The sequence below is a fragment of the Pinus tabuliformis genome, chromosome J, assembly GCF_031772625.1.
Source record: "Pinus tabuliformis cultivar Carrire ecotype Pingquan chromosome J, CPIR1, whole genome shotgun sequence".
Classification (NCBI taxonomy): Eukaryota; Viridiplantae; Streptophyta; class Pinopsida; order Pinales; family Pinaceae; genus Pinus; species Pinus tabuliformis.
In genome coordinates, this window is record NC_142295.1 from 564,808,819 (window position 1) to 564,952,997 (window position 144,179).

The window sequence follows — 144,179 nt, forward strand, 5'->3', positions numbered from 1 at the left end:
GAAACCCAATGTGGGTGATAACCACCTACTGCAATTCATCTCTATCTTCTTTTAATAAGAAATTTCTTTTTACAATAGTACTAGTGTAGTCTTATACCAGTACACATGCTTCTACCTACAGAAGGATACAACCTTCTTAGCTCTTGTACTAGCCGATCCATTTACTAGTATGTAGGTGCCGACCTACTGAAGGCTCCAACCTTCACTCGTTTTCCAGCTGCTCTTGGAAGGGAGCTACAACCCCCTGGCTCTTGTACTGGCTGATATGTTTACCAGTACGTAGGCACCGGCCTACTGAACTCTACGATCTTCCAGGGACCACGTTTCATACATTTTAATACTGGATCCATAAATACAAAACAATCACCACTGCAATACAATCATCAACTTATACCTGCATCATCAATCTCTAAATCACCCAATACTGAACCATTGAAACCCTGTCAACAACACAGTCACCTGAACACAGAATAGACAACATAACTCTGCAACAATAACCAGATCCAACTGCAACTTCAAATATCATATCTCATAATGTATACGCTATTATGATGAACCAAACCAGCGTGTATACACACTTTTACCAAAGCCAACCCGCGTACAGATCTCCAAATACTTACTCATAACTCTGTAGCTATTCGAGACATCAGTCATACCCAGATCATAACATTCATACAATAAAACATGCGTCAGTAATTCAGATCTAGTCTATCCATGATCAAACGACATAATGATAATACATTCCAAGCCTTATGATCCTGATCCATCATCCATCATCAATAGCATAGGTTCATCCTAGATCAAGCACAACATCACAAACCCATAACTAGCATACTAGATCTCACACTTCATCAGATATTCATCACTTTCACACCTCCCCCTTGGCCTAATGATCTTCTCTTTATATAGGTTTATGCTTCTCTCAATACCATCATCCATAACCATGTTGAAACAATACCTTGGACCTCAATACCTTGGACCCAATACCTAGGGTCAACACTATGGACCAAAACTTAGTTTTCCGACATGTACGTGCCTTTCATTCTATGAACCTGCATGTGTACGTATACGTGCCTTTTATTCTGCTAACCTGCATGTATATGCACTTTCATCAAGGTTAACCTGCGTATACCTTTCTCTTGACCTGCTGCACTATGCTCTGTCATCTAAGTGAGTTGTCATCTGTATCATACCTCTGAGTGAGTTTCCATCAAGGACAACACCTGTATCATAATACCCACAATCTCCCCCTTTGGACTTGATGGAAACCACCACACCAAGTCACTCTCCCCCTTTGACATCAAGGGCAAAGGGTGGACCAAGATATTCTCTTGTTTGATATACATTCTATTGTCCATGCTCTCCCTGAGTACATGCTGAAGTTTCTAATTGAGCTCCCCCTTTGTACATGCCAAGATGTACGAATCCGTCCATGCTCCCCCTGAGCACATGCAAGGTCTACAAAAGCCTAACATGACTCTATACATACATTGCCAATGACCTTCCTAAAGACTCATCAATATCTCAACCAAGTGGGAATACACCATTTGTTTATACATGAGTCAACAACAAGAACTATTACATCATCCATCCCATGCACAGTGGGGTAACAAAAACAAAGACCAGCAATTTAATCAGCAACTATCATACACCATGTATGATCTATACCAGAAGCATCTGTCATCAGCATCCAGACCTGTAACCTGTAATACCATTCTTTTGACCAACCAACAATAAGTAGCAAGATGTATCATTTAGCTACATAAGCATCATCACCAAAGACTTCTCATTGAAATGCCAACGATGCATTATTTGAAGTATATGCTCCCCTTGAACCTGTGCCATGCCATCATCAAATAGTTACTGAACCACATCAGACTTCTGTACTACTGCTTTTCTTTATAACATCATATACACAACTCTGCTACGTCTAACTCACGTATATATGCGACTTGTCTTCATGAAACTTGTGTATGAGATTTAGGACACTGAAGTTCCACACTTTCCGCTTCCTCTAAGTCTATGATGTCTTTATATTCTGCTATGCCACATCTTTCTGGCTGTACTTCCTTTTTCTTCCATATCTTCAACTGTGATGATGTTTTCTCCTTTTGGTATGGTGTCCACAATCTTCTCCTGCATTCTTTTGCTATATGTCCAGGCTTGTTGCATGCATAACATCTTACATGTTTCATATTCCTCCTAAAACAGTCAATGTCTTTGTGACCAAACATATTGCAAGGAAAAAATATCCCTTAAAGTACCTGGAAGGTGATGATATTTTTGTGTGACGGTCTTGAACCATTCTACTTCTGCATCTGGCTGCGACATAACATTCAACATTATTCATCGGAGGAAATAATCATCTATCACTTCCACAGTTAGAAGCAAAAGATTTTCTTTGAGGAATTTCTTTCCTTGGATGTTGATGGGGTTGTCCTCTCATCTCCTTGTTGATCATTTTAGATTTCTCATTAGAGTTCCTTGCCTCACCTTGTGAGCTAGATTCACCTTCAACAGATTCATAAAAACCAAGACCAGTTTTGATAGCAGGCGACCTTTGACTACTAAGAATATCATCCAAAATCTTAGTACTGTCTTGAAATCATAATAGTTTATCCTTTTCTTCTAATTTACCTTTCAAGATATTTACCTCAACCTGATGTTGTTCTTCCTTTTCCAGACATTGCTTCTTCAAAATTTCCTCAGACTTTCTTCCTTCTTCCATTTGTTGCCTTAGTTTGAGAATCTCCTTTTCTTGTTCTTCATTCAACTCCTACAACATTTGACGAATTCTAGAGGCACATTCCAGCTGAGCTTTTAAGCTGATAACTTCTTCTTTGAGGGCACTCTCCCTTTTGCTAAGTAGATCTTGTTGATCTATGATTTTATCTAATGCTCCATTTCCTTGTTCATTGTTAATCTGAGGTGATTCAGAATCTGAATACTTACTTCCACTCAACGACAGGCTATCATTGTTCCTTTGAGCTGTCTTCTTCTTTTAACGTGCTTTCTTTCCCATTGTTCTATGAATCTCCTTCAAGCGATCAAGCTTCTACCAAAGCACCTGATCTGATACCAATTGTTGGAAATAATACTGAGAGGGGGCGGGGGGGTGAATCAGTATTATCTAATGAATAAAACTTTTTCATTTCCACATTCAGATTCATGTATGCTACTTCAGTTAAGGATACCCGCATGTATACGCAACTATGTTTAATGCAACTAGTGTATATCCAGTAAAATTATGATTCAATTAGTTTATCTCCAATAAGTGCATCAGAACATTATTAACCATATTAACAGTAAACAGGTGCAGTAAAATAGAACAGATCATCACACATAAGGAGCACACATGAACACCATGATATATCGTGGAAACCCAATGTGGGTGAAAACCACCTGCTGCAATTCGTCTCTATCTTCTTTTAATAAGAAACTTCTTTTTACAATAGTACTCGTACAGTGCTATACTAGTACGCAGGCTTCTACCTGCAGAAGGCTACAACCTTCTTAGCTCTTGTACTAGCTGATCCATTTACTAGTATGTAGGCACCGGCTTACTGAAGGCTCCAAACTTCACTCGTTTTCCAGCTGCTCCTGGAAGGGAGCTACAACCCCCTGGCTCTTGTACTGGCTGACATGTTTACCAATACGTAGGCGCCGACCTACTGAACTCTACAATCTTCCAGGGACCACGTTTCACACATTTTCATACTGGATCCATAAATACAAAATAATCACCACTGAAATACAATCATCAACTTATACCTGCATCATCAATCTCTGAATCACCCAATACTGAACCACTGAAACCCTGTCAACAACACAATCACCCGAACATAGAACAGACAACAGAACTCTGCAACAATAACCAGATCCAACTATAACTTCAAATATCATATCTCATAATGTATACGCTACTATGATGAACCAAACCAGCGTGTATACGTGCTTTTACCAAAGCCAACCCGCGTACAGATCTCCAAATACTTACTCATAACTTTGCAGCTGTTCCAGACATCAGTCATACCCAGATCATAACATTCAAACAATAAAACATGCATCAATAATTCAGATCTAGTCTATCCATGATCAAACGACATAATGATAATACATTCCAAGCCTTATGATCCCGATCCATCATCCATCATCAACAGCATAGGTTCATCCTAGATCAAGCACAACATCACAAACCCATAACCAGCATACTAGATCTCACACTTCATCAGATATTCATCACTTTCACACCTCCCCCTTGGCGTAATGATCTTCTCTTTATATAGGTTTAGGCTTCTCTCAATACCATGGTCCAAAACCATGTTGAACCAATACCTTGGACCTCAATACCTTGGACCCAATACCTGGGGTCAACACTTCAGACCAAATACCATGGACCAATACCAAAATACCATGGACCAAATACCACGGACCAAAACTTAGTTTTTCGACATGTACACGCCTTTCATTCTGTGAACCTGCATGTGTACGTATACACGCCTTTTATTCTACTAACCCGCGTGTATATGCACTTTCATCAAGGTTAACCTGCGTATACCTTTCTCTTGACCTACTGCACTATGCTCTGTCATCTAAGTGAGTTGTCATCTGTATCATACCTTTGAGTGAGTTGCCATCAAGGACAACACCTGTATCATAATGCCAACATGGATGTTCTTCATGTGCACATTAACATCAGTATCTTGAATGGGAAATCCGAGAGGATCTTCCTCATTGTCATCATCTCCATCCATTTCTTCTACACTCTTTGCCATCTTCTTCTTCTACCTACAAAAGTGAATGGTGATATGGCTCTTACTGCACCATGTGATCAAATGGGGGGGTGGGTTAGTGTTGGAGAAATTTTGCTTTTGTTTTTGTTTTTATGATTGAATGAAAACTATAATGCAATGCAATTTTCTACTTTTGAAATTAAATATGCCTAATGAAAATATTTTGTTTTTTTTGCGAAAAGTAAAAATAAATGAAACAACTAGGGAAGAAAACAATGCATACTTTGACACCTCCCAGGAAACGGCACCAAAAGTGATGAGCCTTGGTATTGCAACAACAATGCTACAACTCCCAAGGCTACTAACTTTAATTATCCACCCGAGGTTTGTACAAACTTAAGAGGTGTCAGCACTATATGTGCGGTATACAGTGTGTCCTTCTTTTCCTCTCATGATGTAATGGAGTGCATGTACTAAAGTCAAATCCTAAACTAGTTGCAAAAAATGAAATGTTCGAAATGGAACCTTAACCTATTGCAAGAAAAAAAGTACAAGGAAAGAGATGAAAATTCAATGCTAAAACACACCATTTCCTACTTAACTGCCAAGAAACTATGCTTTGCAATAATGCTAAATTATCATGAACCAAATGATCCTATCTAAGAATGGAATTAAGAAGCATCAAACATCAGTAATGTGCAAGTAAAGGGACTGAAATAAATCTGTTTTTGTCTTTTTGTCTTTTCATGCAAAATTAAGTATGAAAACTAATTTCCTTTGGTGTTGTGGCAGGTGATTTAAGGATGTTGGAGGTTGAATGGAAGGGTTAGGAGATGGTTGGAGGTGTGGGAGACCCTTGGGAGGCTTTTGGTGACTTCCTAGAGGTTTTCCATCAATTCAACCTCAAAACAGACCATTTCAAGAAAACCTACAGGATGTACTAGAAACCTACAGGATGATCCTGTAGGAATTACAGTGAACCTACGGGATACAGCCCAAAGAAAAATGTGAGGTGTTGGAGGTGATGTAAGGCTTAGATGGGTGGAATGGAGTGATAAAATGCCTAGGATCACTCAAAACTCAAAACCAAAGTTGGGATATGGATGGATTTGCTCAAAAAGATGGGAGAAGTTTCCTTGTGAAATGATGCAATTGATGAGGGTTTAATGAAAAGGAAAATAAAATCCAATTGGATGAGACAAATTTTTTTATTGATTAGGATGTCTTACATCCCTCTTCCAAGTGGAATTACTCAAAAATACCTATGTTAACCCATGCAAAAAAAATAAAAACCATTACTAGTCGAAAATCTAGAAATTCGAGAACTAGTGAGCTAGTAAATCTAAAAAATGCCTGACCAAATCAAGTGAAAATGAAATGGGGTAATTTTTTTTATGAACTAAAATGTTTTTTTCGATCCAATTCAAGTGGAATCAATTTTATTGAAGCCCGTTATCATGATCTTAAAAATAGCAGAAATTTATTGTTCTTTACTAAAAAGGAGGTCAAGCAATCTAGATTTGGGAATAAGAAAACTAATCCAAGCAACTCAATGATTCCTATGAACTTCCAAAAATTTTCCAAGGATGAAATAATGCTTTCGATCCTACAAAATAACTTAGATCAACCATTTAACTCAATCCTACAAGAAGAAATCATTAATTCTAAATGCAGAAATGGAAAGAAATAAAAACAAGAGATGCATGTGAATAAGCAATGAAAAGAGGGGAAAAAATGATACAAAAGGGCTATGAGGTTCATGGGATGGCCAAGCCTAAGGATACTCAGAGACCTATGGAGCAGAACAAGATTTAGATGCTGAACATGACACAAATCTTCATTATTTTGATCAATATAATTACATCCCTGCAAGAAAATACAATGGAGTTGCAAAAATACAAGCTCTCTCCACAATAACACTAATGAAAAACCATCTATAGAGGAAAATTCGATTTGGTACTTATGAAAAATGATTAGGAATCATTCCCCATGAATGGAGGAAGTTTTCCCCACCAAAATCCCTTGATTAGTGGATCTAGTCCCCAATACTATGAATTTGCATTAAATGGAAGGGATTACATTCCTAGATTTTCTCAATCATTCCCTAGAGGAAAATTCGACTTGGTACTTATAAAAAATGATTAAGAATCATTACCCATGGATGGAGGAAGCTTTCCCCACATAAATCCCTTGATTAGTGGATTTTCTCCCTTGATTAGTGGAACACATTCCTAGATTTTCTCAATCATTGGAGTTCCACAATTTGTGCCATAATTCCATAATATCTTATTGACTTATTATTTATTATTTGTCCTCCAGTATTAGGGAACAATTCCCTAAATTATCTACTCCTCCAACTCTTCATAATCTGCCCAATATTCTCATAATATTCCACAAAAAATAAATAATATTTGGCACAAATATTCAATTATTCATAAGCCTTCCTAATGAATATATTAAAGTCAAAAATAAATTATCTAATGAAAAAAGAGAGGTTTAATGTGCTGAAGGATGGTCATTTATGCTTTTAACTTAGAGGCATGGGCCTTAATTTATGTCTAATTTAAAGGCCCATCATGTATGATGATTATATGTGTAAATGCTTTCGATTCCATTTGCTTATAGTAGATAGATGTCTTTCTTTGATTGGTTTTTGTCCTCTGTTTATGATTGCAGGTATTGGTTGAGCGGATTCAGTTCTAGAAAGAGCGACAGGAACTATTCAAAGGAGACAAAGGGAAGTGAAAGATAAAAAGTAGGTCACTTTTCTTATTTATCTTCAATAGGAAAAGGTTAAACTCTTTAATTCTGTTGTTCTAAGTGTAGCTACCGACTTAGGGAAGTTGTGTTTATCCGTAGATGCAAAATTCAACATAAGAAATTGCTGACCATACTGCGGAATGATCATCATTCCAGGTAGTTCATCTTCATCCTAGTACACCCTAGTAGACTTTACTTACCCCCATTGATCTTATTTCAGCCTTTTTGAAGTGTTTTTTGGTCAAAAATTGTGCTTGAATGTCCCTTGAATGGCCTCTCTGTCACCAGTGCAGGCTTGTTCTGGACACAGTGTGCTACAGAGCACCCTTGGCTTGATGACAGTGCTCTAAAGCACACTATCTCCATTCAGGGCTATGTTGATCCTCCTTAGGTCAGAAATCCTACCTTTGGCTTGGATTTTTCCAATTTTTCTTCTGAAGTTGTTTGTTTAATGGTCAATGTTTCTATGGTTATGAAATCAACTTGTATCTCTTCTCCTAGACCTACTTTGACTTTAATTGTTTAGTTTTTCTTAAGATTTTTCTTTATCATTATCAATTCATTTTCAAAGTTAGTTTATATCGATTAGTCTTTTCTGAAAAGGAAGTGTCGTAAAGTCTTCATTTCTTTGAAAAAGAAACTGTCGTAAAGTCTTCGTTTCTTGTGAAAAGTATTGATTGATTGTTTGTGCATCTAGTTCCTTTTTGTTCATCTAAACACTAAAGGGACTGAAAAGAAAAACTTGCATTTTGCATATTGTAGTTTGTGAATGCTTGATAGGAATAGCTAGGGAAATTGCATTAGGTGTGCTCTTTGCTCTTTGTCAAAGATCTGATTGCTCTATCCCTTACTAGCTATGGTTTTCATTGTTAATTGAATGAAAGAATGTTTCTCATGTTAGTTGCATTCTAGGAATTGCAAACATACATCACGTGGTGAACCTTGAAAGGAAAATTCTTAATAATATCAACTTAAAAGTTATCTCAATTAACCTAATGGAGCATTGTAACTTAACACATAACATTTAGAGGTCTAAGCTAGAGACATGTTCCGACATCGTGAAAAATATAAGTTGTCGCTAACTTGTATGTGATACATTTTGAGTGTGATACCTCATTCCACATACATAAGTATATCATAGCTCGTCCACATGGTATATAGGGTGGTGTTACAGTATGTAAAGTATAAAGGAATGCTCTCACTGTGTGGTTTCTCATTAGACAACGCTAACATAGATTGGGCCTCCATGTACTTTTGCATATATATGGGAGGACTACATTAGGTTGCTCTCCATCCTTAGGTAACCAAGTCAGTCACCTTGTACATTGTGATACACCAAACAGAGCATTTGGGGAGATTTCCTACCCGTACTTCTCGGTTCGCCGAGAGGTATTTTGCAGTTCACAGTTACTTGGTAATACTTTTGCAAAGATCATCCCACTTTTGTTTGTTATGTTATTTTGATTAAAATAAAATAAATTGACCACAGATAACATCCTCCACATCGCTCCTTAGTTGATCTTATGTTGAGACATATGGCAATGACTCCGGAGTCCACCGATCAAGGAATTCCTTTTGATGGGAATCCTAGTCCTCTTCCTCCTTTCGGAAATATTGGTGCTCCTTATATGGCTACATTATCCCTTCCAGGATTTACCATTGGCTTGCTAGTATGGTTTTTTTCAACCTCCTTGGTTCAAAATGTCATGATTTCTCCGCAATCGAGTACTCTTCCAGCTAGACAAAATCAACCTCTAGTTGATCCTAAAGTTGACCCTTTGTCTTCTTCCTCGGTTGTTTCTTCCTCCCATTCTTCCTCTTCTTCTGGTGAAAGTATTGACACTAGTAACTAGGTGGTGAAGAAGAAGAAGAAAGGGAAGAAGAAGAAGAATAAGAAGAAAATTCAGCAGGGGGGCAACCAAGCAACCATTGCTTTGAATGTAACTTCTGATGAGAAATCATCTGATAAGCCTCACAAAGTTCGATATCCATGAAAACTTTGTACAGGAGACCATATTCTTCGAAATTTTCATGATATTCCTCATATCTTAAAAGAATGTTCTTCTCGTTCACATCGTTCTGTGTCATCAACTTCTGGAGATCATGTCGGTGACACACCAACAACTAGTGGTAGTAAAGTTCATGGAAAGAAGGGTAAAGTTAAGTTTCCCTATAGGTTATGTGAAGGGAATCACCCCATTCGCCTTTGTCCCTATCTAGATGAAGCCCAAAAAGTGTTGGATAACCATCTTGCTTCTCCGCAGTGACTTACATCTAGTTATAGGAGACTCTCCCTTAATACTTCACTAGTTGATAAAGTGACTCACCCAAATAAATCGTCAGTAAAACCCACTCTCTTTGAATGTGAATCCCATGAGTCTATATCTGACCAATCACAGGACGAGGAAACAGTTGACCCGATTTCACCTTTAGTTAATCATACCTTTCCTGAAGAGAGTGAATATTGGTAGAGGGAATTACTCCCCTAGGGTTTTTTGGGTTGAAACCCTAGCAGACTGAAAGTTATCTATTCAAAGAAACATGCATTCACACAGCCATTATGCTATTATAAGAAAATTCTATGATAAGGGTATGTACCTTTGGTCCTACGTTTGAGAAGGCCTTTAGGGTCCAAAACCTTCTTGGAGTTCCCTTCTTCACTTTTGTCCTGCAAAACAAACAATTCAAAGAACACAACAGTACATGGACAAAAAAGAAACCATCTTCATGTATAAAGAAAGGTAGTTAGTTATGAAATCCAAACAACCATTTACACATGAATTCTAAACATGAATATCATTAACATAAAGAAGATTCACTTCGGGAACCAAGACACGTGTTTCTTTTATTATAGACAAATAAAGTACATAAAAAGGAATATGTTCACCTGAGTCACCTTCAGCAGGCTCCAAGCAAAGCTTCCTTCCGGATCCGTTCCAGCCTCAAGCCTCTAACAAAACTCCTTCCATGACTCTCTCCATGATGTCATAAATGGTGGATGAACATCAACACACAAGGAAACAAAGGTTTCCTGCACAAAATGGGGGAAGTGCAGAAGGCACAAGGGACTTCAGACCTGGTCAAGGGAAAAATCTCAGCATAATAACCTTTCTCTCTATTCTCTCCCTCCTTTAGGCCTTCCCTTTGAGGTCTTTTTATACCATCTCCAAAGTAGCTTTTTAGTTAGGAGTTGGTTGGGAACAGTTGGGCCACGGGCACTAACAGGTGATCAGCAGGTAAAAGCCGCGATCTCCGCCCGAAAAGAAGGAATTTTATATTTTTTTAAGTGTTTTAATACATACACGCGGGTTGGATATATACAGACCCACGTATACACGCGTTTAACTTAGGGAAATGTCGCGTATAAGGAATAAAACACTGTTTTTTAAATTTTAGGACCAGGTCTGGAAGGAGGGGTTGCCCTAGGCCATGAGTACAGCATCACAAACCATAAGAGTGAGATTTGGAGCTATAACAGATGCCCCCTAATATATAAGGTCAGAAGGGGTACATGATGGCCGAAATATATTATGCGAGTACATGGAAAGGAAGTCTGTCAAAAACCGAGGAGGACTTCACCAGAATTCAGCCTGCCAAGCCACCAAAGGAGATCAGAAAGAAACACTGTCTGAGGCAGGCATACCCATGCTCAGAAAAAGTAAAGCATGTCCGCATATCAAGTACAAGCGGATCCACTAAGTATACAAGTATAAATGACTGAAAGATACATAATGGATCATCTGATCATAATGAACAAGTACATGTCTGAATATCACATATGATACTGTCAATGATGCTGAAAGATGCAACGGATCATTGATATCAAAGACTGATCCCAAAAGGTACCAACTGAACATGATGGAATAGGATGGTACTACACCGCAAACTCAGGTGCCAGCATATAGAATGTCGCCATGACTGACTGCAACATATAAAGTGGAGTGGTATCAACTAGTAGCAACAGGAGCAACTGTCAAGTGAACCAATGAATGCTGATACAACCTGAGGTCTTCACCGACCGCCGTGGTACATTTCTACACCATGGGAATAAATGATCTGAAGTCGACCATGTGAGAAATCGTTTGATTACCGGTCATTGATGTATACCGTTAACAAACGCGAGACTACTCACCGATAATGATAATGAGCGTCAAGGTACCCAGTACAATCTAACAAGTGTGAATAGATGAGCTGGAGTCGAACACCTGTAAGAATCTATCGATCAGGAGACAGTGATGGTTTCCCACTGTCGATAGCGAAGGATCTGCCACTAATGACTGCAAACCCCAAGGTACTGCCAAATGGACTCTAGATCTTTGCCCCAGAGCAATGAGTCGGAGTCGATAGGGAAAGATCCGCTAGAAGGAAGGCATTAAGGCATCCTCCATCAATCTGGCGCGAGTGTAACCTGTAGGCCAATAATGTGGAAGGAATCGGATGAAAAAGATGTAGTAACCCAACCGAAGTACGTTTCCGGCGTACACAAGATGTGGATAGCGCACGGAAGAAACCCTCTGAACCAACCAATAATGAAAGCCGACACAGAGGCGAGGTATCCACCAATAGGGTCAAATGGAAACCAAGGTACTGCACGAATCCCAATGTGTGATAATGTAAGCTGATGCCGTACACAAGGGAAACCACTCAGTCAAAGACCCATGATACTGATCGATGCTGAGCACAAGGTGACCTATCAATAATGAAAATAGGGCCAGGGTGCAGCTCTAGGCCTGTCCTCAGAGTAAGATGTCGTCGTCGATAAGGACAAGACCCGCCAGCAAGAAGTCAATGGGGACCTTCTCAAACCGGCACGAGTAAAGGACCAATATAACTAATGTGATGATAGACATGACACTGACAACCAGGGATGGCCGACTGAAAAATGAGTCAAGAAACACTGCAGAGAGGCCGACTCAGGCTAACTTCCCTTGAACAAAAGCACGACTCAATGTGACTGTGTGGCAGCATATGATGACTCTGTATAAGTTCGCCATGCAGGAGGCACGAACGAACCCTCCATATGATTGGAAGAGATAACCAATCGGGGGAGAACTGACTCAATAACAAGGTTATGGCATACCTAAGTCAAACTAAATCCCACCCATGCGGAGGAGACTTTTGTTTTGAGTGCTTTGTTCAAGGCGACACGACCTGACTCAGCTGCAACTCTATATGGAAATAATGTCCCGTTCCCGCTCTTTTTGGAATATTTAATTTTTTTGTCTTTTTCTGTTAAGCTGGAAAAAGAGTAAAAGAATGTTATAGTACAGTGGGAAGAACGAGTGTCGGTGAAACAGATGATCTAGTTCCTGGGAAAGGAACGTTCCTATGCTCAATGCAGGGAGGTGAAAACTGGTCAGTGACACTCAAAGGTATGTTCCTTCCACGGGTCATGGTGTGTCAAGCTGCAGAAGTCAAAGATATGCAAGGTTGATTTTGCAGACATCATGGTCAAAAGTTGGCTTAAACACGAGTCCAAGTGAAGCCGGCTCTAGGCCAAAAGGTGCAAGTGGTCAACATGCAATGCAGTAATACAACTCAACACAAAGGAGCCTCTAGGGTATAAGGCCAGAACAAAGCGGAGAAGCTAAGAGGAATTAGTCTTCAATGCATAAGTCATGGCGGGACTACAGAGGACTCCCGAGCCTACTCAAATCAGAGCAGCATGGGCAGCAAATTTCAGTAAGGTGCTAACTAGGATGCCCATGTAAAGGATGGATCTACCATCGTGTCATGATTTAAAGAATCAGTGAGTGAAGATGGGTTGCGAACCATAACACGATGGAATCAACCCTATGGCAGATGTATCGATCAAATGGAGGCTAGTATGCATAATGCAACGGAAAAATGGTGTTCCTAACCTATATGCCAGTGAGAACACGATACTTGCCATGACGGGTCAGCAGTCATGGAACCGTCTCGAACTGTCGAAAACGTCCAAAATGTCCTAAAAAATAAACCAATCTTGACATTCCAAGCTCCCAAGTTAAAAGTCACATGAGGCCAAACAAAAGAAAATTTTGAAAAAATTTTGCATTTTCAAAACTTATAAAAATCATTTTGGACTCACCATTTTTACCATTTGAGTTTGAAAGCAAAAGATTTGGAGCAAAAGGAGCAAACTTCCCACAGCCAGATTCAACCGTTCAAATTCGTCAAATACCTCCATGTAACCCTTATACTTAGCTTGCAATTGATTGTGACAGGTTTTAAGATTTATGATTGATGTTTCATCGTTGAACCTTTTGTCAAAAATTCGCTCGCGGCGTATACGCGGGTTGGTAATATTGAACCCGCGTATACGCGATCCCTATACGCTACTGTGTGCACAGGGACCCGCGTATACGCCGCGAATCATTTTTAAACAAAAACTAATGGTTTAAACTCGATTTTTTCTCAGGATGCCTATCACGTGGCGTGAGAGAGAACATGTAGTGGTAGACAATGAAGTTATGAACAGTCCAGAAGCATTAGATGCACTCCGGGGATGCGGTTTGCTTAAATTTTTCAAATTGCCAAATATGAAAGCGAACATGCGATTGCTTGAGATGCTCATTGATTATTGGGATGTCGATGAGGAAGCTTTTATGATCGATCAGATGCCGCTCAGGGTAGAAGTGGAGGACATCTATTTTATCACGGGCCTTTCCCGAAGGGGAGAGGTAGTACAGTCCCGAGGCAGGACACGGAGTAGTCTCTCGATAGAGGACTATGTACAGATATACTGCCCTGGACATCCCAAGAAGGTTGGGAGCTAGATTTCCATCACACATGTGGTGAGTTTGTCACTTAGGATAATCCTGTTCACCATGGCTCGGGTGAACGGATCATCCTCTCTGCATCAGGCATCACGGCAAAACATGAGCGTGGTAGTTGACTGTCTCACTACTGTGTTTGACTGGTGTACTCCTCTTTTGGCCAACATGAAGAGCCAGCTCACTTCTATCAGGAGGGGTCAGACTAAAAACTTTGGATATGGGAGCATCTTGTGTACTTTCTTTTTCAAGAAGGTTCCCGCACTCCGCCCTAGGGTAGCAGTTTCCATCAGCACCCCACGTGATCCACGCATGGGCCGGTGGGCTGATCTGATGAAACGTCTGGGGGGCGGGGATGTCCCAAGGACTGCCTTCGACGATGACTTCTTCACCTGGTGGGATCAGCAGATCATCGCCGTGGATGACTACCCCTATGCTGGACTGGATTTCCGAGGAGATCCTGATTTAGCGTTACCACCGAATGCAGCATGGGGCGAGATCGGTAAGATTTTTGATTTTATGATTTTTTGGATTTTTCAAATATAATGATGAATTTTGAAAAATATTTTTTTGATGAGATTCCAATGACTGATATGATGATCATGTTCCAGACATTGGGCCTGTATGACCAGATGGATTCCCGCGGCATGGACGATGTGGCCGAGGAGCCGAAGAGGCGGTTGCTGATACAGAGCGGACTCTAAACAACGTCCAGCGACACTTGGCGAGACTGAGCTGCCGAGTACCGATGGCCGTCATAGAGGACCTTCCTGAGGATATGCAGCGTCATGTGGTTGGCATGCCACGTGACTGGGTTCGCATTTTTCGGCGTGTGGCCAATGCTATAGTTACATACTTAGACGCTCATCCTGAGCCGAGGCATTAGATATGCCGGACACGATTATGGGCATTTGAGTCCCAATTTTGTATATTTTTTGGACACGCATATGTACACCCGAGACGTTTTATGATATATATATATATATATATATATATATATTATATATATAGATATATATATATATATATATATATATATATATATATATATATACAGTTTAACTTTATGATGCTTGATTTTATTATGATGAATGATTGATGTGCCAGTCTAATGCCTGATTAGCGATAGAATCAGCTAACCAATTATGAGATCTTGGAATGTGCAAATAATTAATATAAGTAAATGATCTTTGCAACAACCTCACTCTTAGATACTGGCGATATAAAGATGGATCCCGTACCCGATAAATGTTATTTAATTGAGACACTATCAATTGAGAATCAAGATACACTACCAACGAGTCGATCCCATGAGAGATTGCCTCGGATAATAAATTAATAACAGCAGTATACTCGGCCATATTGTTTGAAGCAGGACCGATACACACACCTCTTGATGCCATCAATTGACCAGTTGGATAATAAAGTACCCAAGCTGCGGAAGCAAGATTCCGAGTGTGCCGACTAGCACCATCGGCGAGCCCAAAATAGAACAAATCACCCATCAACACCTGCCACAGCAGACAAAAAGTGCTGATATCAGAAAAATATCGATGATATATGTACAAATATACATAAAATACAAAGAAGCCATTACCTGGTCAAAACTAAGCAAAGTACTTCTTTAGGTAGAGCCCGTTTCGGGGCTCCACCAGCTTGTTTCCCTCGAAATCAATTAGCTCATACGATCCTTTTTCTAAAACTCGTTTAATTATGAAAGGACCGTACCACATAGGCTTAAATTTGCCTGCCCCCAAAGCGTCCTTATCTTGGTCGTAGACCAGGACAAGGTCACCTTCAGAAAAGACTCGAGGATGGACAGACTTATCGTATTGTGTTTTAACTCTTTTCTTATGGGCCTCATTCATCGTGGCGGCATTTCGACGCTGCTCATCGAGATGTTCTAAGTGAACTAGGCGCTCTTCGAGACTCGAAGTCTCAGGAAGAAGCTCAACAGCCAACTTAAGAGATGGAATTTCACATTCGACTGGAAAGATAGATTCCATCCCATAAACCAACTGAAAAGGAGTAAAACCAGTAGCCGTTTTGACGGAGGTTCGGTATGCCCAAAGAGCCGAATACAACATAATGTGCCAATTGGACCAATTTTTATCGATTGTCCGTTGGAGTATCGTCTTAAGAGTTTTATTGACCGCCTCGACCTGTCCATTGGCCTGAGGATAATAAGGGGACGAATGCTCTTGATGGAAACCTAATTTAAGAGCCAATTCGGACATTAGTTGATTATGGAAATGACTGCCATGGTCAGTGACAATCTCTCTTGGGATACCGAATCTTGAGATAACCTGATTGAAAAGAAACAAAGCTGCCGTGTCACTATCGTTCTTATAAGTAGGCATGGCCTCAGCCCACTTCATAAAGTAGTCTACAGCCACGATAATGTACTTGTGATTTGCCGCTGAAGGCGGATTACAAGTTGTAAAATCAATACCCCACTTAGTAAAGGGACCGACGGTGACAACGGGAAAAAGGGGAGCTGGATGCGTGCGCATCTTGCGAGTAAAAATTTGACACGGGTGACAGCATTTTACCGCTTCCACATAGTCCTTAAAGAGTGAAGGCCAAAAATAGCCGGCACGTAAGATGCGCTGGGCTGTAGCAAGCCCTAATAGATGACCACCACAAGCTCCACTATGGCAGTCATTGAGCACAGACTCTGCTTCCTCTAAGGTTAAACAGCGCCGAAGGATTGAATCAACCCCTTGACGGTATAATGTGTCACCAATGATAACATAGTTTTTAGCTAGGTGATGTAATTTTCGACGTTCATCCTTGGAGAAAGTAGAGGGAAACTTCGAAGTCTGGAGATAAACAATGATATCTCCATACCAAGGGTCGAGTGAAGAGATGAGGAATAAATGTTCGTCGGGAAAACTTTCTTCATACACAGTATCCTCTCCACAAGGAAGCTCAGAAATTAGCTCCGCGAAAACCATGGATTTCTTAGACTTGGTAGACAAGAACTCGAGATCGAATTCTTGCAAAATGACTATCGATCTATTATATTTTCCCCCAATCACTCGCCTACTGAGGACAAATTGAAATGGATTGACCGCCGCTAAGACAAAAGTTTTGCGTAGCAAAATATAATGACGGAGCCTCTGGACAGCGTGGACAGCTGCCAAGGCCAACTTCTCAACCGAAGAATAGCGGAGTTTAGGACCTATTAAGCCTCGGTTCAATTAATAAATCACGTGCTCGGCAAGAGCATCGTCCTCCTGAACTAGAACCATACCAATGGTTGATTCTGCTGCAGCGAGATATAAAAGGAAGTCTCTACTATAATCCGGTGGACTCAAAAGCAGGGCAGAGACTAATGCCTTTTTCAAAGCATCAAACGACCGCTGCGCAAAGTCATCCCACACAAATGGAACTCCTTTCCGTAGCAAACGCATGAACCCTTTAGTGATCTCGGCATAGTTTGCTATAAACCATCTTAAGAAATTAGCCTTCCCTTGAAGACTTTGAAGTTGACAAATTGAGGACGGGGGAGGCAACTAAACTATTGCCTCAACCTTGAAGGGATCAACCTGAATCCCTTCATTGGACATTATGAACCCTAACAACCAACCGGATGTAACCGCGAAAACACACTTGTTGGGATTCAACCGGATTTTATAAAAACGACAACATTCAAAAACCAATCGAAGATGACTAGGATGATCAGTTCTCTTTCGAGAACGAGCAGCGAGATCATCCAAGTATGCCTCGATGACATGTTTGATGTCGTGGAAAGCATATGACATGGCCCGCTGAAAAGTGGCTCTAGCATTTTTAAGACCAAAAGGCATATTTCTATATGCAAAGGTACCCCAGGGACATATAAAAGCTGTCTTATGTTGATCTTCAGGACGGATAGAGATTTGATTATAACCCGAAAAACCATCCATGAAGGAAAAAATTTCATTACCCGCACACTCGTCGATAATTTGATCAATGAATGGCGTGGGGTAATTGTCTTTCGGACAAGCCTTGTTTAGGTCCCTAAAATCGATGCATACTCGAATTGTTCCTTGCTTTTTGTCCACAGGGACTGGATTAGAAACCCAATCAGTAAGAGGAACAGGGTATATAAAACCCGCCCTTAGCAGCTTCTCAACCTCAGCTTTGATAGCCACTGCTTTCCTAGGGTTGACCGGCTGAAGCCTTTGACGAACTGGTTTCGCGTTTTCATATGTCTTGATCTCATGTTGAACTATAGAAGGATCAATTCTAGGCATTTCCTCATAAGACCAAGCAAATACATCACGATATTCCTTGAATAGGTCGGTGTAAATTTGAATTTCTTCAGGGGAACACTCAATTCCGATGAAGATATTCTCTATGACGTTAGGGTCCCTAGAGATGTTTATAGGTATCGTTTTTGAAATTACCGACATATTACCTTCGGCACGAACGTGTGCTGGAGCCGAAGGGTTTGACACCGTACAAACATCACTAGTGAAGAGCTCGGAGAATCTAGATTCTACTTCCTGCAATGGAGGAAGAAAGTATGAACGATGGTGTAAGTCTTCCCAAGGTCGATCTATACCCATCATTACTTCGAGGATTGCTTCTTCAGAAGGCAGAACCGAATCTAAGCAGTCCAAGGCAGAGGTAGAATCAAGGCTCCAAGCTGGGGCCACATGACCATCTAACTCCTCTTCGGAAAAAGGAGTAGAATGGTTGTCTACAGAGTCTATGATAGACTGATATCTAAGCTCAGCTGCAGATATAGGGAATGCCATTCCATTTACTTGTCCTTCAACTAATGTGATCGTAGGTGAAGGCAAGGTCCAAGGGTCTGAAAAATAATGAGTTCGGAAGAACTCTTCTCGAGGAGACTCCTTAGATGATGAAATAGCATTAATTTTAGCGAAAGGCAAGGGAAGATCAAATGTACCCATCAATGAGGAATACATCCCTATTCCTAAATTCTCAGTCGGCGGGCGAGGGTTATCCACTAAAGGGACAGTATAGTCAGAGCTTGCTTGAGGATCAACTGGACAATAGTCCAATTGATCAACCTTAACGATTTTCCCCTCATGAGGAAAGAAAATTACACAAAACAGAGTCGAAACAACGGCATCCATCTCGTATACACAATTCCTTCCTAATAGGAGATTATAGTCTAGGTTAGCATCTATGACCTCTACTTCAATATTCACGACCTTTCCCCCAACACATATAGGAAAGGCCGGGATAATCCCATGCGGCTTGTGAGAATGACCGTCAAATGTAGTCAAGACGGTGGGTGAAGGAACAGCCGAAGGTGATCCAATAGCCTTCCAACATGACATCGACATAACGCATGTGGAAGCTCCTTCATCTACTATGGTGCGAAAAATATTGATTTTCCGGTATGTAGACTTTATTTGAAAAGCCATATGATGAGGGAGTCGCTTTTTGACATTTAACATGTCAAAAGTGAGCACTAAAGAGTTAGCTGGATCGACTGCTCCAATCGCGGAGAGTAAATCACTTCTCTGAGCCGGACACGACTGGAGAACCTCTAAAGCGGACATGGCGCACGGAATCTGAGCCAGATCCTCCACAATGGAGTAATTCTGGGCGGCCCTAGCATTAGGATTAATCGTCGCGCGTTTAGCAGAACCTTTCGGTATCCGTGGTATAGTCTCAACAGGGGGCCGCTCAATATGAAGGCCAGTACTTCCGGGAACAGTCTTGTCCTTGGAAGTTTCGGCTTCACCATAATCACGTGACCGAGTAGCCACATGGACATTAGAACCCATCATGAAAACATTTGATGATTTTTCCCCTTCCTGGTTGCCCCCAGCGGAGGTTCCAGGGTTCGAACTCGCGCCAGCAAGAAGTTGCTGCCCTTGGGGAAACGGGTTGGTTAACATAGCTTGAGAACTAGAAGTCCCTTGCTATCCTAACAAGCGCTGAGCGTCTTCAATCTTAGGGTAGAGATGAGTTAGATGGTCTCCACTACACAATTTGCATGGAAACTTGACTTTCTTTCTCGACTCATTTCTACCACCACCAGCATTGTTGCTGGATTTATTTGCATCAGGCTTCCCATCCTGGTTCTTTTTCTTACCTCGTCCTTTCTTTTTCCCATTGGAATTTTGATTTCCTTTGGGATTATCAGATTGGACGGAATTTATTGAAGAAGTTTGGGAAGCGGGGGGATTAGACGATGTGACTTGGTTGTTAGAAGCAGTTTGCAAAGACAACTGCTGCAGTTGATTCAACAAGTTCACGGTAGTTGTGTCTACTGACCCGACGATACCATCTGCGTGTGGACCTAGCTTCGACTTAGCTAAATCAACCTTAGATCCAGGAGCATCTGGCAAGTACTTTTGTAGGATCCCGGACTGAGAGTAGATCAATTCTAATTGCTGGGCCCTAAAAATGGCTTGCTCCTCAGAATAGACCCCAGACATGGAGACATCCTTGGAGATCTCGGGTTGTAAAGACTTCAAAAACCACTTGAGACGGTACTCCAGAGGGATTTCGGCTTTAATGAGCCTCTTTCTCCGTCTCCATTCCTGAATATGGTCAGAAATGTGGGTTGCCTTATCCTGACGGAAGGTGGACAGAAGTTCAGTTCCGGCATCATAGCGGACAGGCAACTGGAAGTGATTTAAGAAAATATTGGCTAAGTCAGTGAACGATGTAAAGCTGCCCCCTGGAAACTCTATATACCATTTGGCCACATTACCAGTCAAGGTGCAATGAAAGAGTCTCAACCTAATCGAGTCATCGATAAGGGAGTTAGATGAGCACCACAAATGGAATGTGGTTACATGGTCGCCTGGGTCTTCACCACTCTTCCCTTCGAATTTTGGTATGTCTGAAGGGAGTTTGTTTGGGACTGGAGGCCAGGCTGGATTGTACTTGATTGGGTCATTTGTTAACTTAGTGAGATCTGGCAAGTTTAACATTGCCAGAAACGGAAGCCTAGGAGGACCTTGGGGATTCCACCCAGACTGGGCAGAACTCCCAAAGCTCTGAAAAGATTGTCCTGGAATTTGGGAGGCACAAGGCTGCCCGAAGTAACCAGTAGAACCGGCTGAACCAAAAGGCAAGCCTTGTGGTCTAGGAAAACTCTGGGTTTGACCAACTCCGGCCGTATAACCTCCATAACCAGCAAAGTTTCCTCCTAAATGATTATAGGGAGTTGATAACCCCTGATAGGGATTCCAAGTCGAAGCAAGGGGAGGAATACTTTGAAACATACTAACCGTGGAGTACGGCCTATTCCCTTGTTGGCCGATAAACAGATTCCCAGTTCCCGTGCTACCAACCCCACAGTTACTCCAACCTTAGAAAGGATTGCTGCTTTGTCCTATAGAAGAAAAAGGCATGGATCCTACCGTTGGGTTGGAATGTAGTATATGACCACTTCCAAAAGGAAAACCCTGGAATGAAGCCGATCCGCCCATCATGGACGTAGCGGCACTAAACGGAACCGATGGAATACCCTGTGAGTGGGTGCCAAATGGGAAGAATCCAGTACCAAAAGCATTGGTTTGGGCATTTCCACTCGTGGACGGAATGGAGGTAGACCCAACTATAGATGTGCTAGAAAAAGATCCAAACAAGGAAGCAGAGGAGATGGAAATGGTTCCTCCCCCTTGCACCGATGTTGGGGTTTGCATAGTCGTAGCACTCGTAGAAGCCATGCTTCCAGTAGTGGTCATCGATGGTAAGCGCGTAGCGTAACCTGGACTTGATGGTCTATGCGTCGAAGTCCCAACGTATTGCAATATGTCTGGATGACTAGATGGTAGTGGAGAATTTGGAGCCACTAATGACTCTGAAAGTTCTTCTACCTCTATGTTATTCTCCGCTTGAAAGAGAACTCGAGAAAGGACTGGAGTGTCCCTCTCTTGCTCAGAAGTGCCAGGCCTTGCTTGGCCGCTAATGCCCCCGAGAGGAGGATCAATCCCTGATGCGTCAACCGGCGTGGGACGGAACCCACCGGTAGTATTGCCTCTACGCCTTCTAGGAGAAGGCTCTAAACTTGGTGGCGAGAGACCACGAAGTCTTCGAGACTGTCTTGGAGATCGGTCAGCCACTTTGAATTTTTTGTTATGATCTAACTAAAGACTCAAAACATTGAAAGCTAGGCCAACTAGGAGCACAGACCACACACTATAAAGTCCCTAAAGATACAGCCAGTCAAACAACTTCCAAGTATTTCCGCTCCGGGTGATTAAGACCGGACACCAAAATACGAGAAAGTGAAATAAGGGGCCTTCCGAAGATAGTCTGGGATGATGAGGGCCTAGTCCTATCAGCGAAGGTATCAGAGGAAGTTACGCTGACCTCCTAACAACAGCCTGCATCGGTGCAAGCCCCCAAGCTTCGCAAGGGTGCCCTCCAGTAGTACTGTCGAGAGTGATGCAACGTCAACCTCAGGTGCCACGGGATTCCCCTCCGCAGCCACCTGTGTAGTTCCCTAGGAGTAGCAACTAAGGATACCAAATCGTCGCAGAAGCCAGGCGGAACAGTCGTGAGGTAAGTTCGGACAAGTAGGAGAGGGGGTATCTCTCTTCCCTGTCTTCACAGACCCTCGTGCTTAACTCCCAGATCCGGAGCTTTCCTGGTCTTCCTAACGCTATTGGATTTTCTCTCGTTATTCAGACTCCTACGTTTGACGTTTATATGGACTTGGAGAGTTAACTCTCCACTCACCTAGTCCAAGGCCCTAAAATCCTAATCTTGTTGGTGTAACTGACTAAAACAAAAAGTTCTAGTGAATTTTAGTTAGCGCTTGATTTTATTAGACTGTTCTTTAAGTCACAAGGTAACGGAAGTGTAACTAGTGGTGTTTTTTGATGCAAAAGAAATTAATAAAAACTTAACTACATGCACATGCACTTTTTTGTTTTTCGATGAAGAGCAATTTCTATAGGGTTCAGAGGTACTTCTAATAAAACAAATTTTCCTTTCCTTTTCGTTAATGCACACTTCACACTCACAAAAGCTAACAAAGCTATATATGCCTAAAAAGGGGATGCAAATCTATTCCTAATGCAACAACTATATGTGGATGCAATATTCAAAACTACTCTAAAAACAAAATGAAAGTTGCTTGCTTATCAAACTTTATCTTGCCACTTAAGATGCCTAGATGGAATATGAGATGTTTCCATTCATTTCGTCTAAACACTAAAAACAAGTTCTAAGACAAACATAAAGCACTTTCACTTCACTAAAAGGAAATCAAATGAAAAGCAAGTTCAAGAAAGCAAAACTAAGATTTTCAAAAGATTTTCTTCAAAGCAACAAACAAAAAAGTCTTTTCAAAAATTGCTCTCAACAACACTGAAACTTGTGATTGAAGAATAGGCAATTAAACACTTTTGCGAATCAACACCACTTAATGGATGAAAACCCAACAAAGATAAATGTGTTTGAAATTGCTCTTAACAATCAAAAGCAGCAATGAAATCCTTGGCAATGAAAAACCAAAAAGATCAAAAAGACAAATTCCAAGAAAGTGTCAAACAACAACTTTCATGAAACAAAGAAGTAGATGGTCACAAAAAGTGATTTTGTCAAGCAAACAAAAAGTCACCAAAAGAAAGATTAACACAAAGATTGAACTCAATCTTCCTACCCTGATGAAACAAAGCAGCCAAGATTCCTAGCAAGAAATCTTGCGTGCTTTAGCACAAAACGATGACGCTTGCAATCAACAAAAACAAGACCAATACTCCTTATAATCAGAGAGAATTCGGAACGAGATGCTCGCTGTAAAACAAATAACTGATACTGGAAAATGACTGTTTCAGACTGACTCAAACCACCAGGCAAACCTTGAGAGGCCAAAAAGATTTACAAATCTTGAAAATTGGAATATCTACGCGACTGTACTGTAGTACAAATTGCGTGTATACGTGACTGTGTTTGAGGAAACCTGCGTATACGTGGGTTCACTCAAAGAAACAAGCGTATATACGCCTCTATATCTAAGAAAAACAGCGTATATGAAAAGCTTCAAGAAAAATAAACAAATAAAAAAGACAAACTGAAGAAACTGGAAAAGCTTAAAGTTCAAGAACAGACCAGACAGTAACAGCAAGCAGACAAGGCAGCTGAGCCCTAATTGGCTTGAAAAATACCCAAACTAGGAACAACAAGAGTGTTGTCCCCAGTGGAGTCGCCAATTCTGGTAGAGGGAATTACTCCCCTAGGGTTTTTTGGGTTCAAACCCTAGCAGACTGAAAGTTATCTATTCAAAGAAACATGCATTCACACAGCCATTATGCTATTATAAGCAAATTCTATGATAAGGGTACATACCTTTGGTCCTACGTTTGAGAAGGCCTTTAGGGTCCAAACCCTTCTTGGAGTTCCCTTCTTCACTTTTGTCCTGCAAAACAAACAATTCAAAGAACACAGCAGTACATGGACAAAAAAGAAACCATCTTCATGTATAAAGAAAGGTAGTTAGTTATGAAATCCAAACAACCATTTACACATGAATTCTAAACATGAATATAATTAACAAAAAGAAGATTCACTTCGCGAACCAAGACACGTGTTTCTTTTATTATAGACAAATAAAGTACATAAAAAGGAATATGTTCACCTGAGTCACCTTCAGCAGGCTCCAAGCAAAGCTTCCTTCCGGATCCGTTCCAGCCTCAAGCCTCTAACAAAACTCCTTCCATGACTCTCTCCATGATGTCATAAATGGTGGATGAACATCAACACACAAGGAAACAAAGGTTTCCTGCACAAAATGGGGGAAGTGCAGAAGGCACAAGGGACTTCAGACCTGGTCAAGGGAAAAATCTCAGCATAATAACCTTTCTCTCTATTCTCTCCCTCCTTTAGGCCTTCCCTTTGAGGTCTTTTTATACCATCTCCAAAGTAGTTTTTTAGTTAGGAGTTGGTTGGGAATAGTTGGGCCACAGGCACTAACAGGTGATCAGCAGGTAAAACCCGCGATCTCCGCCCGAAAAGAAGGAATTTTATATTTTTTTAAAGTGTTTTAATACATACACGCGGGTTGGATATACACAGACCCACGTATACACGCGTTTAACTCATGGAAATGTCGCGTATAAGGAATAAAACACTGTTTTTTAAATTTTAGGACCAGGTCTGGAAGGAGGGGTTGCCCTAGGCCATGAGTACAGCATCACAAACCATAAGAGTGATATTTGGAGCTATAACAAATATGATAGCACTCAGGTTCTTTTCATTTCTTCAGATTACAATGAGCTTGGAGGCAACCCTCTTGTTCCATCAAGACAGGAGGAAAATCCTCCCATTCTAGTAACCCAAGGGGGTAATTCTCTCGTTCTTGTGGTACCCCCTCCAAGTAGTCTAGTCACTTCCTTTGATTGGAATCGACTGGCAAGATGTCATCTTCCTTCTTATGTGCCTTTCCATATCATAGTACAGGTTTGTAATGTGATTGTACCTAGAACTATTATAGATGAAGGTGCATCTGTGAGTATCCTTTCCTCCACTGCTTGTCAAGCACTCGGTTCACTACCACTTGTGCCTGTTACCCAAAATTTGTTGGCTTTTAATAGAGGAACCAGTCAACCATTAGGGATCCTTACTCAGTTGCCTATTCTTTTGGGAGGAAAAATTGTTTATCTCAATGTGATGGTAGTCCCAAGCCCTTTAAATTACAATTTACTTCTTGGCCAGGACTATGTTTATCACATGGGAGCTATTGTTTCAACACTCTTTTGAGTGATGTGTTTCCCGCATGAAGGAAAAATTGTCACTGTTGACCAACTTTCATTTCCCGGTCCAAATATGGCTTCCAATCAACCATCTTCCCTAAATGGTCCTTTTGTCCCAATGGTATCTTCCCTGCCATGGGTCAATTGTGTGGCAACCTGTTCCATGCCTACATCAACTGAAAATCAATTATGTGATGTTGTACATTATGTACTGGGGGCATTGGAACTAGATCTCAAATTCCTTGTTATGGAGCCCTTCCAGAGCATTGTTCTCGCATATGATGAGAACCTCTTGGAAGTCATGACCTCGTATGGGTCGTCAACAAGGAATATGAGGAACAACCTCTTCGTGTGTCATCCTCGTTAAAAAATGAAACAAAGGGCATGAGCATAGTTCCTTGTCTTGTGTCAAGCTTGTTAAAAAATGAAACAAGGAATAATAGGATAGTTCCTGGTCTTGTGTCAACCTTGTTAAAAAATGAAAAAAAGGAATCTGAGAAGAGTTCCTTGTCTTATGTCAAGCTCATTAAAAAATGAAACAAATAATATGAGGATAGTTCTTTTACTGTGTCAATCTCATTAAAAAAATGAAACAGGTCCTATGAGCATAGTTCCTTGTCTTCTGTCAAGCTCGTTAAAAAATGAAACAAGGAATATGAGGATAGTTCTTTTACTCTTTCAACCTCATTAAAAAATGAAACAGGTCCTAGAGCATAGTTCTTTGTCTTGTTTTAATCTCATTAAAAAATGAAACAAGGAATCTAGGCAGAATTCCTTGTCTTGTGTCAAGCTCATTAAAAAATGAAACAACGTCCCCTGGAGAAAAGTTCCAATTCGAGTCTTTGATTAGATCCTATAAAATCCCAGTCAAGTGTTTCACTTGATCTCATAAATTAACCTTCATTCCATCCACTTGATAGTCATGAATAGTCTACTTAGGTGAATGTATTGAAGCTTGGGGGGCATGCACCTAGAATCAAGTCATCATGCTAGGGGCATGTTAACCAATTCAAGCATATTTTTTCGTTTCAAGCTTGTGTAAATGTGAAACTGAATCCAAGCATAGTTCCCTATGGTTCAAGATTGTGTAAAAATGAACCCATCCCCATTTTAACCCTCGTTATTTCCATTCTATCAGCCTCTTTCGTCAGATGAGCCTTGGTTTTTCTCCTTCCATCATCACTATCTTCTTGGCCGATCATAGGATTTCACTTGCTTGTTTACCCTTTTTGAGGAACAGTTGCAATGAGTGGTCTTATTAGCCAACCTCTTCACATAAATCAACATGTTTTGAGAAGTTCCAACATCACCAGAACCAGTTGCTATCCTAGACACAACTCGTTCCTCTAAGTGGAGTCCTCTTTAAGCTCTTTTCAGACTCTTGAAACATGAAAAGATCGCCGAGTATTTTCCTTTTTGACTCGTTAAAAGAAAAAAAAAAGGGGGTTTGTTTTCAAGATCTTTTCTGACTCTTTAAACACAAAAATATTTCCAAGCGCTTGTTATTTTTAGCTTGTAAATGGATTGGAAACGACATCTACTCAGTATAAGTTTAACCCTTTTCCGGCTTGAGATAGATTATTTACAAAATAGGAATACGTTGATCGAACATGGTCAATAGGTTCTCTCTTTTATTATTTTATGCTTTTTCGGACGTGAGAGACAAACTTATGTAAAAAAATTGTGGAGTTTCATTTTTGTCCCTTTTCAAACTCTCTAAACATGAAAAGGACTGAGTTATCATTGTCGTTAAACTCGTTAAAGTATCAAATAGTGACAAACTTGTCCATCATGACAAGACCGAGTTTCACCTTCGCTAGACTCGTTAAAACATCACATAGTGATGGATTCACCTGAAGGGTGGAATTATACAACAAGCATATGTTATCCTCCTCAAGCTTGATAAAAAATAAAGAGTTATTGGTCAGCAATGACTGGGGAAAATGGGAAAAGGGGTAAACCACTTTATGGTAGCAGGTCCATCTTGAACATGACACTTTCACTTCATCTCTGTGACTACTTGGGTTGGGTTATTTGCTTGATGGTTATCATACCTATGGTCTATCATATCATCCATTACTTTTCTTTTGGGTCAATGCTACCAATTCATCTAGTGTCACCAACATGTTCAAGGGAAGTCATTCAGTAAAACTTCATCCTTTGAAATACTCATAAACCTTCATTTTCATGTCTGCCATTCTTGAACTTTGTGTCGTCAGTCACATTCCATCTCCAAAAATCATTACACTCGTTTCGTGTCATTGATGTGGGATACATCAAGGCCCTCCTACGACGAGTCGCTTCTTGTCGAAATCAGCACACTATCCAAGAAATTGACTTAGAAACTCTCCCCCAGTACCTTGAGGCTTGCATACGTTAATGGCAAGTTTCTCACTTCCAACGATAGGTTGACATCACTGGCCTTCAACCGAGAGACTTTGTATGGTGCTCGACATCAAAACAACCATTCACACCATGCAGAATGTACTGCAGTACCTTGAGGATCATTATCATTATTGATGATTTCTCTCGCGTCTGTTAACAACTTACATCATTGGCTAGTAATTAGATGGTGTCTTCCCATGTTTCATTTCAAATCACATATTCACATGGTTAGAATTGTACTCAAGCAAACGATTGAATGAGATAGAAGACCCCAAATCTAGTTTCATCCATACAAGCTGTGATTGCAGGAAAGTACTAAATCATCTGTACGATGGCTTTACACAGATGGTCCTCCTATCATGGGTCTATATCTGTAGATGATTATCTAATTTATGCACATGTAATGAAAAGTTTATATGCTGAGCATGGGTATGCCTTCCCTCAGCAATTCATGAAAGATCCAAAATATCATGATATTATGTATTGTAATTGATGCAGGTCACCATCTGCTTCAGAACCTCCTCATCACATCGTAAATCATATCACTCAACATTATCATTTTCAAATTCATGCTTTAGGGGGCAGCTATTACAGGTCTGTTCGAGCACATCACTCCCAACATTCAGATTAGTACTATTAAGGATCAACAAACCCTAATTTAGTTCCTACATTCCCTAGACAAGTCATCACATTGAATTCCATCATTCCTGAGAGTTTCATGGCTTGAAGACATCCTGAAATGATTCCTTGAAGGACCAACGTAGGTCAAGGGTAAATGTGTTGCAGAGCACTTAGGCCCATTCAAGCCTTCTCTACAGAGCACCTAGGCCCACTTTGACTTGTGCCAGGCGAGATTGAGTGAAATCTTCATAGGGTTATGGAAATATTCCTACATTCTAGACAATTCTAGAAGATTCCCACCTCTTATCCTCTCCTATGAGCTCAAAATTGGATATTGAATGAATCAAATAACCTCATATCCTCTCATCCCTTCCTCCACGAAAACTAACTCCCAAATTGGAAAGCCATTCAATGCCCAATTTATGACAAAACCACCTCCATTTCCCTATAAATTGAGCACTCATCATAGTGATCAGGGGTTGGATGTTGAAGAATTGTAAGGAGATAATGTTGGTTTGAGGTTTGAGATCATAAGAAAGTATTTTTATGTTGTGGAGTGTTGTGGTTTTGGTGTGATGAAGGATAGAACTCAAGCTGGATGAGTGACATGGGATCAGACTTCTTTGGTTGTAACTCTTCCTTCTACTTAATAAAGTTGTTTACACCTTTTCCCATATTCTTGTATTTACGTATGATGATTATATGTGTAAATTATTTTGATTCCATTTTCTTATAGTAGATAGATCTCTTGCTTTGATTGTTTTCTGTCCTCTACTTATGATTGCAGGTATTGATTGAGTAGATTCTGTTCGAGAAGGAGTGAAGGGAGCTATTCAAAGGAGACAAAGGGAAGCAAAAGATATCAAGTAGGTCCCTTGTATTATTTATCTTCTATAAGAAAAGGTTAAACTCTTTAATTCTGTTGTTTTAAGTGTAGCTACCCACTTAGGGAAGTTTTGTTTATCCGTAGATGCAAAATTCCACATAACAACAACTAGCCTTCCACTAGTTCCTCCAACAACTAGAACTAGTTTAATTGAAAACAACTTGAAATAAATGGCCTCGATTACTACAAATTAGAAATCACACATGCTTAACTAAACTCCAACTCCTCTAACTCGAATTTATTGAGCTAAATGGATGACAAGTTCCATGTCACACAAGTTAACTGCATCCAAGTTGTCTGCTGATATGGAAATTCAAATTTTCTCAATTTGTGCAAGGAAAAATCAAATTAATTCTTTATTTCTACATTTTTCAACACTCACAAAAAGGTCAATTAGGTGTGAAAATTCATAAAAATGAGATCCAAATAACATATATTGTTGAAGGGAAGAGGAATCATGAGATTTCTAAGGTGATCAAATATAATTATGATTTGTATGGTGTGTGTATCACACACATTTAATGTTTGGTTATGTGTAATTAAATGCATGAAAAAATAATTAATCTAAAAAATGCAAACCTAAACATAATTAGCTAACAAATAATCCAGTGTATTAGAGTCTCTTGAAATGTTAACATATTCAATGGCATTTAAACAACATTCAAGAGATGTTCCTAAAAAATAATGATGAAGTAACATATGATGCCTCACGAAATAGATGTGATTCAATTGAGAGACTACAAATTAAGAGTCAAGTTTAACAACTAAGTGATGGATACCAAGGAAAATATCCTTAGATAAGAGCTCAATAACAACACTACATTATGCCACATTATTGGTTGCAAGACCAAATAAAATGTCCCCAAAACTCACTAGTGTGTTAAAATAGAACCCAAGCAATGTTCCAAGTACTATGACTAGCACTATCTGTGAATCCTATGTAGATCGACAAGGTAATTGATATCTGATAATAAAAAACCATGCATAAGTGAAATATTAAAACAATGACACGCTCAGAAAAAATGGAAAATGAATCACATCCAAACACATATAAACTATGTTCAAGCACATGCTACGATACAACCTATGCATTGTATTTTTTTTAGGTAGAGCCCATTGCGAGGCTCAGAAAAAGGGTTATCATCATAATTAACTAACTTGTATACCCCTCATTTTAGAAAACATGTGACAACACAAAGTCCATTCTAGAGAGGTTCTAATTTATGTATACCAAACTTGTCATTATCCTGAGCATAGACTAGAACCAGGTCATCTTCTGCAAAGACAGGTGGGGGAACCAATTTTTCATATTTGGATTTAATACACTTTTATGAGTCTCATTGGCTATTGCATCATAACAATATTTTAATCAAGGTTTATCAAATATAGGATACGTGCTTCCTTATCATAAGTGTGAGGCAATAGTTCCATGGTTAGTTTCAAATATGATATTTGCATTCAACTAGTAACACAACCTCTACCCTATAAAACAACATGCAAGGAGTGAATCTCATAGTAGTTTTAACTGAGCTTCGATGGACCTGTAATACATAAAATTCCATAAGATTCCATTTTTACTTTTGAGGCCCTGCTATTCATTAGGTCAATGTTTTCAAGGCACTATTATGGCCTCTACTTTCCTAGTAGTTTGTGGATACTAAGGGGTTGAGGTTTATGATGAAAACCCAACTCGATTGTTAGTTTTTTCATCATCTTATCATAAAAATGAGAACCTTGATCATTCATGATCATTTTAGACACCCAAAACCTAGCAATTATGTGGTTGAACATGAATAGTGCCCCAATGGCGCCAGTGTTAGAGAAGATATTCATAAGTTAGGCCTACTTAGCAAATTATTCCATAGCCATGATGATGTAGACATGTGCATTGGCCAAGTTTGGCATATATTGATAAAATAAATGCCTCGTTTTGCAAAGGGTTTGATGTCAACCATAGTTATGAAGTATAATATGGTAAACATAAATTTTCTTAGTAAAAATATAACATGGGTGACACTTCCAGACCACATTAATACAATATCTAAAGATCAAGTGCCAAAAGTAACTAGTGAACTAGATCTTCTAAGTAGTGGAAAAACCAGAGAGATGAATTCCACATTCTCCGAGATGGAAATAATTTAGGACATGTTTAGCATTCTCATGAGTAAGGAATTGACACAAGACTTAGCCAACTTCATGACGATAGAGCCTATCGTCGGTAATAAACCAATTTTTTTCTTAATGGCATATATGTCGATACTCATCAAAAGATAACAATGACCAAAAGTGTTGAGTTTGGAGATATAACAAGGCATCCCCATACCATGTATTAGATGAGATAATGAGGAATAATGACTTATCAAACAATGAATCATCAACCACAAGTTCTTCATAAACTGGAGGAAGGTCAAACATTAACTCTATGAATGCCAATAAATTCTTGGGTTTGGAAAAAACAAACTCCAAATCAAACTCTTAAAGGAGAACAATCCATTTTCAGTGCTTCCCCCAACAATTTGACAACTTAAGATTTGTTTCATGGGGTTGGAATCAACAATTACCATGGTCTTTCACAAGAGTATGCAATGTCGTAAATGTTGGATATAATAATTATCTTCCAAACCCAACTTTCCTATATGTGAATAACAAAGCTTAGAGCCAATAAGGCCTTTACTCAAATATTAAATGACATTTTCATTGTGCATCTTATCATTTTAGACAAGAACCATACTAATGGTCGATTCAAAGGCCACAATATAGATCAAAAAGTCATGACTCTAATTAGAAGGGCTCAATAATGGGGTGAACAATAAAACTTGCTTGAAAGAATAAAAAAACGTGTTTTCTTGGTGATCCCATACAAAAGGTACATCTTTCTTCAATAAATTTATAAAACCCTTTGTTATCTCAACATAATTGGAAATAAGTCTACACAAGAAGTTTTTTTTCCCTTGTAAACATTGAATATGGCAAAGAGTACAAGGAGGAGAAAAATTAATGATTACCTCAACATTTGAAGGATCAACTTTGATCTTATCCTTAGATATAATGAGACCCAACAAAATCCAAAAAATTGTGTGTTGGCTTGTATGGGCCTGACCCAGGTTCAGAGGTGATTTAGCCAAGCAAATCCCGGTACTACTGGCCCTTTCGGTAACAGTTCGTGGAGCGCGGACTGAGGTCTCACCTGAAGTAGTATGGGAGGGTGCTAGAACTAGGTTTCCGCACCCTGGGGATGTCTGATGAGCTTTCGGAGGTCCGTGGTTTGACCCTACGTGCATGTCGCTACGCGCACCTGTTAGTCCATCGAAACCCGTGATGTTGCTTCTGCGTAGCCCTACTCGGGGCGCAACCCATATTATACCTAAGTTCCTTGCTATTTAATCTGATTTTACCTAATTAATCAACTTATTTGTGTAATACTAGTGATAATTAACATCATATCCAACAATCATATCAGTGCGCGCAATAAACAAAACAGTATAAATTTAAAGAAGGCAATACACAAGTAGATACACAGAAATTGGAATCAACTTCTCTTTATTATTCTTCAATCAATATTACAGACTCGACACCGCCCTGCGCACTCAACTGCAGGGGTCTGCACACTTAGCTGCGGACTCTACTAGGCCTTTGTGTACTCAGTTGTAGAGCCTCTTCCCACTACTACGACCCAATACACTTAGACTCTTACTCTATGCTTGAACCATGCGTATTCATATATCTCTCCCATTCGTTCTCTTTACAACTTAGAGCCTCACTTTATTTATACAATCCCATGGTCCACAGACCATGGGTAGGCCAACATGACATTACATTACTTTACAATAATTAGGGCGGACAACCCTATGAATCATCCTATACTTCGTACTTCGGGCCCGTAATTCGTAGAGTCTTATAATAAATTTGACCAAAATTTGGGCTTTGAGACCCAAAACATGTTGTGGGGGGATTCCATGTCCAACAGGCCCCCAACACAATCATCATGACTCGTCCCGAGTCACTATGTTGGTGCGACAATCTTGGTGCAAAGCCCCTCCAACTGGTCTCATACTACTTGGAGGTCCGTGATGCACTGTTATGTAATTTTCTGGATCTGCTGCATGCGCTCTTCCGATGCTTCTTTGTGAGGATCAACTTCCTACCTTAGCGCGTAGAGTCCCTACATCTGTGCGAGCTTGCCCTCGATATCTGCCATAATGGTGAAGGCCTCATCAATCCATGTAGCGCACTTTTATAAGTGCCTCTTTTTGTCTTGCGACATCCACCTGCTCTTTCAGTGCCCTTGCTTGCTGCATCTTTGATTGAGGACGATTGTCTGTGCAATTCCCCTTACATTATCGTACTGCTCTTGAAGCTCACGCGCCTCTATTTCCAAGTGTTGTATGTTGGGGTCCTCCTGCAAGGATGTGAGGACGCTAAAGGCTTGGTCCAACATATTGTTATAGTCCTACACTGCCCATCCAATTTCTTCCAATCCTTTTTGAATAGCGCTAACGTGCTACTCTCTAACTTCCGAAGGAGTGGAAGGTTGCACCTTTAGCCGTAGCTCGGCAATCTAGAGATTCAGCTCCAGCTACACACGCATTGTTTCCTCGTGCATGTTTCTAACTCCACTTGCCAAATAGTGGCTCCGCATCTCTTTTGGTAGGTATGTGGTGATGGACAACTCTGGGACTCACCGACATGCTTCATCAATTGTCTGCATGATCTGCTACTTCTGTGACACCAATTCATCATGTTGCAGACTGAGTTGTTTGATGTTGATCTTTTTCTCACTCATCACCTGAATCGTGCGACCCTCCCTAGCGTGGAGTTCTGTTGTTATGCCATTCTGTAGTTGGTATAATGTGTCTCACAGAAGGGCAGCCAAATTAAGGCCAACTCCCTTGATCTTGCCCACCGCGGCTCTGTCGTCCTCATTCTCTGATGTTAGCACTCCTTCCGGTAGCACTATGGTGTTGGCCATCTTTGTGCATAGCAGCTGCTCCGCTGTTGATGTGCTTGTTGCACTATAGGTGGCTATGGTTCCTTCTTATGGGGGCCGCAACTGTAGTTCCTGCAGCTGCACCCTTAGGGTCCCTAACACAATCTGCTACCCCGACATGGCTTCCTAGAGCACTTCCTTGGTGACCTCGCGAATCATGTCATCAATGTCATAGAGGTCGACTTCCATTAATGTGATCGGGTCGATGGCCAATTTGGAGGCATTGACCTTGTTCCATGGACCCGGTCTCTCTATGACGTGCGGCCTTTTTAGTTGGGTCGAAGTTGTGCCCAGGTCCGTGCCTTCTTCTGCGAGGTCTATGTCCTCTGCTTCCTATCCTGTAGACAATTCCTAGCCCTTCTCATCCTGTGTTGTGGTGGCCCATATTGTCTGCAATGTTGCTGCTACTTCAGCAACCTTTGCCTGCTCCACGGCTGCCTTTGCTGCCTCGCGGACAGCCCTTACCTCCGCGGCCACTTTTTCATTGCACCTCTTCTCGGCTAACTTCATGATGCACAACTTGGCCTCATCCTTTCGCTTCTATGCTACTATCCTATCCAGCTCCACCCGATCCGGGGCATGACACTTGGGAGGCCATGATTCTAACACTAAAAAGATTGCATCACCAATGGCGATGAAGGGGAGCTTGGTCCATTTTTGTGTCAGATCCTTATGCACCTTGATGTAAATATTATGCATGTCCGCCTTGAAGTTTGTAAAGCTCCGTAGACTGTTGTGCACTGTGGGGGATAGGTGCACCCATCTATTGATCCACATCTGGATTCTCGCCTCCATGAGCACCCAAAAGATATTTGTCTCATGAATCTGCTTCATGTCCTTGGTAGCCCAGAGTGACATGTACTTTGCAGCCTCTAGTAAGTCTTGTTAAATGTTATGGAACTAACTATCCTCTGGCATTCTCTTGTTACCAGCAAAATGGACAAGATCAACCACGTGTAGTGGAAGGTCCTGCTCTACTCCTGGGCTTCCTCGCAGTTGGTCAAGAATTCCTTGTAGAGGAACTTAGCCCAGTTGAATTGGACCCCCTCTACACATTGTTTGGCTAATGCAACTACTGGTGCTGGTACATCATCACCACGACATTTTCTCATTACCTTCCTGGCCAAGAGTTAGGTGGCTATGAGCACCCCTTTATCTTTGATGTTGCTGATTGCATAACCCCTCTTTTTCTTCTCAAGCTTTTATTTTTTCTTCATGGCCTCTGTGAGTGCCAAATCTCTGCATTTTCCTGCTATTTCCATGGGGTCCTTGCCCTTACAGGGGAGCTAGGAAATTCTATGGATGAGATCCGCCATGATGGGAATAGGCTCCTCCAGCCATAAGTACCCATCATGCACAAGGAAAATCAGCTACCTGATGATGAAAATAGTGATAGGCATGCGGTGAAAGTGTGGAATCCACAGCAGATGAAGCAATCTGGTCTTCTCCACACCATGCAACCATTTTCGCATTCTAATGTTATGACTGGCCCCTCTGTGCTTTGCTTCATGAGGCTCTTTGTTTATAAGTTTGGGAACTTCTCACTATCCGTGAGGTCCCAATCTTCAAACTTCATTATGCGCATGTAGTCCAGGTGCGAGCCCTCAAACATAATTCCATCAGGGAGGAGCGGGGTCTCGAGTGCGCTCTTGCTGGCATCTAGATCCTTTGGTATCTTAGTTTTCCCTTTCTGCGGAGGGACGTACTCAGGCAATTTTGTTGTAGAGCGCACCAACTGGATGTCTTCTTCCATGTCCTCTTCTTCCTCTATCCCATCAACGAGAACCTGTAGGTCCAACTCCTCATCATCTGTCTCAATGGTGACAACCTTGCACTTTTCTTCCATTGAGAGTTTACCGAACCACAAATTCCTCGGGGACATGCAAACTGGTCCTGATGCCTCCTTATCTTTCTTGGGCCTTGGTGTCTAAGGCAATTTCGAGATTTCTAGCACAACCCTAGTATCTCTAGGAACATCATGTACCATGGGGTTTTGCGCGGCCTCGTCGGTGGTTCCTACTGCAGGGCCCAAACCTCCCTTGGTAGCCATCATCCTATTTGAACTGTCTGTGGTCATTTGCGAACTTCGAGGCTCACATATTGCTCAGCACTCAACACTTTGTGCTCTAATCAACTACTCAAATCTCAAGTGAAAAAGTGTTGTCTCATGGCTAGCCCGTAGAGTTTTATAATGCCTTTTGAATTAAAATTCGATCGTTCCCCCCAATTCTAGGCCATCAATGCTTTCTTGGTGGTATATTGCCCAAAATCTTGTCCTTAATTCGTTTCTTAAATGCCTGTCGCACACTCCCTCTTGCCTTAAGTCAGACATCTCATCATGATTAGTGACAGCAACGGTCATTTCCTAGCCTACCCGTGCGGGAGTGCAACCCCCATGCGCAGTCTTGACCCTTGTGAAATTCTAATTTTGCACGCATCTCCCTCATCGAGCACCTTCCAAATAGAATTTTTTATAGTCCCGCGCTTTCTTTCAACTGCCTGGAGCACTGAGACTGTGCTCCCTACGGTTAGTCAAGTGGTGGCACCACCTGTGTGAGACTTCAACTCGCCTTCTAGCATAGTCCGCAAAAACTCCTCAATTGCCTTCGCAACAACCAGCATCGTGCATTCTACTGTATGTAGTGCACTCCCCTAGTTACTGCATTTGGTGAGGTGCGGTCATAGCCATGGCAACACAGTCATAAATTCTTGACGACAATCTTCTAATCCAGTGGTATGATAATCTGTACCTTGTCTTGTTATCCTTGGTTAATCGATGAGACATGCTTACTTGATCTTTTTTTCCATCCTTTTAATCTCGGCATCCATCAAAATGCTTTTCTTCCTCAGTAGTACCCATTCTTTTTCGATTTTGCGAAGTCTAAGGTTCCCTCACCGAATGGATTCTTGAATCTCTATGTGTTCAACCTTGCATAGCTATGTGATTTCTTCATCCTGGTCTTCGCATACTAACACAACTGCGGGAGCTATTACGTACAGATTCTTGTTTTCATTCTCTTCAGAAATTACGGTCCCTACTCTGTTTCGCACCTTTAGAATCATTTCCATAGTCAGGGTTTTAGACATGGTACTATAGGCCCATCAAACCACTTGTACACGCAGGTCCCAATCAGTGTGTCTTGCTTGGTGAACCTTGCTTAGTACTTCACACACCCTATTGAATGCTTTTCCGTGGATAATTGGTAGCACAGGTTGCCTTTCCTACTGCTTTGGTTTGTTCTGATTCTCTATTCTGGGAGTGGTGTGCACTTGTGCGGGTTGTACAACATATGTTCGTACCCATCGGGAAAGGTGGGCACACAAGTCATTTTGCCCCTACTCACTAGCTCGCATTCTGAGCTAGTGTTTTCCAAAGCATAGGCGCATCATCCTTCTGCATCTGTGCCAATCCTCAAAATTTCCTTGATGTGTACCCCATGATCGTGTGAGCGTCGCGCGCAGTGCCCACTTTAGCGCATTGATCCACTGTCGTTCTGGTACTGCACTTTCAAATTTGCTCAGGAATTCATCCACCGCTCTCAACCCATCATATGTCGGTAGATCCCTTGCTTCAGTTGTCATGCAGTACAATGATCTAGCAATCATGTTGCAATTAAGAGTTGTTACTTCGTATAGCCGATTCTGCCATTATTTTATCTCTTCGTCTGAATCTCAGGTGCAGGAGCTTTCGCACTCCCACTAAATCCTTCCATCTACAATCAGATTCACCCAATCCTCTTCTCGAACAGCTATCTTGTAAATACAATCAAGATCATCATCACTATCGTCGTCGCGCACCAGTTCAGTGTATCACGCTCCTTCAGCTGGATCTAGCGGTACTACTACGCGTAGTGACTTTTTCTCAAAGATCATTTTGTGCTTCTTCAGATTTATGACTCCATTCATATCGGTAACCTAGTCTATTCCTAGTAGCATGGGATAGGGATTATTTTCATCCAATCTTTATCACTTCAAAATCCTCTTGCATGCTCGCACCTTCAATATCTACTGTTACCCCTTGCAATCTTACCATGGGCAAGATCTTCTGTTGTTTCGCCATTCGTAACTGAATAGGAGACCACTATAGCGTGAGTCTGCCCATGTGTTCCCATGTTTGTTTTGGTAATACATTCATGTCCAATCCCAGATCTAGGACTACCTTGTCCATTTCATATTTGCCGATTTGCATAGTCAAACTCATTTCCCTTCCTATGCGCAATGCATGCTTTTCGAGTTTCCAGACCACACACAGTTCTCTTGACCCCGTGCACCTAGTGATAAGTTCCTATAGCCCCTTTACTGCCTTGTTGTCACATAGTAGTTTCATGCATGTCTCCAGAAACGTAGTGAGCATTGAAGGATCCATTTCTGGTTCTAACTGATCCTTACTACTTGAAGTGGAGGCCTTCGTGAAGCTCTTCTTAGCTTCGATGAATGTCTCCTTCGCGCATTCTAAATCAAATTCGGGTTCCTTTGTAGGAGCCTTTTGAACCCATGCACTTTCTTCTAGTTTCTTCCCTTTATTATCGCTAGTGGTCACACCACTCCTGAGCATCATGTTTACATTCGGGTCTTCTTTGCGTAGTTCAGACCTCATCATTTGCAAATTCTGAGTCAGAGGTAGTTGAAGTACCCCTTTTTCACGCAGTCTCTCTATGAGTGTAGGGCAGTCTTCTGCCTCATGATCAAACTGAGTATAGTACAAACATGATGTCCTCGTTGAGTTTATACAATCGTGGGCATAGTGCCCTGGCCCTCTGTAATTATAACAAATTAACTGTCCGCAACCCCTTCCTGGTCCCATTCCACCTTGACCTTGACCATGCCCCTGAAATCTAGCATGCGCCATTCCTGCATTCGGGTTGAGGGCTTGTGTTTTGATCAGCACCCTGTAGGTAGGGGTCCGATCCATCATTAGTTCGTAGCTTCTGCAGGTGTGCTCATCATGGCTTGCCGACCTGTAGAAGTTACAAAACAATTATTGGGATGTCTGCGTATACTTCTGCAATAGATGATAATTGTCCATAGTGTGTTTTCCACCTATCTGACAGATCATGCACCATAATGCAGGCGCCACGCTCAGTCTTGTTTGTGCCTCAGGTCTTAACGACATCAGCCCTCCTCCTGCCAAGTAGTTCGTGAACACTGGACATTGGTCCTTGTCATGCCCCTGGCCTTTGCATTTTATGCACCATACCTCCTTGCGCACCTCTAGCCGAGGTGTCCTGTCCTATTTCAAACTTTTCATTTCCATACATAGGTTTTGCAATTGTGCGTGGATTTGTTGGACTCCCACACCAGGGTCTTGTATAGGGGTCTCATGCAATCTCCTCGCCATTTCTAAAGCTTCGACCTGGATGGAATTTTTTTGCTGTTACAAAGTCATCCTTAAGTGCGGTGTCAGTGATGCTACAAACCATGCACGATGTTGTCCATCTGTCAATGTCATGTTGGCTTCGCGAATCATACCCTTTAGTCTTTGATCCAGATCCCAGGGGGTCTCGCCTAGGAGCATCGTGATTTCCTTAAACCCAATGATTGGTTGTGTTTCCGACTTTGGCCTGTTAAATTCCCTATTCAACACGGCTTGGATCTCTGTGATTCCTACGTTTGGATGGCCATTAGAATGCTTGATGTACCATGTTAATGTGCGATCCTGCAATGCGCTTACCTGCATAGCCTTCTTGATATTGTCATCCGCGATGCTTTGTGCTTCCCACACTGCTCTTACCACGAACCAAAATTGGTCCAGATCTTCATTCCCTACTCCTCTGAATACCAGTAGTTTGATCGCACTGGCCATACTGAACTATGGTGGTGACAGAGGTGGGGTGGGTGGAGATGGAGGTGAGGAGGGTGAGATGAGTGGCGGTGTGGGTGGAGGTGGTAAATGCGGAATGCATTGCCTTATCATACTAACCACACTTCTCAGAGAAACTTTTGCGAGCTCTTCCTCTCTTTCCCGCAAGGGCAAAATTAAGGGACTAGTTTCCAATCCTTCACTACTTCCACTTTTGTAGATCTTCCCACTTCATGTAGTCCCAAAAATTAATTTATTCACATAACCTGCTTTTCACACAATAGAATCTTAATCCAAGTGTTCAAATATTTAATATACTTACCTCGCGGTCCCTTAAGGAAACATTGCTCCGCCTCACTATAGCTGATGGTCGTATCTACCACGAAACCAATGATAAATCCTCCTATAATTTGGTCGAGCCAATGGTCCACAGCTTGCGCGATATTATCTCCTGACGCTTCTAGTCTGCGCACTAATTCTGGAGTCCACACAATTGGTTTATCCAGCCTACACCTTCTTTGACTATCTACTAGCTTCGCGATCCACTCATACAACTTAGGAGGAAAGGATGCAAAGAAAATTTTGTGGATTTCCGTATACAAGTAGCGCTCCAACCACTGTTCCTTAGTCACTCATGGATTTCTATTTTCCTACACCACAAACTCATGAATCTTATTATCCAACCAATATTCAATTTCTTTCTTTGTTGGATTCCAGTGGCACGACATCAAACATCCCTTATGTAGATCCCGGTCCCAGCAACGAAACCATTTGTTGGCTTGTATGGGCTTGACCTAGGTTCAGAGGTAATTTAGCCAAGAAAATCCCAGTACTACTGGACCTTTCGACAACATTCCGTGGAGCGCGGACTGAGGTCTCACTTGAAGTAGTATGGGAGGGTGCTAGAACCAGGTTTCCTCACCCTAGAGATGTCTGATGAGCTTCTGGAGGTCTGCAGTTTGACCCCTCATGGACATCACTACGCACGCTTGTTAGTCCCTCGCAACCCGTGATGCTACTTCCATGCAGCCCTACTCAAGGCACGACCTGTATTATACCCAAGTTCCTTTCTATTTGATCTGATATTACCTGATTACTCAACTTAGTTATGTAATACTAGTGATAATTAACATCATATCTAGCAATCATATCAGTGCATGTGATAAACAAAATAGTATAAATTGAAAGAAGACAATACACAAGTAGATACATAGAAATTGGAATCAACTTCTCTTTATTTTTTGTTGATCAAGACTACAGACTCGACACCGCCTTGTGCACTCAGCTACAGGGGTCCGTGCACTCAGTTGCGGATTCTACTAGGCCTCTGCATACTCAGCTGCAGAGCCTCTTCCTACTACTATGACCCAATACACTTAGACTCTTACTCTATGCTTGAACCATGCATATTCATCTATCTCTCTTATTCGCTCTCTTTACAACTTAGAGCCTCGCTCTATTTATACAATCCCATGGTCCGCGGACCATGGGTAGGCCGACATGAAATTACATTACTTTACAATACTTAGGGCAGACAACCCTATGACTCATCCTATACTTCGCACTCCGCACCTGTAATTCGCGGAGTCTTACAATACATTTGACCAAAACTTGGGCTTTGAGCCCCAAAACATGTTGTGGGGGGATTCCATGCCCAACATTATGCAAAAGAGACACTTGTGCAAGTTCAAATGAATCTTGTAAAAATCACATAGTAGTAATATTTCCCTAAGATAGGTAGGATGGTCCTCACATTCATGGGACAAAGCTATAAGGTCATTAAAATAGGCCTCAACTATATGTTTGATGCCATGAAAAGCATAGCACATGGCCCGCTAGAAAGTGCCACCAACACATTTATGACCAAATGGAAACTTTCTATAATAAAATAATCTCGAGGGGAAGATAAAAGCGATCCTATGTTGGTATTTTGATCTTATTTGTATTTGTTTATAGCCCAATAAGCTAGCCATAAAGGAAAAGGAAATACTCCCATCACAAGCATTCATAATTTGTGTAACAACCCTGGGTTAAAAGTTCTTGTAATAAAGTTAATAAAGGAAAAATAAGACCAAGGTAGTGGGACACTTATTCTAGGTTGAACATTGGGAAAAACATCCTAGTGTGAGTTTTCATTTGGTTTATTATATCTAGGGGAAATCGACAAAGGAAATGAAGAATTAATTGGCATTTTATTTATGAAAACAAAGGAAATTAGGAGAAAAAGAAGGTGAAAGGTCACAGGTTGCATGTGAGGGGGAATTGAAGGAAAATAGAGGAAAATGAGGAAATTAGACACCAAAATGATAAAAGAATGATTATGAGGATCATTTCACAGCCATTGGTCAGTTCAAGTTTGGAATTAGTCTTCAGAGAGGAGAAGAGCACCAAGAGGAGAAGGAAGCAAGCAATCAAAGGAAGGAAAAAGAAAGAAAATCAAGGACGAGGAAAGCAAAGGAAGGACAAGGAAAGAAAAGGAAAGAAAGGATCGAGCAAGGAAAAGTTGGATCAAGCAGCTTCAATAGGAATACTTGCAGGTAACATGTTTCATGTATGATCTCCTAGCTAGTTATGACATGCATGGTATGTGCATGTTTGGTTCCTTTGTTTTCATTAGCATGGGTTTTTCTGTTTTTGACAATGGATTTTAGCCTAGCTTTGCCATTTCCAGATATCCATGGTGTGATGGGACTTTTCTTGGCTTTGATCTTTGGATTTTTGGAAGATTTTGGATCTGAGGGAGGTGGTCTCAGGAAAATTTCTAAAGGCCTAGGAATTGCTTGACCGGTAATGGCAGGATACATGGTAAAGCCTGAGGGTGGAGAGGGGAAAATTCCTCAATGTATTGGAGAAGAAATTCTAAGGAATCCAAGCTTGGTTGGGTTTTGTGATCTAGGAACTGCTTTAGGTGAAATCGCAGTATGGTGGAGGTGGAGGTGGTTTAACATATGGATTCCCTTTATTGCTTTTGGATTGGTTTATCCTATGAGATCACACATTTATACTTGGAATATGGCACGACGGTTATTGGCTACAAGAAATATTTGGTTTAGCAAATCTATGGTCGAGTGGCATGTGGAAGTCCCAAAAGTGGTTGGGTTTTTCCTCTATTTAATAAGAGCTAAGTTTCTCTTGCTTTTGATGAGTAAATGTACTTGTTATGATGCAACTTTAATGGTTGTTCTCTCATTGTTATTTATCAGTTATATGTTGGTTATAAGAATGGTTATATGATAGCTCCTAGTCATGTCTCTTTTAATGTTTTTACCTGTAACTGAATGAATAATGAATGCAAGACCTAATTGGTGTTATGACAACTAATGTGATAATGTAGTGACCCTTCTTGTTAAGCCTCAGATAAGTTTTTAGATCCTTGTGTTCAAACTTGCATTCATGACCTATAGGTTGCATGTTCATCATGTGTTTGACAGAATTATTATCATGGTTGGGCTTGGTTAGGTCAATTCTTGATCAAGTTTTTTGTTAGAGGATTTTTTTTGGTGTCATCTATTGTCTTGGAAGGTCTCATTAAGTTCTGGGCAATGGTTTGGAGACTGGCCCTGAAAAAGTGGCTTAAATCTCATAGTCTATGGAAACAAACTGGCCAAAAAGGACTACAGTCTCTCCCTTGTAGGCATTATGGTAGTGACTGCAAGGTTCCAGTCACATGCATTCCTTGTCATGGGAGAAACTGGTAGTTTAGTTCATTAAGAGGCTAGGTTAATTAAGGGGTTGGGCACTTGGAGTGGCGGATTAGCTCCTGGGGGTCCTGTAGCACCTGAGGGAGGTCTGTAAGGTCTTGTTTAATCAACTCCATTTCCTTAAGGTCATATAGGAGGTTGATTCTTATCATAGTGATCCTCATCTCATGTTTATCCTGGGCAAGCCGATGAAAGTGGGTAAACGTGAGAGGAGACGGTTACAGGGTGGTATGAGAGCATGGTTCAACACTTGGACTGGATGGGCTAGATGCATGTTGTTATGCATGCATTGCCATGGTTAAGGTTGTCATGAATGAGGTCATTTCATGTATTTTACGTCATAATGATGCCATTAGTATGTTATGAGGATGACATTTTTCGGAGATAAAGCAGGAGATGCAGATCATTAGAGCAAGGTTGCAGCACTAGACTTTGGGGTAATAGAAGATCGCCATACATGTATTATATTTTTGGCATGTAGGTATGTTGGTTAATGATTGTTATAAGAATTAGGGTTGTGTACATGTATGTTAGTCTATGGTTGTTGTGGCTACATGTATGATAGATTTTAGTTAATTAGTGTGATCATATGTACCTATGTTGGTTAGTCATGAAGGATAGTAACTTGTTGTTATATGCATTGTGTTCATATGCGGATGGTTAGGTATGAGCTGATATGCTTATGATATTGTGTCATACTAATCTAGACTGACTATGCATATGTGATTTTTATGCATGAATGACAATTGTTTATGAGTTTATGATGTGAACATGTTATCTAGTTACTATTATGGGTATCATGACCTTAATTATGTTTGGGTTGATATTTTTTGAAGTTATATCATACTAATCTAGATTGATTGTGTAGACAATATAGCCTCCTCTGAGATACATTGAGGTATGAGTTTGATTATGTTGTCTATTTGGTGTTTGAGTGTTAGATTATGTTGCATATTTTGTATGAGCTTTCTTATGTCATCTACTTGGTGCTTGAATGCTTGATTATGCCATCTATTTGGTGTTTGAGTGTTTGGTGTATATTATGTCATTATATGTTGTTTGAATGTTTGACTAATTGCATGATATGAGTCTGTATCTACAATATTGCATGAAGGAATGATCATGTTTGAGATGTTTGCACTAATGCATATGTGTTGAGAACAACTGATACGTACTTGAGTGTAAGTAGGTGATAGTTGTAGCATTATGTATTATGATTGATGAATGTGATTTGATTGTTGATTATGACATGGTTATTAGACTTGGTAAAGGTTGATTTCAAATTAATAAATATGATATATTGATCTTTGGAACATGTGGCTGACATGTGTGCTTAGTTACAAGGAAACATGCTTGGCACAAGATGGTAAGATAACTGGAATATTGTTTTATTTATTTATAACTTATAATTTTATTTACGGCAGTATGATACAAGGAATTGCATGGAAAAGAGACTGCCATGAAATCTTGGAGAAGGCTCAGATTGATATTTCCTTTGGAAGTATTAGGAAGCCATAGGGATTGAGTCATGGTGTTTGTTGCTAGTCTTGTGCTTTTGGTCTTTGGTGATTTTTGTGCTTGATTGCGGATTTGTTTATATCTAGTGTATATCCAAACCACTTTGTTTGTGGTGTCATATTGCTATTGTTTTTCCTATGTTTCTTCTTGGTTTATTTTGGTTCTTTCCTTTTATGTTTTGAGGGTTTTTGGGATTGGTTGGGTAAAGAGGAAAGTTAGTTGAGATAGGTGAGAGTTGACTGAAGTCCAACAGGTAATACAAGACTCGGATGAAGCCTGATGCATGTATAAAGGTAGCTGAAAGCAAGACAATGATAGTTGGTTGGATTGGTGGGGTCCATTGGGATAAATGGACAGTGGCAGGACAATCATGAGAAAGGTAACAGGAAAGGTAAGGTAAATGGATGTGAGGTGTCAAATGCTTTGGATATGTTGGGAACTATTGTTCTCAATGTTGTGCAAGTGTTTCACGAATAAAGGGAGTTATCTTAACCTAGACCTTATGATATTATCTGGTAATTATGCGGTGATCATGATTATGCTAATGTATATATATATATATATATATATATATATATATATATATATATATATATATATATATATATATATATATATATATATATATATATATATAGATATATATGTATGTATGTAATTTTCTGATAGGGTTGTCTGGGATCATGATTACTTTATGCTAATGATTATATATATGTATGAATATGTATGTATGCCATTTTTTTGACAGGGTCATCAGATATCATGATTCTTTTATGTTGATGTTTATATGTGTATATATATGTATGTATATCATTTTCTAACAACGTCATTAAGGATCATTCTTGTCGAGGAATGACTTTTTATGCAGGTGAATGGCATGAAGAAGTTCCTAGAATCAAGTAGACATAGTAACCTAGACAAATATATGAGGTTAGTATCATGTGGATATGAATTGATATTATGTGTTCATAATATGCCTATTTTTATGTTATAGAAGGTAATGTTGAGAGATTCATTAGTAGAATCAAAGAAATTGGATATGTGACATGTTGGGCAAGCATGTATAGTGGAAAGACACTAGACATAAGGTTTCCTGATAGAGACAATGTGGTTTCTTGATGTGCAATACTATTGTTGTGTATCTGTTGTACATGATGTACCTATGGTGTTGTGTACATGTTGTATATATGGTACTCTGAAGTCCATATGGTTTTGTGTACATGTTGTATATGTGGTGCTATGTACATATGGTGTTGTGTACATGTTGTATATACAGTGCTATGTACATATGGCGTCATGGGCATGTTGGATATGTGACATTGTGTACATATGGTATTCTGGCCATGTGGATATGCAATTTTATGTACATATGGTGTTGTGTGCATGTTTTACATGTGGAGTTGTGTGCATGTGATGATGTGTACATGTTGTACATGTGGCATTATGTGCATGTGGTGTTGTGTACATGTTGTGCAGGTGTGTTGTGTACATTGGGTGTTGTGTACATGTTGTGTAGGTGGATTTGTGTAAATGTGGTATTGTGTACATGTTGTGTTTTGTATATTTGGTATGGTGCTATTGGTATTGTGCGGTCAATGTGTGATGACATGTCTATTCATGGTATTGTACAGTGGGTACATATAAGTATTGTGTTGTACACTAGGTGTAGGTGTATGTGTTGTGTTATACACTAGGTGTAGGTGTATGTGTGGTGTTGTACACCATGTGTAGGTGTATGTGTGGTATTGTACACTGGGTGTAGGTGTATGTGTGGTCTTGTACACTAGTATAAGCGTATGTGTTGCATTGTATACTGTGTATGTGTATATGTTGTACAGTGTGATGGTACATACATGTATGGTATTGTCTGGCCCTTGTTGTTGCTATTGAGGGTTGTGATGGTTTATTCTCTCTACGCCCTTATTGTTTCTATTGAGGGTTGAGGTGGGTTAGTCTCTAGATTCCCTTGTTGATGTTATTGAGGGTTGAGGAAGTTTAGTCTCTCGATTCCCTTGTTGCTATTGAGGGTTGGGGAAATAAGTCTCAGGATACCCTTACTATTGATATTGAGGGAGGAGGTGGTTTAATATTCAGATTCCCTTGTTGCTTAATAAAGAGAAGGCACTAGGTGCTTATCGGGTTTGGAAACTAATTCAACGTGTGTACAGAAAGGATAAAGAACAAAGGAAGAAGAAAAAGAATCATTTGAAAGATAAGTATCATTATTTTATTTTAGTTTTATATTTTAATGTGATCTATGACTCTAATTTATGATGGCTACATGTGATCTATGATTTTGATTTATGATGGTTGTGTTTTGAGCTAACTGGATATGATATGTTTATACATGATGATTTGATCAAAAGAGCTAGTTTGACTTATTGTGACATAAAGTAAAAAAAATTGCATGTGCACCTTGGTAACGAGCTACTAATGAGGTATGATGTGAATTTATTTCAATTCTTTTTTAGTCTAATGGAAATTATGTGCTTGGTACAAGAAGCAGGGAAATGCCCAATTAGGGTGGTTGGAAATGGCTTCATGAATTAGTAGCAGTAACAAAAGGAATTTTAATAGGCAAGAGTATGTTGGTAAAGAAATTCAGGAGCAGGACCATTGTGGGACACTAGTACCTAATAGTTTCCATTGATTTCCATGAGCATGCTATTACCGATATAATGGTTTTGAAGCAGGGATATGCCTTGGTTTTTGGATCTTCCGATGCGAGGAAACCTTGCCAAGGGATGGATCACCTGGGATAGGGGGTGCCAAGGAATTTGTAAGGTGAGTGACTATAGGGAAGGGGGTGTTCATATTTCTCGAGGGACTATGTAGTACAGAAGGGAAGTTCAGGGATGGATTTGATTTGGTCATTAACATTTCTAGATGGAATCAGATGCATATTGGGAGTGTGCCCTGGAACATTGAGCTAGTAACTATTCACTGAGAGGAGAAGTGGCACTAGATTGTAGCACTGGACATTGGATGCAGGTTTGAATTTGGCAGTGGATTTTGTACTTCTGGGAAAGGGGTGAATCTTAGTATTACTTTGAGGGTAGAGGCGTAAGCCTCTAGACTCCCTTGTTGCGGATGCAGGCATCATATCCTTTTATTTGTTGGTTGAGAAAATGTGCATATGTGTATATTATTGTAAATATTATATCAAGATGGATTTATAAAGCTCCAAAGATAGTATGGTTATTTGTTGGTTGAAGAAAATGTGCATGAGTGTATATGTGGTTTTTATTGTAAATATCGTACTGACTTGTGTTATAAAGCTCTAGTAAGAGTTCTGTTGGTTTGATTTTCAGCAAGTTATTCATTTTAAATACTACAACGAGCTAAGTTATTGTTGGGCATGGGATCCCCCACATCATGTTTTGGGGCTCAAAACCCAATTTTTGGTCAAATATGGTGTAGAACTTTGCAAAGTGCGGATGTGGAGCATAAAGTGTACAATTGAGTCATAGGGTTGTCCGCCCCAAGCACTGTATTGTAATTTAATGTAAAGTTGTGTCGGCCTACCGGACCATGGGATTGTATAAATAGAGCAAGGCTCTAAGTGTAAAGATAGATTAGTAGATGATAGATGAAATAGCGAAGGCATGGTTAAAGCATAGAGTGGAATCTGAAGTGTATTGGGTCATAGTAGTAGGTAGAGGCTCTGCAGCTGAGTGCGCAGAGGCCTATTAGAGACCGCAGCTGAGTGAGCAAAGGCCTAGTAGAGTCCGCAGCTAAGTGCGCGGACCCCTGCAGCTGAGTGCACAGGGTGGAGTTGGGTTTATACTTGGGATTGAAAGTTAATAAAGAGAATTTTATTCTGTGCATCTATTCCTGAATCCTTATTTTGATGTTATACATTACTTTTACTCTTTATTTAATGCGCGCACTTGATGAATACTCGTATGAATGCTTATATGTGTATTTAATCTAAGTAGTTAGCTAATGGAGACTAATTAAGGAAGACTTGGGTAAATAAAATGGGTCGCACTGCGGCTAAAACTGCGTGAAGACAGTATCACAGGGCGTGTGGTGCCCACAGGTGCGCGTAGCGCAGTAAGTGTGAAGGTTGGATAGCGTACCAATGACCTCATATCAGACATCCCCAGGGTGCAGAAACCTGGTTCTAGCACCCTCCCCTACTACTTCGTGTGAGACCTTAGTCCACGCTCTGTGGACTATTGCCGAAAGGGCCAGTAGTACCGGGATTTTCTTGGGTAAATCACTTTCGAACCTGGGTCAAGCCCCACTAAACAACAAATGGTTCCGTCATCGGTAAACTAAGAATGATAGGACAAGATACAGAAAACCATACTACTGCATTAGAAGATTGTCGCCGAGTAATTGTGACTCTACTACCATGGCTACAACCACACCGTACCAAACTGTAGGTTTTAACCCTGTACAGAAATTACCTGCATACGAATTCTTAAACCAAGAAAATAAACAATGCAAGAGCATAACCCATAAAACACATATGCACAGAGATTTTTCCCTGGATCCCAAAACCGGGACTACCAGCTTGATTTTTCATTATATTCCTTTCAATGTTGCAATACATATTTATACATGCCGAAGCATCCAATACCATGGACCGAAAACCATCGCGTCCAATACCATGGACCGAAAAACCATCGCGTCCAAAAAACATGTGCGAAAATCATGCACAAAACCATAGGTGGGTCCGCCCAACCTAACATATGGTCCAAAACCAAAATTTTCCGGGGCGCTTCCTTGGACCCCATAAAGTGGGGTTACGGGTGTCTTTCAAACCCCCTATTAACTATGTGGAAAGAATATATCACAACCCAACAATCTCCCACTTGTTGTTTTCTTTCCACAGGGGGCCACAGGAGAGCTTAGTCATTTTTTCAGCCCTGAGATTCCCATTGCTTCTCTACACCAAGAGAACTTCTCAGAGATTATAGATTTTGTCAATGCATCTGCAGTATTCTTCAAAGTGTCCACCTTTACCAGCAACACCTTTCTGTCTTCTATCATATCCCTCACAAAGTGATATTGAACATCAATGTGCTTTGTCTTTGAATGATAAGCAGGGTTCTTTGCCAAGAAAATTGCACTTTGGCTGTCATAGTATATTCTTATAGCTCCCTGTACTAACCCCATACTTGAACACAATCTCTGCAACCAAACTGCTTCCTTGCTTGCATGAGTGGCTGCCATGTATTCTGCCTCTGTAGTTGATAGTGCCACTACAGATTGTTTCTTACTCATCCAACTGACTGCACCTCCAAATAGGTTAAACACATACCCACTTGTAGATCTTCTTTGATCCAGATCTCCAACCCAGTCTGCATCAACAAAGCCATGAATATCCAACACTCTGTCCAATCCTGGTCTTCCTTGGTAGCATAAACCATAATCACTAGTGCCACGCAAATACCTGAAAACCCGCTTCACTGCTGTCCAGTGCTCCTTCCCAGGTTTTGACATAAAGATGCTCAATACTCCCACTGCATGTGCAATGTCTGGTCTAGTACAGACCATTGCATACATCAGGCTACCCACTGCACTTGCATATGGAACATGAGACATGTCCTCTTCCTCTTCTTGTGTCTTGGGACACTCTTCAGCAGATAACCTCACACCTACAGGAATAGGAACCTTCACCGGTTTACTATCCTGCATATTAAACCTCTGCAGTATTGTCTCGACATACTTCCTCTGGTTTAACCAGAGCTTCCTCTTTAACTGATCTCTTTTAATTTCCATGCCCAAAATATAGTTTGCAGCACCAAGATCTTTCATGTCGAATTTGGAGGACAATTGGGTCTTCAAATCCTGGATAATTTCTTTGTCATTTCCAACCAGCAACATATCATCCACATACAAGACCAGATAAATAATACGGTCACCAATTAATTTAAAATACACACAATGATCTGCTTTGCTTCTGGTGAAGCCAAGTCCCCGTATAAATGTATCAAATTTCTGATACCACATCCTTGGTGACTGTTTTAACCCATACAGAGACTTCTTTAACTTGCATACCAGTTCTTTCTTACCCTTCACCGCAAAGCCTTCAGGTTGCTTCATGTAGATTTCCTCTTCCAAATCCCCATGAAGAAATGCTATCTTCACATCCATCTGTTCTACCTCAAAATCAAAAGCAGCAGCAATCTAATAGAAGTTACCTTGGCAATAGGAGAAAAAATATCACCAAAATCAATTCCCAGCACCTGGGAATAACCTTTTGCTACCAACCGAGCTTTGTATTTCTCCACCTTTCCTTCTGCATTTGTCTTATTCTTGAACACCCATTTGCTGCCAATGGGTTTCCTTCCAGCCGGCAACTCCACCAGATCCCAAGCCTCATTTTTGTGCAAAGATGCCATTTCATCAACCATGGCCTCTGTCCAGAGTTTTCCATCCTCTGAATCCACTGCTTCCTTCATAGTTCTGGGATCATTATCAGTAACAGACAAAGCAAAATTTGAACTGAAAGCAGATGGACTATACCTTTTTGGCTGCCTTCTTTCTCGAACTGATCTTCTCACAGCCAGAGTTTGTGGTTCTTCATCTTCTGATTCCTCCTCTGCTGCAGAGTCTGATTCTTCCTCCTTTGGCTCAAACTCTATCTTCTCAGGTTCCTTTGGTTGGACTTCATGTTGAATAACATCTTTTACCTCTCTGAAAAACACATCTCGGCTATACACAACCTTCCATCTGACTGGGTTCCAAAGCTTATAACCCTTTAAACCATCCTTATACCCAATACAGATGCACTTTTCAGATTTACTATCCAACTTGGTTCGTTTCTCCTTTGGAACATGTACATATGCATCACATCCAAATACCCTTAGATGTGAAAGAGAGGGTTTCTTACCAGTCCATACTTCTTGTGGAGTCTTATCCTCCAACACTGATGAAGGTGATCTGTTGATCAGGTAACATGCAGTATCCACCGCCTCTGCCCAGAATTCCTGTCCTAACCTGGTACCACTGAGCATGCTTCTTTCCCTTTCCATCAACGTCTTGTTCATTCTTTCTGTGACTCCATTTTGCTGAGGTGTATATGGAGTAGTCTTCTTCCATGCTATACCACACTTCTTACAAAATTCTTCAAATTCCTTGCTGCAAAATTCTCCACCATTATCTGTCCTCAGCACCTTTATCTTCTTCTCTGTCTGATTTTCCACCAGAGCCTTAAATTCTTTAAACCTGTCAAAGACTTCAGATTTCTTCTTAAGAAAATATATCCATGTATTCCTTGAGAAGTCATCTATGAATGATACATAGTACACAGACTTACCCAGTGATGGAACCTTCACAGGTCCAAACACATCACTGTGCACAAGCTCTAATATATGTTTCGTCCTCTTACCACCAGAGGGGAAACTCACCCGATTCTGCTTCCCATATACACAATTTTCACAGAAATCAAAATCCAGAGAGCTACTATTCATACCTTCTACCATACCTTTACCATGAAGTATTCGAAGGCCCTTCTCTCCAATATGTCCCAGTCTTTGATGCCAGAACATGGTCTTCTCTCCAGAGACCACTAGATTCTCTACTCCATTTTCAGGAACCATAGAACTATTGCACCCATCAACAACAGTGCTACCTTGCAGCTTGTACAGAGTTCCAATCCAAACTCCCCGCATTAATATCAGTGCTCCTCGAACCATCTTGCAGGTATCTTTCTCGAACACCGTCTTTACACCTGCATCATCCAACTTGCTTACAGAAATCATATTTCTGGCCAATGCAGGAATATGTAGAACACCCGGAAGTGTTCTAACCCTTCCACCTTGCAACTTCAACTTTACTTTTCCCCGACCAATGATTCTAGCCTTCCTATAATATCCTAAGAAGACATCACCACCATCGTATTTCTCATACTCGCAGAACCACTCTCTATGGGAAGTGAAGTGAAAGGATGCACCTGAGTCAATCAACCATGCCTCATGATCTACATGTGTACTTGAAGAAGCCAAGTACACATCCCCACCTTCATCTGAGGTGGTTTTCACCTCTGTAGAAGGAGCATCATCAGATCCCTTTCCTTTATCAGGAGCTTTAGATTTACAATCCCTTCTGAAGTGCCCTTCCTTTCCGCATTTCCAGCACACCACCTTTGTAGGTTTTCCTGGAGATTTAGATCTCCCTCTAGATTTAGATCTCCCACTCGATGACTTATTTTTGTTTCTGTTCTGGGACCGTCCTCATACAGACAAGGCATCACCATTCTGGTTGTCCATATTTTTCCGTCTCATCTCCTCCGTCAGCAAGTCTGAGACTATTTCATCAAACTGCAAAGCAGTTGCATTGCTACCTATTGCAATAACCAGACTATCCCACGAATCTGGTAGAGAACACAACAGACTGATGCACTTATCTTCATCTGAAATTTTAATATCAACAGATAATAACTGACTTACCACAGTATTAAATGCATTGATATGCTCTGTCACCGAGTCTCTATCTTTCATCCTTAGTTATACAGCTTTTTCCGCAGGAACAGTTTATTCACCAGAGACTTAGATTGGTACAAAGTCCCTAACTTGACCCACAAAGCCTTTGGCGTAGCTTCCCCTGATACATTCAGCAATACTGAATCTGAGACACACAATCATATTGTGCTCTTTGCCTTCTGATCCAACTTCTTCCATTCTTCATCGGTCACTCCCGATGGTTTAGTACCCAGATCTACCGCGATCCACTGATCTTTATCCACCAATAGATCCTCCATCTTGAGTTTCCACAACTCAAAATTTTGACCATTGAACTTCTCAATCTCTATCTTTCCATTGCTCGCCATCTTCTTTCACCACCAGAATCGATCTCGCATATCTCCCACTGAACATGGTCTACCACAGGCCCGAGCGAAACCCCTCAGCAACAAAGGCATCCCCTTGAAGCCAAAACAGCTCTGATACCAAATGTAGGTTTTAACCCTGTACAGAAATTACCTGCATACGAATTCTTAAACAAAGAAAATAAACAATGCGAGAGCATAACCCATAAAACACATATGCACAAAGATTTTTCCCTGGATCCCAAAACCGGGACTACCAGCTTGATTTTTCATTATATTCCTTTCAATGTTACAATACATATTTATACATGCCGAAGCATCCAATACCATGGACCGAAAACCATCGCGTCCAATACCATGGACCGAAAAACCATCGCGTCCAAAAAACATGTGCGAAAATCATGCACAAAACCATAAGTGGGTCCGCCCAACCTAACATATGGTCCAAAACCAAAATTTTCCGGGGCGCTGCCCCGGACCCCATAAAGTGGGGTTACGGGTGTCCTTCAAACCCCCTATTAACTACATGGAAAGAATATAACACAACCCAACACAAACAAAGTAACCAGGGGAGTGCACCGCATCAAGAAGAACACGCGGCGCTGACTGTCACGAGGATAATTGAGGAATGTCCATGGACTAGGCTAGAAGGTGAATTGAAGCCTCGCACAGGTGGTGCAACCATCTGACTATCCATAGGGAGCACAATATCAGCATTCCAAGTAGTTGAAAGAGGGCGCGGGACTATAAAAGAGTCTGTGAGGGAGTTGTGTGATAAGGAGGTTGCACACAGGATCGTCATGTCACAAGGGTCACGCCTGCACAGAGGGGGCTGCCCTGCCATGTGAGTAGGCTGGGAAGTGACTATTCATGTCACTATTCATGACAAGACATCCAACTTAAGACAAAGAGGAGTGGGCGTCGGGCAATTAAGATATGAATTAAGAGCTAGATTTGCAACGATCTGCCGCCAAGAAGGCATTAATGACTCAGAAGTGGGGGGAATGGTCGAATTCAAATTCAAAAGATGTTATAAAACCCCTAGGACTAGCCACGAGACAACACTTGGTTGTTTAAGATTTGAGCAGTTACAGAGCATTGGGTGTCGAGCACTCTTACCACCTTTAAGTACGTGACAGAACATACCCCATGCAAACACGATGACTGCTACCATACTAGGAGTGCGTTTCGCCAAATATACCGCTAGTGAGGTCGCGGAGCCCCACATGGTCCATGAGGGGCCCAGAGATGTTGCGGTTGCACCAAAAGTTCCAAAATCTCCACAGATGCCACGACTGAAGAAAGCTAAGAAAACTATGGGACTAGTTTGCGTATCCCCAAGAAACCCATGGTTTGACAAATTATCAATGGAAGAGAAAGGAAAAGTCATCACTGTTGAATCAAATGTAGAGGAGGAAGACTTACAGGCTCTAATTGATCAAATAGAGGTGCAAGACGATGTGGAGGAGGATGTCCCACCAATGCCTTCTGCAACAAAGTTACCCACATACATCCCTTCATGGAATGGAAAAGTTAAGCAGCCAAAGACCTAGAGGCCACAAAGAGTGCGCTCCAGACCTCACTCCTCCCCGGTGGCATTACTTTTGAAGGTCCACCCCTCGGCTGGGTGCCTACCCTGAAGTTCGAATATTGGGACCTCGCAGACAGTGAGAAGTTCCCACACCTGACGACGGAAAGCTTGATGAAACAGAAGTTGGAGGGGCCAGTGATCATGTTGGAATCGCGAAAATGGCTGCATGGTGTGGAGAAGGCCGGGTTACTTCATATACGATAGATACCCCACTTTCACCACCTACCCATCACCATTTTCATCATCAGGAAGCTGTTGTGCCTGGTGCATGATGGGTATCTATGGCTGGATGCATCAAGTCCCATCACGGCAGAACTTATTCATAAGATTTCTTGGCTTCCCTGTAAGGGAAGGGACCCCGCGGAAATAGCTGGTAAAAGTAGCAATTTCAAAGCGGGTATCTAGCAATCATCTCATGGGGACTTGTTGATCCCTTCTTCCCTATTATTCCTACCAGTATACAATTTCCCGGCAAGTGAAGCGATCCAATTGAACCAATCTTTCTTCTTGGCCCTATTCCTTTGTAGAAGCGATGGCGATCCAGGAATCCAAGACTCCCCTCCCAGCAAGCGAAGTGATCAAGCCCATCCAGAAAAGCTCCCCGGCAAGGGCTAGCGATCAACACCCAACAAGAAAGGCAATCAGTCATTGAAAACCAAGTACAAGCTGGAGAAGAAGAAGCGCAGCTATACAATTGTGAGTATCAAGGACAAAGGCATGCGTGTAGCCACCTAGCTCCTGGCTGGCAAGTTAATGTGGAAGTGTTGTGCCGATGAACTACTAGCACCTATGGTTGCGCTGACCGAGCAGTGCGCGGAGGGGGTCCAGTTCAACTGGGATGATATCCTTTGTGAGGAATTTTTGATAAACTGCAAGGAGGCCCAAGAGTAGGGTAAGACCTTCCACTACGCATGGTTTCTCTTATCCATTGTGCTAATAGCAGGCAAACTACCGGTAGATAGCCAGTTCTCGCCTATCGATCAAGACCTTCATGATGCTGTGAAGTATGGCTCGCTCTGGGCCACGAAGGATGCAAAGCAGATTCACGCGGTCAAGGTGTTTTGGGTGTTGATGGAGGCAAGCATCTGGATATGGATCAATAGAAGGCCACAATTGTCTCCCACAGTGTACGCCACTCTGCAAAGCTTTGCAGAGTTTAAAGTGAACATGCACAACATTCATGTCTAGGCGTGGAAGGATCCAGCGAAGGAATGGACAAAGCTTCCATTTATTGCTATGGATGATGCCATCTTCACAACATTGGAAACATGGCCTCCGGAGTGGCACGCCCCGGACTTGGCAGGAATGGAGAAGGCCACAGCCTAGCAAAGGAAGAAGGACACCAAGATGCACATCGCGTAGCTGGCCCAAAAGAGGCACCAGGAACAAGAAGCAGCCACACAGCAGAAGACGACCGATGCAGCAGCTGCAGCGCAGACGGCAGAAACCACAACAATGGCAATAAAAGAGGCAGAGCGGGGCCAAGAAATGTCCACAGGGGAGGAGGTTGGGGACATTAACCTGGACGAAGAGCACACGGATCCGGAAACTACCTCACAACAATTGAAATGGCCACGCGTCCCTGAGAAACCAATCCCCAAAAAAAGACGGAGGCATCTAAGACGTCCATTGACCCAATCACGCGTATAGAAGGTGATCTGTTTGACATTGGTGAGACAGTTTGTGATGTCACTAAGGACGTGCTCCAAGAAGTGATGATGGAGCAGAACACTGTGTTGGGGGTGCTACGAATGCAGTTATAGGGACTACAAGTGTAGCCCCTACAAACAGGAATGATGGCCCCATATGTCGCAGTAGGTACATCAGAGACGGAACAGATGTTGCGCACCCGCGTGACCAACACTTTTGTGTTCCCCGAGGGCGCGTTAGCAGTAGAAAACGAAGTTGACCAAGCTCCGATGGGCAGGATAAAGGGGTTGAGTGTAAACTTGGCTACCCTTCCGTGAGAAACCATGTACCAGTTATAGGATGGGATCATAGCCGAGCTTCGCACCAGAGAAGGTTGTGCGCTATAGGTATTGAGTGAACAAAAGATCAATATGGAACAGCTCAGCCAGCAGTGTGATGAACTCATTGTGCAACTCAAGGACTAGTGCAGGCGGTGGATGATGCTTATAGAACTATCCCAGAATTGGCTGTCTCGGTGGATCTACTAGTAGGAGAGCGAATTCACAGATTGGCCAGTGGATTCCATGAGGCAAAGGAGGAAGCAATGAGGATACAGCTGGACGTCAACCTTCAGACTGCCAAAATGCAATTAAAGGCGCAGTCATCCACGCCCCCGGAAGTTAGGGAATAGCACACCGACACTATCGAAAAAGGGCTAGAGGAAATAGGACAGGCAATGCAAAACTGTACTATGATGTTGGAAGAATCCCTTGTAGTCCTCACTTCCTTATAGGAGGACCCCACCATACAGTGCTTGGAAATAGAAGCGCGGGAGCTTCAAGTGCAGTATGACAGTGTGCGCGGAATGGTGCAGACAGTTGTCCTGACCCAACGGCTGACTAAGCTACAACAGGCGAAGGCATTGAAGGAACAAGTGGATGTCACACAATAGAAAGAGGCAGTACTTAAAGCATGTGTCCAGCCTTGGATTGATAAGGCCTTCCGCATCACTACTGATATCGACGGAAAGCCCGCATAAATGAAGGTGATGCATGCCTTAAGATAGGTATTTTCCCCTGAAAGCGAGCATTCAACAGAAAGAGTAGAGTAGATCTAGTAGATAGCAGAACAGTGCATTGTGGACCTTCGTGTAACACAGGCACAGTTGGAGGGGCTCCATGCCAAGATCGCCACACCAGCAGAGTGACTCAGGATGAGTCACGATGATTGTGTTGGGGGCTTGTTGGGCATGGGATCCCCTGCAACATGTTTTGGGGCTCAAAGCCCAAGTTTTGGTCAAATATGGTGTAGAACTCCACGGAGTGCGGGCACGGAGCGTGAAGTGTACAATTGAGTCATAGGGTTGTCCGCCCTAAGCATTGTATTGTAATTTAATGTAAAGTTGTGTCAGCCTACCCATGGTCTGCGGACCATGGGATTGTATAAATAGAGCGAGGCTCTAAGTGTAAATATAGCTTTGTAGATGATAGATGAAATAGCGAAGGCATGGTTAAAGCATAGAGTGGAATCTGAAGTGTATTGGGTCATAGTAGTAGGCAAAGGCTCTGCAGCTGAGTGCGTAGAGGCCTAGTAGAGTCCGCAGCTGAGTGAGCGGACCCATGCAGCTGAGTGCACTGGGCAGAGTCGGGTATATACTTGGGATTGAAATTTAATAAAGAGAAGTTTATTCTGTGCATCTATTCTTGAATCCTTATTTCAATGTTATACATTACTTTTACTCTATTTATTTGTTGCACACACTTGATGAATACTCGTATGGATGCTTATATGTGAATTTAATCTAAGTAATCAGTTAGCGAAGACTAATTAAGGAATACTTGGGTAAATAACACGGGTCACGCTACGGCTAGAACTGCGCGAAGACACTCTCATAGGGCGCAAGGTGCCCGCAAGTGCGCGTAGTGCAGTAACTGCGAAGGTTGGACAGTGTACCAATCACCTCATATCAGACATTCCCAGGGTGTGAAAACCTAGTTCTAGCACCCTCCCCTACTACTTCGGGTGAGACCTCAGTCCGCGCTCTGTGAACTGTTGCCGAAAGGGCCAGTAGTACTGGGATTTGCTTAGCTAAATCACCTCCAAACCTAGGTCAGGCCCCACTAAGCCAACAATTATAAATCTCCATGGGTAGTATGTTTTGGTTTTCAATATTTTTGCTAGTTGTAGGTGTCATTGAACACTGAGGATGGCGCTCTCCTAAGGGGGAGGGGTCTCTAACAACCCCAGGTTAAAATTTCATGTAATAAAGTTAATAAAGGAAAAATAAGACCAAGGTGATGGGACACTTATTCCAAGTTGAATGTTGGGAAAAACATCCTAATGTGGGAGTTCATTTGGCTTATTATGGATAGGGGAAATTGGCAAAGGAAAAGGCAATCACATTGGAAAAGGAAAAGAGGCATTAATTGGCATTTTATTTATGAAAACAAAGGAAATTAGGAGAAAAGGATGGTGAAAGATCACAAGCTTCATGTGAGGAGGAAATTGAAGGAAAATAGAGGAAAATGAAGAAATTAGAGGCATCAATGATAAAAAGGATTCTAAGGATCAGTTCACAACCTTTTGTCATCACATTTTTGGAATTAGTCTTGAGAGGGGATAAGAGCACCAAGAAGAGAAGGAATCAAGCAAGAAAAAGAAGGACAAGAAAAGCTAAGGAAGGGCAAGGAAAGAAAAGGAAATCAAGGATCAGGTAAGGAAAAGTTGGATCAAGCAGCTTCAGCAGGAATACTTGCAAGTGACAAGTTGCATGTATGATTTCCTAGCTAGTTTTGGCATGCATGGTATGCGCATGTTGGTATTTGGTTCTTTTATTGTCATTGGCATGGGTTTTGCTAAGTTTTGACAGTGGATTTTAGCCTAGCCTTGCCATTTCTTGATAGCCATGATGTGATGGGACTTTTCTCATTTTTGAGCTTTGGATTACTGGAGTATTTTGGATTCGAGTGACATGGTCCCAGGAAAATTCCTAAAGGCCTAGGAATTCCTTAACCAGTAATGGAGGGGTACACAATAAAGACCAAGGGTGGATATGGGAAAGTTCCTCAAGGTATTGGAGAATAAATTTTGAGGCATCCAAGCTCTGTTGGGTTAAATTTACCTACTTGAGTGCTTTAAGTATACTTAACAATATAAACCATTCATACAGGTGCGCGTAGTAAATAAACAATATATTTGCAAATCAAATCAACCATGCATTAACCCAAGAACAAATACAAAAAATAATGATAAAACTTATCTTTATTAATTCCTTCCTCGGTTACAAACTCAACTCCACCATGCGCACTCAGCTATAGGGGTCCGCACACTCAGCTACAGACTACTAGGCCTCTGCGGACTCAGCTGCAGAGCCTTCTCCTACTCTACGATCCAAAGACACACTTTAAACTTGTGACTCAGTCGCTTAGACTTGTTATTCTTCTCTACCTTTATTTATGTTTTACACTTAGAGCCTCGCTCTATTTATACAATCCCATGATCTGTGGACCATGGTTAGGTCTATCTAGCTGACATTACATTACAAAAATAGGGCGGACAACCATGTGACTCTATTATACTTTCGCACCCCGCGCCAGCAATTCGCAGAGCTTTACAACAAAATTCAGTCAAAACTTGGGCTTTGAGCCCCAAAACATGCCTTGGGGGGATTCCATACCCAACAGATCGTGGTATGGTGAGCGTGGAGGTGGTTTAACCTCTGGATTCCCTTGATTTTTTTTGAATTGGTTTATCCCATGAGATCCCACATTCATGCTTGGAATATGGCACGGGAGTGATTGGATGAAATAAAGATTTGGTTCAACCAATCTATGGTCGTGTTGCACATGGAAATATTGAACCTAGTTGGCTTTTTCCTGTGTTTAATAAGAGCTAAGTTTCTCTTTATTTTGATGAGTAAATGTACTTGTTATGATGTGGATTTAATGGTTGTTCTATGATTGTTATTTATCTAGCTATATGTTGGTTAAAAGAATGGTTATATGATAGTTCTTAGTCATGGATCTTTTCATGTTTTTACGTATAACTAGATGAATAATGAATGTAAGACCTAATTGGTCTTATGACAGCTAATTTGAGAAGGTAGTGACCCTTATTGTTAAACCTCAAATAAGTTTTCTGATCCTTATGTTCAAACTTGCATTCATGATCTGTAGGTTGCATGTTCATCATGTGTTTGACGGAATGATTGTCATGGTTGGGCTACATAAGATCAAGTCCTTGATCAAGTTTTGTGTTATAGGCTTTGTTTTGGTGTCATTTATTGTCTTGGAATGTCTCATCAAGTTTCATGCAATGGTTTGGAGACTAGCCCTGAAAAAGTGTCTTAAATATCGCAGTCTCTGGCACAAATCTAGTTGAAAAAGACTCCAATATTTCCCTTACATGAATTGTGGAAGCGACTGGAGGATTACAGTCGCATGCATGCCTTGTCATGGGAGCGAATGGGGCCTTAATTCATTGAAAGTCTAGGTTAACTCAGGGGTTGGGCACTTGGAGTGGTGGATTAGCTCCTAGGGGTCCTACAGCACCTGAGGGAGGTTTGTAAGGTCTTGTTTTGTCAACTCCATTTCCTTAAGGTCATATAGGAAGTTGAGTCTTATCATATTGATCCTCATCTCATGTTTAACCTGGGAAAGTCGGTGAATGTGGGTAAATGTGGGAGGAGGTGGTTATAATATGATCGATGAAAAGGGTTGGATAATTGTCCTTTAGACAACCAAATTAAGATCCCTATAGTCAAAACAAGCCATAGTTTTCCCTTGTTTCTTAGTGACCATAACATCATTATGAACTCATTTTTTCAAGGGTACTAGTTATATAAAACCAACATCTATAAGTTTCTAGACCTTTGCTTTGATAGAAATTTCCTTACAAGGGCTCATTAGCCTTATTTTTTCCTAACTACTTTGGCTCCATCATAAATTTTAATATCATGTTTGAAAATTTCAGAGTCAATTCCTAGCATTTTAAGACCAGGCAAACACATCATGGAATTATTTGAAAATGGCAATGTAAATTTGAATTTCTCTGGGAGTAAAATCCACACCAATAATAATATTTTCCATGATACCTGGTTTCTTTGCAATGTTGATGGGTATAGTTTTTGAAATGTTCGCCAAATTTCCCTTTGACAAAACGCCATGTAACATGATGGGCGATTGGGGCCACGTATTAGAGCTAGAGGAAACCAAAATTTTGGGTGATTAATCCAATGATTCTAACCAATGAAGAAACGACAAAATATGGTGAAGTTCATGTCGTATACGTTGTTGATTCAATGAATTGCTAAGGCTATGGGGTATATAAAATTTTCTTTTTTTCTTTTTACTAGCTTGGAAATAAGCTTTGATGCCACTTTATCACATACCCCTACTAAATTTATCCAAACCACACTTGCAAAAGCTTGATTTTCATCTCTCATACATTTTTTCAAACACTATAAATGTAAACCTCTCTTCAAATACTTTTTATACAACCAATTAAGTAGTATTTTTCTTATACAAAATTTTTCAAACATTTTGTATGAAATCAAATAAGAAACATTGCTCTAATTCCACTTGTAAGACACTAACTATATTATACCACTCAATCATGCAACTTTTGATTTATGTCTTTGAGGTATTTTATCAAATAGCTTGTATGCAAACTGTAATAAAAAAAAATTAACACATTTCTTCAAATTCTTTACATGTAAATAAGCATATATTAGCTACAAAATTACTATGATACAAAAATTATAACATGAAATGATATTATCCCCATCCATAAAACAACATTTTCATTGGGGCATGTCATCAAATAGTTTATATGCAATGAATCATTAAACCATTCAGGAATTTATTCAAATACTTTTCATGCAACCTAATATATAATCTTCCTCATGGCATATCTCCTAAATTATAGAAGTCCAAGTTCTAAAATGTAACCAGATGACCAGTGGGATTTCTCCTCACCATGTTCCAAGATTCGGCCTTTGGAACGTGCTAGATGAAGAGCTAACAAAAATGTGAAGATGAGTTGTTTGATGCATGATTTTAGGAGCATAAAGTAAGATTGACATATGCTGATCATATCTCCTTAAATATCATGATCTAAGATTTCAAAGTTGGACCACATGATCAACATGGTTTCCCCTCACTAAGTCCCAAGGTTCGAATTCTATAACCTCCCAAAAGAAAATTTATACCATAAATTCCAACATGACTTGTTTAAATATGAATTTAGGAATCCCAACTTCCTTTGATCATGTTTCCTAAAATTTCGCCACCCAAGATCTGAAAATTGGACCAGAAGATCAACAAGATTTTCCCTCACTATTGTCCAAGTTTCAACTTTTGGAACCTCTTAGAAGAAACCTTGTAGCAGAAGTGCTAACATGACATATTTAAAGAGGAGTTTAGGAAGCCTATATTCCTCAACATTGTTGTTACAAAATTTAATACACATAAAAAGATACAACCAAATAGTATAACAACTACAACCATGATAAATTTGTTAAAGGGTAAATGCATGTACATATATACTTTCTGAAAAGAGAAATTAAATGATCATGCATATTATTAAACCATCTATGGTAGAAGTATCATTAAAACAAAAATAAATATTTATTTATTACACAAGGGCTTCACTCAATGAACCTCTAACATATCACGTGCGTTTGTGGCATACTAAACAATACCCCTAATTTGACTGCATATTGGAAAATAATTCTAAAAATCATATTATTTAACCCCCTACCAATATGAACCCAATACACCTTCCCAATTTAAAAGACCCCTAGTTCACTAGATATTGTAAGTATCCATTTTTTCATTAACATTTTATATACCCCTTTATATTTTTTCATTGACTTTGACCTCCATTTTTTATACATGTCAATATAAACACCCTTTACCCCCTATATATCCCCCAATATATTATGTCATTTTTTCCTCAATATATATCCCCCAATATGAACCCACGTGGTATGGTATTGCTCTTGTAGTGAAGCCCCCGTGATTTATTATAGCTAAAAAATATTGAAAACTAAAGTATGGTGAGCCACATTCCACCCCACCGTAGGCTTACCTATTTTGCAATTTTTCTCATAGTTGGACACCCCATCCCAGATCTTTATGTCTTGAGGAGAACATAACTTAGTGGTATCTCACATACTCATATTCAGACAAGATTTAAACCAGAAGTGAGGGAAATTATCCTTCACACACATGTTGAGAGGAAAAATTAGTGATAAACCTTTCCATCTTTGTAGCTCCTCATCCCTTCCCCCTTCAATGCTCTATGTGCCACATGCAACTAGAACAATTCCCAGTCCCTAGAGCCATCTAGTCCAAATAAAAAGTGTTGCCACACATTTATTTCATGTTACACAAGTTGTCACTAATTCTCATGCCAACGTAAATTTCTAAATTAGAGAGGGAAAATATGAACGTATGAGAAGAATAAATGGAGTAATGCTTAGAACATAAAGGAAAAAATAAAAAGGCCTTCCACTGTATTTTCTATTTCATTTTCATAAACACACCTTTACTGTTCATCTTCCCAACCACTACATTGAGGGAATTATTAATTCAATGTGTATTTTCCTCTAAAGTTAAGTTTCTCCCCTCCCCAAGGAATCATAATCATGTTGCTTGTCCCATTTCTTTAGCTCTACATTTTTTATTAATAAGAATAAAAATTACATCATATAGTATATTTTGACATCATAGCATCAATGCTAGTAGCCTAACATTATATGTTCTTAATTACATTAAAAAAATTGGGTACTATAAGTGGTGGTACAGTCCCCTCCCCCTTTAAGGAATATTGTCATCCATGGTTTTTTACTATCTGTGCAACCCTTCCATGCAAAAGAAGGCATATGCAACCTACATATCATCAAAATTGTACATGTCCTTACTTTCCACTTCAAGCAATTTCATTCATTTTTCGTAGTATAGTTACCTCTAGACCTTTTGGCATTCCAATACATTCATGCACGATTATCCATTGGTTCATAAGGCTTCCACAGAGAACAAGTTCAGCTCATTCTTTTCTTTTAGACACTCAATGCATTTATGATCCCAATGAGTATGAATACCTATACACTCAAGTCTCCCCTTCTTTTCGATCACACACCTTCCAAGCTTAGGAATCCCCTTCTTTGCCTTCCTGGTCCCTCGGGTGATCCATTCCTTGGCAAGGCTTCCTTGTACAGGAAGAGTAGCAAGACTTATGGACTCTTACAACCAAGGCATCCCTCTAGATTTCTCTAAATAATACAACACATTTGTCATAACATAACTCATGGTGATCAATGTAGGTCATACGGTTCCATTGTCACCAAAATTGTCTTGTCACTATGACTTTTAGCTTCATAATCATCATCTACCCTTCCTAGATAGATCATCATCTCACCTCTATCACAATCATATAGTTTCCATGAGATTAATCATAATAATTTAAGTCAAATATTCTTCCCTTTTCTTTACTTTTCCAAACTTGCTTCATATAGGAATTGATTTCATAAATATGAGATTATTCTCATGCTTTTTGACTCTTTCATATATTAGTACTTAGCCTTCATTATAACCAAGGAAATTTCAATTGCAATTTGTACTTTCAATCAACCAAACAATGGCAAGTTCTCATACACACACACACACACACACACACATATATATATATATATATATATATATATATATAATATATATATATATATAATATATATATATAATATATATATATATATATATATATATATATATATATATATATATATATATATATATATATATATTGCAAGATGTATAACATCCTCTGAAGTGATCTCAAAATTATTATACATATAATAATTCAATCACTTTCGGTTGATTTAAAAATAAATCGAAATGAAGCTATCATTGCATTATTTATTTGCACCACAATCATTCCAAGCATTCCATAATGCATCCAAGCATTTATTCCAACAACCAAAGGGTCAAAAGCGAAATATACATATCCCTAAATTCATGAGTGATTAGCTTACATTTCTTTGCAGGATGAGGGATGCATGCCACTCATTCCACTACTCAACAGTTCCTAAAATAACTAGAAGTTATTTCTTTTCATGACCTTCAATCATGCAATCAACTATCTCATACAAGCATTCTTGCACTCAATGCACCAAGAATGTGTATCATCATGATTCATAATATCAGTTTCATGACCAAATCATACCATAGTAACTCATGGATGCATCATAAAGATTCTAGCAACCTTTACACACTTAAGGATTCTTGCATTTGTCATAACCCACTAGATATTAATGACAAACCTGCTTTTATATATCAACAATTCCATACAATTTTCACATTCACTAGGAAAAGAAATCCCTTAATTACATATTCCTTACCAACAAACTCGACATCATATGATAGAATCACTTGTCTCAAGCTTAGAAACTATTGGGTCAATACTCATGGACTCATGAACACAATTGTAGTCCCTACATTTGCTTCATACATCCCACATTTTTATGCATTATTTCAATGCATTACCAAACATATTTTATTTCATGAGTGTATTATTCATTAATTTAATATTAATTCAACATACAAGTTGAATGCATGCACACATTATTAATATTTACTAAATCTTTCTGTGTTGAAATCTTTTTCTCCTTAACCATACCCCTTCTTAGGTGTCCATACAATACATTCATTAATTTGAAAAACAAAAGATATCAAATTCAGTTGAAAGGAATTCTTACCTAATTCCTTTACCTTTTTACGTTTTCTTACTACTTTCCCTACTTACTTGGCTACCATCACATGCATTCTTAGCTAAGATATTTTCAAGGAGTACAACTAGCTTCTAGCATACTTGATGTTGCAACATTCATTAGTCTCTAAAATTATCTCAACCTCACACATCAGTAACAACTATATTATTTAATCTACTTACACACAATTTTCAATGAAATTTCATAAAGGAATTTGCACTATGTATTAATTTACATATTCAAACAATGTCTTCAACTATGCACCCAAACATATGCATATACATTTTTTCATGCATTTGGCATACTTGCACATATTCCATGATATTCATACATATTTATTTTTAAATTTAACTTTTAGCCTCTCTTGTTTTAAATAATTCACATAGCAATTCTCACAAGCATAAGCATAAGAACACTACTTTATTGCATATGGTAATTAACAACAAGAGATCACTCTTGCACACTTTCCATATGAACATCCCATGTGATATGGAGTTTTATAGATAACCTTACAGTATTACCTAAAACATGGCGAATATCAATTTCTATTTTCTTATTAATAGCCAAGGACAATTTTAAATTAAGGAAAACTCCCTTCTTAAGCCATTTCATAGTTTTCATTTCATTATCAATTTGCTTCATACTAACCCAGTCAAGCCCTCCTTAACTAATCCTTTATCCACATCTTCCCTCTAATGCAACTATACAAGGAAAGCCTTTTCAAGCTCATTGGGAATTTCATCACATGAATAAAGATAGCAATTTTATTAACAAAGAAATACATTTTCTCAAATTCTTAGTAGCCTCGAAGGCAAAATTTCTTCCTTGTAATCGCTACGGGGTTCCTCTTCCTTGCACTCTTATGCCTAACAACTGTCTCAACACACATTATACCATTAGAGTTGTCTTAGAACATGATCATTCCTTCATGTAATCACATAACCGTATATTCATATCATGCACTTAATCATGCATTCAAACAATGCTTTATGTGCGCATAAAATTCAAATGTCATAATCAATCATTCTTATAACAATTATCTAGTGAAAACCACTGATTAACAATAAACCTTTTATTTTCGATTAGGAAGCTCTTGTTTTGTTCAAAATAGGTCATTCTCAAGTTGGTCCATGACTCCACAAAGACATTGGATATTAAGAGACAAGTAAGATACATAACCAATATTGAATGCAAACAAGGTCAAGGTATTGTTGGCTACCCAGCAGTCCCGCTTTTTCTTTTTCAAAACGAAACAATTCCCCACATGTAGATACATGATTATTATTGATTCATTCTTGATCTAATTGGTTTGAATATCCTTCAATATACTATTTTTTAAGATTGTAAATAAATCTTCTTATTATAAGGTTTTTACTGTTTATTTCATGTGATGACTTCAATTGTTTTACTCATTAATGTCAATGTATTCTGCCACGTGGATATTTTGATATGGTTTGTGATTCCATGACGACAATTTTTTATGACTTACAGTTGAATGTTATGATTCTCGTCTCAATACTTTATTGGTAATCACTAAATGGTGATTTTGAGTTCTTCACATATTGCTTAATGTCTAACTCAATGCTTTTATACATGAATGACCTATCCTGTGATAAAAAAGACCATTCTGCATATAATATTTTGCAACCAACTAATATTATGATTTGAATGAAATACCATATTTTATATATTGATTCAAATAAGCACACCATATGTTATGTTTTTTTACTCACTATGAAACATCGACAGTCTTGTGTGATTTAAAACCTGAAAAAAAAATTATATGGTGTATTGATGAGGTGGTACGACGTATGTCCTATCTCATTGAATTTTTAACAATTAGATTATAAATATATGGATGAAAATATTGAGGGTGGTGTTTTATTATTACTCCAACTTTCCTTCAATTTGATTCAATATTGTCAAGTACTATCTATTCTTTGGGTCATTTTGAACTTGTGGTTCCATTTTCCCTATTATGCGTTCATTTTGGGTTATCCCTTTGTATTTCACCCTTTGAAGGTTTTAGGGTTTGGCTTTTTGAAATCCTACCTCACTTGTTTTCCTTCTCTATGTGTGAAATCACTTGTGATTCCCATGCCTACTTTTCCATGGTCCATGTAGTCATAGTTAAGCCACCCGATAGTGAAATTATAAAGGCGTATGATGAATACCTAACTCTATTCAAAGAGGTAGGATGGTGGAGTTTCATACAATATTTCCAGGGCCATAACGATGAAGTGGTCAAGGCTATTGTCTCGAATTATAACGATCACATCACGAAAGTGGGAGACATAGAAATATCAGTCAATGAGGGTTTCATAGTTGAAGTGACCCACCTATACAACCAGGGTGAGAAGGGGCTAAAGAATTTTCCTGTATATAACATTCCTTGGCACAAATTTCTCACTTCAGAGGAGGCAACCTATAACATTAAAGGTATTCTTGTACCTATGTTAAAGAAGAAATGGAAAGATTTGGTTTACTTTATTTTAGGCAGTTCATTACCTGTGAAGGTAGATATGGCCTTGTATTTCTATATCATATTCATATGTTGATGGCTTTTTTGGGTCACAAATTGAACCTTTTGTTTTATTTTCATAAAAGTATATCCAAGATGTCCAAATTTTATCAGAGGCTAGAAAAGCCCTGAATGAAATCCATTTCATCACGAGTTAATTTGTATCCCGGTTAAGTTTTGTTTATCCCAACTTGGGGATACTTATAATTTGTTTCTCCTCCGTAACAAGTTTGAAAACCCTCAGGGTCATAATGAGGAGAAGGTATCACCTAGATTCATAAGAAATTGGAAGGATTCTCAAATATATACACCAGACCCCTTTGTTTGTCAAGGTCATGATGATTTGGGTCTTCAAAAACCTTTTCATTCGGTTAAGTCAGGCATATACATATAGGAATTAGTGAACCTATCGATTATATGGTTGCTCTAGTTACTTGTAGATGTCAAACAAGCTCAAGTACCAACACATTATATTAGAACCGAATGCTAATTTTGGCCTTGAGAAAAGTCTATTAGAGTATAGTGGCCAATTTCGACCTACACACAAGAAAGAAAAGAGTTAGCATAATCCAAACATGTCGTCTCAAATTAAAGATAAAGAAACAACCCATAGAATAGCCCAAGCTCAACGAAATAAATCTAAATATGTTCCTACCATATAGTTTTAGGTCTATATTGACCCTCCCGAGGAACCAATATCGAAAAAGAATACACCAGAATATGATCTTGTTTATGACTTTATGTATGATAGTGTCTTCGGCCAGGCCGATGGGGACGCTCTTAACTATGATGATCATTGTAAATACAAAGCCAATTCTCAAAGGTTTGTACAAATTATGTATTGGTGGTGAGCACCAGTATTGCAGCAAGAATGCTGCAACTCCTCAACTACCAACTTTACTTTTATCAACCCAGTAGTTCGTAACAAACTTGGATGCGTCGATGCTATATGCACAAGTACTAGTTCTCACTACAGGTTGTCGCTTGGTCAGTTGGCGCAAGATCACTAGGATCTCAAGCCAAATTCTATAGATTTTAGAAGAAGCTCTATGTGTGATGAAAGGAAAGAAATATTACTCTACAGATGCTATTCTAACTGCAGAAAGGAGAAAGACTAGAATGTAAAGCAAAACCTAGTAAACCCTAATTAACAAGATAATTCTAATTTTGACAAAAACACTATGAAAACCATGGAAGAAATGCCATTACCTACTCAAGGAAGTAAACAACATCTAACCATGCTATTTCTGGAAGTAAATAAGAAAAAAACATATTTTTGGATTTTTTATGTGTTTTTATGTGAATTTAACATGCATCTAATTTATTATGTGTGAGTGTGGCAGCGAACAGGTGGCATTAGAGGGTATTTTTGGAGCTTGGGAGGATGTAGGATGGTGTTGATGGGTCCTAGGAGATCTTAAGCGGCCTTCTAGAGGCTTTTCCCACACTCGGCCTTCAAAAGAAAGCCTACTGGAAAAACTTCAGGAGGACACAGGAAAAGTACAGGCCAAGGCCGAGAGCAATTTTCATTGTTTTGAGGGTGTGAGAGTGGGTGGAAAAGGTGGATGAAGGTTGGAATGAGGTGTTAGGGTGCCTAAGGTCTACCATGAATCACCAGGAGAGAGAAAGATGATTGGGTTTGCTGAAGGAGAGAGGAAGAAGTTCTATGAAAAATGAAGGAAACTAGGGTAGAAATGAGGTGAGGTTTGGGAGACCTATAGGGCATGGATAAGATGGAGGGTGTGATTGCTGGTAAGCTAGATTACTGCTAAAAGAGATGTGCTACAAAGAAACTATGTTGGGTCCCTATAATACTAGTGATTACCCCATTACTATTGTAGTTATACCCCTTATTTATATTGGTGTGCCCCTATTACCCCCATATTGTTATTTCTGTGCCCCATAGAATCCCTCTATTGTTATTTTTGTGGCTTTATATTATTATTGTTAGGTCGGCTGGATTATATTGTGACTCCCTAAACTCCTATATATAGAAAGGAGGTTTTGTCATTTGTATCATCCAAGAATTGTTCATTTATGTAATGTAAAGGAGGTTGCCCCCTCGAAGAGGCTGAATTCTAAGGCGTTGATCTATCTTTTCTATCTTTTCTTGAGCTGGTTTCATAACATTTGGTATCAGAGCTTTGGATTCTAGGGTTTCGCTACTCCAAACAGGTCATCGTGGAATTTTTGCTATAACTTTGTTTCTGTGATGTCTCAGAAGTCGCAAAAAAAACCCATTTGAGGAGAAATCGCGCTGAACCTTGGGTCCAAATTTCAGAGCTTTTCGCGTGATATTTGCGGAGATATGATCTGAGGAAGTTGGTCTTTTTGCAGACTCCTGAATTACATTCAAAACAGGTGACCGGGGAAAATCGTCATAACTTTCTCTCTGGGGATCGGATTGAAATTTCGTAAGAAGGTACAGAAAGAGGACGGACTATAGTTTCTTTTATGTGTGTTTTAGATTCAAAGGTTGAAACAGTGACTCGTGGCACGTCGTAAAAGTTCGCTCTACGGAACCAGTCTAAAAACAGGTCACTGTGGGAGATTTCACATAACTCTTCCTTGGAGAATCCAATTTGGCTCAGACTTGTGGCATTGGAAAGAGGACGCAGAAGGCTACTACAGGTAGCAATTTCAGAATTGGATGATTCAAAATTACAGAGATACATCAGATTCAATATCAGGCTTCTATAAAGTGAAAAAAGGTGTGTAGTTTTTTTTTAAATTTTTGTGTAAGCTTAGTTTAACGAAATTCAAAGGGCATAGTAAAGCATTATTATCGGTAACTGATGCCCCGAGGAAAGAAAATGCAAACACCTAGTAAGGAACCTGAGAGCTCTAGCATGACCCATGAAGAAGAGGAAGAAATGCTACATGATATATCAAAATTACAAGAACAAGTGCAACAAATGTCACGCTCACAAAAGCTAACAGAAGCTAAGATAAGTGGCGTGGAATCTAAGATAAATGGCGTGGAATCTAAGATAAAGGGCATGGAAGCTAAGATGGATGATTCGAAGACAGATTTGAAGAGAGACATGGCAGATTTGAAGATAGATATGAAGAGACATGGAAGAATTGAAGAAGTTGCTACAAGAAAGGGTCACTAATGGTGAAAAGGTAGTAAAGGAAACTCATGATGAGAACAAAAGAAATGTTAATCATGATTCCATAGACGCTAATGTTGGATCGAAGAATCACCATATTCCAAAAATCGATATGAGGAAGTTTGATGGCAAGGATCCCGCCACATGGATATTACAGATGGAGCAATTCTTTGATCTCAATAATGTGCAAAACGCACAAAAGGTACGTATGGCAACTGTATATTTGGAACCAAATCAGTTTGTATGGTATCAATGGCTTTGCTCTCGTAAACAATTTATCACTTGGGCAATTTTTACGGAAGAATTGATAGCACATTATGAATATACAAAAAGCAACACTTTTTTTAGCCAATTGATAAGTCTCAAACAAAAGGGTTCAGTAATGGAGCACATTGAGGAGTTCCAAAAATTGAACATAAGGGTAAAAGATATTCCAGAGGAGCATAGGATTGATGTGTTCATAGGTTCTTTAAAGGATAATATCCAACATGATGTTCGCCTTTGGGAACCTGATTCATTAGAGAAGGCATTCAGGTTAGCAAGAAAAATGGAAAGCAAAATTATGGCAACCAGGAAGCATACCACTCACAACTATAAAGATGGAAGTGTTGTTGCCGCTAGTCTTCCACAACCTATAAGGTTGACACCACAACAATTGGAAGAAAAAAGAGCAAAAGGGCTTTGTTACAGTTGTGATAGCAAATACACTAAAGGTCATAAGTGTGCTGAGAAGAAATTATTCTACATAGATTGTGAAGAGGAAGAAGAAAAGGAGAAAGAAAGGTCAAAAGAAGAAGATATACTTCAGGAACAAAGCCTAGATGAAGAACAAATAAATTCGACCATATCTTGTAATGCATTGGCGGGAATTACCACTCCTCAAACCATCAAGATAGAAGGACAAATCAAGAAGAAAAAGGTAATAGTGTTGATTGATTCAGGAAGCACCCACAATTTTATTCATTGTAGGGTAGCAAAAGAATTGAATTGCTTCCTATATCCAGCACCAGAGTGTCAAGTGATGATTGCAAATGGAGGAACAATAAATTGCTCTGGAAAGTGCCATAATATCAAGCTATCCATGGGAGAATATGTATTGACTAGCCCAATGCTTTCCATTCCAATGGGAGGTGCGATGTTGTACTAGGAGTCCAATGGCTACAATCCTTGGGTACAATAGCTTTTAATTTTCAAGAACTTTTCATCAAATTTTCTACGGAAGGAAAGGAAGTTGAATTAAGGGGTATTGCAGGGAAACTAGGAAAGATAATCAGCTCTCATGGTATGACAAAGCTTCTAAAAAAGGAGCAAAGAGGTGTAATTGCACAATTATGCTTGCTAGATGTTTCCACATTGGAATCATCTATTTCTCCAGATCTCCAAAAAGTCCTGGACAATCATTCCAAGGTATTTGAGACTCCCAAGGGTCTCCCACCTATGCGTGATCATGATCATGCTATTCATCTGATTCCAGGAAGTGTTCCTCCAAACATCAGGCCGTACAGATATCCCTATGTCCAAAAAAGTGAAATTGAACGTATGGTTGCAGAAATGCTAGAGGCTGGTATAATTCAACCGAGTCAAAGTTCTTTCTCAGCTCCAGTAGTATTGGTGCACAAGAAGGATGGATCATGGCGCATGTGTCCGGATTATAGGGAGCTCAACAAGCTCACTATTAAAGATAAGTTCCCCATTCCTGTTATTGATGAATTACTGGATGAATTGCATGGATCAATTTACTTCACCAAGTTGGATCTTCGTTCGGGATATCATCAAATCAGAATGAAGATTGAAGACATTCCGAAAATGGCATTTAGAACTCATGAGGGTCATTATGAATTTTTGGTCATGCCTTTTGGCCTTACCAATGCACCTTCAACATTTCAAGGTTTGATGAATTCAATTTTCAAACCATTCCTTAGAAAAATTGTGTTAGTATTTTTTGATGATATACTAATCTACAGCAAGTCTTGGAAGGATCATGTTGAACATGTTGACAGGGTGCTACAACTATTGGAGGAGAAACAATTATATGCAAAAAGATCCAAATGTTTCTTTGGAGTCCAGGAGGTGGAATATTTGGGTCATATTGTATCTCATGAAGGAGTTAAGGTAGACCCTAGCAAAATTAAAGCCATTAAGGAATGGAAAATCCCCACATCCATAAAGCATCTGCGAGGATTTCTTGGGTTGACAGGGTATTATCGCAAGTTTGTTAAGAATTATGGGAGAATAGCAGCACCTCTAACAACATTATTGAAGAAAGATTCATTTTCATGGACTCCGGAAGCAACAAAGGCCTTTGAACATCTTAAAGAGGCAATGTGCCAAGCACCGGTCTTAGCTACACCAGACTTCACAAAAACCTTTATTGTGGAATGTGATGCTTCAGGAAATGGAATTGGTGCTGTTCTAATGCAAGATGAAAGACCCATTGCTTTTGAAAGTCGTCCAATCAAGGGAAAGTTTTTAAGCAAAGCTATTTATGAGAAGGAAATGTTGGCAATACTCCATGCACTTAAGAAATGGCGACCCTACCTAATGGGAAGACACTTCAAGGTAAAAACAGATCATGATAGCCTTAAATACTTTTTAGAACAAAGATTATCCTCTGAAGAGCAACAAAAGTGGGTCACAAAGATGTTGGGTTATGACTTTGAAATCATCTACAAAAAAGGGAAGCAAAATGTGGTGGCAGATGCACTCTCAAGAAAGGATGAGGATGTGGAAGCATTGTTGTGTGCCATTTCTATTATCCAACCAGATTGGATAAACGAAGCAAGGGAGGAATGGAAGAATGACGAAGAAGTGTGGGCACTTATTCGAAAGCTACAACAAGATTCCAGTACTTCTGATACATTTAGCTGGAAAAATGATTCGTTATGGTACAAAGATCGCTTATACCTCTGTAAGAATTCCCAGCTAAAACAAAAGATTCTTATGGAATTGCACACTTCTCCCTTAGGAGGGCACTCGGATTTTTAAAACTTACCACAGGGTTAAGAAGGAATTTTTTTGGGATGGCCTTAAATAAGATATTCAAAAGTTTGTGGCGGAATGTTTGGTTTGCCAGCAAAATAAAGTTGAAACAATTAAGACACCGGGTCTATTACAACCTTTATCCATTCCAAGCCAACATTGGGAGGAGGTTTCAATGGATTTTATCACAGGTTTACCCAAGTCGAGGGAAAGAGTGTCATCATGGTGGTAGTTGACAGACTTACCAAGTATGCACACTTTTGTGCATTATCACATCCATTTAAAGCCAGTACAGTTTCTACTGCATTTATGGAAACAGTTCAAAAGCTACATGGAAACCCAAAGATTATTGTAAGTGACAGAGATCCCATTTTCACTGGAAATTTTTGGACAGAATTATTTTCTTGTCTTGGTACTCAGTTAGCTCATAGCTCATCTTATCATCCTCAATCTGATGGGCAAACAGAGATAGTAAACAAATGTTTGGAAGGATATCTTCGTTGCTTTGCATCTGATAAACAGACACAATGGGTCAAATGGTTGCCTCTGGCTGAATGGTGGTATAACACTTCCTTCCATACAGCAACAAAAATGACCCCATTTATGGCACTTTATGGGTATCAACCACCATCCATCACATCATATTTAAGAGAAAATTCTAAGGTTCAAGCAGTGGAACATCACATCGAACATCAACAACAAGTCCTCCAACTCTTAAAGGATAACCTCGTGTTGGCACAAAATAGAATGAAACAACAGGCAGATCAACATCGCAGTGAAAGAAGTTTTGATGTAGGTGATTGGGTATTCCTACGGCTACAACCATATAAGCAAATGTCCCTAAAGCAAGCTAAGAAGGATAATAAATTATCACCAAAGTATTATGGTCCGTACAAGGTGTTGCAAAAGATTGGTACTATGGCATACAAATTGGAGCTTCCTGCAACTTCTCGATTGCACCCAGTTTTCCATGTTTCATGTTTAAAGAAGGTTATAGGTGACAAGCTCCCAATTCAAACAATATTGCCAGAACTTGACGAGGAAGGAAAAATTATATTGGAACCGGAAGCAGTCACAGAAACAAGAACTCGACAGCTATGAAATCGATCAATTTCAGAGTATCTTATCAAGTGGAAGAACTTATCCGCTGAAGATTCCACATGGGAGGATGAGAATTTTATGCAGAAGTATCCAGAACTACTCAAGCGTTGAGGACAACACTTTTTTGAAGGAGAGGGGCATGTTGGGTCCCTATAATACTAGTGATTACCCCATTACTATTGTAGTTATACCCCTTATTTATATTGGTGTGCCCCTATTACCCCCATATTTTTATTTCTGTGACCCATAGAATCCCTCTATTGTTATTTTTGTGGTTTTATATTATTATTGTTAGGTTGGCTGGATTATATTGTGACTCCCTAGACTCCTATATATAGAAAGGAGGTTTTGTCATTTGTATCATCCAAGAATTGTTCATTTATGTAATGTAAAGGAGGTTGCCCCCTCGCAGAGGCTGAATTCTAAGGCATTGATCTATCTTTTCTATCTTTTCTTGAGCTGGTTTCATAACAAACTGGCAGTCAACCAAGAAAATCAAGCAACCAATGAAATGAATGCATCCTAGGAAAAATAGAGTTTTGCATTAAAATGGCCTAAACTATGATGTATAGAAGGAAATGCTAGGAAATTCTATAGGAGAGGAAAGCATGCAAAAGGACTATTGCAAATTAGGAAGTGAACATGATAAATAAAATCTAAATCAAAGTGAAATTGGACTATCAATCTACTAGAGAGTTGAAAACACTAGAAGTCCTAGGAATGAGGAAAATATGTGTTTTTGGGGCAGCAAGAGAGGCTTTGCCTCAAATCATGGTCCCAGAGGGAGGAAGAGAGGCCAAGGCATTGTTTCTAGCCTTTTGAATCTTCTCTGATCACTGCTTAACCTATTACGGAAAGCACAAATGGAAGGAAGCTACTAAATTATCAAAAGCAACCTATTCTTAACCATAAGAGAAATACATCTAACAACAAACTAATCTACAAACTGAAGTAAAGCATACAAATACAAGTAAAGATAAGCTTGGCTACTTGGATTGGGCCCTAACCCAAGAGCTTCAGCCCTCTGAGGTGACTCAATGCTAGCTCAAAAAGGATTCCATCTTCATTATCAAAAAATAGCAAGATGACATAAAACTGTCATAAAATAGTAAGCTCGAAATTTGAGCAGAGTTTACACAAGAAAAAGAAAAGTCGACCCTAGTGAGGCCCTAGGCCTCTCTACTTATACATCTGAAACTACCAACAACTTGCTTAAAATCAGGGAGGCTTGGCTCCCAAAACTCGAGATAACTATCAATCATCTTCCACTTGCTCGGTTGCCTTCTAGTGCGTGATTCGGCCGCTTGTACTCCGAGCCGAATGAAGGGGAATTTGAAGTGAGGAGAAATAAATGAGGGGGATTCTCTCCTGTAAGTCCTCTCCTCTGTCTACTTCGAGTTATTGTTGTAGTTTGACCACTAGATCCTTGACTTTGACCTCGAAATCCATCAATAATCTGCATTAAATACATGTTAGACAACATGGCATAATAACTAACTCAACTCACCCTATAAGCATAAATATAATAAGAAAATCATACAATAAGCTAAGAGAATGGTTGATTTGACTAGGTTAGGAGGTAAAATGAGCCCATATAATTACCCATTTATGAGGCTCATCATCACCCCCCTACTGAAGGTGTTGCTCATCCTCTAAGCAACCTAGTCAATCTCTTGGTCTTTCATGGCCCTAGTGGCCTCCCTAACATTCCAGGCTTCTGATGTGGTCTGCTCATGTTCTCCATAAAATCTTGTCTTTCTGTCTATGTCCTTCCACTGCTCCTCTTCTTGTTCTCTTCTACCTTCCAGCATGCCTAATATGAGTGGAGGACTCAATTTGAGGACTCAATATGTTCTCTTCTCTGATCTGCAAGCTGTGGGGTAGGGTGTTCCATCTTCTCATGCATTCATGCACACAGTCATCCCCAAGTAGCCTAAGCATATCTTCAAAGTGTGAAATGGCTTGTTCCTAATTGGCTAGATTTTTAGGGGCAATCTGAGGGTCATTGGAAAGCAGATTGTGTGTGTTGATGAGTTCCATAGGATCTGATGGCTCAGCTCTTATCATCAATGGTTCATTCTGGTTTTTTATTAACAATATTTTCATTTTTGCTGCCCTCAATGCTTCATGGTTCATCCATGATGCCATGGCCATTAATTGCAGATCCCCTAGCTTGGCATTGGGGTCCCACACATTTAGGTCTGTGAGGTCCATGTTCTGTAGATAGAACACTGTCGTCTTTGCTTTGTCCTCAGAGGTGCTTTGGTCACACAAATCCATGAACTACCTGTAGTCTTGGAAAGGCATTATGCCGCTTTGTGCCAAACTTTTTATTTGGAATTGAAGCCATTGATCCTTCAGATAGAGGCCATAATATTTAGCTTAGTTCTGCATTGTAATGCTTCTATGAGTAAGCTGGCCATGTATGCCAAATGAGTCTCTTGCTCCTACAGCTTCCTCCTTAGTAATTCATTCTCATTCTTAAGGTGGCTTCCTGTAATGGCTTCTCTGTCTCTGAGAGCACTCAATTCCCTACCCATTTCCCTGAGTTTGTCTTCCATGTTGCCAATATCCTCAACTCCTTTGGACTTGGCTATCTGCATCCACCTATGCGTTCTCACTCTTTCTTTTTCAAATTCAAAAAATAGTGGAATTGCAAATTTCTGTGGGATTATCTTGCCTCCCTCAAGTAGTCTGTAATAGGAGTCAAGATTAGGTTGGGGGTCAGGTTATTGTAGCTCTTGTGCTTCCTCTTTCACCTCTAGTTGTCCTCCTATCTTTTCCTCAAGTTTTTTGTCTCCTGTAGTTTGGACAGTATCTCCTGTAGAACTGTTTTAGCCTCCTGTAGGTCTGGTTTGGGGTCCTATAGAATTGCCTTTCCCTTCCATGTAGAAGATCTTGTAGTCCTCCTTTCATAGGTTATGGGTGTCTTGGAAGGAGATTCTTTCACCTTGGCATATGGCGAATCTTCAATGTTAATGGAAGTCTTTGATGAGGGCTGAGGTTTACCTGTTTTAATTCTGGTACTCTTCCTTGCCCTGAAATACATGGAGGTTTTTCTTTTCCTCTTTTGCTTCTTCTTGACTAGTGTACTGAGGGCAGTGAGGGCAGATGCTTCTTCTCTTTCCAAAGTTTCAGGGGACTCTTTTCTTTGCTCTGCCCTCTCTGCCTCCTTTTCTCCCTTTTTTGTCTCTTTTTCCTCCTCCTGCTCTGTCTCTTTTTCTACCTCCTGTTCTGTCTCTTTAACTCTCTCATCCTCTATTTCTTTTCTTTCCTCCTTCCTCTCTTGCTATGATATGTCACCACTGGCTTCATCTTCTCCTCCTTGATGTTCTCCCTCCTCACTGACAGCAGGACTGACATCATAGGTTAATGCCTTGATGTCATCCTCAACTGTCATATTTCTAAAAACTTCCCATGCTATAGGGATTGTAAGGGTATGGAGGGCTTATTCTACTAGGATCTTGATTAGGCCATGGTGAGCTAGCTACTGTGAATTTCCTTCTTGTACCTTGGTGATGGATTCAATGAGGGACTGAAGGAGAAAGTAAGGAATACTGAGCTTTTGATGTGCTGGGGTATGTCACACGGAATCTGTCAAGGGTGCGGACACGACTGACCTTCCTAGAAGTCTAAGACGTTCTAATGACAAACAAGACAAAATGGAGTGATCTTTCTCTAAATACACCTTTTACAACATGAAAACTACAAGTGTTTAGGCTTACCTTATTCCAAACGCTGTTGTTGAAGTCCGTTCTTGACGATCCGGATGAGCTCCTCCTTCAAGTCAATTCCTGCAACCACAAACAATCAAACAATTACCAAGCACTTGCATTTCATATAATAAAACATATATTCAACATGCAGACCAAGGAACACATGAAATAACTCATTAACACAAGCTATTGAGAAAAATAAACCAGTTTGTATTAAAACGAAACAAAGAAACTCTTACAACCTGGCCTTGGTGTTGTGCAAGTTCCTCCCAGGGTCCATCAAGGGTTTTCCTCTACTTTGACAAAGCTCACCCTCTCCCAAGTAGAATCAAGTGAAGACAATCTCTCCTCACAAAGGCTCTAATGGAAGACCTAAATCCTGCAGCATTTACCCAAAGAAAATGTATAGCTCCAACCTCTTCTCCTTCTGGCTCAATGCCTTTATTTATAGTGCTGTAAAGAGGTTATTCAGGTCCACTATCAATGGGATCATCCCCCTCTTTGGGTGGGATAGCTCCCTTATTGATGGGATAAGTTCCCCCTTAATAGAGATACATGAACCAACTGGAGGCGCATCCATTTCATCAAACCGACCTCTAGAATGTTCTAGAAGTAACCACAAGTAACTTTTTCAAGATAAAACTCGCGCATTTTGCCTTTTACAGAGGGACGCACCTGTCCCTTAACATACAGAGCGTCCATGGACGCAGATTTTGTGAACAAGGTCAGCGTCCCCGCAGGTAAGGCTAGAGAGAACCTGCGACCCCAGAGATAAACATAGTTTTTACAAGACTTTCTCTCTTCTTTGAGTTTGAGATGGATAACAGAGGCATGAGACTTGCCTAAGAGGGTAGCATGACTGTTGATTTGAGCCATACTAACTGTAAGTAGTCAAGGTGACATTTTTTAGTGTAACAGATTGCCCCCTAAAGTGCGAAGCCTGGAATAGATTAGGGTTTTGTAATTCTAGGAAGGGTGAAGCGCTTTATCATTTCAAGGATTGTCTTGTGGATGACCTGGTTGGAACCTGCAATTTTCAACACAAAATACATGGATAAGATTATATCATCACTGAGGTAGGCATTCCCATACTCAGATTCAAAACTTTAACTAATGGACTAACTATTCTGATACAGGAATGATCTTGCAGTACATCATTTTTATAGACTTTTGTAGACACAGTATGGACGCAGCCATCTGTTTATGATTAGTCTACATAGATAATGAATACAAAACTCCTCGCAGCCTGGATGGTAGAAACTAGATCCAGGGTCTTCACTTCTACTTCCCGAATTGGTACGATTCTAGCCATGTGATTAAATGATTCGATGTCGAACATGTTAGAAACCACTTGATTACCAGTCGATGATGTAAACTGTTAACAAGCGTGAGAGAGACCACCAGTAATGTCAATGGTTCTCAAAGTACCAAGCACAACCCGTGAAATGTGAATAGATGTTTTGATGTCGAACACTTCACGGAATCCTTTGATCGAAAGTCAATGATGTAAACTGACGTCAAAGGCGAGAAACCTGCCATTGATGCATGCAGACTTCAAGGTACTGTCGATTCCTAAGTCATCTTTCTAGATAATGTGTCGATGTCGATAGAAAGCGACCCGTTGCAGGCAAGCCCGCAACACGAAATCATTGTTCAAGTTGAAGAAATGTTGCTGTAAGGACTGACTCAGGGATGGTCAAATGGATGACAAGTATTTTGCAGATGAAAGTTTTGCTTGCAGACCTCTTGAACACATAACGACACAACAGATGGCTTGGTGACGAATAACTCAAAGTTAATCCCCGAACCCGGTTAAAGACTTTCAAAGTGTTTGGTCAACTGTGAGGTAAAAGATTTCCCAACCCAGGTGAATGAAAAGTGTCGTGTTCAAGAGCGGTAATAAAGTTTCTTTTGAGACAAAAGGTGACAAATAGGTTCATTCTTCTCTTTTTTCCCCCACCATTTCTGGCAAGTACCTCTTTATTTTTAACAAGCTTGAGGAGGATAACATATGCTTGATTATAAGCTCATCCTTCGGACGAGTCCAACCTAGTTTAAATTCGAACCCTAGGAAGGAGTGGTTCGTTCCTGTTTGTAATTGAACAGGTCCTCTACTGTAAAAGTTTAACGAGCCCAGTATAGGAGAAACTCGGCGTTTTTCAATTTTAGAGAGTCTGAAAAAACTAAAGGAGACTCCACGTTGAACTTTTTCGTATATTTGTGTCCCTCAAGCCCGAAAAAGTATAAAATAATACCTGGGGGAACCGCTTGATCTTGCGACCAAGGAGTACTTTCATAATAGTGTCGTTACCCTGAAAAGTAAAAAGCGATCAAGGACACGTCGTTTTATTTCCTTATCGAGTTCGAAACGACAAAAAACCCGGCAATCTTTTCCTGATTTTGCGGTCAGAAAAGAGCTAAAAGGGGACCGTCTTTTAATTCCGTTTTAACGAGTGAAAAAGAAACACTCGGCGATCTTTTCATGTTTTAGGAGTCAGAAAAGGGCTTAAAAGATGACTCTGATATTTTTGTTTGTGAAAAATTACAATTTCCCTCGAAATCCCTTTGTCCTGCACAAAAGCGACACATTACTCATACCTGTTTAAAATAGGCAAAAATACATTCAAAAACATCTTTTCATGGTAAAAAATGAACTAATTCATCCAAAAAACCTATAAAAAGACCTTTTACCATGTCATTTTTACCGTTTCACTGTTGAGGTTGAAAAAGGAGCTTTTGACAAGAAACTTCCCGTGGTTGCTGCGGAAAATCTGACCGTCGGAATCGAACGCCGTCTCATCCAGGTATTTTACACATCCTACTCTGCATTTCTATCCGTTTAGAATCAATTTTTAGGTTTTAGTTTCATTTTTTTGGGGGGTTTTGGGTTTGGAATGCGCCTCTCGGCGGACGCAGGTGCCCTTCGGGTGACCTGCGTCCCCCGACTTTTTCTCATACGGGAAAACGGTCGGAAGACGCAGCCGCCTTCAGGCCAGCTGCGTCCGGGCGCCCTGTGCTACAAAGCCGGGGTGCGTCCTCCGAGAAACGCGCATTTCAAAACCCCAACTCTCTCAAAAAACCACCAAAAATTCCCAAATCAATTTCTAATTGCTATTTTTGATATGCAGGGCATTAATCATGTTAGACTGGAGAGAAAGAGAGCATGTAGAGGAAGATGAAGCTGCAATAAATCATCAACCTTCCCTGGATGCCCTAAGAGCATGCGGATTATACAAATATTGGACCATACCGGGCATGAGGGGCCAGGTAAGATTCTTGGAATGGCTGGTTGAGCGATGGAACGTACAAGAACAATGCTTTTACATAGGAGGGCACCAGCTCGAGATAGAGCCCTCGGATGTATACTTTCTCACTGGCTTGCCAAACAGAGGTGAGCAACTCAGTCTTGCGGGGACTAGGCCGGGTGGCCAATCCCTTGATAGTCTCCGCGAGAATTGGTGCACACCTGGGGCTCACCATTCAAAAGGCATAGAGATAAAACACATCACTCTGCCGAACTCAAAGTCATAGCGTTCACGGTTACCAGAATTTGCGGCGCGGCCGCTTTACACATTGCTTCCGGATCCCATCCCAATGCGGATGGCAATTGACTGTTACCAAGGCACCATTTTCAACTGGTGTGAAGCTGTGTCGGCTCATATGAAGAGCCAACTGACCAAGGCAAAGAACGGACGACTAAAGACTTTTGGATATGGGCCTATAGTCGTGAGCTTTGCCTTGGAGAGAATTCCAATGCTGATCCCTCAGCAACTCACTGTTGATATCTTGGGTCCCCAGCAGCCAAAGCTGATACGATGGGTTGCGGTGATGGCCCGGCATCCTGACGAGGCGCGACAGTAGTTCGATTCTCAGATAGTTATTTTGACTGGTTAGAGGGCCAGCTTTTTGTGATACAGGACTTTCCGTATGCGGAATGGATTTCAGAGGTGATCCGGACATGGTTCTTCCACAGGGAGAACAATGGGACGACAGAGGTACTTTTTATTTTCACAAGTTTTCTAGTTATGTATTTTTTGTATTTTTTATATATATCGTCTCAAAACTAATAGTAAACTTTTCAAAATGCAGATGTTGGTCCACAGCGTCCAGCCAACCTCCGGCCTTATGATAGACTACATCCAGCTGCACCGGTACCGGCCCCACAGGATGCGACAGCAGAAGTACTAGCTGAGTTGGAGCATGATCTAGAGCGTCTCACGGCAGATATACCTGAGACTACTATGGACGACATTCCTATCAGGCTTCAGCGCTTCGTAGTCGCGGTCCCTGGACCGTTTAGGAGATTTTTGCGTAAGGTAGCCCGCGCAGTGGTGTCGTACAGAGAGCACCACCAGTGATTGACTAGTCACTTTTGTAGTCACATGTGACATTTTTGACTTTTTGTACTATCATTTTGCCGATCATAAGGTGTTTTAAACCTATGATCGAAGACGATGTATATATTTTTTGACACACTTCTATCTATATATATCACTATTACCGGCTTATCTTGTTTAACATATGTGATGAAATGTTTTTTAAATTTACTTGCATGATTATCGTAAATGTCTGTCCAACATTCGAGAAGCAATTGCATCTGCTAATGTATTCAAAGACCTTGGAATATGTTGATATTCAATGTAATCAAATTCACGTTCCAAGAGACGCACTCTCAAAAACAACCTTAATAACACAGGATTTCTAATGGCATAAACTCTATTAAGCTGTAATACAACAAGTTCAGAATCTAACCTCACTATCAAACGTCGAATTCCAAATGAAATAGATTCGGATAATAATTCAACCACTGCACTGTATTCTGCAATGTTATTCGTTGTTTGACCGAGGCTTACCCCATGCATAGAAACTAACTCGTCAGAGGGCGAATAGATAACCCAAGCTGCGGAAGAGATATTCCGTGTATTACGACAAGCACCATCAGCAAATCCAATGTATGTTTGGAGAGGCGTCGACATCTACAATATCAAGAGTAAAACCAAGATAAGCCAGAATAATGACGAAAAACCACACTTGCTAAGCTAAGCACACTGACTAAACTAACACACTTGCTAGCTAGAAAGAAAATCTAACCTATCTAAAAATTTCTCCATACCCATCATTTTAAGCATAATACCTCTTTAGGTAAAGTCCATTTCTGGGTTTACCCAAAGAGTCCCCATCAAAATCAACTAACTCATAAGCCCCTTTTGCTAGCTTTCGCTTTACAATGTAGGGCCCATGCCACATGGGAACGAATTTTCCGGCACCTAGCTTATCGTTAGCTTGATCATATAATAGTACTAGGTCTCCTTCCGAAAAACTTCGAGGGGTTACATTTTTATCGTACTGAGCTTTCATTCGTTTCGCGTGAGTCTCGATAGCTAAAGTAGCGTCACGTCGAGTCTCATCTAATTTAGCCAAGTATAATAACCGTTTCTCCTCTTCGGAAGTAGCTGGAAGTAATTCGACAGCCATTTGAAGTGATGGGATTTCGCATTCAATAGGTAACACAGCTTCTAAGCCATAAACTAGCTGGAAAGGGGTGAAACCTGTTGAATTTTTCACTGAAGTTCGATATGCCCATAGCGCCGAAAATAACATGTTATGCCAATTCGTTCGATGGATACCAATGATCCGTCGAATCATGATGACTAGAACTTTGTTGATTGACTCAACCAAACCGTTGGCTTGCGGATAATAAGGAGTAGAGCTATCGTGGCGCAAACCAAGCTGGCTTGTAAGCTCAGTCATCATGACGTTTCGAAAATGGCTCCCATGGTCAGTAATGATTGCTTGTGGGACACCAAACCTAGTTATGATATGATTGAATACGAAAACTGCAGCTGTCTTGCCGCTTGCGTCGAATGTAGGCATCGCCTCGGCCCATTTTGTAAAATAATCAACCGCGAGGATGATATACGCATGCCCCCCGGCCGAGTGAGGGTTACAAGTAATAAAGTCAATGCCCCATTTGGCGAATGGACCAGCGGCAATTATAGGGTGGAGAGGAGCAGGTGGAGCGCGCATCTTTCGATCAAACACTTGACAGTTGTGGCATGTTCTGACAGCAAGGATACAATCTTTAAACATAGACGGCCAGAAATAGCCAGCGCGCAACACCTTCTGAGCTGTGGCATACCCAGACATATGACCGCCACATGCTCCAGAGTGACAATCATTCAAAACTCTCTCAGCCTCTTCGTGAGTTAAACAACGTCGAAAAACTAAGTCTGCCCCCCGGCGATAAAGTGTATCTCCAATAATTCTGTATTGCTGGGATCGAAACCGAATTTTTCGACGGTCTTCCTTGGAAGCTTCAGGCCGAAAGGTTTGGGTTTGGAGATAGATGATTATATCCCCATACCACGGATCTAAAGTGCTAATAAGAAACAAAGATTCGTCCACAATGGACTCCTCTGCCACAGTCTCTGTGTCAGCACTCGGGAAATCACACATCAATTCCGCAAAAACTAAAGATTTCTTAGACTTGGACTTCTCGAACTCCAAGTCGAACTCTTGCAGGATAACAATCCATTTAGAGTACTTGCCCCCTAGCAGTTGTTTTGTCAAAATATAAATCATAGGGTTGCAATCCGAAATAACTGTAGTCTTGCGGAGAAGAATGTAGTGACGAAAACGCTGGACAGCTTGAACGGCTGCCAGGGCCAATTTCTCCACATGCGAATATTTTAACTCAGTGGGATTTAAGGTTCTACTAAGATAATATATCACATGCTCTGCTTTGAATTCATCTTCTTGAACTAACACCATTCCAATGGTGGAATGCGAAGCTGCGAGGTATAAGAAGTAGTCCTGGTTGTAGTTGGGAGGATGCAATAACGGTGCATGGGTCAACGCGTGTTTCAGTGCATCAAAAGATTGTTGGGCAATCTCGTCCCAAAAGAATTGTGCGTTCTGTTTCAACAACCGTGTAAAACCTTTAGTGACCTCGGCGTAGTTTGGGATGAATCGGCGTAAAAAGTTCGCTTTCCCTTGCAAACTTTGGAGTTGGCGCAAACTCGAAGGAGGAGGCAATTTGATGATAGCCTCGACTTTCGAGGGATCGACGCGAATGCCGGCTTTTGAAACAACAAATCCCAGCAATCGACCTGTTTCTATACAGAAACACACTTGTGGGGATTCAACCGAATTCGATAATGCCTACACCTCATAAAGATTGCTCGTAGGTGGACAAGGTGATCAGCTCGTTGTAAAGAATGAGCAGGCAAATCATCGAGATAGGGTTGCACAATGTGCTTGATGTCATGAAATGCATAAGACATCGCCCGTTGAAAAGTGGCCCCGGCATTCTTAAGTCCAAAAGGTAATTTGCAATAAGCAAATGTCCCCCATGGACAAATGAATGCCGTTTTTGGTTGATCGGCAGGTAGAATATTGATTTGATTATAGCCTGAGAAACCATCCATGAAGGAAAACATCTCACTTCCGGCACAATCATCAATATTTGATCGATATAAGGCGTAGGATAGTTGTCTTTTGGACAAGCTCGATTGATATCCCTATAGTCGATACAGATTCTTATTGTTCCTTGTTTTTTATTGACGGGAACAATATTCGATACCCAATCCGTTAACGGGATCGGATAAATGAAACCTGCTTTCAACAGCTTTTCGACTTCTGCTTTAATCGCAGCCGCTTTTCGAGGGTGAATCTGACGCAACCGTTGCCGAATGGGTTTAGCATCCGGGTAGGTTTTGATTTCATGAACAACAATGGCAGGATCAATTCCCGGCATTTCCTCGTAAGACCAGGCAAACACGTCGCGGAATTCTTGGAATAGGGCCTTGTAAGTTTGGATTTCTTCTTCAGTACATGCGGCACCTATATGAATGTTCTCCTCGATTCCGGGCTTCACTGAAATATCAATGGGAATAGTACGAGAAATATTCCCTAAATTCAGCTCTGAATCAGAATGTTTCGTTGGATCCTGAGCGTCTTTGACATATTCAGCGGTAAAGATAGATGAAAAATCATTTTCAAATGCATCATCCTTAGGTAAAAACGAAGATCTGTGATGGAGATCTTCCCATGGTAGATCATCTACACTTAGGATTTCGCGAAGTTGTTCGTCAGATGACACTTCTTCGGGAAACGTTATCCGTTCTAAGGGTGAGGTGAAAAGTGACTCTTCACTGACCACATTCATTTGGTCGTTTTCGGTTGAATGAAAGTCGGTAAAAGACATAAGAGCTTCATAAGCAATCTCATACGGACTCAACGGCATAACATCACCGAGTGAGTCTAGCTCAGAGTCAGAGGGAACATACCAAGGATCATCATAAATAATGTTTTCTGACGTGATCATATGAATTGTTGCAAACGAAGGGTCTGCATTGAGTGGAGGGAGAGGAAAAGTTCCCAGTAAACCGGAATCCTTAACTAAACCTACACCAATGTCCCTATAAGGGATTGTCGTTTTACCAACATGCTGGATAGTTTCTAAAGAGGTTGGGTCGGATGAAAAGTATGTCAGCTGATCAATAGTCACGATCTTACCGTTATGTGGAAACTTAATGACTCTGAAGACCGATGAAACGACCGCTGTCATAGCATATGACCAACTTCGACCCAAAAGAAGGTTGTAGTCTAGAGGGGCATCAACCACTTCCACATCCAGACTAACGGTTTTACCTTCGACCCCTATAGGCAATTCTTGTAGAATACCAAACGGACGGAACCCACGGCCATCAAAGGCCTTAAGGATGGTGGGGGATTGGTTCAACGAAGGAGAACCAAGCGATCTCCAACATTGAATCGACATAATACACGTAGAAGCTCCCTCATCAATCACAGTCCGATGAATAGGCCTGTTTTTGACTATCACTGGAATTTGGAAAGCCATTTGATGGGGGAGACGCGGTGTACTACTTTCTAGATCAAAGATCATTAGGTTCGGGTCCTGAACATCGACAGCTCCAATAGCCGACAAAAGCAATTTTCGTTGCGCTGGACATGATTGCAGCACTTCGAGTGCCGACATTGCTGAAGGTGAAACAGCTAAGTCTTCAACAATGTTGTAATTCTGGGCTGCTCTCGCATGTGGATTGAAAGCAGACCTTCGAAGTACACCCTTGGCGGGCGGCTTAATCACTAAGTCTGGGTTAGGTTTTTCGATCTGTAGTGGATCGGAACCAGGAGCTGAGGTTGATGGGTTAGAGTGAGAAGATTCTGCTTCCTTACCATCAACAGGAGCCTTACTACCATAATCTTGCGATCGAGTCGCAATCCTGACATGAGACATCATCAAAATGGGTTCTTCACTGGCATTCGAAGAAGAACCTATCATCTTATTCTCCTGCTCTGGAAATGGATTTTTTAACACAGCAGGAGTGGGAGAACCTTTGACTATTTTCACTACCTCGGCCCGATGAGGGCAGTCTCTCGTAAAATGATCTTCTTCACAAATAAGACAAGGATATCGAGGTTTGCGCTTTTCGTCATTGGTTTCCGACTTTTCCGTTTTCTCCTTTGGAGCCTTGTCTGCTTTAGCCTTCTTCTTTCCTTTCTTCTTTCCACCGTTTTTGGATTTGGCCGTAGATGACTCTACAGCGTGAATGTCGGCGGTAAGTTCAGGAGGAGAAGACTCTCCTGTCGGAGAATCAGGCAAAGTGATAATTGGAGTATTGGAGGTCTTGGAAGACTTCTTCTTACTCTTCGTAGTCACGATACCGATCATACCATCAGCGGCATGAGATCCCGAAGGAGCAGCAGCGATTTGGTTTGACTTTGGAAGATCCGGAATTTTCTCGTGTAACGTACCCGACTGAGTGTAAACTAAGTCAAGGTATTGTGCCTGAGCAATGACTTGCTCCTCAGTAACTACTCCGGCCTTAGCTACATCTTCAGTAATTCTTGGTAATAATGATTTGACAAACCATTCAGCTAAGATTTGGTCCGGGATAAAAACTTTCACTAATCTCCTTCGACGTCTCCACTCATGAATGTGATCAGAAATGTACGTGGATGTCGATTGTTTTAGCGAAGTTAATAATTCTGTACCATTATCGTATCTGACTGGTAACTGAAAATGAGTTAAGAACGAGGTAGCTAACTGGCTAAAGTTGTAAAAAGAGGCCCGTGGTAACTCAATGTACCACTTGGCTGCGAGACCAATGAGTGTACGCTGGAAAAGACGTAAGCGGATGGAATCATCTGAGATGGAATTTGATGCACACCAGAGGTGGTAAGTCATCACGTGATTAGACGGATCCTCTCCAGACTTACCTTCGAACTTGGGTATATCGCTGGGCAACTTATTTGGCATTGGCGGCCAGAACGAAGATATTGAATTGGATCGTTCGTTAGGCGCGTCAAGTCGGGTAAATCTAAAGTCGCAATAAACGGTAACTGCCGGTTAGGATCTCTAAAACTCTGAGTCACAATACCAGCCCCAGGAGGAGGATATCCAGGATAACTAGGAACAGGAGTCGCATTTGGGATATTATATCCTCCTGGAAAACCAGGATTAACCGGACCGTACTGGGGTTGCTGAGGTGGTTGATAAGTGTACCCAGGATACGGTTGATACTGGTAAACCGGTTGTTGGGCAGCTTGCCCAGGTTGATACTGTCCCTGGTACGGAGGTTGAACAAATTGAGGTTGAGTAGTAACAACCGTACTTGTACCAGGTTGGCCTGCAGGCATCTGGACTGTGGTTTGAACCGTGGGTCCAGACAACGGTACAGATGTCTGAGGAGTGGTTACAGGGACAGTAGAAACCGGAGCTGCCGATACTCCAGAAGTAAGCATGGTAGATGAAGCGGTAGTTGCTGCAGCCGTGTGAGGTGGAGTACCAGGTGCAATTGGCGGCTGAGTAACTACAGAAGTTACAGGGGTCTGAACACTTGACTGGACAGGTTGCGGTTGCTGGGGTGGACCAGGAACTGCAGGTTGTCCTGCTTGAGGTACCGACTGTATACTTGGTTGCGACATCTGTTGACCCTGTGACGGATCCCATGTTAACATTCCAGGGTATTGACTCGTAACAGGTTGAGGATACTGAGATCCATAGCCGTATTGAGGATAGGGTTGATAACTGTAAGGTGCAGTCCCATATGATTGCCCTTGAGGTGGTTGATAACCTTGACCAGGGTATTGACCCGTAGGTTGATAACCTTGAGGTAAATACGAATACTGGGGTTGACCTTGACCTTGAGGTTGGTATCCTTGAGGTTGATACCCTTGGGGTTGATACCCTTGGGGTTGCCATCCTTGAGGTTGCCATCCTTGAGGTTGATATTGATACTGAGGTTGACTTTGGGGTACATATTGAGGCTGGGGTTGATACCCTTGGGGTTGATACCCTTGAGGTTGCCCCCCAGTCACGAATGAAGTACCTTGAGGTTGCCCCCCAGGCATTAACGAAGGTTGCCCCCCAGGCGGTAATTGGCCACCTTGAGGTTGGTTAATGGGAGTTGAACCTGACATCATATAAACTTCACCTATACTCAATGGTACATTACCACTGTTTCCAACTAATAACCCATGATCAACAGGTTGAGGAGATGCTCCCGCAAAGGTACCAGAAAGTGATTGATACCCAGTAGGAACAGAAGGACCGCCATGTAAAAATGATTCAGGACTTTGTGAAAACACAGATGACTGACCAGACATATTTACAGGAGAATGAATTCCTCTAGGTGGAACCGGAGTACGAGGTGTAGAAAAACCTACTGAGTTGTCTAAAAAATTGGTTAATGCAAGGTACCAAGATTCACTTCTAGGAGGACTGTAAAAGATGGATTCACGCTCCCTTAGATCAAGGGTAATTAGATCTTCAGAATCAGAAACGCCTATTTCTTCCTCTGGAACAAGTTCTTCTATAGCAATTAATCCAACAGGAAGATTTTCGGTGATAATTCTTTCTATTCTTGGTGAATCAGGAACACTAGGAGTTGGAGTAACAGGTTCTGAAATTTCAGGTTCTTCGCCTGTTTCACTGGCAGATGAAAAACTACCAGCAAGCTCGGAAACTGTAACAGCTTCGGGATTGTAACCTGTTTCTAAACTTTGGTAATCTGGATGGACTACCAAGGAAGATTCTCCTTCTTCAGGTGATCCTACTCTACTGCCACTAGGAGGAGTTACAAGGACCTTTAACCCTTCTAAATGACCTGGGTCGTCTCGAGGAGGGATCCCCTAAGTTTACGGATTTTCTCAACAAATCCACAGAAACAACTTCAGGAGACTTGCCCGCAATTCGACGGGACCTTCTCGGTAATTCCGCCACAATTAAAGATTTTAACTACAACACACGAAAACAAAGTAAAAAATTTCAAATCAAACCACCTAAAGTCTTCTAAAGAACCAAACAAATTTGAAGCACACGCCTAAATAATCTAGAGCGTCAAACCACACACAAACAGTAGTCTTCCGGACCAAAAGCGCTAGTTGGTGATTAGGCCCAACCTCGCAGGATTCAGTACAGAAATAGTGGGTGGAACAGTTACCCCGGCAACCTGCTTAATGAATAGACTGGACCAAGTTCCTCCACTTTAACCGTCTCGAAGTGAAGCGAACCCCCCAGAAAATCCAAGTGAGTATAACCGACGTCTGCTCCAGGTACAGTGGGACCTTCCCTCCACCGTCACCTTGGGTAGAATCCTAGATATTATGGCCACTAAGGTTACCAATCACAACAATTACACCTGGGGGAACAGTCTAAACTCCGACAGCACGCAAGGGCAGAGTAGCAAGCTCCAATCCCCTTACCGGCTCCTTGACAACAATCCAAGGTTTACCGATAAGTGACCCCTGGCTCCTCGACAATGGTTAATCCGAGGTTTACCGTTTGTAATACGTACTGCCTGGCGTCGTTCCCAACGAGGGAGGAATGATCCCCTCACTGGTTCGGACACGAGCTCGTGCTTCTCCTTTAAGAGGAGCTTTCCCAGAATGTAACTGAAACAATTGGATTTGTTCTACTCAAGATAGACTATCTGTTTGGTTTTGTAGTCTTGGAGAGTTAAGTACTCACCTACTCCAAGACCCTAGCCTAAGCTATGTTGGTGCTTCAGAGCCCTAGAAAAATAAAGATTACTAGATTGATTTTAATTTAAGCGTTACTTTTAAGGTTGTTTCTTAAGTCAAAAGGTGATGGAAGTGAAACCAGTGGTGTGTTGACTCGACTCGAAACCACTACAAAATGCACCTAGAATGATTTATCCACTACTTTACTTTTTCGATGAATTGCTTAACTAAAAAGTTGAGAGAATGCAATCTTTATAAAAGCAACTTCTTAATTGAAGACAATCAAAGAAACAATTCGTTTTTCTTTTCCAAGCATAAAAACATAACTTCTCTTTACATGCACGAAAAAACTCTTTTCTTCTTTTGAAAACAAAAAGCTACTTGAAACAAGACTTTTTAAGAAGATGTTTTTGTATTTTTCTTTTAATAAAGCAAGTAAATCTAATGTAACCAAAAATCAATCTTAACAACTCTTAAAATCTATGAAAATGCACTCATAAGCAAACTAAAGGCAAATTTACTCTAAGCAATCTTAACGAGGCCAAAACTAACAATGATTATTTCTAAGGTGTTTTACTTGATCACAATCAAATCAAGGACTAGCTTATTGCAGAATCAAAAACTAGCCAAAACAAAACTCTAATCTTTTTGTTCTTTTTGTAAAATGGAAATCAATACTTTATAAACAAGTAATTCGAAATTTGACCCAAAACAACTCAAATGGCAAGTTGCTCACAAAAGGAGACTTTACGACAGGCCCGACTTCTAAGAAGGTTGACTAACCAGAGAGATCTAAGGCTGGACAACTTTCTACTATCAAATTCACTACAAAGCCTTTCCAAAAATCAAACCCTAGGTCTAAACTTCGTTGAAAACCACTAAAACACTCAAAGCTCACAAAACTAGTTCAGGTGAAAATTCTTGACAGGGTACTAAAGGATCTGGGCAGAAAACACTAAGGAAAAACAAAATCTAAAAGCAATTTAAAGCAAAAATGGAATTTTCTTAAGTTTTACAGGAAGACGCAGGCAACCCGTTGTCACAGGTGCGGCCCCGCTCTGTGCAGACGGCAACAGCGCGTCCAAAGACGCACTGTGCAGTACTAAGAGGGTGCGTCCTTCTGGAAAAATGAAGAAAAACCAAATCTAACTAAATCTAAAGCTAAGCCACCCAAATACTAATTCTCACAGTCAAAAACCAGAAAATAAAAATGATTTTCTCAAAGCAAAGTTCATATAAAGGAAAAGACTCTCTCATTAATGGATTCCCCAGCGGAGTCGCCAATTTGTCACACGGAATCTGTCAAGGGTGCGGACACGACTGACCTTCCTAGAAGTCTAAGACGTTCTAATGACAAACAAGACAAAATGGAGTGATCTTTCTCTAAATACACCTTTTACAACATGAAAACTACAAGTGTTTAGGCTTACCTTATTCCAAACGCTGTTGTTGAAGTCCGTTCTTGACGATCCGGATGAGCTCCTCCTTCAAGTCAATTCCTGCAACCACAAACAATCAAACAATTACCAAGCACTTGCATTTCATATAATAAAACATATATTCAACATGCAGACCAAGGAACACATGAAATAACTCATTAACACAAGCTATTGAGAAAAATAAACCAGTTTGTATTAATAACGAAACAAAGAAACTCTTACAACCTGGCCTTGGTGTTGTGCAAGTTCCTCCCAAGGTCCATCAAGGGTTTTCCTCTACTTTGACAAAGCTCACCCTCTCCCAAGTAGAATCAAGTGAAGACAATCTCTCCTCACAAAGGCTCTAATGGAAGACCTAAATCCTGCAGCATTTACCCAAAGAAAATGTATAGTTCCAACCTCTTCTCCTTCTGGCTCAATGCCTTTATTTATAGTGTTGTAAAGAGGTTATTCAGGTCCACTATCAATGGGATCATCCCCCTCTTTGGGTGGGATAGCTCCCTTATTGATGGGATTAGTTCCCCCTTAATAGAGATACATGAACCAACTGGAGGCGCATCCATTTCATCAAACCGACCTCTAGAATGTTCTAGAAGTAACCACAAGTAACTTTTTCAAGATAAAACTCGCGCATTTTGCCTTTTACAGAGGGACGCACCTGTCCCTTAACATACAGAGCGTCCTTGGACGCAGATTTTGTGAACAAGGTCAGCGTCCCCGCAGGTAAGGCTAGAGAGAACCTGCGACCCCAGAGATAAACATAGTTTTTACAAGACTTTCTCTCTTCTTTGAGTTTGAGATGGATAACAGAGGCATGAGACTTGCCTAAGAGGGTAGCATGACTGTTGATTTGAGTCATACTAACTGTAAGTGGTCATGGTGACATTTTTTAGTGTAACAGGGTATCCATACCATATCTCAATTCTTGGAGGATTCTAAAATGATATCCATAAGCAATGTTGTCCCTCCCCTCACAAGAAATGTATTTGATCACTTGGTAGCTAACCTCATCCTACAGATATGGTACACTAGCCCTCCTAATTCCATTTTTGTCTTCAACAGGGGTTTCATTATCTTGGAAAAATTTCCTCTTAGCAACTTGGCCAGTTATTTTCTCATCCTTATTCCAAGGCAGCCCAAGAGGAAGGGTAGTGACCCTACTGATGAATTCAGCGGTCATTTCAATGGAGAGGCCTCTAATGGTTATAGTAGCATGAGTTCTTGTGTGAGAAACCAGAGAGATATGAAATTCATGGGCAATATCATCATCAAACCCTCTAAACTTCTCAAAGAAATTCATTCAGTTTGCCCTTATAAATATTTCCACCACTTGAGGATGTGCATGGAGTCTAGTGGAGTTAGTGGGCTCTTTTCTCATAAACCCCCTCTGTCATACTACTTGTACTTCTTTTGAAAAACCAGATATGGAGGTGGAGACAAAGAATTTTGAGTGAAATAGAAAAACAAAGGGGACTATGTGTTTTTTTTTTAAAGAACATAATTTTTTTTTATGTATTTATACCCTCTTAAAGACTCATTTTATCTTCAATTTGAGACCAACTATTTCACATTTTGATATTCAACAGAGGGAATTCATGAACCCTACCTCTTCAAACTGAAATTCGTGCCAAAAATCATGTTTCCTCCCTTCAAAGTGACTCACTGCCCCTCCTGTAGAAGCCCGTTGTTCCTCCTGTAGATTTCATGTAGGTTCTCCTGTAGAAAACCTGTAGGGATCCTGTAGAAGATGCCGAGAGAAAAAATATGGAGGAAATCGATGGAGGATGGTGGATATGAGGCTGTGGGGGCATAAGAAGACTGTTGTGTGCCTGAGTTATGAGGAGAAACTAAAGAAAAGGTCGTGAGAATGCGTGGGGAGGAGTGCTCATTACCTTTTATGGCTATTTTTGGTTATGAGTGTTGAGATGGCAAGGTGTACGTTGCCTAGATTAGGACTGTTGGTCCCCACCTGCTTGGTCATCATGACCCCCCTCGTAATCATTCCCTCATTATTACATCAGAGTTAACTCTTCCTCCCACTACCTGTCCTTCGCATCTTTTGCTTGAGTTGACTGTGCGCACATGTGGGTGATATCTCGATTAAGTGGAGTTAACTAAATGAAGGTCGCCAAGTTAACTAGCCACCTTTCCCTCTTTCTATTTCAACCATCTCGTTGCCTTCGTATGATTCCTAATTACATAAATGGAGATAAAGGAGTGACTTAGCTACTTACCTGTAATCCAAGTGTATTTGTTGTCATCGACTGAGAGGTGTTGTTGCTTTCTCTATTGCACGCCTTCATTTTCCCTGGTGCATGCTGTCTTTGCTTGCTCATGTGTTGTTGTGTGTTTTTGCAGGTTCTTCTTTTTCTGGATCTGGGTTGCATGTGATTTTTCAACCTTCAAATGTGTTGTCCCTTGCTAATGGTGCTGGACTTCTATGGGATCAGCTACTATAGGAATTCCTACAGGAGCTCCTGTAGCTGCTTCTCCCCTTGAAACTTCAGCTATTTCCCTGTGCTTGGAGCTCAATAACGATGCCAGAGGTGGAGATGAATGATGGAGGGATAGTAGGTAAGCTTCAAGTGAAGTTAATGGTTCCTTTTCCTCCTTTTATTTTTGTTTTTTTTCAAAAATGAAAAACTGTTTTTCTATGTTTTTCTTGGAAAGGAGAAAAAAAAATAATGATGCTTGGAGTGTGATGCAAGCTTGGAAATGATGGCAAGGAGGCTTGAAGATGGTAAGAGGTATTATAGGTTCCTCATGAAGCTTTTATTGTCCCTCAAACTGCCTCCTGTAGACACTTTTGGCTCTCTGTAATTCCTACAGGAGCTTCCTGTAGAAAAAACAGAGCCTTCTGTAGAAAACATAGTTTTGGAAGAAGAGGTATAGTGGGGTGAAAGAGATGCCAAAAATGATGGAGGAAGGTGTGGAGAAGATGAGATGGATGCTAGTATGAATGTCAGGGTCCCCTTGGCACCTTCTTCTGCTCCCTGTAGTCCTCTTGCAAACCTGCAGTGCAATAAAAATTCATTTTTTCTTTCTTTGTTTTGTTTCTTTTTGTTTCTTGTTTTTTTTTTTGGTTTTTTTTTTTTTTTGTTTTTTTTTTTTTTTAAACAACTAGGGTGCCTTAGAGGGGTTTTGACCTTACTTTCCTACCGTGGGTGCCTCTAAGGGAGGTTTTCACCCAGGGATATTATTCTTTTCCCTTTTTTCTTTTTTTGACATCACTGGGACGCCTCAGAAGAGGTTTTCAACCCAATGATGGGACTCAAGTGCCTCAAGGAGGTTTTCACTTGAGTCCTTATTTTTTCTCTTTTTTCTTCAGTGAGTGGGTGAAGTGGAAGCTAAGACATGCTCCACTACCATTACTGTTTTATTCAAATCTTCAATAAACTCTCACTTGGAGAGGGGTTTCTTGTATACTTTCAACTGATGTCCATTGACAAGCATGGGGATGGCTTCATCATCAATGGTTATGATCAGAACTGAACCATTGTCATTGCATTTCTCCACAATGTAGGGTCCCAACCATCTTGTCCTCAGCTTGCCTTTGAAATCCTTGTATCTTGAATCATAGAGTAGTGCCCAATCTCCCTCTTGGAATTGCTTCTCCCTGATATTTTTGTCATGCCATATCTTTCTTTGAAGCTGAACTACCTCTATATGGAGAAGGGATAGCAATCTGTATTCATCCAATCCATTGAGCTGAAGTAATCTCTCCTTCTGTGCATGGTTGAGGTCTAGGTCCAGTTGAGATTCCATCCTTAGGGTATTGAATTCAAACTCTATTGACAGCAAAGCCTTCTTCCCATAGACCAGTTCATAGGGTGTGAACCCAGTGGTGGTCTTCCATGTTGTGTTGTAGGCCCAAGTGGCCTCAACTAATTTGTCCACCTAGTCTTTTCTATTGCTTCTCACTAACTTGGTTAGGATCCCTTCTAATGCTCTGTTAGTGACCTCCACTTACCCATTTGCTTGTGGATGGTAAGGGGTGGAAGTCCTGTGCTTGATCTTATGATGTGTGAGCAGGTCTTCAATCAGGTTGGAAGTGAACTGACTACCTTGGTCTGTGACCAACTCTCTTGGATACCCAAACTTGTAGATTGTGTTTTCCCTCAAAAAATCAGCTTCTTTTTCCTCTGTCGCTGATTTCTTTCTTTTGTCTCCGCCCACTTTGTCAGGTAGTCAATGCACATAATGATGTATTGCTTCTACTTTGAAGGGGGGTTGATAGGCCCCACAAAGTCCATGCCCCACTTCTCAAATGGCTCAAAGGTCACTTGAGGTTGCATGGGAATTTCATCCTTTGCAGTGGGTTTCCCCATCCTCTGACACCGATCACACTGGCTCCTATATCTCCTCATATCCTGATGAAGAGTGGGCTAGTAGTAGCCTGCTTGCAATATCTTGAAGGCGGTTCTTTTTGCTACAAAATGACCTTCACAAGGCCTATCGTGACAGGTCAGGAGGATGTCAAAGACTTCCTCCTCCCTGACACATCTTCTCAAGATCTAATCTGGGCCAATTTTGAAGAGATTTCCTCCAATCCGAGTGAAAGGGGTGCTTTGCCTTACTGTCTTGTTCTTCTCTTTTGAGGATATGTGTAGTGGGAATTGTGTTGAAACTAAGTAGTTTGCTATATTAGCAAACCATAGAGAGAGTAGTGATATAGAAAATAGGTGTTCACCCGGCATTTGGTCATCCACCATTCCTTCTTCACCTACAAGTAAATTTACTCTAGACAAAAAGTCAGCAACAACATTCTCTTTACCAAGCTTATCAATAATGGTCAGATCAAACTGCTGCAGTAAAAGCAACCATCTAATAATGCGAGCATTTACATCTAGTTTGTTCATTAAATATCTAATTGTAGCATGATCATGGTGCACAAAGGTTTGATAGCCTGTGATATAATGTCTAAATTTGTTTAAGGAATGCACAATAGCTAAGAGTTCCTTCTCGGTCACTATATAGTTTAACTCTACCTTTGACAAGTTTTTGCTTATAAAGTATATGGCATAAGGTAACTTTTCATCAATTTGTCCTAAGGCTTATCCTATTGCTTTGTTCAAGGCATTTGTGTGAATTTGAAAGGGTAGGGCCCAGTTTGGGCCTCTGAGAATTAGTGTAGTCACTAGCTTGCTCTTTAAGGTATCTAGGGCTTTTTGGCAGTTTTCCAACCATATGAACTCAAAATCTTTGCCTAGGAGGCCAAAGAAAGGAGAGGCTAACTTGCTGAAGTCTTTAATGAATCTCCTATAATATCCATCTAAGCCTAGGAAGCTTCTGACATCTCTCACCTTTTGAGGAGGTGGGACCCTTTGGATGATGACAATTTTGTTGGGGTCCACCTGCAGTCCTTGTTGAGATATCGCATGACCTAGCAGGGTCCCTTCAGTCATCAAAAGTTCACATTTTTCCGGACTGAGGGAAAGGTTCATCTCAATACACTTATCTAGAACTTTTCCTAGGTTAGATAAAGCTTCCTGAAGTTAGAGCCATAAGGAGTAAAATCATCCATGTATATTTATAGTGCATCATGAACTAGTTCAGAAAATATACTCAATACTGCTCTTTGGAAAGTGGCTGGAGCATTGCACAAACCAAAAGGAAGGACCCAATATGCAAAGGTACCCCAAGGACAAGTGAAATTGGTCTTATCTTGGTCTTTCGCGCTGATTTGAATCTGATTGTATCCGCTAAACCCATCTAGGAAGGAGAAAAACTTTTTCCCTGCCAGACCGTCTAACACTTGATCTATGAAAGGTAAAGGAAAATGGTCCTTTTTAGTGGCTTTGTTTAATACCCGATAGTCAACACAGATTCTCCACTTACCATTTTTCTTTGGCACTAGCACCAAAGGAGAGATCCATTCACTGTCAGAGATGGGATAGATGAATCCTGCATTAAGAAATTTCTGTAGTTCTTCCTTAACAATATCTTTAAGTGCTACGTTCATCCTCCTTTGAGGCTACCTGACTGGCTTGAAATCTTCCTTTTATGTATATATGACGAGTACATATTGAAGGGTGCACTCCCTTCATCTCCTTATAACTCCAGGCAAAGGCATCTAGATGTTTTCTCAGTATGCTGCATAGCTCCTTCTCCTAGGAAGTAGATAGGGATGGATTGATTTTCAATGTTCTTTCTGGGCCAAACTCTATATTTTTAACATGGAGAGAAGTGGGGTCGGCCACACAGAGATCAATTGAGGGGTTGTTTTGGGTTTCTCTTACTATGTCTTCTAATGGTGATACACTGGGAGGTGGATTCTGAATCAAATTTTCAATCATATCATCCTCATCTTGCGGTTCTCCCCCCATGGCGATTCCTAATGTACAAAGTGGTGCAGAATAAGCTTCATCCTCACCCTCCTCCTCCAACGAGAGAGGTTGATCATGTTCTAGAAAGGGTTGGGCAGGAAGATATAAAATTAACTGCCTGGACATGTGCCTATTCTTTATGGTCATGTTCCCAGCTCGACAGCTGATGTAGGCATTGGCTGTAGCCAACCAAGGTCTTCCAAAAATGAGAGGATACCCAGTGAGCTTTGCCTTTGGTTGGAGAACTAAGAAATCAGCAGGGTACTCCCAAGAATCAATGGAGACCATCACATCTTCCACAATCCCCTCAGGGGTCACTGTGGAGCAATCTGCTAGCTGCAGCACTATCGTGGTCTTCCTCAAGGAGCCTTGGAGGTTAAGTTTGAGCATTTTGTCCTTTGTCATCACATTAATGGCAACTCGTAGATCAATCAAAGTGTGTGGGACCATTGTGCCATTGATGTGGACATCAACTACTGGGCTTCCAGGGTCCAGATATTTTGGACAGATTATCTGCTCCAACATCAGGTCAGATAGTTTTCCTATGACGTTGATGGTTGGGGCATCTCTCTTTTGCCTTCCTGGATGCCTAAAGCACTTCTATTTGATCAACCTATTGTAGATAGGCACATTTTTATGGCTTGGAGAAGTGGTATCTTCACACATAAATGTTTCAATTCTCCTAGGAGTTCAGTCTCTTCTAGGGTAGGCTAGATTGTCATGAATAGTCTCTCAGGAAAGGGTGGATTTTCTTTCGGTTCTCTTTCCTCTTTATCTTCCTCAACCTCCCTAGGTGGAGGCTGGCTATCTTGGAGAACTTTCTCGGATCACAAGTTAATTTCTTGAATCTTCATAGCATAAGTTGGGCATGATGATTCCGCACTATACACTTACTGAGCTTGTCTATTGTTCAGGTTTGTATTTGGTTGGGCAGGCATTTGGGGTTGCCTTGGTGGAGTAGAAGGTAACAGTTGTGGTGCAGCAGGTGGTGGAGGTAGAAGAGCAGGAAGAGAGTTGTATTGGGGCCTCCACCCCTTATTAGATGCATTCCACTGAGGTTGCAGCTAAGCATAGGATTGAAATGAATGGGTGGCTAGTTGGGCATGATATTGAGATGTGAAGGACATGGAGGAGGCGTGGACCAGGAAGGATGAGCAAGGGGGCCCCAAGAAGGTATTGAGGTGACTTGGTTGGGGTTGTAGTATGCCTGAGATGTCCCTTGCATCCCCTGCTGGTATGATCTAGGTCCATGTGGCCTCCTTTGGTTTATGTAATAGATCTGTTCGATGACTCCTTCAGCCCCTTCGTTTACAGCTTTAAGTCTAGGCAAGGAAGGGCACTTATCTGTAGAATGATCTTCTTCACAAACTAAACAAAACTCTATAGAGTTCAATGGGCATTCATTCCTAGGATGCCTCCTGTTGCATCTAGGGCAAAAAATGGCCAAATCCCTCTCTACTTCCTCTTGTTTTCTTTTAATATGTAAGGTATCCATTTGGATGGCAAGAGTCTGCAGCATCTCACTCTTGAAGTCTTCCAGCATGTTTCCAATTTCACCTCTAATGGATGAATTGGAAGAAGAGGTACTGGCTATGGGTTGACTCCCCCTACCTTTCTTTCTGGCTACTCTAGAATGGTTTGTAAAAATAGTCTTTATGTCCTCATAGGATATTTGGTAGATGTCTCCCCCAGACAGTAGATGGAGGGTGTCTAAAAGGTCTTCCCTAATTTCCCTGAGTAGGATCAACTTTAGAGACTCGCGGTTAAGTGTACACCTGGCCCTTTTGTAACTAAGCTGGAACCTCTCTTCATAGTCTTCCAGGGACTCATCACTTCCTATGGTCATTCGGAAGATTTCTTCCTTAGTATCTTTTGACCTAAAATAGTCTCGATACTTGTTGCTAAAGGCCTGCTGCATTTGAGCCCAAGTTGTGATGCTATTGCCAGGTAATCCCATGAACCGACGCAGTGTCGTGTCCTTGAGAGTAGAAGGGAACAGTTTCAACTTTTGCTCATCTTCTGCATAGTCATAAGTTCAACAGATGATAGCAAACTAGAACAAGATGGTGTCAAGGATCTTCTGTAGTCAGACCATGGAAGTGAGGTAGGGCTGAAGGACTTATATTATTCATTTTGGTGTCCCCATTGGTCTCCCGAATGGGGAAGGTACCCTCTATTCTCTCTCCATTTCCCCTAGCATTTCTGTTTTCAGCCATTGGCTCCACAGGAATGTTTTCTTCTTCTTCTTCCCCTATAGGTTCTTCAAATATGTCTGTATGTTCACCTAAGGGTTCTTCTATATTGCAACCACCAAAGAAGAGAGAAGGTTGGCTGTGTGAAGCAGTGGGGGTGTTGGGCAAAAAATTTCCTAAGTTATCTCTACTCCTACGAGGCATGAAAGGAAATATTTTTGGTTGGTTTTTTGTTTATTTTTCCCCACACTGAAAGTACCTGTAGAAACTGAACTTGTGATTAAAAAAAATAAAATTGCAACTAGCTGAAATGAACTTGTTGAATGGAAATTTGCAGAATTGAAAAGGAAAGCGAGGAAATGCAGAACTGAAAGAAAAGAAATGACTAGTCTACTTTTGCCAAAATAAACTATTAGTAGAATGTTGCAATAGGAAATAGAAGAAAGCAGTAATCATAGAATACTTTGACGCGTGCCCGACAATGGTGCCAAAAAGTGGTGAGCACCAGTATTGCAGCAAGAATGTTGCAACTCCTGGGCTACCAACTTTACTTTTATCAACCCGATAGTTCATAACAAACTTGGAAGCGTCGGTGATATATGCACAAGTACTAGTTCTCACTGCAGGTTGTCACTTGGTCAGCCGGCGTGAGATCACTAGGAGATCAAGCCAACTTCTATAGATTTCAAAAGAATCTCTATGTGTGATGAAATGAAAGAAATATTACTCTACAAATGCTATTCTAACTGCAGAAGGGAGAAAGACTGGAATGTAAAGCAAAACCTAGTAAACCCTAATTAACAAGATAATTATACTTTTGCCAAAAACACTATGAAAACCATGAAAGAAATGCCATTACCTACTCAAGGAAGTAAACAACATCTAACCATGCTATTTCTAGAAGTAAATAAGAAAAAAACATATTTTAGATTTTTATGTGTTTTTATGTGAATTTAACATGCATCTAATTTATTGTCTGTGAGTGTGGCAGCGAACAGGTGGCGTTAGAGGGCAGTTTTGGAGCTTGGGAGGATGTAGGATGGTGTGGATGGGTCCTAGGAGATCTTAGGTGGCCTTCTGGAGGCTTCTCCCACACTTGGCCTTCAAAAGAAAGCCTACAGGAGAAACTACAGGAGGACACAGGAAAACTATAGGAGGAAAACAAGGAAACCACAGGAGGAGGCTGAGAGTAATTTTCGTTTTTTTGAGGGTGTGAGAGTGCATGGAAAAGGTGGATGAAGGTTGGAATGATGTGTTATGGTGCCTAAGGTCTACCATGAATCACCAAGAGAGAGAAAGATGATTGGGTTTCCTCAAGGAGAGAGGAAGAAGTTCTATGAAAAATGAAGGAAACTAGGGCAGAATTGAGGTGAGGTTTAGGAGACCTATAAGGCATGGATTAGATGGAGGGTGTGATTACTGGTAAGCTAGCCTACTATTGGAAGAGATATGCTGCATAGAAACTGACATTCAACCAAGAAAATCAAGCAACCAATGAAATGATTGCATCCTAGGAAAAACAGAGTTTTGCATTAAAATGGCCTAAACTATGATGTATAGAAGGAAATGCTGGGAAACACTGTAAGAGAGGAAAGCATGAAAAATGACTATTGAAAATCAGGAAGTGAACATGATAAAGAAGATCTAAAGCAAAGAAAAATTGGACTATCAACCTACTAGGAGCTGCAAACACTAGAAGTCCTAGGAATGAGGAAAATCTGTGTTTTTGGGGCAGCAAGAGCATCTTTGCCTCAAATCATGGTCCCAGAGGGAGGAAGAGAAGCCAAGGCACTATCGCTAGCCTTTTGAATCTTCTCTGATCACTGTTTAACCTTCTACAGAAAGAAAAATTGGAAGCAGGCTACTAAATCATCAAAAGCAACCTATTCTTAACCATAAGAGAAATACATCTAACAGCAAATTAATCTACATACTGAAGTAAAGCATACAAATACAAGTAAAGAGAATCTTGGTTGCTTGGATTGGGCCCTAACCCAAGAGCTTCAGCCGTCTGAGGTAACTCAGTGCCAGCTCAAAAAGGATTCCATCTTCATTATCGAAAAATAGCAAGATTACATAAAACTATCATAAAATAGTAAGCTCAAAATTTGAGCAGAGTTTACATAAGAAAAAGAAAAGTCGACCCTAGTGAGGCCCTAGGCCTCTCTACTTATACATCTGAAGCTACCAACATCTTACTTAAAATTAGGGCGGTTTGGCTTCCAAAACTCGAGATAAATATCAATCATCTTCCACTTGCTCGACTACCTTCTAGTGCATGATTCAGCTGCTTGTACTCCAAGCTAAATGAGGGGGAATTCAAAGTGAAGAGCAATAAATGAGGGGGATTCGCTCCTATAAGTCCTCTCCTCTATCTACTTTGAGTTATTGATGCAGTTTTACCACTAGATCCTTGACTTTGACCTCGAAATCCATCAGTAATCTGCATTAAATACATGTTAGACCACATGCCATAATAACTAACTCAACTCACTCTATAAGCATAAATATAATCAGAAATTCATACAATAAGCTAAGAGAATGGTTGATTTGACTAGGTTAGGAGGTAAAATGAGCCCATATAATTACCCATTTATGAGGCTCATCAATTGGCAACAGAGATATTCTATTATAATCCCTTGCCTTGAGCACACAATCCACCAACTCCAATAGGAAAATAGTCAACTCAAGATGTTAAATAGACTTACAGTTGAAAAAAACAATAAAAGGGGTTTTGGGTAAGATGAGAAATAACAATCATTAGAAATCCAAGCTATTATTAAGTCTGCAAAGGTTAAAGTTGTGATTACATTTGGTTTGAAGAATGAAACTTATAACAAGTAGCACTTTTTAGTTTTTTTATCTTTTAAGCAAAAACGTTATAAGGTATGGATGTTATTTAATTTTTTTTATCAGTTTGATATCTGCTACATATCAAAGATTTTGTAGCTGTAATATTTAAAAAATAACAATATGTATTATTGATTTCATTCGTTGTAATTATTATAGGTGTACATTCTAGCATGGGAATTGACGATGACACTTGTAGTGGATATGGTTGGACAACTTTGAAACCTTTTGGCATGACTTGTCAGTTATATTCTTATTTTTCTTTTATACAATTTTGATATGACCTAGTTGGTCGTGTAGATTGTATGCATTATGATATGAATTCTTGGGGACGCCCCTATTATTTTTTAAATTCTTTTTTTTTGTATTTTTATCAATGTATCACATATAAATAGAGCTTTGTACTGTTGTCACTCCCAGAGAAAACCTTTGATTGCTTACAAGACCATTGCCTAGGCACATCTAGATTTTGTGTGTCTCAAATGATTCTCAGAAAAATGGAGACATCACACATAGACACACACACACACATATATATATTAAAAGGAATGGGGTGGTTCATTCATCCAAAGGTATAATTCATGTATTTGTGGTGCTTCTTCACATATGTAGTTCACAGAAATATGTTCATAAAATAGTGGAGGCTGAGTAGTTTAAGGACTTAAAGTTTAATAATTTTTTGTAGAGAAATGGGAGAGGATAAGAAGAAAGAGAAACTCATCACATAGAGATTAGAGCATCAAGAATTATACATTTAACACATAGAGCTCGAAGAATTAGGAATTTATACACTTGTTTGAGTTACAGGTAGATATAATGGACAAAATAGAGACTGAATGGTATGATTCATGTAGCACAATTTTAAAGATATAATCTCAATAATCCATACATGCACATGCATTAATACGGCAATACAAATGAATCTGTGAGGATGTATGAAATATTTCTAGCAGTTATGATTGCATGAATTTAGAGAATAAACATGAACATTATGGGTTTTAACATAGGGATAACATATTGCAATACTCGAAGGGGGAATCACCACCATTTACTTGATATTCTGAAAGATTTGTATTGTAAAGTCATACAGTCTGAGCATAACATGTAACTTTTTCTTTAGGATTTCTGAACCTTTGTAAAGTGTTTCTTCCACTATTTATCTAGAGAGGGGAGCATTAAACATTCATTAAAAAAAACTACCTTCGGTCGAGTCTCAACTATTAGGTCGACTAACTGTCTCACCCAGGGATGGCTTTGTGGCCCAAAAACATTACAAAATATTAATTGCCTCATTAAAGGGTGGCACATTATAGGATAACAAATCAGTCAACAATCAAATGAACACGTTAATAAAATATCTTCATGCCCATCCCTGTGATTACTTCTGATTCAGGTTGAATTTTTCTCACGTTATGGCCTTTTGTGTTACTTAGCTAACTCTCGTCGCTTCTGCCTTTACTTCTTGAACCATTCATCCTTTAAAGCTAGGAGTGGGCACTATCAGTTTCATGCCACAATATTGAAGCAGAGGACCCCTGGGCAGTATTTCATATTCCCTCTATATGGGGGAATCATGCGGGATAATGAAGTACTCCTGAGCTACTAAGTCTGTGTTTACTTATGTTAGCGTCGACCCTAGTTCAATGTCACAAAGGGACTTTCTAGATCATCCCATGTCGGGTTTAAATGCTCCATCTCCCTTATTAAATGCCAAAGCAACCGACCCACATCACCTTTAAATTTCTACACTACCTAGTCATGGAAGTAGGGGATTGGAGGTGGAACAGAAGTGAGGGTGTCGTAACCAGGAGGATGTAATGGTCAGTTGACGTGGAGCTGAGTGATAGGTGGAAAAGGTTGTGAGGTCGTTGGCAAGAGAGAGTGTGAGGATGAGTGTTTTTCAGAGCAAGGATGAGTGATAAATGGTATGTGAGATGGGGGTGCGAAATAATATGAGAGGTATACGTAGCGACGGGACCCAGTGGGGAACCCAATTTTTCGAACCCCCCGCCCCCCCACCGATAAAGGGAAACATGCCTGGGGGGAAAAAAGGCCTCGGAGACATCAATCTAGGTGGAGTCAATATGGGTCGTCTAGAGATGGGGGCTGTTTAATTAATATGCGTCCTTTGAAAAGGGATGGACCCGAAAACCCTTTAAATCTATTGTATAAAATATTGCATCTCAGAGTTTTCGTCATATCGCAATCGCAAGATTGGAGGGACTTCAGCAGAGGAGGAAATTTTCTTTGTATGATCGTCGATTGCCGATTTGCAATGGGCGATGTCATCACTGCCATGTGTCACTTTCTGAGAGGTGACATGTGTCACCCGGAAATGCCCCCTTAAGACCCATGAAAATGCCAGATTAGCATGCCACATGTCCATACCACCACATCATGATGATGTTTTCTGCCATGTGGATTCCTAGGGACCAATGGTATTCTGCCACATGGCCCCTTGGAGGAGAGAGAAAAGAGCTCGCCTACCCTTGGTTTTCCACTACAATCCTTTGTTAAATGGATTTCATCCCTTCTCGGTGCTTTACATTATATCAGGACTTCTCCACTTTGCAGTCTTTTTAACCCTGGTCCCATTCAGAATTGTCGATCATCAATATTGGGAGAAGTCTGATATGCGGGACCTCCCCACTGCCGATAATCTGATAGACTGTGCCTGGGGCCCTCCAATTGTCAATAAGTCAATGTGACATGCCTTGGGACCTGCCGATTTTCTTTGCAATATCGACAATCAGTTGATCACATATTTCGTTGCCTTCCCCTACTATTATTTCAAAAAAGCCCCAATTGTGATTTGTGATGAGCCTGACCCTTACCCATTTTTCCTTTATTTTCTGGCTTTGAAAGGTTATCTTCAATCTGCACTAACTTCTGATCCAGGAGTCTATTTTTGTACTTCTGCCTATTTTTAGAAAGCTTATTCTGAATATTATCAAGTGGAGAGGGTCTGATTTAGCATTGATAGCTTTTGTGGCTTGGAAGATGGATGCAAACCTCTATGTTCTTTGGTACTCTTTGAACAACTTGAACTCTGTTTTTAGAAGGTAACAACATTGGCTCCACCTGGGGACAGTGCCTTGCTAGCAAGGTGCTGAGAACCTGCAAACTGTGAACTTCTCCTTTGGGCATGGAGTCTTTTCTAAACAAACGATAATTTTGTGAGAGTGGAATTTTCAACATAAACTAGAAATTCAATATAACAATTACAATACACACACACACCGGTATTTACAATGAGTGTAAGACAGGTACCTCTAGTTTTGGAAATATAATTTGAGGAACTCACCATTTACCAATAGTTCCAACGATTCACCATCCATATTTTCAATCGTGTACGTGTTATTTCCTCTCCCTTCTGCAATCTTGAAAGGGTTGAACCATAGCGGATCAAATTTTTTTTGTTTTCCTTTGTCTTCTCGTTGGACATCCCATCAGAGAACTAAATCTCCTGGTTGAAGAGATCGATTCTTGGCCTTCTTGTCAAACATGGATTTCATCTTTTGTTTGTAATTTGATAATTTGCCCCCCCCCCTGTGCTTTGTTTTCATGAAGCTCAACTAGCTGATTTAGCCTTTGTATCAAGGAACTTGGCTCTTCCTCACCTTCTTGTAGTAACTTCGCCACGCATTGCTAATTAGATCGGGAGCACAACAGCCTTACCATACACTAGCTCAAAAGGTGATTTCCCCATGGATTGTTTAGGAGTTACTCAATTGGCCCATAAAGAAAACTTCAGTTGGGAGTCCCAGTTCCTCTAACTCTCGGTGATGGTTTGCTTTAGCACCCTCACCACAATTTTGTTTGAGGACTCAACAAATCCATTATCTTCGGGATAGTAGGTAGTGGAGTGCTCAATAATGGTATTGAATTTCTGGTAGAAGCTGGTGAATTTGACAGATTTGAAGACCTAAGCATTGTTAGTGAAAATTTTGATAGGACAAAAAAGGTGAGATAATATGTTCTCCTCCATAGACTTAATTACCACTGAGTCTGTCGCTAATTCTGTAGCTTTTATGGCTGGGTTGGCCTCTACCCACTTGGTGAAATAATCCGTGGCCATTAATATCCATTTGTGTTTGCCACTCGATGGTGGGTTTATTTATCCTATGAAGTCTAGTCCCCACTATTTAAAAGGTTCTTCCACATGCACTGCAATCAAGGGGAGAGGAGAAAAATTTTGTCTCTAAGCAAATGATTGGAATTTCTGGCACGACCTGACCTATTACAGTCAGTTCTTTGGCCTTCCATCAATGATCAAAATGGGCCTCTTATTATGTCTATTTTGTTAGATGTTTTGCACATGATCTTTAGCACAAAACATGTCATAAGCATGTTCATGAAACGAAGCTTGGAAAAATCTTTCCAACGGTATATCACACTCCCAAAACCGGCTCTGGATCAGAAGATATGATCGAAATGAATAATTGATTCTTGGTTATGCATGTTTTGAGGTCATTTGCTGCACACAGGGACAAGTTTACTACAAAATCAATTTCTAAAGTAATGGACAGGGATTTACAAAAGTGAAAGAGGTTTTTTTCAATCACATACCAAATAACAAAAACCTCCTTCCGTTTATGCACAGGTGTTACTATGTGGGAGATATGCAATGATATTTTAAGCCTACATTAAAACAAAACAAATTTTGCATTTGTTTTACTGTTTTAGTCATTATAGTACGACACCATTTTACAACAGATGTAAAGTAATTTTCAGAAACCCAAAGAGGAGTTTGTCAAACATGAGCCATATAACAAAAAAATCTTTTAGTTTATTCACAGGTGTCGTGAATTGGAATATTTTACTAGATATTTACAACTCATTTTTAGATATTTAAATTTTTAATGATTTTTTGTTTTAGAGATGATTTTTTGGCACAGATTCCGAGCAACTGGAAAAAAATTTCCAAAATTTGAGAGAGGTTTTTCTCCAAAATGACCTTATCTACAAAAAATTATTTTAGTTTTGTAATAGGTACTATGGTGTAGGCGATACGAGTTCATCTTTGACACCTAATTTCATAAATTCGGTCCAAATTTAATGTAACTGATTCTATTTTGAAGCAGATGGTTGAGCTCAATTCCCTTAGTACAGGGATGAGCTAATTCTATGTATTTTATGAATTTTAGAGTGTAATGGTTCGATTTTGGCAGCAGAGAGGCTTCTTGGCATTGTGTAAATTTTTCTTGAATATCATTTTAATAAAGCAGTTTTTTGCCCTTTGGACCTGGGATCCATCACGGTGTTATTGTTCAGTATGTTTTTCATGTAACTCACTTACATATTTTGTTTTTTCTGCCTTGTTACAACATTATCTAAGAGATGTGTTAGGAATTCATCCCCTATGATGCTCCTTTCATGATGATTTTGCTGTTAGTTGTAATGGTTGTCTTTGCAGAATCCATCCTTTGCTAGATGCTCTGTTGAGCAACCTCGTGTTTCTCTCTCATCTGCTTTCTCTCCTCTATTCTTCTCACATTTGCAATCTTTAATTTGCTGAAAATGGCACTTAATTTTCCCCAAGTTTTCCGCCAGAAACTGGCATCGACTCCATAGCCCAATCATCCTTTCTCTTGCTGTTTCAACCGAAAACTTTCAAACAAAATCTCCGCACTCCATAGCTAGCCCAAAATTTCATTTATTACAGCCACGTTGTGTTGGAAAATAGAGAGCCCTCTCTGGTCTGGTAGGGCTAGATGGTAGATCGAAGCTTGGTCTGTGGTTACCTCGGAATTGTCTTTTCTCAGCCTTAAGGTTCATTTTGAGTGATAACATATTAGCACCCTTGCTGGGGACGAGGTGACAAATCTTCTCCAAGAAAGATCATTCAAGTTGCAGATCTGGTTGCTGATGGTGGACAACAGTGAGGCACATATGAAGGCTAAAACATTTACCTGGCGACTCCAACTCAATCTAGAGATTCCAGCGCTCACTGATCCGTTCATGCACTAAAATAAAATGGTAGGGTATGTGGCAAACCCTGTGTTCTTTGAAGTTTTAAAAGAAGTTAGAGATCAGTTAGTGGACATTGAAATTGATGTAGTATTTTTTATTACCGTGCTTCAATGTTTGAGATCTCTGAAGTTTCCTCCTAAAGAGAAAACTAGTTTCTTTGAGTTAGTTGTTGAAAATTTTTAGAACGAGATTCATTATTTAAATGATCAGATCCAATCATATGAATTCCAAGACCCCAAAGAGTTCTTGGAAACTCTCCCTCCTTCAAAACAAGAAATAATAGGGCTGCCTGTGGATGCTTGCAATGACAGTTTGCAGTTGGAGTTCTATGTTGAGGAGTCAGGGCAGCAAACAGTGTCATGTTTCTTTGATCCTATTGTTGCATATATGGAGTATTCTTTCAGTTTGAATGATAAGTTAGATTGTCTTTCACACAGCCAAATTCATTTTGTGCATGGATGGATGTCAACATTTCCAATTGTGTCCTGGTTCGAGCACTTCCAATCAGCATCCCTATTCCAGTTACTTAATTGGTTGGTCTAGCATTATAGAATTACTTGATCTATTGATTTTGTTGCAAAGTAGGGTAGGTTTGTGTATAAATAGGCTGCCCAAGTTAGCATTTCAGTTTTCGACATTTGTTTTAGTTTCCTAATGTACAAGTTGCAGTATGTGTGTTTTTTTTTTTTGGAATAAGTTGTTCAAGTTTGTAGTTGTTTGACCGTATTTCCCAATGGATGAAGCACTAATCTACATGTTCCCAGAGATCTATGGTTCTTGGCACCTCCAAGGAGCTACCATCCTAGATGGCGCCACTGTTAGAGTCAGTTCTTTGGCCTTCCTTCAGTGATCAAAATGGGCCTCCTATTATGTCTATTTTGTTAGATGTTTTGCAGATGATCTCCAACACAAAACATTTCATAAGCATGTTCATCAGAAGAATCTCGGAAAAATCTTTCCAACAGTATATCACACTCCCAAAACCGGCTCCCGGATCAAAAGATATGATCGAAATGAATAATTGATTCTTGGTTATGCATGTTTTGAGGTCATTTGCTGCACACAGGGACAAGTTTACTACGAAATCAGTTTCTGAAGTAATGGACAGGGATTTTACAAAAGTGAAAGAGGTTTTTGTCAATCACATACCAAATAACAAAAAATTCCTTTAGTTTATGCACAGGTGTTCCTATGTGGGAGATATGCAATGATATTTTAAGCCTACATTAAAACAAAACAAATTTTGCAGTTGTTTTACTGTTTTAGTCATTATAGTGCGGCGCCATTTTTCAACAGATGGAAAGTAATTTTGAGAAACCCAAAGAGGTTTTTGTCAACCACGAGCCATATAAAATGCACCTCTTTCAGTTTATTCACATGTGTCATGAATGGGAATATTTGACTAGATCTTTACAACTCATTTTTACAGATTTAAATTTTTAATGATTTTATGTTTTAGAGATGATTTTGTGGCACAGATTTCAAGAAACTGGAAACAAATTTTCAAAATTTGAGAGATTTTTTTCTCCAAAATGACCTTATCTACACAAACCTCTTTCATTTTTGTAACAGGTGCTATGGTTTAGGCGATACGAGTTCATCTTTGACACCTAATTTCATAAATTCGGTCCAAATTGAATGTAACTGATTCTATTTTGAAGAAGATGGTTGAGCTCAATTCCCTTAGTACAAGGATGAGCTAATTGTATATATTTTATGAATTTCAAAGTGTAATGGTTCGATTTTGGCAGCAGAGAGGCCTCTTGGAATTGTGTAAATTTTTCTTGAATATCATTTTAATAAAGCAATTTTATGCCCTTTGGACCTGGGATCCATCATGGTGTTATTGTTCAGTATGTTTTTCATGTAACTCACATATTTTGTTTTTTCTACCTTGTTACAGCATTATCTAAGAGATGTGTTAGGAATACATCCCCTATGATTCTCCTTTCATGATGATTTTTCAGTTAGTTGTAATGGTTGTCTTTACAGAATTCATCCTTTGCTAGATGCTCTGTTGAGAAACCTCGTGTTTCTCTTCCGTCTGCTTTCTCTCCTCTATTATTCTCACATTCGCAATATCTAACTGGCTGAACATGGCACTTAATTTTCCCCAAGTTTGCTGGCAAAAACTGGCATCGACTCCATAGCCCAATCATCCTTTCTCTTGTTATTTCGACCCAAAACTTTCAAACAAAATCCCCACAATCCATATCTAGCCTAAAACTTCATTTATTTCAGCCACGTTGTGTTGGAAAAGAGAGAGCCCTCTCTGGACTGGTAGGGATAGATGTCAACTCGAAGCTTGGTTTGTGGTTACCTCGGAATTGCCTTTTCTCAGCCTTAAGGTTCATTCTGAGTGATAACATATTGGCACCGTTTTCGAGGACGAGGTAACAGATCTTCTCCGAGAAAGATCATTCAAGTTGCAGATCTGGTTGCTAATGGTGGACAGTAGTGAGACACATATGAAGGCTGAAACATTTACCTAACGACTCCAACTCAATCCATAGATTCCAGTGCTCACTGATCCGTTCATGCACTAAAATAAAATGGTAGGGTATGTGGCAAACCCTGTGTTTTGTGAAGTTTTAAAATAAGTTAGAGATCAGTTAGTGGATATTGAAATTGATGAAGTATTTTTCATTACCATGCTTCAATGTTTGAGATCTCCGAAGTTTCCTCCTAAAGCGAAAACTAGTTCCTTTGAGTTAGTTGTTGAAAAATTTGAGAAGGAGATTCAATATTTAAATGATCAGATCCAATCATATGAATTCTAAGATCCCAAACAGTTCTTGGAAACTCTCCCTCCTTCAAAAAAAGAAACAATAGGGCTGCCTGTGGATGCTTGCATTGATAGTTTGCAGTTGGAGGTCTATGTTGAGGAGTCAGGGCAGCAAACAGTGTTAGGTTTCTTTGATCCTATTGTCACATATATGGAGTATTTTTTCAGTTTGAATGATAAGTCGGATTGTCTTTCACACAACCAAATTCAGTTTGTGCATGGATGGCTATCAACATTTCCGATTGTGTCCTGGTTCGAGCACTTCCAAGTAGCATCCCTATTCAAGTTACTTGATTGGTTGGTCTAGCATTATAGCATTACTTGATCTATTGATTTTGCTGCAAAGTAGGGTAGGTTTGTTTATAAATAAGCTACCCAAGGTAGCATTTCAGTTTTCGGCATTTGTTTTAGTTTCCTAATGTACAGGTTGCAGTATGTGTGTTTTTTTTTGGAATACGTTTTTCAAGTTTGCAGTTGTTTGACCATATTGCCCAATGGATGAGGCACTAATCTACATGTTCCCAAAGATCTATGGTTCTTGGCACCTCCAAGGAGCTACCATCCTCAATGGCACCACTGTTAGAGTCAGTTCTTTGGCCTTCCTTCCGTGATCAAAATGGGCCTCTTATTATGTCTATTTTGTTAGATGTTTTGGACATGATCTTCAGTGAAAACATGTCATAAGCATGTTCATCAAAAGAAGCTCGGAAAAATCTTTCCAACAGTATATCACACTCCCAAAACCGGCTCCCGGATCAAAAGATATGATCGAAATGAATAATTGATTCTTGGTTATGCATTTTTTGAGGTCATTTGTTGCACATAGGGACAAGTTTACTACAAAATCCGTTTCTGAAGTAATGGACAGGGATTTTACAAAAGTGAAAGAGGTTTTTGTCAATCACTTACCAAGTAACAAAAACCTCCTTCAGTTTATGTACAGGTGTTACTATGTGGGAGATATGTAGTGATATTTTAAGCCTACATTAAAACAAAACAAATTTTGCATTTGCTTTACTGTTTTAGTCATTGCAGTGCAGCACCATTTTACAACAGATGGAAAGTAATTTTGAGAAAGCCAAAGATTTTTTTGTCAATGATGAGCCATATAACAAAAAACTCTTTCAGTTTTGTAACAAGTGCTATGGTTTAGGTGATACAAGTTCATCTTTGACACCTAATTTCATAAATTCGGTCCAAAGTTAATGTAACTGATTCTGTTTTGAAGAAGATGGTTGAGCTAAATTCCCTTATTACATGGATGAGCTAATTGTATATATTTTATGAATTTTAGAGTGTAATGGTTCGATTTTGTTAGCAGAGAGGCTTCTTGGCATTGTGTAAATTTTTCTTGAATATCATTTTAATAAAGTAGTTTTCTGCCCTTTGGACCTGGGATCCATCACGGTGTTATTGTTCAGTATGTTTTTCATGTAACTCACTTACATATTTTGTTTTTTTCTGCCTTGTTACAGTATTATCTAAGAGATGTGTTAGGAATTCATCCCCTATGGTGCTCCTTTCATGATGATTTTTTTGTTAGTTGTAATGGTTGTCTTTGCAGAATTCATCCTTTGCTAGATGTTATGTTGAGCAAACTCGTGTTCCTCTTTTGTCTGCTTTCTCTCCTCTATTCTTCTCACTTTTGCAATATTTAACTGGCTGAACATGGCACTTAATTTGCCCCAATTTTTTCGACAGAAACTGGCATCAAATCCATAGCCCAATCATTCGTTCTCTTGTTGTTTCAACCCAAAACTTTGAAACAAAATCCCCGCACTCCACAGCTAGCCTAAAATTTCATTTATTACAGCCACATTGTGTTGGAAAAGAGAGAGCTCTCTCTGTTTTGGCAGGGCTAGATGCCAGATCGAAGCTTGGTCTGTGGTTACCTCAAAATTGCCTTTTCTTAGCCTTAATGTTCATTCTGAGTGATAAAATGACCTAGGAATGAACATTTCCAAACATCATAGGCCAGTAGAAGCATACCTTGAGGATTTTGTGTGTTGTGTTCTTCTAGCTATAATGACGTCCACAAACTCATCCATGAAATTCCTTAATCACATTACGGGTTTCACCCTCAACCAAACATAGTAGCAGAACTCCCACCGGGTCCTTCCAGTAGAGTTAAGCATTGGATATGATATATTTTTGCACTTGCAACCTCAGATTTCGCTATTTTGATTTATCCAGACCCAGATTGCACCTCATGAATAAGAGATAATGAATGATGTTCTTATACTAGGGTGATCCTTCATATTTAGCATAGATCTTCTACTCAGATGTTTTAATCTCGTTCTGATGATCCTATGGTCTGCCTTCCCTTGTTATCAAGTTTATCCCTAGAGCTTGGAAATTATATTTAGCTAAACCTTGGCCAAACCGTGGCCTTTGATGAGCTTAGTAGAATTTATGTCTAGCTCATATTCTTGTATATTTTCTATCCACCTACCCATTTTTCCTTCGTAGCTCCTTGCACCAGGATGTCCTTGACCACTGTCCTTGGGAAAATTGTTGCAATTTCCAATTGTCGCACATGCATATGAAATGCCTTCAAAGCCTTGACTAGTGCATAGGCTTGTTTCTCCAAGATGTTATATTTTAGATCAACATCCCTCAGGATTTGGCTGAAGAAGGAAATGGGATGTTCATAGCCATGTTTATTCTTCTGTTGTAGGACTGCGGCAATAGTATGTGGAGAAGAAAAGAGAATATATAGAAAGGCGTTGAATAGTCAAGGTTGACTAGTACCGGGGCTTCATCCAAAGCTTCTTTAATTCTAATGAAAGATCTCGTGGGGCAGGGCTCCACTTGACTTCATTTTCCTTCTTAAGCATGTCTGTAATACCCTTGACTATTTCTGCATAGTTTGGTACAAACCTCCTCAAGAAATTTCTTCTTCCCAAAAAAGCTTGGACGTCTTTCTTATTCTTGGGTAGAGGAATATGACTGATGGCTTTGACTCATTTAGGATCAATTTTCACACCTTCCTGCACTACTATGTCTCCTAGTAGCTTCCCCTCACTCAAGGAAATCTGAGATTTATTAGGATTCAAAGAAATACCATCCCTCCTGCATTTCTCAAAGGTGAGATTCAAGTGGAGGATGTGCTCTTCATCACTCTTAGAAAAGACTGTGATATCATCTAAATAAACCACCATGAATTTGTCTTGATCCCCTACAAAATATATGTCCATATCTCTATGAAATGTGGCCCCTGCATTAATAAGACCGAAAGGCATGCAAGCATACATGAATGTTCCCCACGAGGTGGTGAAAGAAGTCTTCTTTTGATCATCAGGGTGGACTACCACTTGGTTGTAACCAAAGAACCCATCCATCATTGACATTCTAACTGAGCCAACCACCTTCTGTAATATATAATCCATCTTAGGCAGGTGGTAGTTGTCTTTCAGCAATGCCCTATTTAGATTCCAAAAATATACACATAGCCTTATTTCTTCATTCCTTTTTTGGACAAAGACTAAGTTAGCCACCCACTCAAAGTACCTTAAAGGCACTATGATCTTTGCATGTAGTATCTTCCTCACTTCTTTTTCAATGGAGGGGAGTAAGAGTGAATTTATATGCCTAATTTTATGCTTGCATGGTTTTATTACACCCTTTAAAGGAATCTTAAGACCAAGAAAAAGCATCCTTGTATATTTTGAATAGACTTAAGTACCTTTATTTATACTGCAAGGAGATTCCTTTCGACAGCCTGACCATCTAGGGTTCCTCCTCTGAGCCAATATTGCAATCTACTACTTGATTTTTTATTTCCAGAGCCATTGGTTTGGAGGTTATGTCATCCTTATTAAAAATTGTTTCCAAGGTGACTAGTCCATGAGGGATTGTATTCCCTTTCAGTTGCATAAATTTGCACCCAACCACTGCGTCTTCCCACGAAGTGGTTTCTCGATCTGATTCTTAATCTCCTTAATCAATGGTGGAGTTAGTGAACTACCCAATGACTTCTATAAATTGTTTCACCTACTCATCGTCATCGAATACCTACTAGTTCTTGACATTATCAGGTATAGAGGGTCAGTATCTAACTTCCACCTCATACCTGAGGAGCGGATTTTGAGGGGGCCCGAAACTGCTTGCCATTATAGCAATTGAGTTAGCCATTCTGTTTCCTTCTCTAGGAATAAATTGGATGTGAAAGGACAGGAAGAAGTTATCAATTAAATCCCACACTTAATTCCGGTAAGTCCTTAACCTAGGGTGTTTGGTCTAGCACTCATTTTTTATCTGCCTTACGACCAGCACAGAGTCTCCATAGACTGTTAGGCATTCAATATTCATATTCTTTGTCATTTGTAACCCAAGGAGAAATGCTTCATACTCTGCCACATTGTTGGTTGCATCAAACTCCAGCTTGAATGTGAGGGGTATCAGGCTACCCTCAGGAGATACCAACAATACTCATGCTCCATTTCACTCTTTGGAATTTGCTCCGTCAAAGTATAATTTCCATACTTTGTTTTCATTTGTGTTCTAGTGTTCTAATTTCCTTGTTAGGTGTAATGATGTTTCTTCTAATATGGTCCCATCTTCTTCTAGGAACAGGCAATAGATGTCGCTTTCTTTTCCATGCACTGGGAAGTTTTTTAAGCCTTTAGCTGGGGTCAGTTTTTACAAACCTGGACTCTCTGTACAACCTCCTTTGTTTGCCTCCAAATGTGGGAATAGTGGCATAAGTTAGATCTAATTGATAGAGCCCCATACCTTGGAACCCCAAGATCTAGATAGAATCATGCCGGACTGAGGAGGAATATCAGCCACCACTATGTCCATTACTACACTCTTCACAGGGATTTGAGCTTGGTTTACCACCATATCCTTTATCATCCCCAAGAATTTTACCCTCTTTGAGTGAGAGTATAGGTCCTTATAGGTCCTGGTGATCTGCAGGCCAAGTTGTTCCATCGCTGCTAATGGCATGAGATTGTGTGAGGCTCTGGAGTCTAACATGAAATTATGCAATAAAAGGTCATGGATTACCAGTGTCACATAGAAGGGTGTAGTATAAAGATAAGGTTCTTCCACATGCAGCCCAAAAACAACCATTGGCCTCTCTTCTTGAAGGTTTAGATAATCATGGGTGGGTGAAGAGGTGGATGGAAACATGAATTGAGATAATTGAGCTTTATAAGTAGGCTAATTTAGAAGCTCAATTAGAGGGACAATAATCTTTACCTTTTCAAGTTCCTTCTAAATATTGAATGTAGACAAGACTCTTTCTATACCTCCTGGCTCTGCTTATACTTCCTTACAACTAGTAGTTTTTAGCAGAACAGGTGCCTCCTTTTTTGTGTGTCCCTCGGAACTATTTATTTCCTTATTTGAGGAGACTTTAATCTTGGAAGAGTCAGGATTCAGGTTACCTTCCCCTTTATCTGGTGCTGAGGAAATATTGTGGGGAGCATTTCCCTCTAGTTGTTCTGGTTCCCTCGACCTCTTTCTTGAAGATCTTAGGTCATACCTTTGGTGTAGTTGTATATGAGAGGTATACGTAGCGACGGGACCCAGTGGGGAACCCAATTTTTCGAACCCCCCGCCCCCCCACCGATAAAGGGAAACATGCCTGGGGGGGCAAAAAGGCCTCGGAGACATCAATCTAGGTGGAGTCAATATGGGTCGTCTAGAGATGGGGGGTGTTTAATTAATATGCGTCCTTTGAAAAGGGATGGACCCGAAAACCCTTTAAATCTATTGTATAAAATATTGCATCTCAGAGTTTTCTTCATATCGCAATCGCAAGATTGGAGGGACTTCAGCAGAGGAGGAAATTTTCTTTGTATGATCGTCGATTGCCGATTTGCAATGGGCGATGTCATCACTGCCATGTGTCACTTTCTGAGAGGTGACATGTGTCACCTGGAAATGCCCCCTTAAGACCCATGAAAATGCTAGATTAGCATGACACGTGTCCATACCACCACGTCATGATGATGTTTTCTGCCATGTGGATTCCTAGGGACCAATGGTATTCTGCCACGTGGCCCCTTGGAGGAGAGAGAAAAGGGCTCGCCTATCCTTGGTTTTCCACTACAATCCTTTGTTAAATGGATTTCATCCCTTCTCGGTGCTTTACATTATATCAGGACTTCTCCACTTTGCAGTATTTTTAACCCTGGTCCCATTCAGAATTGTCGATCATCAATATTGGGAGAAGTCTGATATGCGGGACCTCCCCACTGCCGATAATCTGATAGACTGTGTCTAGGGCCCTCCAATTGTCGATAAGTCAATGTGACATGCCTTGGGACCTGCCGATTTTCTTTGCAATATCGACAATCGGTTGATCACAGATTTCGTTGCCTTCCCCTACTATTATTTCAAAAAAGCCCCAATTGTGATTTGTGATGAGCCTGACCCTTACCCATTTTTCATTTATTTTCTGGCTTTGAAAGGTTATCTTCAATCTGCACTAACTTCTGATCCGGGAGTCTATTTTTGTACTTCTGCCTATTTTTAGAAAGCTTATTCTGAATATTATCAAGTGGAGAGGGTCTGATTTAGCATTGATAGCTTTTGTGGCTTGGAAGATGGATGCAAACCTCTATGTTCTTTGGTACTCTTTGAACAACTTGAACTCTATTTTTAGAAGGTAACAACATTGGCTCCACCTAGGGACAGTGCCTTGCTAGCAAGGTGCTGAGAACCTGCAAACTGTGAACTTCTCCTTTGGGCATGGAGTCTTTTCTAAACAAACGATAATTTTGTGAGAGTGGAATTTTCAACATAAACTAGAAATTCAATATAACAATTACAATACACACACACACCGGTATTTACAATGAGTGTAAGACAGGTACCTCTAGTTTTGGAAATATAATTTGAGGAACTCACCATTTACCAATAGTTCCAACGATTCACCATCCATATTTTCAATCGTGTACGTGTTATTTCCTCTCCCTTCTGCAATCTTGAAAGGGTTGAACCATAGCGGATCAAATTTTTTGTGTTTTCCTTTGTCTTCTCGTTGGACATCCCATCAGAGAACTAAATCTCCTGGTTGAAGAGATCGATTCTTGGCCTTCTTGTCAAACATGGATTTCATCTTTTGTTTGTAATTTGATAATTTCCCCCCCCCTGTGCTTTGTTTTCATGAAGCTCAACTAGCTGATTTAGCCTTTGTATCAAGGAACTTGGCTCTTCCTCATCTTCTTGTAGTAACTTCGCCACGCATTGCTAATTAGATCGGGAGCACAGCAGCCTTACCATACACTAGCTCAAAAGGTGATTTCCCCATGGATTGTTTAGGAGTTACTCAATTGGCCCATAAAGAAAACTTCAGTTGGGAGTCCCAGTTCCTCTAACTCTCGGTGATGGTTTTCTTTAGCACCCTCACCACAATTTTGTTTGAGGACTCAACAAATCCATTATCTTTGGTATAGTAGGTAGTGGAGTGCTCAATAATGGTATTGAATTTCTGGTAGAAGCTGGTGAATTTGACAGATTTGAAGACCTAAGCATTGTTAGTGAAAATTTTGAAAGGACAAAAAAGGTAAGATAATATGTTCTCCTCCATAGACTTAATTACCACTGAGTCTGTCGCTAATTCTGTAGCTTTTCTGGCTGGGTTGGCCTCTACCCACTTGGTGAAATAATCCGTGGCCATTAATATCCATTTGCGTTTGCCACTCGGTGGTGGGTTTATTTATCCTATGAAGTCTAGTCCCCACTATCTAAAAGGTTCTTCCACATGCACTGCAATCAAGGGGAGAGGAGAAAAATTTTGTCTCTAAGCAAATGATTGGAATTTCTGGCACGACCTGACCTATTAGAGTCAGTTCTTTGGCCTTCCATCAATGATCAAAATGGGCCTCTTATTATGTCTATTTTGTTAGATGTTTTTCACATGATCTTCAGCACAAAACATGCCATAAGCATGTTCATGAAACGAATCTTGGAAAAATCTTTCCAACGGTATATCACACTCCCAAAACCGGCTCCTGGATCAGAAGATATGATCGAAATGAATAATTGATTCTTGGTTATGCATGTTTTGAGGTCATTTGCTGCACACAGGGACAAGTTTACTACAAAATCAGTTTCTAAAGTAATGGACAGGGATTTACAAAAGTGAAAGAGGTTTTTTTCAATCACATACCAAATAACAAAAACCTCCTTCAGTTTATGCACAAGTGTTACTATGTGGGAGATATGCAATGATATTTTAAGCCTACATTAAAACAAAACAAATTTTGCATTTGTTTTACTGTTTTAGTCATTATACTATGACACCATTTTACAACAGATATAAAGTAATTTTGAGAAACCGAAAGAGGAGTTTGTCAAACATGAGCCATATAACAAAAAAATCTTTTAGTTTATTCACAGGTGTCGTGAATTGGAATATTTGACTAGATATTTACAACTCATTTTTACATATTTAAATTTTTAATGATTTTCTGTTTTAGAGATGATTTTTTGGCACAGATTCCGAGCAACTGGAAAAAAATTTCCAAAATTCGAGAGAGGTTTTTCTCCAAAATGACCTTATCTACAAAAAATTATTTTAGTTTTGTAACAGGTACTATGGTGTAGGCGATACTAGTTCATCTTTGACACCTAATTTCATAAATTCGGTCCAAATTTAATGTAACTGATTCTATTTTGAAGCAGATGGTTGATCTCAATTCCCTTAGTACAGGGATGAGCTAATTCTATGTATTTTATGAATTTTAGAGTGTAATGGTTCGATTTTGGCAGCAGAGAGGCTTCTTGGCATTGTGTAAATTTTTCTTGAATATCATTTTAATAAAGCAGTTTTTTGCCCTTTGGACCTGGGATCCATCACGGTGTTATTGTTCAGTATGTTTTTCATGTAACTCACTTACATATTCTATTTTTTCTGCCTTGTTACAACATTATCTAAGAGATGTGTTAGGAATTCATTCCCTATGATGCTCCTTTCATGATGATTTTGCTGTTAGTTGTAATGGTTGTCTTTGCAGAATCCATCCTTTGCTAGATGCTTTGTTGAGCAACCTCGTGTTTCTCTTTCATCTGCTTTCTCTCCTCTATTCTTCTCACATTTGCAATCTTTAATTTGCTGAACATGGCACTTAATTTTCCCCAAGTTTTCCGCCAGAAACTGGCATCGACTCCATAGCCCAATCATCCTTTCTCTTGCTGTTTCAACCGAAAACTTTCAAACAAAATCTCCGCACTCCATAGCTAGCCCAAAATTTCATTTATTATAGCCACGTTGTGTTGGAAAATAGAGAGCCCTCTCTGGTCTGGTAGGGCTAGATGGTAGATCGAAGCTTGGTATGTGGTTACCTCGGAATTGTCTTTTCTCATCCTTAAGGTTCATTTTGAGTGATAACATATTAGCACCCTTGCTGGGGACGAGGTGACAAATCTTCTCCAAGAAAGATCATTCAAGTTGCAGATCTGGTTGCTGATGGTGGACAATAGTGAGGCACATATGAAGGCTAAAACATTTACCTGGCGACTCCAACTCAATCTAGAGATTCCAGCGCTCACTGATCTGTTCATGCACTAAAATAAAATGGTAGGGTATGTGGCAAACCCTGTGTTTTTTGAAATTTTAAAAGAAGTTAGAGATCAGTTAGTGGACATTGAAATTGATGTAGTATTTTTTATTACCGTGCTTCAATGTTTGAGATCTCTGAAGTTTCCTACTAAAGAGAAAACTAGTTTCTTTGAGTTAGTTGTTGAAAATTTTTAGAACGAGATTCATTATTTAAATGATCAGATCCAATCATATGAATTACAAGACCCCAAAGAGTTCTTGGAAATTCTCCCTCCTTCAAAACAAGAAATAATAGGGCTGCTTGTGGATGCTTGCATTGACAGTTTGCAGTTGGAGTTCTATGTTGAGGAGTCAGGGCAGCAAACAGTGTCATGTTTCTTTGATCCTATTGTTGCATATATGGAGTATTCTTTCAGTTTGAATGATAAGTTAGATTGTCTTTCACACAGCCAAATTCATTCTGTGCATGGATGGATGTCAACATTTCCGATTGTGTCCTGGTTCGAGCACTTCCAATCAGCATCCCTATTCCAGTTACTTAATTGGTTGGTCTAGCATTATAGAATTACTTGATCTATTGATTTTGTTGCAAAGTAGGGTAGGTTTGTGTATAAATAAGCTGCCCAAGGTAGCATTTCAGTTTTCGACATTTGTTTTAGTTTCCTAATGTACAAGTTGCAGTATGTGTGTTTTTTTTTTTGGAATAAGTTGTTCAAGTTTGTAGTTGTTTGACCGTATTGCCCAATGGATGAAGCACTAATCTACATGTTCCCAGAGATCTATGGTTCTTGGCACCTCCAAGGAGCTACCATCCTAGATGGCGCCACTGTTAGAGTCAGTTCTTTGGCCTTCCTTCAGTGATCAAAATGGGCCTCCTATTATGTCTATTTTGTTAGATGTTTTGCAGATGATCTCCAACACAAAACATTTCATAAGCATGTTCATCAGAAGAATCTCGGAAAAATATTTCCAACAGTATATCACACTCCCAAAACCGGCTCCCGGATCAAAAGATATGATCGAAATGAATAATTGATTCTTGGTTATGCATGTTTTGAGGTCATTTGCTGCACACAGGGACAAGTTTACTACGAAATCAGTTTCTGAAGTAATGGACAGGGATTTTACAAAAGTGAAAGAGGTTTTTGTCAACCACATACCAAATAAAAAAAAATTCCTTTAGTTTATGCACAGGTGTTCCTATGTGGGAGATATGCAATGATATTTTAAGCCTACATTAAAACAAAACAAATTTTGCAGTTGTTTTACTATTTTAGTCATTATAGTGCGGCGCCATTTTTCAACAGATGGAAAGTAATTTTGAGAAACCCAAAGAGGTTTTTGTCAAGCACGAGCCATATAAAAAACACCTCTTTCAGTTTATTCACATGTGTCATGAATGGGAATATTTGACTAGATCTTTACAACTCATTTTTATAGATTTAAATTTTTAATGATTTTCTGTTTTAGAGATGATTTTGTGGCACAGATTTCAAGAAACTGGAAACAAATTTTCAAAATTTGAGAGATTTTTTTCTCCAAAATGACCTTATCTACACAAACCTCTTTCATTTTTGTAACAGGTGCTATGGTTTAGGCGATACGAGTTCATCTTTGACACCTAATTTCATAAATTCGGTCCAAATTGAATGTAACTGATTCTATTTTGAAGAAGATGGTTGAGCTCAATTCCCTTAGTACAAGGATGAGCTAATTGTATATATTTTATGAATTTCAAAGTGTAATGGTTCGATTTTGGCAGCAGAGAGGCCTCTTGGCATTGTGTAAATTTTTCTTGAATATCATTTTAATAAAGCAATTTTATGCCCTTTGGACTTGGGATCCATCATGGTGTTATTGTTCAGTATGTTTTTCATGTAACTCACTTACATATTTTGTTTTTTCTACCTTGTTACAGCATTATCTAAGAGATGTGTTAGGAATACATCCCCTATGATTCTCCTTTGATGATGATTTTTCAGTTAGTTGTAATGGTTGTCTTTACAGAATTCATCCTTTGCTAGATGCTCTGTTGAGAAACCTCGTGTTTCTCTTCCATCTGCTTTCTCTCCTCTATTATTCTCACATTCGCAATATCTAACTGGCTGAACATGGCACTTAATTTGCCCCATGTTTGCTGGCAAAAACTGGCATCGACTCCATAGCCCAATCATCCTTTCTCTTGTTATTTCGACCCAAAACTTTCAAACAAAATCCCCACACTCCATATCTAGCCTAAAACTTCATTTATTTCAGCCACGTTGTGTTGGAAAAGAGAGAGCCCTCTCTGGTCTGGTAGGGATAGATGTCAACTCGAAGCTTGGTCTGTGGTTACCTCGGAATTGCCTTTTCTCAGCCTTAAGGTTCATTCTGAGTGATAACATATTGGCACCGTTGTCGAGGACGAGGTAACAGATCTTCTCCGAGAAAGATCATTCAAGTTGCAGATCTGGTTGCTAATGGTGGACAGTAGTCAGACACATATGAAGGCTGAAACATTTACCTAACGACTCCAACTCAATCCAGAGATTCCAGTGCTCACTGATCCATTCATGCACTAAAATAAAATGGTAGGGTATGTGGCAAACCCTGTGTTTTGTGAAGTTTTAAAAGAAGTTAGAGATCAGTTAGTGGATATTGAAATTGATGAAGTATTTTTCATTACCGTGCTTCAATGTTTGAGATCTCCGAAGTTTCCTCCTAAAGCGAAAACTAGTTCCTTTGAGTTAGTTGTTGAAAATTTTGAGAAGGAGATTCAATATTTAAATGATCAGATCCAATCATATGAATTCTAAGATCCCAAATAGTTCTTGGAAACTCTCCCTCCTTCAAAAAAAGAAACAATAGGGCTGCCCATGGATGCTTGCATTGATAGTTTGCAGTTGGAGGTCTATGTTGAGGAGTCAGGGCAGCAAACAGTGTTAGGTTTCTTTGATCCTATTGCCACATATATGGAGTATTTTTTCAGTTTGAATGATAAGTCGGATTGTCTTTCACACAACCAAATTCAGTTTGTGCATGGATGGCTATCAACATTTCCGATTGTGTCCTGGTTCGAGCACTTCCAAGTAGCATCCCTATTCCAGTTACTTGATTGGTTGATCTGGCATTATAGCATTACTTGATCTATTGATTTTGCTGCAAAGTAGGGTAGGTTTGTTTATAAATAAGCTACCCAAGGTAGCATTTCAGTTTTCGGCATTTGTTTTAGTTTCCTAATGTACAGGTTGCAGTATGTGTGTTTTTTTTTGGAATAAGTTTTTCAAGTTTGCAGTTGTTTGACCATATTTCCCAATGGATGAGGCACTAATCTACATGTTCCCAAAGATCTACGGTTCTTGGCACCTCCAAGGAGCTACCATCCTCAATGGCACCACTGTTAGAGTCAGTTCTTTGGCCTTCCTTCCGTGATCAAAATGGGCCTCTTATTATGTCTATTTTGTTAGATGTTTTGGACATGATCTTCAGTGAAAAACATGTCATAATCATGTTCATCAAAAGAAGCTCGGAAAAATCTTTCCAACAGTATATCACACTCCCAAAACCGGCTCCTGGATCAAAAGATATGATCAAAATGAATAATTGATTCTTGGTTATGCATTTTTTGAGGTCATTTGTTGCACATAGGGACAAGTTTACTACAAAATCTGTTTCTGAAGTAATGGACAAGGATTTTACAAAAGTGAAAGAGGTTTTTTTCAATCACTTACCAAGTAACAAAAACCTCCTTTAGTTTATGCACAGGTGTTACTATGTGGGAGATATGTAGTGATATTTTAAGCCTACATTAAAACAAAACAAATTTTGCATTTGCTTTACTGTTTTAGTCATTGCAGTGCAGCACCATTTTACAACAGATGGAAAGTAATTTTGAGAAAGCCAAAGATTTTTTTGTTAACGATGAGCCATATAACAAAAAACTCTTTCAGTTTTGTAACAGGTGCTATGGTTTAGGTGATACAAGTTCATCTTTGACACCTAATTTCATAAATTTGGTCCAAAGTTAATGTAACTGATTCTGTTTTGAAGAAGGTGGTTGAGCTAAATTCCCTTATTACATGGATGAGCTAATTGTATATATTTTATGAATTTTAGAGTGTAATGGTTCGATTTTGTTAGCAGAGAGGCTTCTTGGCATTGTGTAAATTTTTCTTGAATATCATTTTAATAAAGTAGTTTTCTGCCCTTTGGACCTGGGATCCATCACGGTGTTATTGTTCAGTATGTTTTTCATGTAACTCACTTACATATTTTGTTTTTTTCTGCCTTGTTACAGTATTATCTAAGAGATGTGTTAGGAATTCATCCCGTATGGTGCTCCTTTCATGATGATTTTTTTGTTAGTTGTAATGGTTGTCTTTGCAGAATTCATCCTTTGCTAGATGTTATGTTAAGCAAACTCGTGTTCCTCTTTTGTCTGCTTTCTCTCCTCTATTCTTCTCACTTTTGCAATATTTAACTGGCTGAACATGGCACATAATTTGCCCCAATTTTTCCGACAGAAACTGGCCTCAAATCCATAGCCCAATCATTCGTTCTCTTGTTGTTTCAACCCAAAACTTTGAAACAAAATCCCCGCACTCCACAGCTAGCCTAAAATTTCATTTATTACAGCCACATTGTGTTGGAAAAGAGAGAGCTCTCTCTGTTTTGGCAGGGCTAGATTCCAGATCGAAGCTTGGTCTGTGGTTACCTCAAAATTGCCTTTTCTTAGCCTTAATGTTCATTCTGAGTGATAACATGACCTAGGAATGAACATTTCCAAACATCATAGGCCAGTAGAAGCATACCTTGAGGATTTTGTGTGTTGTGTTCTTCTAGCTATAATGACCTCCACAAACTCATCCATGAAATTCCTTAATCACATTACGGGTTTCGCCCTCAACCAAACATAGTAGCAGAACTCCCACCGGGTCCTTCCAGTAGAGTTAAGCATTGGATATGATATATTTTTGCACTTGCAACCTCAGATTTCGCTATTTTGATTTATCCAGACCCAGATTGCACCTCATGAATAAGAGATAATGAATGATGTTCTTATACTAGGGTGATCCTTCATATTTAGCATAGATCTTCTACTCAGATGTTTTAATCTCGTTCTGATGATCCTATGGTCTGCCTTCCCTTGTTATCAAGTTTATCCCTAGAGCTTGGCAATTATATTTAGCTAAACCTTGGCCAAACCATGGCCTTTGATGAGCTTAGTAGAATTTATGTCTAGCTCATATTCTTGTATATTTTCTATCCACCTACCCATTTTTCCTTCGTAGCTCCTTGCACCAGGATGTCCTTGACCACTGTCCTTGGGAAAATTGTTGCAATTTCCGATTGTCGCACATGCATATGAAATGCCTTCAAAGCCTTGACTAGTGCATAGGCTTGTTTCTCCAAGATGTTATATTTTAGATCAACATCCCTCAGGATTTGGCTGAAGAAGGAAATGGGATGTTCATAGCCATGTTTATTCTTCTGTTGTAGGACTGCGGCAATAGTATGTGGAGAAGAAAAGAGAATATATAGAAAGGCGTTGAATAGTCAAGGTTGACTAGTACCGGGGCTTCATCCAAAGCTTCTTTAATTCTAATGAAAGATCTCGAGGGGCAGGGCTCCACTTGACTTCATTTTCCTTATTAAGCATGTCTGTAATACCCTTGACTATTTCTGCATAGTTTGGTACGAACCTCCTCAAGAAATTTCTTCTTCCCAAAAAAGCTTGGACGTCTTTCTTATTCTTGGGTAGAGGAATATGACTGATGGCTTCGACTCATTTAGGATCAATTTTCACACCTTCCTGCGCTACTATGTCTCCTAGTAGCTTCCCCTCACTCAAGGCAATCTGAGATTTATTAGGATTCAAAGAAATACCATCCCTCCTGCATTTCTCAAAGGTGAGATTCAAGTGGAGGATGTGCTCTTCATCAGTCTTAGAAAAGACTGTGATATCATCTAAATAAACCACCATGAATTTGTCTTGATCCCCTACAAAATATATGTCCATATCTCTATGAAATGTGGCCCCTACATTAATAAGACCGAAAGGCATGCAAGCATACATGAATGTTCCCCACGAGGTGGTGAAAGAAGTCTTCTTTTGATCATCAGGGTGGACTACCACTTGGTTGTAACCAAAGAACCCATCCATCATTGAAATTCTAACTGAGCCAACCACCTTCTGTAATATATAATCCATCTTAGACAGGTGGTAGTTGTCTTTCAGCAATGCCCTATTTAGATTCCAAAAATATACACATAGCCTTATTTCTTCATTCCTTTTTTGGACAAAGACTAAGTTGGCCACCCACTCAAAGTACCTTAAAGGCACTATGATCTTTGCATGTAGTATCTTCCTCACTTCTTTTTCAATGGAGGGGAGTAAGAGTGAATTTATATGCCTAATTTTATGCTTGCATGGTTTTATTACACCCTTTAAAGGAATCTTAAGACCAAGAAAAAGCATCCTTGTAGATTTTGAATAGACTTAAGTACCTTTATTTATACTGCAAGGAGATTCCTTTCGACAGCTTGACCATCTAGGGTTCCTCCTCCGAGCCAATATTGCAATCTACTACTTGATTTTTTATTTCCAGAGCCATTGGTTTGGAGGTTATGTCATCCTTATTAAAAATTGTTTCCAAGGGGACTAGTCCATGAGGGATTGTATTCCCTTTCAGTTGCATAAATTTGCACCCAACCACTGCGTCTTCCCACGAAGTGGTTTCTCGATCTGATTCTTAATCTCCTTAATCAATGGTGGAGTTAGTGAACTACCCAATGACTTCTATAAATTGTTTCACCTACTCATCGTCATCGAATACCTACTAGTTCTTGACATTATCAGGTATAGAGGGTCAGTATCTAACTTCCACCTCATACCTGAGGAGCGGATTTTGAGGGGGCCCGAAACTGCTTGCCATTATAGCAATTGAGTTAGCCATTCTGTTTCCTTCTCTAGGAATAAATTGGATGTGAAAGGACAGGAAGAAGTTATCAATTAAATCCCACACTTAATTCCGGTAAGTCCTAAACCTAGGGTGTTTGGTCTAGCACTCATTTTTTATCTGCCTTACGACCAGTACAGAGTCTCCATAGACCGTTAGGCATTCAATATTCATATTCTTTGTCATTTGTAACCCAAGGAGAAATGCTTCATACTCTGCCACATTGTTGGTTGCATCAAACTCCAGCTTGAATGAGAGGGGTATCAGGCTACCCTCAGGAGATACCAACAATACTCATGCTCCATTTCACTCTTTGGAATTCTCTCCGTCAAAGTATAATTTCCATACTTTGTTTTCATTTGTGTTCTAGTGTTCTAACTTCCTTGTTAGGTGTACTGATGTTTCTTCTAATATGGTCCCATCTTCTTCTAGGAACAGGCAAGAGATGTCGCTTTCTTTTCCATGCACTGGGAAGTTTTTTAAGCCTTTAGCTGGGGTCAGTTTTTACAAACCTGGACTCTCTGTACAACCTCCTTTGTTTGCCTCCAAATGTGGGAATAGTGGCATAAGTTAGATCTAACTTGATAGAGCCCCCTACCTTGGAACCCCAAGATCTAGATAGAATCATGCCTGACTGAGGAGGAATATCAGCCACCACTATGTCCATTACTACACTCTTCACAGGGATTTGAGCTTGGTTTACCACCATATCCTTTATCATCCCCAAGAATTTTACCCTCTTTGAGTGAGAGTATAGGTCCTTGTAGGTCCTGGTGATCTGCAGGCCAAGTTGTTCCATCGCTGCTAATGGCATGAGATTGTGTGAGGCTCTGGAGTCTAACATGAAATTATGCAATAAAAGGTCATGGATTACCAGTGTCACATAGAAGGGTGTAGTATAAAGATCAAGTTCTTCCACATGCAGCCCAAAAACAACCATTGGCCTCTCTCCTTGAAGGTTTAGATAATCATGGGTGGGTGAAGAGGTGGATGGAAACATGAATTGAGATAATTGAGCTTTATAAGTAGGCTAATTTAGAAGCTCAATTAGAGGGACAATAATCTTTACCTTTTCAAGTTCCTTCTGAATATTGAATGTAGACGAGACTCTTTCTATACCTCCTAGCTCTGCTTATACTTCCTTACAACTAGTAGTTTTTAGCAGAACAGGTGCCTCCTTTTTTCTGTGTCCCTCGGAACTATTTCTTTCCTTATTTGAGGAGACTTTAATCTTGGAAGAGTCAGGATTCAGGTTACCTTCCCCTTTATCTGGTGCTAAGGAAATATTGTGGGGAGCATTTCCCTCTAGTTGTTCTGGTTCCCTCGACCTCTTTCTTGAAGATCTTAGATCATACCTTTGGTGTAGTTGTGCCTTCATGAAATCCACACACTGTTTACAATAATAATCTATATCCTCCTCATTTTTTGTTGCTTCCCTATCATGATTGGTCTCCTGGTGAGCCATATTTTAATGTTCTTCTTCAGAGAAAGTGAAATACAAGTTTCCATGCATCTCATGTGTATCTGATGATTGTTAATTGAGATCATATTCTAAATATAGAGGATGAGTGATCTGATCGAGATGTTCCTTTCTTTCCCTTGGAAGTTATTTGCAATGGAGGCCTTCTGTACTATGGGTTATAACCCCGGTTGTTGCCTTGAACATTCTGTTTGGAGAAACTATTGTTCTCAAGTTCAAGCTTTCCAAACTTATGTGATAAACTCCTGATGAGTTTATCAAGTTCATCCCACTTCAGGTCTGGTGATTCTTTATCTTGACCAGAGGAGGATGCCTCTTCTTTCCCTCTTTTTTTTTTTTTTTTTTTCAGTAGGTTCCTTCTTTCCTCTTGACTTCCCAGCAGAGGTGAAATTTTCTTCCACCTCAAGCACATTGATTTGGATTTGATCTAAAGTAAGAGACTTCCTTTCGCTTAGAGTAAAACCAAAGCCAGATTCAAAGGCTCCCAAAAAATCTACTCGAGCGGCAACTAGAGGAGGCTTTGTCTCTCCCAACAAGTTATTATATTTCTTATTGAGCCTTTTTATAAATTCTAAGATATCCTCTTTTGGCTACTTCCTTATAGCGTTAAACTCTGTGAGGAGTTACTCATGATTTCTCTTTTCACCCCATTTTTTTTTAAAGAGTTTTCAAGTTCCTCCCAAGTAGTGATGGAGGAATTGGGTAGGGATTTAAACCATTTTATGGCTTCTCCATCAAGGGATTGTACAAAAAGTCTCAGGACCACATCCAGCTATTCTACATTTAGATTTTCAGCAAAAGCACAGAAGGATTCTATGTGTCTCTATGCAGTGTTTTCATCCTCCACATTGAACCTAGGTAGAAGCTTTAGGTAGTCCTGAGCATAGCACTTAGGGGCTGAGGTAAATCAAGAGGGGCATATTCATTCAATAGAAAACCTCAAACAACCATTTGAATTAATGGAGGGGGATTGATATTTTCCTGAGGAGCTTGGGCCAAAAACACAGTGGTGGGAGTGGCTAGACTGAAAGAAGGGTATGTAATGGTTTTAGGAGTAAATCCTGAGTTGTGAGTAACAACGGGTTGAGAGCTAGATGAGGAAGCTTCAAAAATTAATGGGATGGTAGCACAGTTAGTAGGAGTCTTCTCCTTCCAGAATTTACTAAAAAATAATTTCTCTAGGTCATATACAAATGGGGTTTTCTGCTAAGAGGTATTTGACTCATTGTGATGATTTTTAAAAGATAGGATGATAAATTATAATGGGGTTTGTGGAGTTGCCAAAGTGATGTGGATGCAATTAGAATTCCTTTTCTAACCTACACAAAGGGTGCTCAACTTGTCCTATCCCAAGGGGAAAATCCTTCAATATATTCCCCGACAATGGCGCTAGAAGATGTTGTCGCTCCCAAGGACAACCTTGAATTTCTTACAATACCAATGCCTGGGCACATCTAGATTTTGTGTGTCTCAAATGATTCTGAGGAAAATGGAGACATCACATATCTATATCTATATATATATATATATATATATATATATATATATATATATATATATATATATATATATATATATATATATATAGTGGATACCGAGTAGTTCAAGGACATACAGTTTAATAAGCTTTTGTAGAGAAATGAGAGAGGATAAGAAGAAAGAGAAACTCATCACATAGAGCTTAAAGCATCAAGAATTCTACATTTAACACTTATATCTTTAAGAATTAAGAATTTATACACTTATTTGAGTTACGGGTAGATATAACAGACAAAAGAGAAATTGAATGCTATGATTCATGTTGCACAATTTTGAAGATATAGTCTCAATAATCCATACATGCACATGCATTAATACGTCAATACAAATGAATCTGTGAGGAAGTATAAAATATTTCTAGTAGCTATGATTGCATGAATTCAGAGGAAACATGAACATAATGGGTTTTAATGGATGGATAACATACTGTAATACTCGAAGGGCGAATCACCTCCATTTATTTGTTATTCTGAAAGATCTATATTATAAAGTCATATAGTATGAGCATAACATGTAACTTTTTCTTTAGGATTTCTAAACCTTTGTAAAGTGTAGCTTTCCCCTATTTATATGGAGAAGGGAGCGTTGAACATTCATTACAAGAAAATATCTCTAGCTGAGTCTCAGATGTCAAGTCAACTAGATCTCTCAGCCAGGGATGGCTCTATGGCCCAAAAAAATAACAAAATATTAATTGCCTCATTAAAGGGTGACACATTACAGGATAAACAATGAGTCAAAAATCAGATGAACACATCAATAAAGTATTTTTGTGCCCGTCCCTGTGATCGTTTCTGCTTCAAGTTGAATTTTTCTCACTGTATGGCCTTCTGTGTTACTCAGCTGACTCCCGTCACTTCTACCTTTACTTCTTGAACCATTCATCCTTTAAATTTGGGAGTGGGTAGTATCATTTTCATGTCACAATATTGAACCAGAGGACCCCTAGGCAGTACTTCATCTTCCCTATGTATGGGGTCACTATGCGGGATAATCAAGTCCTCATGAGCTACTAAGTCCCTGATTACTTTTGTTAGCATCGACCCTAGTTCTGTGTCACAAAGGGACTTTCTATATCAGTCCATGTCGGGTTTGAATGCTCCATCTCCCTTATTAAATGCCAAAGCTACCAACCCACCTCGCCATTAAATTTATGCACTACCTGGTCATGGCAGTAGGGGAGTGGAGGTGGAATAGAAGTGAGGGTGGCGTAATCAGGAGGATGTAACGGTCAGTTGACATGGAGCCAAGTGACAGGTGGAAAAGGGCGCAAGGCCATAGGTAGGAGTGAGTGTGAGGATGAGTGGTTTTCATAGGGGGCATGAGTGGTAAATTCTATGTGAGAGGGGGGTGCAAAATAATATGAGAGGGACACATAGCAGCAAGGCCTGCAGGGACCCAGAGGGGAAATCATTTTTTCGGAACCATTCCCTCACCGATAAAGGGAAACATGGCGGGTGGGGCCGAAAAGGCCTGGGAGTCGTCGATATGGGCAAAGTTAATATGGGCCATCCAGATCTAGGGGATGTGTAATTAATATGGGGCCTTTGAAAAGGGACGAACCCAACAACCCTTTAAATCTACTATATAAAATATCGCATTCGGGGGAGTTTCTCGCATATCGTAATCACAAGCCGGGAGGGACTTCAGCAAAGGAGGAAATTTTCTTTATGTGATTGTCAATTGTCAATTTTTGATAGGTGATGTCATCACTTCCACCTGTCACTTTGTGAGAGGTGACACGTGTCACCCGAAAATGCCCCCTTAAGACCCCTGAAAATGCCAGATCAGCGTGCCAAGTGTCCTCCATATCGCCACGTCATGATGATGTTAGTTGCCATGTGTATTCTTAGGGACCAATGGTATTTCGCCATGTGGCCCCCTGGAGGAGAGATAAAAGGGCTCACCTACCCTTGTTTTTTCACTGCAATCCTTTGTTAAATGCTTTTTGGCCCTTCCCGACACTTTACCCTATATCAGGACTTCTCCACTTCATAATGTTTTTAATCCTGGTCCCATCTAGAATCGTGGATCGCCGATATTGCGAAACCTTCGATGTTGTGGGAATTTTGATATGCGGGACCTCCCCACTGTCGATAAGCCGATAAACTATTCTCAGGGCCCTACGATCGTCGATAAGCCGATGTACCATGCCTTAGACCCGCGGATTTGTGATTTGCGGTATCGACAATCGGTCAATCGTAGATTTCGCTGGCTTCCCCTACTGCTATTTCAAAAAAGCCCCAATTTTGATTTGTGACGAGCCTGAACCTTAGCCATTTTTCCTTTGTTTTCTGGCTTTCAAAGGGTATCTTCAATCTACACTAATTTCTGATCCAGGAATCAGTTTTTGGACTTCCACCTACCGTTGGAAAGCTTATTCTGAACTTTATCCAGTGGAGAGGGTCCAATTTAGCTTTGGTAGCTTCTGTGTCTTGGAAGATGGATGCAAACCTATATGCTCTTTGGTACTTTTTGAACAACTTGAACTCTATTTTTAGAAGATAACAACAGATACTTTGAAATGGGGAGGGATAGATAGACAATTTTTTTACAAGGTGACATTGAAGACTAAAACTCAGTGTTGTAAGTTTTAATGTTGAACTATTTTAATATATTAACTTGGTTTCTTCTTTAAATCTTCATTGTTACCTCATGGATTTTTAGTATTTTCTTTAAACTTGTTTCAGGAAAATTCTAAAGGTTAAACAATATTGCACTTTTGACCTTGATTTAGGGAGACAATATTATTTTTATGATATTTTTCTATTTGTATTTACTGGTTCTTTTGATTTATGTTTCAAAAATCATATTACTTTCTTATGATGTATATCTACAAGAATTCATTTGAACTACATATGACCTATATTTTTTATTATGAAATGATTTTCATTAATTGAGAATTATTGCATCTATGTTTATTAATGTTAAAAACCAACGGTAGGTTGTTTTACTTCTAGACTTTAGCCTAATATCTCATTTTGTATGAATAGGAGTTTTTAGATTCAATATGTCAAATGAACAGTTACTTTTATTAACCTGAAAGTGAAACAACCTCTATATTAAATTATTTTCTCTTGGCCAAGATCTATTCATACTTTGTTTGTCTAGATTTTATTTTTATTGATTTTTAGTGAATGTTTTTTAAATCAATTGAAACTTCTTTCATTTTTTTGAAAAGATGAATACATATTTTATCTTTTTCATTGTTTTTATCATATACGTATTGCATTAAAAGTCAAGTTCTATCTAGTTACAAATTCTTTCTTTTGCATTCATTTTATTCATTTCCAAAGTATTTTTTACTCTTCACCATGTAGAGTTTTCTTTCTGGTAATTATTTACAATGTATATGTGTATAGTATAGATACTTATAAATCCTTTGAAATTACCTAATAATTAACCCTTACTCATTTGTACATAATCATTAACTCCCATAACCATTTGTAAATATACATGGTAGGATATCTAGCCAAGATCTAATGAAACTCTTTATCGAAAGAGAAGGAAACATTTGGCTAGTGGAGTGTTAAATCCCATCAGGAACAACTACATTAAATGGCTTGGGATATTTAAAGAGACTTGTTCTAGGTTGTTTCCTCTTGTTGAAAAGTGGTCAATTATTCTCATCAATAGGTACCAACTCTGATATCCTCCAATTAACATTCTCACATCCCCCCATCTTCCCACTCGACCCAAGGTAGTGCACCCCTTTCTTTGATCATAACAATCCCTTGGGTTGTGCCACTATCCTTTTAGTGTCTTCAACTTGGGTTGGACGGGGATGTTTTAAATCCATGTGTCTTATAAGAGTTTCTTATTCCTTCAAGGCTCCAAGTACTCTCGAGACCTGAAAATCAAACACTTGCCTCTACATTCCTCCCTCCAGGGCTCCAACCTTCCACAAGGAAACCCAAGGAGAAGTGCACTCACAACACTATCACAACATGCATAGGTACCACTTGTACCATTCTCTAATTAACAAATTATCTTCTTGTTGTGGGGCCACAACCTCCCCATCACTTTCCTTTTCACAAAATCATGGGGACCCTTTATTTTTGCATTCATACTTTGAGTGTTATTTCTTCATTTCAACCTAATCCCCATTTCAGGTTAAATCTTGTTTCATTTTCCTTGTGGTTTGCAGATTAGCCTTTTTTTTCTACTTAGGATTCCAAATAAAAAAACATTAATTTTTTATTTTAATTATTCCTTTATATTTTAATCGACTCTGAGACCAAGATTAATATAATCATGTGCCTTTAGGTTAGGCCTTAACCATTAAACATTTGGTTCTTTTTATATCAATAATATATTATATCGGGGCTTTGATATTGGAGGAATTCATTTGAAATCCCCAATATTGAAAGTCTAATCCATAAAGTGGCTCTTTTCAATAATCAAATGAATATAATAAAGTGGCCATATAACTTTTAGAACTATATAATAAAGTGGTTGTTAGAGGACCCACATTCCACGTCATTGTTTCCACTCCCACATATCAAAGGTAATACATATCAGAGATTTCCTTTCGAGACAAATTTAAAAAACTCTAATAAAATGATTCACCGATTCTCCGTTATGGTTCCTCGTCAATAATCGAATATGGTTCCTCACTGATATTTTGATGGTCCTGTTATCACCTGGATTGAACCTCAGGCTGAAGGAAGGCAATGCCAGGGTAACCACAAACCACGCTTAGCCAAGTAGCTAGCCCTACTAGGCCGGGAGAGGGATATCAAGATCTCAGCCAAGATGACTAGATCAGGACAAATATTTTAGGCTAGGTATAATAGCACGAAGTTTTGATTGGATTTTTGAAGGGTTTTTGCTGAATTAGGAGGAGCTGGATAGTTTGGGTCTAGGGAACTAGGTCAGAATTGCAGGGTGTTCAGTGGAGCAAGGTAGGAATAGGCTTAGCACTCAAGGGCTTGATGGGGTGAGATGTTTTAGACTAGTGAGAAGCTAATAAGAGCATGTGAAAACTATGGATCCTTCCTAGACTGCAGAAAACATGAAATGGTGAATGGTTTCCCAAGGCAGAGCACTGATGTAATGAATTCTACCTATCAACTTGAAAACATTCAACTAGAAGCAATGAAATGATTAACGGAATACATAAAACACATTAACATATGATCACAAAAGAAGAAACTATACTAAAACTCCATACCACATGGATCCCATAAAAATAGCTACAATTCTTATTAATCTCGTGCCAAACTGTTTACAAAAGGTGTACAATCAAGGTCTGAGCATCCAGCTATGTCCAACCCTTTACAATGAGAAAGAAGAAGAAGATATAGAAATGAATTCAACCTCCTCCCATCCTTCGGGGTCGAATCCCTAAGATGAGGAGCTAATCTAACTAATACTGAACAAGAAATAGGAATATAGGCATCTCAACAACTTGCCTCTAAAAGTGAAAAACTGATTCATTTGAGCTCAAATTGACTTCTAAAGCAATGAATCTACCCTCTATTTCTATTTATCTATCATAGTTACATGCCAAGTCGTCATTTACAATGGTAAATCATCCTCCATGAGAGAGAATCCAAGAACATAGTAAAAAACTGGAAAAATAGCCATCCTGAGAAAAACTGCTCTACGCATAGCGCCATTGGCCCAACGCACAGTGCCACTTTCAAGTCCCTTTTGGAGGCCTTCCCGGCATCCAATTTGAGCTCATAATAGCTCATTCGAAAGGTATTCAAGTATAAGTTACAAAACACCTAGAATTTCTGCATTTGAAGCTCATTTGACCCCTCAAAACTTGATTCTCCCAAGACTATTTATGTGTGTCCAAAAAGTGGCAGAAAGATCATTTTTAGGGCATTTTTTGACCTTTTGGTGGACCATTTCTGCCCCAAAAACCTTGAAAATATCTAGGATGTATGTCCTCATCGCTCTGAATCCAAAAATTCAAACCATTTCTTCATCTTGCACCCCTAGGAAAAGCGCAACGCCGGTGGCGCTGCGCGTTTAGGCAGTTTTCCTGTGTGTAGAATTTCAAAATTTGCAAGTGAAAAAATTTATTCTAAACTTGCCCAAAATTGGTGAGAAGCACCATCATCAAGTGTCTTCATGAGCCAAGGAAGCTTCAGTAAGCATCATAAGCCTATCCTCCTCCTTTTTGCCTTTCAAAGCCTTCCTAAGCCTAGCTTTCATCTTCTTGACCCTCATATTACAAATCTTGTTTTGGGTCTTGTAATGATAGGCCATGGGTCTGATCATCTGATTTTCTCTATTTTCCTTCTGTAGAAGATTATCAAGGTGCAAGTTAACTCTTTCAAGCCAAGTCTCTCTATCATCTTCAATCTCTTTCTCAATAGGAGTCAAAGTGACTTGTGCCTCTTTGCCACTTTGTTGTTTTACCTTGAGCGTTTCCAACTCCATGAGGACTTGTTTGTCTCTCAACTGCTTGTTTTCTTGCTCCAAATATGTGATGGCATACTCGGCCCTCTCCAAATTGTCTGCCAAAGCTTGTACTTCAGCCTCCTTTTCTTGTACAATGATGTCCTTTATGGTTTCTTCATCCTGAGCCTCTAAGTCAATGATTTCCACTCCATGATGAGTACAACGCTGCTCCAACTCATCATGCTCTGTCAAGTCAAAGTCCATTTCATCCTCATCATCAAGAATCTCCTTCAGCATCTTTTCCTTCTGTTTGTGCAGCTACTACACCTGTACCTATTGTGCTGATGAAGAAGGCAAAGCCCCTTCCACATCCTGTGGAGCTAGCATTTGCCTATGGACTGATGAAGAAGGCAAGGTCCCTTCCACATCCCATGGAGAAAACACTTTCCTATCGGCTACAAACAACTCCTTGTGCCCATATGATATGTCATGAAGGTCCTGGGCACCTCAGTAGTTTTGGTCTCTTTGGCCTACTCATTTGTTTTCACCTGAATACTAATAGAAGGTTCCCCTGCTTCTTGAGACACTAGTGGAGGAATTTGAGGACCCCTGAAGATGTCATGAGAAATAAAGGTCTCCCAAGAAATGTTGAGGAGACTAAGATGATGAAGCATAATGATCTTGATCATGGAGTAGTGATAGACACTACTCATCTGCTGAGTGTATGGCTTCTTCTACACAAAATGAGCCATCTTCTCAATATTCCTGAACAAGAAGTAAGGGAGGTTTAACATCCTTACACTAGTAAAATGCATGAGGAGATTGATGTGATAAGTGTACAACCTGGAGAATCTTCCCTCACAAGCAAAATACTTCATGATGATTTTCATCATGGGGACATATTTGTCTTCATGAAATCTGAAAGGAAAAAGTCTCTTCACCTCATTTTTGTACTGGGGTTTGATATAAGGCTCATAATAGTGCTCATCGAGGTCCTGGGCCTTGTACCACTTTTCCCCTACATTTGGAATCCTAGTGGCATCTGAAATGATGGAAGGTGAAACTGTGAATGTTACCCAAGAAAGAGTCACCCTGTTGTCCTAAAGATGGGCTACAAAAAGTCTAGTGAGCTCAAGGTGGTGTTGAACTCTCTCTACCTGCTCACAGAACTCATAGCAGCCAAGATATTTGAAACATGTGACAGCCAACTGAGAGGCCTACAATTCTCTAAGGTTTGATGGCTCTTCTCTCATAATCTTACCTCCCTTGTGTGGTTTTCTCTTCTACCTAGCTCTATCTGCTGCGGTGTCACTGCCTATGTTTTCTTCCTCCTCATAGTCTCGGTCCTCTTTGTCCATGTTTGTAGGGTTGAAGTTGTATGAAGGGAATGAGTGAAAGTGTTTTAGGAGTGAGGGGATGGGAGAGCTTATGGGCTAGAAAATGAATGAGGGAGTAGGAATGATAAAAATGAAAGGGAGGGCTTGGGATAGTTTGTGATATTGCTCTTGGGAAGAGGGATAAAGGGATGGGATGATATGGAATAAGGGTAAAGGGATAAAGGGATAAGGGGATAGGGAAAAAGGGATACAGTGATAAAGGGATAAAGTTTAAAGCTGTAAGGATAGGTGATAGGATGAAAAATGAGGGTTTAGGGTTTTAGGCATCACTAGGGAGATTTTTAGGGTTTCATATTTATCATGGAGAAAGATGCTTATGATGTTGATATGTAAACCAAAACTATAGAAAAGGAGGTCAAATTACTTGTATGCAGGTAAGAGAGGGCAAATTTGAGGTTTGTGTGAAGATTTGAGGCTTTTCTAGCCCTCTTGCACAATGCGCAGTGCCACTGCACAAACGCGCAGCGCCACCCTAGAAGCGCAGTGCCAGTGTAAAATTACATTGCAGAAATTTTCCAAACGCATAGCGCCAACCTCTAAATGCGCAGTGTCAACCTTTCCTGCCTCAGACGTGCAGTGCCACCCTGCCAACGCATAGCGCCACTCCAACACTGCTCCAAAAGCGCATCACAAACTCTTCCTTCGCCCAAAACTCACTCAAGCTTGCCTCTTCTTCTCACTTTTTGACTATTTGCTTACCAAATGAGAATGATGAATATGAAAATGAAATTTGAGGGCTTAAATAGGAGTATATTTTTATTTTTCACTTGAAAAACCTACTTTCTAATGTTTCTTGTCCTTCTTCAAAACTCTATTTTAATGCCTTTTCTTCTTTGTGTCTTTTCAGGTGGATAATGCTCAAATTGAACTTATTTTTACAGTGTTTCTTTGTCTTGCAGCAAGGAGAGATGATCTGGTGCAGCTAGGATCATTTATTACATATAGTGACTTAAAATTACATATGAAATACAAATAAACTCAAAATACTCTGTTTTCACCTCAAAAACATGTTTTTGAGGTGAAAATTACATTAGGTTAAAAGATAATTTTTCAGTGGCTATGGCCTACAAGCCATCATCTTTGACTTATTTATCATCCTCATACCTTTGTTGACCTTTATTTACACTTTAAAATTAGGCTTTTGACCTTGGTGATGAAACCTTATGACCTAATGAAAACCCTAATGAAAACATGCCCTATGGCCTAATGAAAGCATGATTGCAACTTGACCATGAAACCATGACTAAAGACAACCTGAAGAAGGGTCAGCAAATATACTCTATCAGGGAGAAATTGGACTTCTAGAAGATAAGACAACCATCAGTGGATCATTTTGGAATGACCTAATGAAATGATGTAAAATTT